Source organism: Mus musculus, chromosome 2 (genome assembly GCF_000001635.26).
Source record: "Mus musculus strain C57BL/6J chromosome 2, GRCm38.p6 C57BL/6J".
NCBI classification, from domain to species: Eukaryota; Metazoa; Chordata; class Mammalia; order Rodentia; family Muridae; genus Mus; species Mus musculus.
Genome location: NC_000068.7, coordinates 163,834,329 through 163,977,498, shown reverse-complemented (window position 1 = coordinate 163,977,498; position 143,170 = coordinate 163,834,329). Strand labels below are relative to the sequence as shown.

The window sequence follows — 143,170 nt, the reverse complement described above, 5'->3', positions numbered from 1 at the left end:
ATCCCTTGGCCAAAGCACATCCTATATCCATGCCTGCCTGCCTTGGGTGGGGTGGGGTGGGGTGTATATATAATCCTTCCTTGTGGAGAAGTGGAGGAAAGTTTCCCATAATTTTTGTGGAACACATGAAACTATGGAGACTGTACCACTCGTGTAATTTATTATGGCTCTGGTCTTTCTTCCTACAATAACATGTTTCAAGTCCATGTTACACAAGTGGATCCAGCCCCCCCTTTACATCAGCATGTCACATTCATATAGTATGCTGTATAGTTAACTCCATACATAAAATTTTGCTTAGCTGTTTTCTATTTGAAGGCATTTAAACAATTTCTATTTTTTGACTCTTGTAAACAAGGGTGTTACAAATGGCCTTTCACTTGCCCTTTGTGCAGATACCTGTTAGTGTGTGTGTCTGATGTGGGTAAGGGGATGTGGAATTGCTGATGGACAGGTACCCATTGGCTCTGGGCCCACCTAACTCCAAACCAAATGTAGTACTCTTGCTAGGAGAACGTTGAAGGTAGCATGAGAAGGGGCTGGTAAGAGTGGGCCCATTATTACACCTCCAAAGCTTGGAGGGTGAGGAGAGAGTGGAATCCAGTAGGAAAGAGAGAGAGGGATAGGGGGAGAGGAGGGGGAGGGCGAGGGGAGGGGGACGGGGAAAGGAGGGGGAGGGGGAGGGGGAGGGGAGGGGGAGGGAGAGGGAGAGGGAGAGGGAGAGGGAGAAAACCAGTCTAGTGTGGTCCCCCAGGGAAGGTGCTATGGGAATATATGTCTTGGGTCACTCTTGTCCCTCTGTCTCGACCTACTTGGCTGACCTCAGCCAGATGGCAGCGGAATGTGTTGATGTAGTCCATGCAAGCCAGTCTCATGGGACACAGAGGAACATGAGGCAGACAAAGAGTGAGTGCAGAGAGGCAGCTGCAGGTCTGCACCCCACGCCCTCACCCACCCTCGGAGGAAGGGTTCAATCATTTGACAATATCATAGGTGAAAAATGGAGGCTCGATGAGAATCCAGTTTGTGTTGTTCTGTCCATCGTCATGTTGCATTTTCTTGTTATTATGCAACTATTGCCCTCTCACATTTATTAGCAACTTTCTATTTTATTGGCAGTCTGCACTTGTTCTGATTTTTGGGCGTACACTTTGTTTTCTGATGATGAGATGGATGGAGATCATTTACAGAGCTGACGTCTAACAGCATCTTGCAGGATATATTTTACTTTTGCTTTGGCATAGAAACACTTAAAAACATTTAAATAGAAATCTATTTATTTAAATTTAAAGTATATTTGGATGTGCTGCTTGGGAATTTCATGCACGTATCCGACATATTTTGACCTTACCCACCCTCGACTCTTCACTTCTATTTCTTCCAGGATCTCCTTCCCAGCTCTGTGTTTTTAAATTTATTCATTTTAATGTGTATGAGCGCTCTATCTGCATGTACACCTGCATACCAGAAGAGGGCATCAGATCCCATGGCAGATGGTTGTGAGCCACCATGTGGTTGTGGGGAATTGAACTCAGGGCCTCTGGAAGAGCAGTCCGTGTTCTTACTCCTCAGCCATCTCTGTGCCCTGTTTTGTTTTGTTTTGTTTTTAATTTTTAAAAGTAATCCACTGAGTCCCATCAGTGTCACCCACTGGCACTCAGGTACAGGCCCACCTTTGAGGTATGGTCAACCTACCAGATGCCATGCCCTGGAGAAAACTGGCTCTCCTTCCTCCATCTGACATCAGTGCTAGGAGTGGCTCCCCCACGCATGAGGACCGTTGACCGGCTTCTTCTTGTACAGATCTCATACGGGCAGCCACAGCTCCTATGAAATGATTTAATCAATACTCTCCTGTATAGTTGTTGTTTTGCAATGTGTCCTTTCTGTTCACAAAGGATCAATACCCTTATTTCTTCTAACAAGGTAGGGCTTTGATCAAATATTTTGGATTTATATTTGGAAATGGTATGGGATACAACCACACTAATTTCCTTCCTCCAAATAGCTGTCTGTTTGTCACCGCAACATTGATTCAACAGTCCTTTGTTTCCTCGACAGAATTGACAGGTAGCATAAACTAAAACCCACGTGTGCATTCTGGGTTCTGGTTTCATGGAAGCATTTGTAAATTTGTAAACTGGTTTAATTCCTGAAACAATTGTGTGAGCAAAGTCTCACTGCTATTTTTCTATTTTTTTTTCAAAGTTGCTTTTGCTCAGTGCAAACATTTATCATTTCACAGGTTTTGAGTCAGATTTCCAGGTAGTCTACAAGAGATGAGAGGATTTTCTTGGCATTGCTTGGTATGTCTAGGTTCATTTTGAGGGAGTCAACGGCCCTTTGGTACTATGTCTTTGGCACCCAGAAAGGCAATAATGCATACAGACCATCTGGTGAGGTCTCACAGGAAAGACTTGTGTTTGTTTTTAAAGACCTGGCACAGTTTAAAGTCCCTAGGCATTTCACCATTTTGTGGATACTTAAAACGGTACATTTGGTTCCATGATTTAAAAATGCTTATTGGTTTGTCTTGAGATGGTCTTGCTGTGTATCCCTGGCTGCACTGGCATTAGTTATATAGCCCGGGCTGGCTTCAAACTTGTGACAACCCTCCTGCTTAGCCTCTGGTGATACGGTTGTGGGTGTATACCACACACTCAACCTAAATGAGTTGTTGTGTAAGAGATGGTTCCTATTGATTGTTAGCAGCATCCAGAGTCATCTTAGACACAAATCTCTGGACATGCCTGTGAGGATTCTCTTGAGCAGGTTCCTTGAGGCAGGAAGATTAACCCTAAATGTGGGTGGCATCGTTCCCTGAGGAGGGGGAGGGGGAGGGGGAGGAGGAGAGGGGGTTCTGGACTGCATGGAAGAGAGAAAGCCAACTGAGCACCAGCATTTGTTGCCTTCTGCTCCCTGATTGGATGCAGGATGCGTGCCATCAGCTGCCCCAAGACTTCGAAGCTAGAACTTCCCTGCCGCAATGACTCTACCCGGAGACTTGCGCCCAGGTAAACTTGTCCTTTCCTAAGTAGTTTCTGTCAGCCATTTTGCCCCAGCAATGTATAAGGTAACTCATACTGTGTGTTTGTTCAAACTGCCGAAATCTCTCAGTTCACAGTGATTAGTTGACTGGTGTGGGTTTCAGTGTTTTTCTTGCATGCCCACTTGCCTCACTCTCTCTCTCTCTTCCTGTTATGTGAGGAATGCAGTAGGAATGTGGCTGTCTGGAAGTGAGGAAGAGAGCCCTCACTAGAACCAGGCCATAACAGCACTCTGACCTTTGACCTCTGACAGCCAGCTTCCAGAACTGAAGAAATAAAGTTCTCATGTTTTAGCCTTCAAATAGTTTAAATCTTTTCGTGATACTTTAACTTTTACTCTTTATATTTTGCTTTTGTTAAAATGTAAAAAATTGATTTCTCCTGACTCCCTTGCAGCTAAGGTATGTGATTTGCTACTCGTCTGTTTTTTTTTTCCCACTCAGAACATAGCTAGAGAAGTGAGCGATGTCAAGAAGCACCAATTTGTGGAGAGTTGGATTTTTCTGGCACTTGTGGTGGATGGAGAGTATTGGTTTGGGCAGAAATTCCACCACTCACTCCTAACACCATCTCATCCAGGAGTAGATGGTCAAAGTGATATTTCCCTGAGGACCGTGTTTTGGACCTTGTGCTGGTCAGTGTGTGCTCTTTCTACTAATAGCAATAGCAGCAGAGTTGTGGATTTGGCCTAAAGCTTGCATTTATGCTATTTGGGTTCCCTAAATAGCATGAGTCTCCTGCATGTAAGATGCTGAGGGTCCTTTGTGGAGAGCCGGTATGTGCTGCGAGCAATCGCGTGCGTGCCGTCAGTAATCTCTGAGGAGAGCCGTGTGTGCCGCGAGCAATCGCCATTATAAGATGGCGCGGGCCTCCGCTGTGCCTAACTAGTAAACAAGCCTTGTACGCAGGTGCGAGAGTGAATTCACTCCTAGTCACTCCCATTCTCGGGGTGTAATAGTGGGGTGATGGGCAAGCAACGAACCAGGAGCTGTCACGCCATATCAGGTGCTGAAACGTCACGCTGCGGGTTATAAAAGCAGCGCCATTTTCCCGGTTCGGGATCTTCCTGAGAAGCAAGCAATAAAGCTTTTGCCACGGAAGATTCTGGTTTGTTGCGTCTTTCTTGCCAGTTGAGTGGGACGCAATAGTCCTTGCCCCTACTTGGCTTCAATTGGTAAAATTGCCAGTGGCCAATGATTGGGCAAGGAGACAGAGGCAGGACTTTAGGTTTTGCAGGCGAGGGGACCAAAGGAGGAAAAAGGACAGAACTGCCATGCTGAGGGAAGTGCAGGATAGAGAGACAGCCAGTATGTAAGAGCCAGGGAAGAACAGTTCCAGTTCCCTCCCCTCCCTCCCCTCCCCTCCCCTCCCCCACAAATTGTGTCTAGGGCAACAAAGATGAATATAGATGTTAGTAAGTAACTCAGGAGTATCGGAGGGGAGGTGTTAGCCATGTGGAAGTTAAGGCGTGGCCCAGTCATTGAGCTGATTAAGACATGTTAAATATAAAGCTCTGTGTGTGTGTTTCATTCAAGATTCCAGAACATTGGGGCTGGTAGTGAGGAACTCATGCTGCCACCATGGGGCCAATCTTGAGTACCATTAATTGCCTACAGGAATACAGCAGAAAAGAGCCCTCTTCCCTTCTACATAACATGAAGACTGTGACTTGTCACCACTTGGGCACCGTGTTAGAGTTAGGTTGTCTGAGTAAGGGATCGTACTCAGTAATGTTCACAAGTTTGAAGTTGGAGGCAGGGAGCTCGGAGCTGATTTGATGGCTTCTTTCGTGAAACCGCCCTTAATCCAGCTGCTTCATTCTGTATAAACTGCCCTTTCTTGGCTCAGCCCACAGTTGAGATGGCTCCTTCGGCTTCTGCCATTGTCTCTGTACCAAAGACGTCGAGAAGGACGAGAGGTGGAAGCACTGCGTGGTGTCCTGATGTTTCTTTAGGAAGGTTCTAGAACTTGCCCTGGGATTATTTGGTTTACACCCTGTTGGACAAGACTCAGTGTCACACCTCATGTGGCCTATAAAGGATTTTGGAGATCTACCACGGATTCTTAGGGGTTAACCACGTTCCTAGATACAAGCGGAGACGACTTATCAATAGTTGTCAAAGCTCGGGATTGTGCGGACATACTTCTCTGGCAGTTTGTCTGGCTTTCCAGGCTATCTAGGAGGGAAATCCTTGCCCTCTGCTCCCCATGACACTGCCTCTACCCACTGGGAGGCTCTTCTTAATCCAGCATCCTCAGGGCCATGCGTAATAAAGTTCCACAGGTTCTATAGCCTCCATTCTTTTTCTCTTCTTTCATGTTCTGTCCTTTCCTTTCCTTTCCTTTCCTTTCCTTTCCTTTCCTCTCTTTCTCTCTCTCTTTCATTCTTTCTACATTTTAAACTTTTTTTTATCCATATGAATGTTTTGCCTGCATGTATATATGCCCACAGAGGAAAGATACCCTGGAACTAGAGTTATGGTTGGTGTGAGCCATTGTGTAGGTGCTGGGAATCAAACCCGGGTCCTCTGGGACAGCAACAAGTACTCTAAATGACTGAGTCAACTCTCCAGCCCCCTAGCCCCATTGTTTGATGATTTGGGGAGTCTGGATTTCTCATGACTTTGTAAAGGAGGAAGGGAGAACTTTCTTAGGGGACACCGTGGTACCTGCCACAGATGTCAGAAAAGTGCCCATCTCAGCCTTAAAAGCTTTAAAGGGACATCGGTGTCCCAAGGCTCAAGTGACGTGGTGTCAGAGGGGATCACTAGAGGGTGAGAGTGGGAGGGCCATGCCAGTGCTGTGAGATGTCACCTTCTGGACATGACAGGGTCTGTGCATCCATGTACCTGTGGTTACCTGCACAAGACCTGCAGAAAGAAGATGGGGGTCAGTCAATATGGTGGCAGGAGTGGGGGAAGGGCAAAAGGCCCCATTCACAGCAGAGGAGGTTAGAGGAACGGATGTGAGGAGGCATTTTTATTTAGGAGAGTGACTGCTGGTAGGCTTCCATGTACAACATATACGCACATTTGGGCAGCACTAGACTCAATAGATTATTACAGAGATTGTGAAGTTTGGGGAGGAGGAGGTGAGGGGTCTGGGGGGAGTGGGAGAGGAGAGTTGGAGGTGACTATGATTAAGATAGATTGTATACATGCATGAGATAATCAAAGAACAAATAAAAAAATACTTAATTTTAAGAAAGGAAAGGAAAGTGCCTGGCTTACCTTTTTGCTACACAAGAGCATAGGAGTTACATATAGTAGCTCTTTAAAAATTGTTTTACATACATATGTATATGTATATATGCATATGTATGTATGTATGTATGTATATATGTATATATGTATGTATGTATGGGTGCTCTGTCTGCATGTACACCTGCATGCCAGAAGAAGGCTCTTTATAGATGATCGTGAGCCACCACTTGGTTGCTGGGAATTGAACTCAGAACCTCTGGAAGACCAGCCAGTGTTTTTAACTACTGAGCCATCTCTCCAGCCCAGAAGAAGTTTTTATCTATCTATCTATCTATCTATCTATCTATCTATCTATCTATCTATCTATCTATCTAGTTGGAGTCAAGGTTTCTCTGTGTAGTGGTGGCTGTCCTGGAACTCGCACGGTAGACCAGGCTGGCCTTGAACTCAGAGAGATCTGCCCAATTCTGCCTCCTAAGTGCTGGGAGTCAAGTTGTGTGCCACCGCTGCCCAGCGGAAGATGAAATTCTAAAGCTAACATTTACAAACAACCAATCAAACGCAGTTATCCTTTGATGCAGCCTTATAGTTGTCCTCTAAAATCTTATAAATCTGTACCTGTCAGCTACTGATGTATATATACAGCAGGTCACTTCCACATCAAGTGGTCATACATTAACAACCATGGATTCTCGCCAGCTGACTGATCCTCCCTGGCTCAGCAGGCTTGGCAGGGCTTGGCCCTAAGCTGATGATGGCTGGCAAGGAGAAGACAGGGTGGAGTGAAACGTTTTCAAACAGTTTAGCAGTGACACATGCCTGTAATCCCAGCAGTTGGCAGGTGTATCTGGGAGGACTAGGAGTCCAAGGGCATTCTGGGTTACATGACACCCTGTCTCAAGAAAAGAAAAGAAAAAAAACTACCACAACATGGTTGTTTTTACAAGTTACTCTGTTGTATTAATTTATTTATGGGCTTCAAATTTTCCTTTTTGAATTTGAAAATGTTGAACAACTCACCAGTCACGTGCACGGCCACGCCCCTTCCCCCTTCTCTAGTCATAGATTACTTCGCTACAAATTGGCCTCAATTCACTAACTGGGTCTGGGTCACGAGTTCATTGGGTGGATATGGGCAGACCATTATCATTATTTTTTAAAAATTATTTTATTGGTGGTGTGAGCATGTGCGCATCATACTTATGTGGTGGTCAGAGAACAATTCGCAGGAGTTGGTTCTCTTCCTCTACAGTGGGCTTCCGGGATCGAACTCAGATCCTCACACTTGCCTGGCAAGTGCCTGCATCCACTGAGCCACCTTATTAGCTCCATTTTCATTCTTTAAAACCACAACCCATAGCTACCTCTGTCGTCTTGACTGGTACCCTCAGGCCACCCGAGTCACACTGGGCCATGCAATATCGTAGGTAGGATGGGTGTATGGGCACTCTGTGCCACACTGACTCAGTCTCCCAGAACTTGGGCTTTGACTGATGGTAGCTCCTAGCTGAGTCTGTCTGTGGAACTGTCTCGGACGAGGAGAGCAACCTGGTCCAAATTCACACCCCTTTCCTGAGGCAGTTAATATTGTATGGGTCAAAATCCTCCCTCCTTGCCATCCCAGTTTGGCCTACACCTGGTGTGATGGTTTATATATGCTTGGCCCAGACAGCGGCACTATTAGGAGATGTGGTCTTGTTGGAGGGGTGTGTCACTGTGGGCATGAGCTTTAAGACTCATCTAGCTGTCCAGAAGCAGTCTTCTCCTAGCAGCCTTTAGATGAAAATGTAGAACTCTCGGCTCCTCCTGCACCATGCCTGCCTGGATGCAGCCATGTTCCTGCCTTGATGATAGTGGACTGAACCTCTGAACCTGTAAGCCAGCCCCAATTAAATGTTGTCCTTAGAAGACTTGCCTTGGCCATGGTGTCTGTTCACAGCGGCAAAACCCTAACTGTGACACCTGTATCACCTGGCACCTGCTGGACCTGTAGGCTTCCTGCTTGGAGAAGCCCATCTTGGAGCCTGACTTCTTGGAATCCTGTCGACATCCTCCTCTGAAGTGAGTGGAGTTGGCTTTCATTCCTTTCCCAAATAGACCGTCTACGTGACCCTCAGGATTATAAGGCACCTCAGGCCTCTGTGAACCTCCAGACTTTCATCTAAAGCTGCACTAATTATAGTATCTGCCTTTTGCAGTTACTCTGAGGGTGAACAATGCCCCATGTGTTTAACTCAGTATCTTGAGTGTGTCAGATGCTATGAATGAGCAATAACGTGCCTATTTTTATTAAAAAAACCGACACACTTGAAATAACTAATAAAATTGGCAGTATAATTAAGAGGTCTAGAGCAAGGGAGATGGGGCGATTTTGTTGAATTTTTGTTCTTTCTCTTTTTACTCATTGGCCAGCCTGGATCTACCCCAGAAATGGACCTGTTATACTAACTTCTGTCCAGCAGGTGGCGCCTGCACATTAGGCCACAGTCATGGCGTGCATTATCTCATTCCACTCTCCTCCTGCATCCATCCAGCAAATGCAAATTATCCCATCATTCATTCTTCCATCTTTTCCCTCAACAAATGCTTACTTAGTATTGACTGCAGCCAAAAAGCAGCTTTAAATCCCATCTAAAGTATCATGGTGACTAGAAAACAAAAGGGAAAACATAAATTAAAAAACCCCTGACAGCCAGTTGGGCTGCTGAAACTGAGTCAGAGAGCAAGCGATTCCTTTGAAGGAATCATTGAGGGACATTCAAATGACTATCTTCAGCTTCTTCTAAGGGCTATTGATCTGAGACTTATTAAAATTGCCAACCAGGAGAAAGAAGAAGAAAATCTATAAAGGGAAGGAGAGGAGGGCTAAAGGGCTAAGTGGGAGGAGGGGTGAGGGGACCTGAGTTCTGGAGCTCCAGTAAGAAGTGACTTTGTAGGTCCTTGATTTATGCAGACAGGCCAGCATGCCCACCTGAGTGCCAGGAGGGCCTGGATGGGGACAAAAAGTACCTTACCCTCACCTGACCCCAAACCCTGTGGGATGACCTTGTCTGAAGGCCACCTAAGCAGAACAGCTTGGGACTGTCATGGAGGGCACAGGGATAGGGTTGTAGCTGGTTTGATGGAGTTCTTGTTTAGCATGTGTGGGGGCCAGGTTGAATCCCCAGCTTCATATAAACCAGGTGTGGTATTGCATGCTTGCAGCCCCCAGCACTGAGGAGGAGGAGGTAGAGGCAGGAGGATTAGAAATCTAAGGATTTGCTTTCTACACAGTGAATTAGAAGGTATCCTGGACCACATGAAATCTTACTGGGAAAAAAAAATATATATGTGTGTGTGTGTGTGTGTGTGTGTGTATAAGCTATATATATATATATATAGAGAGAGAGAGAGAGAGAGAGAGAGAGAGACTGTGCGACAGTCCATTTTTAGAAACACTGACTCCCACTGTTAATGTCCTTTAAAGTGAATACTACAGAAAGCTGGGTATGGTTGGGTTGCACACATCCCTGATCTCAGCACTGGGGAAGTTGAACTAGAAAGATCATTAGTTCACACGTCAAGTCTGGGTTACATAGCAAGACCCTGCCTCAAAAAAAAAAAAAAACAATTAAATAAATATGAATTGGTGAGGTGGCTCAGTGGGTAATGACACTTGCTACTAAGCCTGATAACCTGAGTTCTATCCCCAAACCTTATGTGGTGGAAGGAGAGAACCAATTCCTGAAGGTTGGCCTCTGATTTTCATAAGCATGCTATGGCACATGTGTGTACACACACATGCATGTGCACAGGGCCACAGGCATGCTCACACAGAAATTAAAATAAATAAATGTGAAAAAATAAGATAAATATTGAAGGAATTAAGAGAAGAATTTATATATAGATGCCTATGTGTGGGGGGGGTGGAGACAAACCTTCACGTAGACACATCACTTGTCAACATTGGGTCATCTCGAGCTACAAGATGTGGAGTAAGTTTGAGAGATGAGGCTGCAAGGATGGCTTAGCAGTTAAGAGCACTTGCTGCTCTTCCAGAGGACCTAGATTCAACTCTCAGCCACCACACGATGGCTCACAACCACTGGTGACTCCAGGTCCAGAGGATCCAGTGCCCTTTTCTGGCCTCCATGGGGACCAGGCATGCGCAGATATGTGCAGTGCACAGGTGTATGTACAGACAAACAGCTATACAAATATTTTAGGTCGAGCATCCAGGAATGGCACCCATATTTACACCGGCCCTGGCATACGGGTGTCCCTCGGCTGCAGATATCACCTTACCCCAAACCTCACTGCCATTAAGTCACAAGGCCTCACTGCCTCCACCAAAACTGCCAGATAACATCTTCCTCTACAGTTTTCAAATCCGAGTCTGCAGTCGATGCAGCAGGTTGGCAGAGCCTGTCGCCTGTGCATATTCTGGCAGCCAGGGATGCTGGTCATGGTTGGTGGTAACGGGACTCTGGGCCCTGAGGAATCTAGTGAAGTTGATCGTTCTCTTCGGTACAGCAAGGGGGTGGAGGTGCGAGGGAGTGAAGAGCATCAATTTAGAGGGACCCTCTTGGTAACATTGTTGCAATCCCAGCACTCAAGTTTTCCCTTCTGCAAAATGGAACTTGCATTGCTTGCTCTCTGAAAGCCCAGCCTGGAAGACTGAGGAAAAGAACACCCGCACAGCTTAAGGGTTGTGTTGGCCCCTGGAGCTTTTAGTTACATAAGCTCATACCCTTCAGTCATTGGGAGGCCCCTGTTATCCTGTTGGTTTTCCTACTTGGCACTGACAGCCATGACCATAGCCAGGATTGGTGGTGCCTCATAACTGGGAAATGAGATGTAGCGATCCATGAGACCCCAGTTCCCAGGAACCACCTGTTGCTGGTGTTAACACCACCAGTGATTCGTCAATGATTCTTTCCATGCTCTGTGACAGAACTGCTAAAAGGTAGGTTTGTAAGAAGTGCCTGGAATGGCTTCTAGGGATAGGGTTCCATTATTTGGGGGCCATCAGAGGATCTGGGATACCAAAGATATCAGAGCACCCTGGGTTGGAAGTGGGTCCACAGTCCAGAGACTCTTCCCCCACTCCCTTCAGTTTAGGGATGGAACCCAGAGCCTCAGCAAGCTAGGTAGGCTCTTTACCACGGAGATACTGCACAGTCTTGCAAATATCTGTTGAGGGACTAAGTATGTTGAAGCCCCGGGGAGGGGAGAATCCAGAAAGAGCTCATGGGACAGTGGCAAGTTGCCTTCATCCTTCCTGCCACCACTGCAAGCTGTTGAAACTCCAGATTCGAATAAAGTCCAAACTCTGTCTTCCAGGACAGGGCGTGGGGGCGGGGCCCAGGCAGCAGAATTCAGTCTAATTCAGTCTAAGTGAGAGAGAAAAATGGGGTAAAGGGACCAGTGTAAGAGAAACTATGAAATGTGGATGTGGTGACACACAGCCTTTGACACGAGGCTCTCTTGCCAGGGAGACAGTAGGGTGTGGTGGGGTCTGTGAACAAGTGGAAAAGGCACAGGTCTTTTCAAAGGGGACACCGACTGCTCTGAGGGCAGAGAAAAGAACTTGTGTTTCTTGGTTTTTCAATTTGTCCAGGAAAACCAGAAATTTGGGTTTTTATGCAAAAGTTCCTGTTCTTACTTTTGGGCAGTGAATATAAGACACTAAAAAAATCACATAGGCAAATTAAAAAAACAAAACAAAACAAAACAAAACATACATTTTAATGAATTCGTGACCTGAGCAGAAGCCAGGATATGACCTGCAGTCTTACTGGGATCAACAGATGGCTCTAAAGAGCAATCCTGACACAGTTCATTAAATGCAATTCAGGAAGACATGAAATGATGTGCCAGGGAACAAGAGGCATCCGAGGGGAGGCCACAAAGCTAGTTGCAGAGAGGCCAGCCAGTGGGATCAGCGCAAGGGCGGGGGCTGACAAAGCTCAGATGAGGAAGGAGGAGGAGGAGGAGGAGGAGGAGGAGGAGGAGGAGGGAGGGAGGGAGGGAGGGAGGGCTGCAGGGGCCAGGACCTTCAGAGCATGGCCTTGAGTTCCTGGAACGCCCGCTCAACCAACCATCTCTCAATCTTCCTGATTATAACTTCTGCTGGTTTTGATAGAAAGACAGAGGCTGTATTTATGCCCTCCGCAAAAGACCGTTTCCTGTAATCAGAAGGCCTTTCAGCTACGGAGCTTGGCAACACTCCCTGTCTTTCTCCTCCCCAGTCCTTACTCCTTCAGCCCATCCTGTATTTCTCCCATTTCATTCCCAGAAATACTAAAGAAAACATATTCTTGACCTTTACCTAGCACACCTCGTACTTACCAGCATGATGCGAAGCAATTTGTGCAGGAGGGAATCTGCCCCGCCCCCAACTGTTTTCCCCACCTAGCTCAGCCACACGGGATGACTCAGAGATGGCGGGAGCAGCCAGCAGGGCCTGGGTTAGAAGTCAGGAGTCCAGTCCAAGCCTAGCCCAGGAGTCTGAGCCCTCCTGTAGCCAGGCGTAAGCTCAGGCCGGTAGGCTCAGCTGTCACATAGGCAGAAGGTCGGATGTGCTCCAAGAACCTAAGGTTACTGCTGTGACTCCGGCTGTTCCCGCCAACACTTGCTGGTGGGCCAGTCATGGTGTCAGTATTGGTATTGGTTCTCTCTCTCTCTCTCTCTCTCTCTCTCTCTCTCTCTCTCTCTCTGTGTGTGTGTGTGTGTGTGTGTGTGTGTGTGTGTGTGTTTTTTTCCAGACAGGGTTTCTCTGTATAGCTCTGGCTGTCCTGGAACTCACTTTGTAGATAGACCAGGCTGGCCTCGAACTCAGAAATCCGCCTGCCTCTGCCTCCTGAGTGCTGGGATTAAAGGCCTGCGCCACCACGGCTTGGCAGAAACCGCCTATGGAAGGACCAGCGTATTTTGTCTCATGGTTTAAGGTACAGTCCGTCAGTCATGATGGGGGAGGAGTAGAGAGCCAGTCTCATTAAATCCAATGCCTGGCTTCTACTCACTTCCTCACTTCTAGTCAGTCAGGACTCCAGCACATGGGACATTACTATTCCCCCATGTGAATAGTAATGTCATTCCTATTCCCGTCTGTTCATTCCCTCCCCCTCACTGTCCTAGCTCCCCAGCCACAATCATCTCATGTCTGTCAAGCTTATCAATACCCCCACAGCTAAGCTGGGAAGTTTGTCTCCTAAGTGATTTAAATTCCATCAAATCAACAATCAACATTAAACATCATAATTCACCCCTTTGTTGATTTGAGGAATAAACATATCACTCAATTCAAACTGGGCTCTACAATTCCCTGTTCATCTCAGGATGCGAAACGCATTTAAGACATCTCTAAAAGTGTCCACAACCTTAAGCCACCCCAATACTGTTCAGATGTCCAACCTCTCTCCTGGGACTGAAGGCAATCTGTGATAACAAGTAAGCTGTAGGCTTCCAACATAACTGGTGCAGAGTAAACATTCCAATTCTAAGAGAAGAAGCAGGAAGCCAGCAAGGAGAATCTGAGGACTCAAGACTGAAACACAGCAGAGCCAGCATGAACTCTCAGCTCTTGAGGGCTCTTGGTGGCATCTTTTGGGCTCTAGTGGACTTGGTCAGCATGATGGTTTGAATGAGAACTGGATAGTACTGTGGTTTGAAGGCTTGGCCCCCCAGTTGGTAGAACTATTGAGGAAGGATTAGGAGGTGTGGCCTTGTTGGAGGAGGTGTGTCACTGATGTCCATACCATTCTCATGAACTCTTCCTGCCTTATGGTTGTATCTCAAGATGTGAGCTCTCAGCTAATGCTCTAGCATCATGCCTGCCTGCTGCCATTCTCCCTGACATGACAGTCATGGTGTCTTATCACAGCAATAGAGAAGTAACTAAGACAGACAGCTCCACCCCTTAGTTCCACTGCCTGTAGATATATAACCTCTCTCTTGGGTTGGCTCCTCTCTGTGCCTACAGCTCACCTCATGGCAATCTTATGGTTCATTCAGCTACATCATCCTGGAAACCCCATAGCCTCTTAACCTTCACCTTCACCTTTGGTTCCCTCCTGCCACACATAGCGGGCACTGCACTGGCTGAACCTGGGAAAATACTTGTTTTCAAGTGGGGAGTCCCTTCTAAGGTGCTCTGAATCCAGGCTCTCTCCTCACTAATGAATTTGCATTTTTTACGTGTTGGAAACTTTGGTGGGGTAGAGCCTTTGATGGGTGGAGCCTTGCCTTCAGGACATTTTCCTGTTGTCTTAGTACAGAGCTCAAGATTTCTCTTTAATGATGTGAACGAACCTCTTTAACAATCATACCTGATTTCTGCATGCCTACCTTGTCAACAACTTGAAATTTGCTTATGTTTCTCTCTTGGCCAAATTACACATTTTTAAATATTTCCACTCTCACTGTATGTTATTAGACGCGTTCTCACGACCGGCCAGGAAAGATGCAACAGACCAGAATCTTCTGCGGCAAAGCTTTATTGCTTACATCTTCAGGAGCCAGAGTGCAAGAAGCAAGAGAGAGAGAAAACGAAACCCCGTCCCTTTTTTAGGAGAGTTATATTTCGCCTAGGACGTGTCACTCCCTGATTGGCTGCAGCCCATCGGCCGAGTTGACGTCACGGGGAAGGCAGAGCACATGGAGTGGAGAACCACCCTCGGCACATGCGCAGATTATTTGTTTACCACTTAGAACACAGCTGTCAGCGCCATCTTGTAACGGCGAATGTGGGCGCGGCTCCCAACATCTCCCCCTTTCCTTTTAATAAGAGCAAATAGGCCACCCATATTAATGAGAGTGGAGATAGAGGTCAAATCCCCAGTGTGTAGGTAAAGGAGCCATGTACAGGATTAGCTCTTAGGCTCACAGGCTTTTACCCAGAGCAACCCTGACCTGCTCCCGTGTCGTTTTGCCTGGAGAGAAGGACACTTGGACACTCAACCTTCTTGAAAGATGACATGTCTCCCTAGAATAGGCTCATATATGCCGCAGAGCCTTTCCATTGCAGTGCTTAGCCGTGCAACTCTCTCGGGCTGCTGAAGCACACTCACTCTATCCCGTGCAATGAGTCTAGCCTCGTGAGATGTAAGAGCTGAGTGGCCAGCGACCTATTGCCTAAGCATAGATAACCATATATCAGGGGGAGCTCCATGTTCTAGTCCTGCAAGCGCCTGGGCAATAACCACCTTGTCTCTCCTAGTTTGGGCCTTAAGCTTACAGACCAATCAAAGAAGCAACACTAATCCACAGCAAAGTGTATCTCCAAATAATATTAATCCCACCCAATTTTTTAAAGAAGGAAAATGCTGAGGAGATCCAATTGGGTAATCCTTTGGTCAGCGACAGGTCCAAGCGCGTGGAGTTGACCTGAAGTCTCAATTCCCGAAGGATCTGTTCAAATTCAGCCATCCAATTCTGTAACATATACTGAAAAAGACTTTTTGACAATTTAGCTGCCCTAGTAAATTTAACATACTGAATGGAAATAACACACAATCCCGGAAACTTTTGTTCACAACCCTGCTGAGTTATTTGTCATAATACATCTAGTTGTTTCTGGACAAGATCTATGCGTTGATTAACCAGCATGAGACCTCTCTGTATTGGGCCAAATAAGTTCATTTGCTCATTAATGGCTCTGAGGTCATGGAGCAGTCTCCACTTTCCTGACTTTTTCTTAATTACAAAAATTGGAGTATTCCAAGGTGAGGTAGAGGGTTCAATATGGCCTAGTTTTAATTGTTCCTCTACCAGTTGAATCACAGCTTCTAGTTTTTCAGAGGATAGGTGCCATTGAGGAACCCACACTGGGTCCCCTGTTTTCCATGGTATGGGTCGTGCTGCCCCAATGGCCGCTAAGGAAAACCCAGACCCTGTCTGTCTTGGTTTCCATTAGGTGAGATGGGCTCTATCCTTCCCTGTTCTTGATGTCCTAACCCTTTTCCTTCTTTATAACCCATCTTTGCCATGATATTTTTTGCTTTAGCTGAATACCCTCCCGATGGGGCGTTTTCATTGGACAAAATAAGGCCCAAATGCTGCATAATATCCCTTCCCCAGAGATTAACCGGGAGTGGGAGCACATAAGGTATGAATTTCCCTTGCTGCCCTTCAGAGGATTCCCACGTCAAGGCAATGGAGCTTATAGTGGGACATGATTGATATCCTAGGCCCTGTAATGAATGAGATGACTCTGTGGTGGGCCATGCTTTGGGCCACCAATGTGTAGAGATTATACTTTTATCTGCTCCGGTATCAAGGATGCCTTCAAACTCTTTTCCATTAATCTTAAGGCGGAGCTTAGGTCTATCATTTAAAGATACAACCAAATAGGCAGAATCATTTCCTGAGGAGCCCATTTTCTTTATCTCAGGTCCTGCAGATTTTTCCCTGGTATTATCAGGGAGGAGCAGCAGCTGAGCTATCCTATCTCCTTTACTAATAGAAAAAACGCCCTTAGGGCTTGAGCACAGGACCTGTATTTCAGGGGAATGTTGACAATCCATAACTCCAGGGTGGACTACTAAGCCCTGCAAGGTGAGTGAACCCCGGCCGAGAATAAGGCCCATGGTTCCCGGGGGCAAGGATGGTATAGGCTCCACTGGCACCGGCTGAATACTCATTTGAGGCATTAATAGGAAGTCGGAGGCGGCACGCAGGTCCACCCTTGTGGGTCTTCCTGGGTCGCCTCTCTGACTGCTTCCTGGGTCCTGACAAACCGGTTCCCATATCTTTGAGGGCCCTGGGACCGAGGGCCCGATGACCCGTTTTTTGGCACATCAGTTGATTGACTATCAGGTGGGGGAAGAATTCTGCCCTTTATATCCCTCACAGAGCGACACTGGTCAGCTCTATGATAACCCTTGCCACACTTAGAGCAAAGAGTGAGAGTCCCTCCCTGTTTATCTGGAGCTCTGCAATCTTTCTTAAAATGCCCAGGCTTTCCGCAGTTAAAACATGTCCTCTGATTATTTCTGCTCATGGAGCGGTTCTGAGATTGGAGGATGGCGGCCGCTAAGCCTGCATTGGTGAGAGGTCCCCCAAGCTCTCGACAGACCCTGAGCCAGTCTTGTAAGCCTTTGTTCTTTCTTGGGGCTATGGCCGCTCGGCACTCCTTTGTGGCTTGCTCATAGATTAGCTGTTCTACCAGAGGCGCGGCTTGCTCTGAATCTCCAAAAATACGCTCTGCTGCCTCTGTCATTCTGGCCACAAAATCTGAGAAGGATTCCTGAGGTCCCTGGACAACTTTTGTTAATTGACCAGTGGTTTCACCTGCTCGGGAGAGCGCCTTCCAGGCCCTAATAGCCGTGGAGGAAACTTGGGCATAAGCTCCCCAATGGTAGTTTGTTTGATCAGCAGAATAAGCTCCCTGACCCGTTAACAAGTCAAAAGTCCAATCTCTCTGCTCTGGAGTCAAAGCAGCTGCGTTTGCTCGGGCCTGCGCTTGTGCAGTTTCATGCCAAAGAGCTCTCCATTCCATATATTTGCCCATACTAGGGAGAGCGGCTTTTACAACCGTTTGCCAGTCAGCAGGAGTTAGTGCCATGCCGGCAAGCCTGTCTAACTGCACCAAGGTAAAATTAGCATTGGTTCCATATTTACGGACCGACTCGGCGAGTTCTTTAATTTTTAAGTATTCTACCGGAGCGTGGACACGCCCACCCTCGGCTCCTTCAAAGACTGGAAATGCCTGTTGTATTTTCCTTTGTTCCTCTCTGGGAATGAATGAGTCTGCGCACTGCCTCTCTGCGCATTGCCTCTCTGCGCACTGCCTCTCTGCGCATCTCTCTGCGCATTGCCTCTCTGCGCATTGCTGACGCACTACGCAGGGCGGGGGCTCCGCATAGGGCGGACCTTGAAGCCGACTGCCCTGAGGCCAATCAGCAAACTGGCCTTCGCCAGCCGCTTTTGGCTTCCTTAACTGATTAGCTAGCACTTTACCTGGCTGGTACCCTTTTTTCTCATAATGAGCTGCTTCTTCCTCCCAGTCTGTTTCTTCAGAGGAGAATTCATCATCTGATTCAGAGCTACCAAGAGCTGGCTCCCCGAGCCCATCCAGCGATGAGCACAGGCTCCTTTTCCTAGAGACCTCCGCTAATTGATCTTTCTTCTTTTCCCTTTTTCCTCTTTTTCTTCTAATCTCTCTCCAGGTATTCCTACCTAACCTTAACTTTTCCTCGGGTTCAAGACCCGTGGAAAGGCCTGTATACTTATTTTGTGTACCATATTTCCTCTTTGTTCCTACTCTCTCTCCCCACTTTACTTCTGATAGCTTGTCCTGAATTTCCTCTAGAATTTTCCCTGCCTTAACCACTTGATAACATGTGAAAAGGAACAAAAGGGCTTCTAACACTAGAAAAAATTCAAGGCCAAACATACCTTATAAAGCTATTTTCCACTTTACTTCTGATAGACTGTCTTGAATTTCCTTAGAAAGTTCAAGGCCAGGCGTACCTCGTAAAGCTATACTTACGGGTTACCGCCGTTCCCCAGCTGAAAAGTTCTGAATTCATGCAGTTGAATCCTTCTTAACAGTCTGCTTTACGGGAACCTTTATTACCGCGACCCGCAGTTCTGGTTCTGGAATGAGGGATCTTCCTTGCGCCGGTGAAGCTCCCGTCCCGAGTTTCCTCCCGGGTTTTTTCTTCCCGGATTTTTTCTCGTCCCGGAATTTCTCGTCCCGGGTTTCGGCACCAATTGTTATTAGACGCGTTCTCACGACCGGCCAGGAAAGATGCAACAGACCAGAATCTTCTGCGGCAAAGCTTTATTGCTTACATCTTCAGGAGCCAGAGTGCAAGAAGCAAGAGAGAGAGAAAACGAAACCCCGTCCCTTTTTTAGGAGAGTTATATTTCGCCTAGGACGTGTCACTCCCTGATTGGCTGCAGCCCATCGGCCGAGTTGACGTCACGGGGAAGGCAGAGCACATGGAGTGGAGAACCACCCTCGGCACATGCGCAGATTATTTGTTTACCACTTAGAACACAGCTGTCAGCGCCATCTTGTAACGGCGAATGTGGGCGCGGCTCCCAACAACTGTAGGTCTAACTAAGAGCAATAAGCAATAATCATTCCACAGACTGGGTGTTACTCTCTCCTGGAATTTCCTCTGCCAGAAAAATTTGTAAATTACTTTTAAATCTAATTTTTCTCATATTTTCAGGACAGAGGCACAATGCAGTCAAGTTCTTTGCCAGAAAATAACAGGAATGGCCTCTAGTTCGGTTTTGAGTAAAGTTCTTGTCCATCTCTGAAATCTCATGAGTAGGGCCTCAGTGGTCCACATCTCTCTCAGCATTCTGATCTCCTAAAATCCCATCAGGATGATATCTTAAGCTCTGCTTAGGGCATTCAAGTGTTTCCCTAGCTTGCAGGTTCAAATTCATGCATTCCTCCCACAAACTAGTTCCAAATGCCTACAAGCCTGACCACCTTTATCAGCAACAACCCCACTCCTGGTATCAGTGTTCTGTATTAGCGTCTTTTCTTATTGACGTGATGACTACCTGAAAACTCAGTGCAGGCGGTGTTTGTTTGTCTGTTTCTCAAAGCTTGAACTCTCTGCCAGTTATGTCAGGAAAGGTGGGACACTGAGAGTGTGAGGTGCCTGGAAGCAGAGAGAAAGATGCTGAAGCTCCCCTGCGTCTTCCTATGTACTTAGCTGAAATTCAAAGCCTGTAGAATGGTGCTGTGTCCATGCTGGCATACCCAGAGGATTGTCTCCTAAGTGATTCTAAATATTGTTGAGGCAGCCATCCAGGTTAACCATGTATCTATGAGGCAAGGAAGGTGAAGCCTCTACAGGGAAGTAAAGTAGTGACACTTGCCTTCTACGGTATTATTCGAAACAAATGGATACAAATATCATCAGAAGATGCGCCTGCAGTCCCAGTCATTGGGGAGGCTGAGACAAAGAACTCAGAGTTGAAGGCCAGTTGAACAACTTAATAAAAACCTGTCTCAAGATTAAAAAAAAAAAAAAAAGTAAAATTGTAGGCAGAGGATGCCGTACAGTAGAAGAGACGTGCTTGTCATTCACAAGGCTCCCATTCATTCCTGGCCCCAAAGCATTCACGGTAACACAATAAATACACAGGAGAGTTTCAAGTGCAAGGCACTTGGCAGTTTTCCAGCTCCAGCCCCACCCATCAGGGACACCTTGGCAATCATTTTGATTTTCTCCTCCTCTACAAACCACAGTGTTGTGGTCTGAGTCTTGGGGACCCTGCCTGATCCCCAATTTCTCTGTTGAAATCCTAGGGCCAAATCATAGTATTAGGGGTGGAGAGCTTTGGGAGATGATGAGGTCCCGAAGGAGGGGACCTTTTAAATGGAACTGGTCTCTTGTGGAAGATGGCTTAGTGGCTAAGAGCACTGACTGCTCTTCCAGAAGTCCTGAGTTCAATTCCTAGCAGCCACATGGTGACTCACATCCATCTGTAATGGGATCTGATGCCCTATTCTGGTGTGTCTGAGGACAGCGACAGTGTACCCACATACATGAAATAAATCTTTAAAAAAAAAAGAGGCTGGTCCTCTTTAAGAAAGAAAGAAAGAAAGAAAGAAAGAAAGAAAGAAAGAGAGAGAGAGAGAGAGAGAGAGGGAGGGAGGGAGGGAGGGAGGAAGGAAGAGAGGAAGGGAGGGGATTATTGTTCTACCATGTGGCATCGTGTACCCCTAAGGTGAGCCACGGACACTAGATCTTCTGCTTGATTTTGAATTTCCTGGTCTATAGTTCTATGAAAATAAAAGCCTGTTATTCATAAGCCATGCAGCTTATGATAGTTTATTACAGCAGCCTGAAGGAACCAAGATAAACTGCTGGGCAATATGTCTGACTATACCCTAAACTCTACTTACCCTCTCAGCTTCTCACCCCTGATCATTTGATGCTCATGTACTTACTTGTGGCTCTGTTTCTTTTCAGAAATTCAGTGAATGCAAGCCATGGTTTTCTTGTTTTTCTTTTGTCTTTTTTTCTGGTGGATACTTGGGTGGTTTTCTATGCCTGGTCACTGTGTGCAATGCTGCTAGGACATGGAGGTAAAACAACCTTTCTTCAAAACCTCTGATTTTTGTTTCTTTTTGTAGTTATATTTCATTGCTAGGGACCAAACACCAGGGAAGTGCTCGCTCTAATACTGAGCTAATTCCCCAACCACTGAGCTCAGTTCTGTCAATTTCAGAATTAGAATTGATAAATTATATGGTACTTCTACCTTTAATCTCTCTCTCTCTCTCTCTCTCTCTCTCTCTCTCTCTCTCTCTGAGTGTGTGTGTGTGACCTGTGAAGCTACAGTTATAGGCAATTGTGAGCCACCCTATGTAGGTGGGAACTGAATTTGGGTTCTCTGTAAGAGTGGCGAGGGCTCTTAACTGCTGAGACATCTCTCCTGTTTCTTCTATTTTTATCTTTTTTGGGGGTAATTACCTCTCTCTCTCTCTCTCTCTCTCAAAGAATTATTTATTTATTTTATGTATATAACTATACCGTACTTGTCTTTAGATATACCAGAAGAGGTTGTACCAGATCCCATTAAGATGGTTGTGAGCCATCATGTGGTTGCTAAGAATTGAACTCAAGAACCCTGGAAGAGCAGCAGTCAGTGCTCTTAACTGCTGAGCCATCTCTCCAGCCCTCACCAATCTCTTTTCTTTAACAGCTGTTTTCATTTGCAACACCAGCGCAAATGCTCATGACATTCCCTAATATTTTTATTATTTTGCTTTATTTTTTGGTGTGTGTTGTAAGCATTATGTGCTTGTGTGTGTTAATGTGACTATGTGGTGTGTAAGTGTATGTTTGTGTGTGTGTGTTGTATGTGGTAGTGCATGTGCACATATGTGCAAATGTGTGTGCATGGGTGTAGAGGGCCAAGGTTGACATTGGGTGTCTTCCTTGATCGCTCTCCAGCTTAGTTTTTGAGTCCAGCTTCCTCACTGAGCCTGGAGCTCACCGACTCAGCTCGATTATCTGGCTGGAAAGCTTGAGGGGTTACCTCTCTCTGTCCCCTGCCAGAGCTGGGGTTACACGTATGCTGTCATGCCAGGATTTTATGTGGGAGCTGGGAGTCTGAACTCAGGTCATCATGCTTTCCCAGCAAGCCCTTCGCCAGCTGGCGGTCTCCTCACCCACTTTTTATCCTTCCAAGGTGATGACGTCTCACTGTGGTTTTGATTTCATTCACATAATGTTCAGTTTTGTTTCTTAAACTTAAGAAATAGCTCATATACAGGACAGTGCCGTATCTTACAAGGACAGATGAAACACTATGTAAGCATTTGTGTGTGAAACCACTAACAGATGAAGATCCGGAACATTCCAGTACACGAGAGATCTCTCATGCCCCCTCCTAGTCTGTAGCCCTCACAGGTATGCTTTTCATAGGCATGTGTATTTTTAATATAATTTGTGGCTTTTACCCCATTCAACTAGTTTGCAACCTAGTACAGTGATCTCTTAGAGTTGCAGAAATGGTTACATGTTCTGTAGCCTTCTCATCTCTAGCTTGGAGAGGGTGAAATTTCATCGTTGAAAATCTCCATGTATTGACATTCTTCAGGTCGCTTCCTGTCTCTTTTACGAGTCTCCTTATCAAATCTCCTTGCAGCTTACACTTTTGTGACCAGCCTGCTGCACAGCAGGACAGCTGCTGTCGTCTCTCAGAGGCGAAAATACATAAGCTGAGCTCCTGGGACGCTGGTGAAAAATTGGAATGTCAATGTGTTTGTTGATAACAAGAAATAAAATTGTTGCGCAGACAGGAATCGCCTCCTCAGCTTGAAGGCAGAACCAAGGAAAAAGCCAAATGATACTCGGGAGGTAGCTGGTGCGCGTGCGTCTGTTCCACAGGCTCAGCCGAGAGCTGTCAGATACCAAACATCGTTCTGAACACAGGGAGAAGAATTCATAAGAAGGACTGGTCCTCATCCACAGATCCTGAAGTGCAGAGGAAGGCAGGCCATGAATAGATGATCAGACTTCTGGGCTCAGAGAGAAAGGCCTTGAATATGTTAGCTTTAACTTTTTCTCTGAACTCACTAAAATAACAGGCCGTAGATCTTGTAAACTGCAATTCACTAAGACAGGGGCCAACATATGGTGACCTGTGGCTTAAATCTACTTGCTGCTAATTCATCTGTGGTCCATAGGGCGAGGATGGTTTTACGTTCCCAGATGACTGTAGAAAAGCAATCAAAGGGGTAGTAACATTTTACGATATGTGAACATGATGCAAAGTTTGGACTCAGGGCTCCTAAATTAGGTCTTTTTGGATCACAGCCACGTGCCCTAGCAGGTGGGCCATGCATTGTTTATGGCTGCTCTTGTGTCACAGTGACAGAGACAAACTCAAGCAGCAGAGACCTCATGGTGGGCAGAGTTTGCCAACCCCTGCTGGAGAGCATCCCCGTGCCAGAGACCTTTATGCCACCTGCGTTATCCACTGCCCTGTAGAGCAGTTGGCTGAGGCTACATGTGGCCATCAGACACTTTGAAGGATGGCTAGTACAGATGTGAGGTGAACTTTTAAGTCTAAACATCTGCATGTGGCTTGTGGGTACCATATTGCATACCACAGCTGTGGTGAGCAAGAAGGCCATGTTGCCATACACCAAGCATAGGGGAAGACAGTGAAGACCTTCTTTCTTCACATCGCAAGAAGGTACTTAGTGGAAGTTCCCCAGACAGGCCTGGAACTCACTCTGTAGATCAGGTTGGCCTTAAACTCAGAGATCTGTCTACCTCTACCTCTACCTCCACCCCCCAAGTGCTGGGATAAGGTTTGTATCACCACCAGCCAGCAATAATGTATTTTTTAAAGGGTCAAAAATCATCCTTGGTAACATTCTCTTTAGAGCTACCCACGGATGGGGAGCACAAAGGATGCTCAACACACACACACACACACACACACACACCCACACCCCATGGCAGATTCTTAATTCCAAGATATAGCTACTATTATTTTAAAGGCCTTCATTAAAACTTTGAAATGCTTTTCTTGGTTTCCATAGGATCTTTGGAGGAAGGAAAGGAGAGCAGACATACTCAATAAGCCCCTTGGTGCCCACACTCAGCTTTCTTTCACCAAATACGTATGTGCACAACACATAGGCATCATGGACCAGTTAGAGAAATGCAAAGGGGGCAGCAGTCACCCACGATCTCATTGCTAATGTGGTGAGCTTCATTACAGAAAGCACCCCGCACTTAAATAAATAAATAAACACACACACACACACACACACACACACACACACACACAGGCCTTTCCATAGATAATTATATGGATAAGGATATGTGTATACACAGCTTTAAATAGATGGGGTCAGACTGCGCATGTATTTCTTTTTGATTGTGTGTGTGTGTGTGTATGTTGTAGTTATAAGTGGTGAAGGTATGTATGCGCCTATGCACACACATATATAGGCCAGAGGAAGACATCAGGTGTCCTTGTCTGTCACCCCCTGTATTATTCTCTGGAGACAGAGTCTCTCCTTAGGTGTGCAGCTAGGCTGGGAGTCAGCAAGCTCCCAGCAGTCCTCTGGTCTTCGCCCAACTCCACCTCAGCCTGCGTTCCACCAGAGCATGAGGGCGGCAGGTATGTGTGAGCATGCTGAGCTTGTAACCTGGGTGCCGGGGTGAATACTCAGGCTCTCATGCTTGCTCAACAAACATCCTTAGCTACTGAGTCATCCTCTCAGCTCCCGGACTATACATTTGTTGTAATTGTTTATTTAGATGGTAGAGTGCTTTATTGAACTGAGTTGTGATTGTTTTTTTTTTTAATTTTGAATTAATCAATATATCGTGTTGACCTTTCAAATGAATACTAGGAATTCAAGCAAGATTATGATGATGATGATGACGACGATGACGATGACGATGATGGTGGTGATTGTTATTCTCAATGCACAGGAAAGCGAGCTGAGAGACAGACAACCCAAGCCTATCTGAGACCGCACATGGTAAGAGAAGGAGAAATCTCCCAGAAGAACTTCATCTTTAAGGATGTCATCTCTGGGAGTGGCAAACCCTGCCACGCAGCCAGGAGGAGCAGTCTTCTCGTCTTCATTGTATTTACTTGCAAACCAGCAGTAACTCCATAGAGAATTTACATCAGAGGCGCATCCAACCCATGCACTAAGGTGCAGCTTCAACTGAACTGTCCCTGTCAGAGGCAGCAATTCAGTGCCTTCTGGATTCTTGCCTGTTTTGTGTTTTATGGGAGCCATTGACCAATCTTTTCACTAAGCCCACAGACAGCAACTCGCCACTAGGTGTCTCCATGGTGCCCACATGTACAGCCGTCAAGAGGAAGGAGAGCTATTCACACACTAAGGGTGACCAATCACCCTGCCCATCTTACACAACTGGAGGAAAGTGAGAAGATTGTAATGGAAGGCCAAAAAAGGACTCCATGGGGTCAGATCCAGGACTTAACTCATCTCCAGGCCCCGAGAGTCCTACTCACCATCATAGAATTATGTTCCCACAGCAGTGCTACCCATGACAGGGTCAAGGACGCCTCACACAGGCAGGCCCATGTCTGTAGGAGCAAGTGGCTCTCACACTCCCACACAGAAACATCAACACCAGCTTTGTCAGACCTGGAGAAAACTGTTAAAGGTTCACACAGTCATGGTACCCAAGTAGATGATGAATCAAGAAAACACAACTTAAATGCAGCCCTTACCCGCATGGAACCTAAGACGGAGACAGAGTCTGAATAGCCCAGTTTAGCATCACAGACCTGTCTGCGAAGACCAAGGGAGGAGTGTTTTGTCATCCTGGATTTCTTGTTTGACTCTCTAAAAACTCTGGTTGAACAAAAGCTAAAGGGAACTGACTGATACAGTTCTCTGTTTCTCCATCTCCGTCTCTGTCTCCATCTCCGTCTCCGTCTCTGTCTCTGTATCTCTCTGACTCTGTATCTCTCTCTGAAACTAACTCCCTGGAACTCACTGCCAGGCTTCCAATGGCCTCTAACTCCAGATCCTCTTGCCCCAACCTCCCTAGGACTGGGATTACCGGCATGCACCGGCATGCCTGGCCCTAGGAATATAGTCCCTTTTAAATTTTTTTCTAAAATAGTTACAAGAATCACTAAACAAATATGATTACAACTTCCATAATCAAACAACAAACTGACGACAGAACAGGACCTGACTTCCTGAGTCACCACATTGTAACAGTCAAATGTCCAGTTTCATTTTTTAAAAATTTTTTTAGTTAGTAACTCATTTTGTGTGTGCTTGTTTGTAGGGCAATGCATGTGGACACACCACAGCACATGTGTGGAAGTCAGAGGGCAGCTTGCAGGTTCAGATACTCTCCTTCCACTATGCGGGTCCTGGGATCCAAATCAGGTCACCAAGGCCTTTAACCACTGAGCCATCTTACCAGCCCCAGTTGTCCAGTTTTTAACAAAAGGACATGTGTGCACATACACATACATCTTTAAGATCACCAGGCATACAAGGAAACTGACCAAGAACCCCCAGAGAACTAAATAAAGTGACAGAAGCTAGTCACCAAAGCCAGCTGTAAGCCAGGCAGTGGTGGCACCTGGGAGGCAGAGGTAGGAAGATTTCTGAGTTTGAGGCCAGCCTGGTCTATAGAGAGTATTATAGATCATCCAAGGCGACACAGAGAAACCCTGCCTTGAAAAACCAAGAGGAAAAAAGGTGACCTATCTTAAATGTCCTCAAAGGGACAAAGGAAACAAAACAGAATTTAGAATTACACAGAAAGCCTGGAGCTGAGGGGCCAGCCAGGGCTTAGTAGGTAAGGGTGCTTGCTATCAAGAATGACAACCTGAATTTGGCGATTAGGAGCCTACATAGTGGAAGGAGGGAACTAACCCATCAATGTTGTCCTCTGACTCCACATGTATGGCATGACACACATACACATGCATCCATAGGTGGGAGGCATGGAAGTTCTTGTGCTAACATATGAGCACAAGAGGAACCAGGAATGTTAAATATACAGGGTTGTCTCCTTTAAAGGGAGAGATGCTTAGCTTGTTTTCCACCCAGATGTCTGGGAGTGGACGTGGCTAATAGCCTGGTGAATCGGGTGCTATCTGTGTAGCAGAGACCACACCACATCCTTCCCAGACCCTTACCATGAGCTGGTCTTTCTTTCTCAGCTAATGTATGGAATCTATCTATATAAAAGATGTCACATGAACTTTGAAAGGACGCTTTAATGCAGTCATGTCTTAAGCTTTGTTGTGCACATGGGATTGAGTTAATTATCACCAGGAAAAATTCTCGACAAATTGTGCTGTGCTTACATATGCCTAAAATAAACTACTTGGGGTCAGACGTTTGAAGTTTGAACCAACAGCAGCTACTGAGTCAGTCTGAACCGAAATACTTCCTTGCCTCCCATGGATCATTGCTCTGCTGGCTGTCATGGTCACAGACGCACATACATGCACACACATACATACACACACACACATGTAAAGCTTGTCACTCTTTGCTTTAAAACTTGGAATTGAAAAGTATAATAAAAATTAAAAATGTCTAAGCCCTGATTTTATCAAAATCTCTGGTGAACAAATTCCATCACTGGCCTTCCTTCTCCTCTTCCTCCTCTTCTTCTTCCTCCTCTTCCTCCTTTTCCTTCTCCTCCTCTTCCTCTTCCTCCTTTTCCTTCTCCTCCTCTTCCTCTTCTTCCTCTTCCTTCTCTTCCTCCTCTTCCTCCTCCTCTTCTTTCTTTTAGACAAAATCTCACTGTCTAGCTCTAGCTGGACTGGAACTCACTATGTAGACTAGGCTGGCCTTTAATTCACAGAGATCTGTTTGCCTTCGCCTCCTAAGTGCTGGGATTAAAGTTGTGTTCCACCGTTCCTGTCCCTCAACATTGGCCTTCAAATTTCTGTCGGCATTGGGAGCCCATGTCTCAGCTCTGGCTTAGGAGACAGGGAGCTGTGGGTCTGATGCACAGGTACACTGAAAATTTGGGAAGCGTTAAGATCTGTTCCCCAGGCCACAAGAACCAGAACGTTCAAGGATAGGTCCTGGGTGTGGGTAGCAGCATTTTGAGCAAACTTCCTTTTTAGTTCTGATGACCAGACAAATCTAGACACCATGGACAGTCCCATGCTGTTCAAACATCATGATAGCCTTTTTTTTTTTTTTAACAGAAATATGGAGGCTCCAGACCCACAGTGTAGGTTAATAAAACTTGTCTGTTGTTCATCCGTGAGGCTATTGATCCTGAGTTACTGCACCATGAGTTGGGACAGCAAAATGTTTGCTTTGTCCTGTAAGCCTACCATCCACCTCATAAATATATATTCATAGATGACTTCCTTATAATGCACAGTGCAGAACCCCCAGGGGGCTACTCACTACCTGAGGCAGCCCACTCCAGTCTCTCTTGGGATGTTTAGTTTGCTAAACTGCTGGTCAAACTACCTGTCTTGACTGAATTCTTTCCTTCAAGGAGGCAAGAGCTGAGAGACCTTCATAGCATATCAAGATATAGGTGGGACAGTGATAGAGCTCTCTGGGACTCTCCAGTCTTCCTCACACAGATGGACACGTGCGCGCACATACACACACACACACACACACACACACACACACACACACACACACACACACACACACACCACACCACACTCAGCCAGCACAGGCCATTTCCCTTCCCCTTTTGCTTTCTGCCTGGAGTGTAGGTGAGATTTCTGGAAGCTGGGCAGCCATCTTGTGACTGTGAGGATGAGAGCCCGGCTCCTGAAGACTGAGGAGAGCAGAGCAGGGAGGACCTTTTGTCCCACGGGATTGTTTTTTGAGCCCTTGTGCCAGTCCAGACTATGTCACGTAAGAAAAGGAAAATTCCTTGGTTGGATTTCTGTTCCATGTCCCTCACTGCAATCTAGATACATTATCCAAGAAATGTCTCTTTTCTGACCTATAGTCCTGGCATGTGGTATTAATAAGTACCTGTGGTGACCCAAAAATAGACATGAGGGAGGAGGGGTTGGCTGATCCCGAATTTGCTGAGCTATCACCTGTCCTGGCTGGCTTCGTGCAAGAGTGCGGTAATTAGCATCCTCCCCGCCCAGCAGGGCCCAGGAGGCTGCGCATGCGTATTTGTAGGGAAGCTCAACTACAGGGCAGACTCTGTACCCCTTCTGCTTAGTAGGCAGCACTGGGTGTCTGAGATCCTTGTGGAGAGCCGAGAAGCATTCCATGGAAGGTCCTAGTCTGAAGAGGGGACTAGAGAGCAGCAGTGTTGGCAAAGCCTGGCTCAGTAAGATAAATGGCCGTCACCTTCCTCTGTCTTTCCAAAAAGCGGGTGCTAGGAGTGAGGAGGTGAGAAGCCCCGTGGGTCCTCACTGAAGCTTAGATGGTGTATGACTCCCGACAGCCCAGATACTGGGTTATGCGCAACGGAATTGGCGTCTGCAAAACTGAAGGGAAATACCGCCTTATGGAAGAGTCATAGGAAGAGTACAGAACCATAAACAAAGCTGGGGGACAGAGCTGGGCATACCAGGAGCCCCAGTTCCGAGAAAGCTAGGAAACGGGAAGAGTGTTAGACAGTGCAGGCTCAGTGAAGGAAGGCGGGATGCCCAGCTGGCATTTTCGAGATGGCGTTGTGGAGGGTAGTTTTCTTGAAAGCAGCTAATTATTCTAGTACCAGAAGAATGGAGGGAGGCGGTGGGGTGACAAAATAAGCAAACAGACAGATGGACCGGCAGGCAGGCAGACAGACAGACACGCCCAGTATGAAGCTGTTGTCACATGGGGCTTTTGGAGTGAGGCTGGCCCCAGTTACACTCTTAGCCCTGACCTTTGCTCTTGGTCTTTGATCAGGCTCATTAGGCCTCAGTTTCCCCGTCTATAATCAGAATGTGCCATACCTGAAGCCTACTAAATATGTGACTCTGCAGGAGTTTTGTGTAGCTCCCCCACTTGTAGTGTCCAGCTGCCCGCTGATCCATAGAAGCTCAATGAACAAATGAACTTTACAAGGGCCTCAGGATGGCTCCTGGGGTGGAGAGCTGTTTTATCACATCTGTGAGTGACAGGTTCTTGCAGCAGTGAGCATATGATCCCTGCTTTGCTGCCTCACATTGCAAAGGAGAAGGGAAGGGAGCAGAGACCCTGTCACACACCAAGAGAGACACAGCAGCCCACACTGTAAACACAGCCTGCCAGCTGACCTGCTGACCCACAGGAACAGAACACAACTCTCGTAGTCCCAAGCTAGACCCATAGTTTGGTGTCCTGAGTATGTGCGCGCGTGTGCGTGTGCGTGTGTATGTGTGTGTGTTGGGGGCAGGAGGATGCACACCAGCAACTACAGGGCTTCCTGTTTAATGTTGGCATGTTAAACTTCACTCCTAAGTTTGACATGTCAAGGAGCCACGCCCCTGTAGCTCACAGTAAACAATGACACTCAGTAGCAAACAGAATAAATGACAGCCCCAGGAACGTGTGCGTTTTTTTGTTTTTTGTTTTTGTTTTTGTTTTGTTTTAAATATCCACAGCATGTCTGTACAGGCAGAATGACTGTGTTTCCAGTCTTTCCATCCTGTTTTTTTTGTCTGCGTGGCTTGACAAGACGAAATGTTGTCATTCTGATTCCCAGGGCCTCCGAAGAAACACAGAGCACGAGAGAAAGAGAGAAACCTTGAAGAAGCAGGGGCGTGGGCCCTTGTGATCTTTACTCCCACCAGTAAGCAGCACGCGGCCGCAGTCGTCACCGCCATCAGCACCACCCCCACGGTGCCACACACTCCCTTCACCATGGCAGCACCAACAGCGGCACATCTCTGTCTCATCACTTTTTCCATGAAAACGATCGTCAGAGTGGTGGCCAACAGAGGATGATTCACGCCAAGGCCTTGGCCATACGGCCTTCCCCACACAGGCTGCCCAGCCCCCAGCTTCTGCTACACTCGGAAACTCAGAGGTTCCAGCTGTCTCCGTCTCAGGATTTCCTTCAGCCAATGGAACTTTCTGGTAACTCTGTAATGACTGTTCCTGGCTGTTAACTTGACTCTATCTGGAATGAACTACAATCCAGATTTGGAGGGCTCACCTGTGATCCAGATCTTGAGGCTGGAAGAAATAAAAGTTTCTGACCTGGATCTTGGCATGGAGAGCTTGAGGCATAGTGGCCATGAAAAGCTTAGGCCCAGGTAAGGTAGTACACACCTTTAATCCCAGGAGACTGAGTCAGGGAGATCTCTGAGTTCAAGGTCATCTGGGACAAAGCAAATCCCAGATCCAGGTTTGGTGGTACACACCTTTAATCTGGGCCACACCTTCTGCTAGAGACCTACATAAGGACATTGGAAGAAGGAAGATTCTCTCTTCTTTGCCTGCTTGCATTTACTTCCCAGCACATCTGTTGGAACCTACTTCTACAGAAGGCCAGCTGAAACAACTCACCTCGTGGGACTGAGCAACTGCTAGGTTCTTGGACTTCCCATCCATAGCTGCCTATTGTTGGGTTAGTTGGACTACAGACTCTAAGTCATCACAACAAATTCCCTCCGTATAGAGAGACATTCCATAAGTTCTGTGACTCTAGAGAGCCCTGACTAATACAGACTCCCATCCCCAAAGGCCTCCAGTGCCCTGACTGAGTAGGACTGAGAGGTCCCTCCGCTAACACTAATCCCCACCCCCACCCTCACCTCTCCCTTGTGTCGTGCCTGCACACCCATGAAGATTAGTGGCCATGCAGTCGTACCCTAGTGGCCATGCAGTTGTACCCTAGTGGCTGTACCTTAGTGGCCATGCAGTCGTACCCTCTGTGGGACTGCTACTCAGCTGGACCAGTATTCCTTTTTTTAATCCTGTTTTCTCTTTTGTTGTTGGCTGCTTTTCTCCTCCCTGGTGCTGGTTAATATATCTGTCACCAACTCGACAGGCCCTACATTCATCCAGGAGACAAACCTTGCCACATGTCTTCGAGGGAATTTCTAGATTAAGTTAGCTGAGGTGGGAAGACACCTATCCTATATGTGGGTGACATCATCCTTTGGGCTGAGGACCTGGACTGAATAAAAAAGAAGAAAGTGAGCTGAGAACCAGCGTGGTCTCTGCTGATAGGACCAGCATGACCAGCTACGGCTTCAGGCTTCATGTTCCTGCTGTCATGTCTTCTCTGCCATGATGGGCTGAACCCTCAGGCTCCAAGTAAAACAAACCCTTCCTCCCTCAAGTTGCTTCTGTGTATTCTGTCACATCAGTGAGCAAAGGAGTACTCTATCATGTTTATTGAGAAACATTGCTCAAGAAATCGTTGTACAAGAATGCCAACTCTGATGAATAGTTACCAGCATACAGCTGGGCACGGACTACACAATTCTAGTCCTTGACGACACGTAAGAGGCTGGGATGGAGCCTAGTGTTATGGGGATAATGTGGGGGGGGAAATGGCCTCAGCCACCAGAGGGCTCATGGAGTTGAGAAACAAATAAATTGCAGGCACTTGGCAAAGAAAGTTGAACGTTAGCCATGACCACCATACAGCGAATGCTGGGCTGATTTTGACCTACAAGGTCACACTTATCTTTCCTGCAGTATTCATATCGTCCTCATCAGATAGAGCTGAAGTCTTTATCCAAAGCCAACTAGCTGGACTGGGCTCCAGTCCCCGGAATTGTTTTTACTCCGGAGGCTGTGTTCATGAGACGGATCTGGAGGCCCAGACAGGAGAAGACCACAGGAATGGTGACAATCTGGGAGGGGAGAAACTGGAGTGGGCAGAAAGTGTCCACCAGGATATGTTGGCCTCTTCATAGACACGTCGCCTGTTACAAATCTCTGGGTTAGAAACCAAATTTGAAGTAGCTTCAACAAGTAAGGCTGTTTCTTTAGCTAAGATCCATCCCTAGAGAGGCAAATTGTGATCAGGATTTTGAGCTAAAGGGAAGGAGAAATCTGTAAGCCAAGTGTTATCTATCTCTGTGTCTTTCTCTCCACCCATCTAGTTTTTCTTGGTTTTACTTATTATTATTGATGTCTGTGTAGGACATGTGTGGGAGTGCAGGTACCCACAGAGATCAGAGGACTGTTTAAAAAGATGCACTTATTTATTTTATGTATATGAGTGCTCTGTCTTCATGCACACCAGATCCCCTTACAGATGGTTGTGAGCCACCATGTGGTGGCTGGGAATTGAACTCACAACCTCTGGAAGAGCAGTCAGTGCTCTTCATCACTGAGCCATCTCTGCAGTCCCAGAGGGTAACTTTTACAAGTCACTTCCCTCCTTCCACAGTGAGTTCAGGGATTGGGTCATCAGGCTTGCATAGCAAGTACTTTGACATACTGAGCCGTCTCACTGGCCCATCCCTATTTCCTTGGTTTCTCCCTGCATAGTGGTGTCCTGCCACGCAGAGCCAGGGGAAGCTGCTCTAGCTTCTTGGGGCTCTTGGTCTCAGAAGGTTGTAGCTTCTAAGATTTTTCAGTGGGAGGGTCATGCTAGAGCAGGGATTCCTAACAGGTGATGGATCTATGAAGAAGCCAAGAGTATAAAGAACCCAAAGACTCTTCGAGCTGGAGAATGGTTGAGAGCAAGCTCATGGCTGGATTCCCGCACCCCTCATGGCCTTCCATAGTCATCTGAATCCAAACTGACCTTGCTGCACCTCTCAGCTCATGGCCTGACCTAATGGATCTCCAATTGCTAAAATAAATCTGGTTTGGGACAAATCGTTGACTTTTCTGAGTCTGTTTCCCTATGAAAAAGCAAGGGTCGACATAATTATCTAGCAGAACGGTGTAGACACAGCAAATAAGGAGAGGCACCTCCAACAGAGACTGCGCTTTTCCTTCTCTGACCCACCTGATTCATCCTCGCAGTGGAATCAGCTATAGGCTCCAAAGCAGCAGGCAGCCCCCCCGCCACCCAGAGAGATAAGCTAAGAAAATAACGTGGTGTTAAAAACATCTCCAGAAGGCCCTAAGTCTCCATTCTGCCAGCTGCCACATAGTTCTCAGAGCCCTTGCCCCCTCAGGCTGGCCAGTCTCCAGACCGATTAAACACTGATGTCATCACAGCTATACTTATCCCCCCCCCTCCCCCTCCCCCTCCTCCAGGCAAACCTGAGCATCAGTTCCCTCTCTCAAATAAAAAACTGAACCTCCACCTTGGTGGAATTCTCCAGACTCACTCTTTTCGCAGATTCCTGGTAAGCAATATGGAAAAGCAGAAAAGTTAGAGAACAAATATGTGGCCAGCAAAGAGCTCAGTTGGCACGGCTCATTGTCTTGTGTCAGGCGATGAGGGCATCCCGTGGCTCCTGTGTAGACTCAGTCCAAACGTCTGACACGCCAAACTTAGAGACGCTCTAGAAAAGATCTGACCGCTACTCTTCAAAAGTGTCAAGGCCCGGAAGCCAAGAAAACTGAGACGGCTCATAGGTCAGAGGAGACCAAGGAGATGGGACATCTTCACATAGGGCAATGTTCTAATTAAGGAACTAGAAGAGAAAAATACATCAGGGGGAAAAATTAGAAAATCTGAATTAAATATGTAGAACGGTTAATAATAGACTGCAGTCACCAAGTCCATATTTTAAGTTTTACAAATGTACCATGCTTATGTAAGAGAGAGTCAGAATAAAGGGCCAGTGGGAACTTTGGGCCCCCGTTTCTGTAACTTTTCTGTAAATCCACATTTGCTGAAAATTTTAGTGTTTAGAAGCAAAACCAAAGAGGCCGACCCTGGGGAGATGGCTCAGTCACTAAAGGGCTTAGCACTCAAGTGCGAGACCCTGAGTTTGGATCCCCAGCACCTAGGTCAAGAAGCCTGATGTCTGGCTGGAGAGATGGCTCGGCAGTTAAGAGCACAGGCTGCTCTTCCAGAGGACCTGGGCTTGATTCCCAGCAACCACACAGCAGATCCCAACCACCTCTATCTCTCTTTCCAGGGCATTTTCTGGCTTCCATGGGTATCATGCAATATAAAATTCTGTAAGCAAAATTCCCATACACCTCAAAAGATAGATAGATAGATAGATAGATAGATAGATAGATAGATAGATAGATAGATAGATAGATAAAAACAAAGACACCAGGCATTGTTTTTTGCATCTATAACCCTAGCTTGAAGGGTTGGGGTGGGGACATGGTCTGAGGGTGTGTGAGGGTATGGGTGGGTGGAGACAGGAAGATCTTAGGAATGCATTAATCAATCAGCTCTGGGTTCAGTGAGAGTTTGTGCCTCTGAATGATCATGGAAAGAGATACCCAAACCTGGCCTCCACAAGCACGAAGCTCCCAGCTCTTTAAACAGTCTTTTAGAATATGTTAACAGGTTGCAACTGACACTGCTTTAACCACAGATCTTCCCTCCTCTCCTCTCAGTTGAGGTTCCCTTCCTTTCAGATGACTTTAGCTCATGTCAAGTTGGCATAAAACTATGCAGCACACTCACCACTGTCTCCGCCCTCGAGGATATCAGCTTGGGTGCCTTGCTGCTCTCCTGTGGTCTCCTCATGATTGCAGAACCAACACCTGACTCCGACCACCGCCGTGCTCTTGCTCTTCTAAGGAAGAATGAGAAAATGACTGTATCAGAAAAGGGAAGCTTCCCACAAATTCCTAGTCTGGATCTCATTGACCATGACTGCTGGTGTGTGTGCGTGTTCGTGTGCGTGTGTGTGTATGTGTAAGATTTATTTATTTTATGTGTGTGAGTATGTCAAAAGAGGGCATAGGATCCCATTCCAGATGGTTGTGAGCCACCATGTGGTTGCTGGGAATCGAACTCAGAACCTCTGTAAGGGCAGTCAGTGCTCTTAATCACGGGGCCATCTCCCCAGCCCTGATTGGTGTGTGTGTGTGTGTGTGTGTGTGTGTGTGTGTGTGTGTGTTTTAAAGACCAGGATATGTTTTGTATGTTTTGTAGAGCCAGGTATGGTGAGGTGGGAGGGGAGCCTTGGCCAGTCCACGATGAGGCATCCCTTCCCCGTGAGGTACCAGCCAGCCATACAACGGGTATAGTATAGAATAGAGTTTAGAGAATGGGAGGAGTTGAGAAGAGAGGAGAGAGAGAGAGAGAGAGAGAGAGAGAGAGAGAGAGAGAGAGAGAGAGAGAGAGAGAGAGAGAGAAGAGGCTGGCCAGGAGCAGAGAGAGTAGATAGAAGGAGGAGGGGGAAGGGGAGAAAGGGAGGAGGGGTCAGGGAGAGAAGAGAGTTGGAGAGACAAGGGACAGAGAGAGAGGACTAGCCAAACAGCCCCCTTTATAGCAAGCCAGATAACTGTTGGGCAGAGTCTAGAAGGAATACTAACAATGGCTATCATAAGCTACCTCTAGCTGCAGCAGAAGCTAGGGAATGCATTTCTCTAAATTCCACACACTTGATGATTCTAAGATTGGCGTTGCTTAAGAACGTGTACAAGGGCTGGAGATGTGGCTCAGTGGACCCAGATTTGGTTCCCAGCACCCACATAGTGGCTCACAATCACCCATAGCTTCAGTTCCAGGGGACCTGATAGCCTGACCTCTGTGGGCACTGCATGCTCATGGTGCACAGACACTCATTCAGGAACACTCAGATGCACATAAATTAAAAAAAAATCTGTGAAAAGGATGTAAAGAAACTGTTCATCCTCACAGTTGTGATTTCTCATTTTATATTTAATCATATTTAATATTTAATCTGAGCTACAAAAGCTTTGTGTGAGTGCGTGTGTGTGTGTGTGTGCGTGTGTGTGCGTGTGTGTAAGAAACAGAAAGAATGATGTGTTTATGCTCTCATGTTTGCATGTGTGTCACACTTCGTTTATGTGGAATCCAGACTGTGTGTGACACTGGGTGTCTTCTGTGACTGTGTCCCACCTTGCTTTACTGGGGCAGGATTTCTCTCCCACTGACCCTGGAACTTACCGGTTTGGTGAGTCTAGCTAGCTTGCCAGCTATGCCTAGTCCCTACCTGGGATTTCGGGGACGCTCACTGTTCCACCTACCCAGCTTTCCATGGATCCTAGGGATCTGAGTTGTAGTCTTTGCGCCTGTGCAGCCGGTACTTTCTCCACCAAGATATTTCTCAGCCCTACCAAAGCTATCAACACGCTTCCTATTTCTGTTTTGAGGTATGGTCTTCCTATGTGTCTCAGGGCCTCAAGCTCACAATTCTGCCTCGGCGTCTTGAGTGCTGGGATTACAGACGTGTCACTCATGACACCTGGCGGTTCCTAAATACTTTATTTTTATCTCCTTCTCCATTGTCAGCATTTCAGGATCGTGGTTAAATGCCAGGGTCGAGGGATTTTACTCACAATAACTTCCCTCATCTCTCTCTGGTTTCTCCACTGCCCTGGAATCAGACTCTTAAGAGAGAGGAAACATCACAGTAACCAAACCCGCTTCCCTCATCCAGGCTGAAGCTGTCCCTTTAAAAGAGAGAGAGAAGCAGAGATGGCTCACCGCCTCAAAAAAGCCCTCTGACTGACAGCCAAGGGCTCCCGGGAGGCCTGATGTCACCATGAGTGAACACCAAGCCATCCAACCAGCAGCTGAACAGTGACTCGGCTCCTTGGCCAGGGTGGCTCCACCCAGCACCTGCACAGCGGGACTTACTTAAATGTCGGAAGGATCTATGTTTAGGGTGCTGCCTTCTGTCCATCCCAGGATCCCCAGGGCCTCGCCTGCAGCCTTCCCTACCAAGCCAGCCAGAGCTGGACTTCTCGACTTTTTTTCTCCTCTAGGCTTTGACCCTGGCATTTAGTCCACACAGCGCTGAAGACCTTGGACAGACCTAGGCACTTCCAGGGTTCCGATATTAACCGGCTCTCATGTGCAAACCTCCCCACCCCCACCTCAGTTCTCCCGAACCAAACACTATCCTTCCAGAATTTTAAGAACAGTGCAGCCCACTGTAAAGCGAAAAGGAAGTATGAACTGGTATGTATGTGGAAGGCAATGTAATTTATAGTGGGCTTAGGAATCATCATGGCTGACATCCTTCTGTACTCTGCTCCCAGGATATCTCTATACATCTGTGCACTTCTTGTAGGGAGATATTAATTATGTAAACCTACATGAAAGCACACATAATCATACAGCTGGGTTAATTCGTTCTGTGTAGACACCCATGTGACAGCAGCTTCGTTGGAGACTGATTATGTTCAAGCATATTGGTCCACATCCTGCCTCCTCTGACCTTGACACCAATGCATGGGTAAGACATTGATAAAAATGAGAAGGGAGAGGCTGAGAGATGGCTCAATGGTTAAGATCACTGACTGCGCTTGCAAAGGTCCTGAGTTCAATTCCCAACAACGACATGGTGGCTCACAACCATCTGCAATGGAATCTGATGTCCTCTTCTGGTGTGTCTGAAGAGAGTGACAGCCTACTCATATACATTAAAAAAAATGAGAATGGGAGCTGGAGAGATGGCTCAGCAGTTAGGTACACTTGAGTTCTTCTGGGAGACCTTAATTCAGGTCCTAGAAAGCCGTACCAGGGAGCCCACGACTGTCTACAAGTTCAGCTGAAGGGAATCCATCGGCATCCACACTCGTGTGCACACATCTATATGCAGAGACATGCACCTACACATAATCAAAAGTGGGTCTGGAAATGGGGAGATGGTTCAGTTGGTAAACTATTTGCCTTGCAAGCATGAGGATACCAGAACCCTCTCTGCTGCAACCCCTACCCTCCGCCCCAAACAAGCAGAAATAGGTGGATCCCTGGGACTTGCTGCCCAGCCAGCAAACCTAACCTAACTGGTGAGTCCCAGGCCAAAGAGAGACCCTGTCTCCAAATAAGGAGGGTGGTGCTCCTGAGCAGCTACACTCAAGGCTGCCTTCTGACATCCATGGACATTGGTACTCACATGTGCAACACACACACACACACACACACACACACACACACACACACACAGGGATGCACACAAAAATAAAAATAGGATGCAGGTGGTTTACATAATTTTTTACTTAATAATTCAAGGTTATTTCTTCATGTCATTTATTCCTTAGAGATATCTTATTTCGAAATGGTGAGAATTGAACCCAGGGTCTCAGGCACTTCAGGCAAGCACCCTACCACGGAGTTACATTCGTAGCCTCAAATATTATTTTTCTAACTACCCTTGGTTCTTGTTCATCATACTTATTTCTGATTGGTTGCTATTTTATTTTATTTTATTTTTATGTATGTGAGTACACTGTAGCTGTTTTCAGACACACCAGAAGAGGGCATCAGATCTCATTACAGATGGTTGTGAGCCACCATGTGGTTGCTGGGAATTAAACTCAGGGCCTTTGGAGGAGCAGTTAGTGCTCTTAATCGCTGAGCCACCTCTCCAGCCCTTGGCTGCTATTTTAAACAAGACTGTGTGCAGCATCTTTTTAGTTCAGTGTTCCCAAAAACAGGACAAGAAACTGATCTAGAGCACGGGGTTTCCAGTTCGGGGATTAAAGAGACCAGGGTTCAAGTTCCAGCCTGTTACTGGCCAGCTAGCTGGACTTAGCAGTGTACACCATTGCGGCCGCAGTTTCCCATTTATTTCATCTCCGTCTCCGTTTCCATGCACAGATGCAGACCCAACGGTCCTTGTCACACCATTTGTTGCTCCAAGGGCAGAAGGAGTTAAGAGCAACTTAATGTGACGTGTTGCCCAGTAGGGAGCGAGCACGCTGTAAATGTTAAGCCGCTATCATTCATCTTTGTACTCGCGTCTAATTATTTCCTTAGGAAAAGTTCCTAGAAGTAGGATTGCTGGATCAAACAGAGCGCTTGTCTTCAGCGTGATTTTTTTTTTAATAGTCTGCCAAATTGCCCTCCAGAAAAGCCGTGCCAATTCATAGAACTACCAGCTGCGCTTGGAAGTGCCCTTTACCACTTTCTCAACAGTGAATATCTAGGAAGAGAGAAATGAGGGAGGGAAGGAGAAAGGAGGGGAGTGGAGGGGGGAAAATCTAACCTTTGCTAATCACATTGAAGACATTCCCTTAGTGTTATTTTGCTTTCTGGTGCAGCGACATGCTTTCCTTTTTCACACTGGCCATTTGTTTCTCTTCCCGTGGATGCCCCCCCAAATTAGGTCTCCTCCCACCCCCTCACCCCCATTTTGGGATGTGGGCAAATGCTTTACCAACTGGACCACTACCCAATTAGAGCAGTCTGCGGTTGACTTTGGTCAAGTGTCTACTGTGGTGCTCTAATGGTTTACTGGGACCTCTAGCTTTGGACTTTCTTACCAGTGTCATCTGATCACCCCACCCCCGCCCCAGCTCTTGCTAGCCTAGGCCAGTGCCCAGAGAAACTGATAAGCCAGTGACTCATTTTGATCTAATGCTTGTTCTGTTGTGTTTAGAAGACAATCTGGGTGGCGCACGAGAAACAACCCAGATGGAAGAAGTCTTGGGGAGACACTTAGCATCCTTTATTACAAGCCACTCAGCTCTGGCTCCACGCTCGCATAACTGGCGAATCGGAGCCAGTCCCGGGGCTCTGCATGCCTGCCGTCTTTAGGTTGCAGTTCGGTATCATCTTCCCCTACAGCGTTTAAAAGTTTTATCTTCTAATGTGTGCAGTGATAACCTCGGGAAGCGTTCAGCTCAATATGATCTGCTAGATCTCATTTTATTTCTCAAGTTATTTTCCGGTTCCAGAAACACTTGGCACCTGCCTTAGTTTAGTATTCTTGGCGATTGCTCCCCTGACTAGTGCTTGCCGGGTCCTTCTTGACTGTGTCAAGTCCACATTTCTGAGATATTTAGAATCATCACTAGACAAAGAGAAGATTAGAATGTAAGTGTCTTGAAAACTTAGCACCTTTACAAGAAGATGCAACCACTTATTTATTTGGAAAAAATTCATTTAAAAAAAGATTTATTTATTTATTATTTATATGTAAGTACACTGTAGCTGTCTTCAGACACACCAGAAGTGGATGTCAGATCTCATTACAGATGGCTGTGAGCCACCATGTGGTTGCTGGGATTTGAACTCAGGACCTTTGGAAGAGCAGTCAGTGATCTTAACTGCTGAACCATCTCAACGGGGGTGGGGGGAAGTATTCTGAGAAGAAAAGAGTAGACATCTGGGTATTGGTGGCATCAGTGCATGTCTTTAATCCCAGCACTTGGGAGGCAGAGGCAGGTAGAACTTTGAGTCTGAGGTCAGCCTGGTCTACAGAGTCAGTTCCAGGACAGCCAGAGATACACAGAGAAACCCTGTTTGAAAAAAATAAAGCACAAAAGATGCAGAGGAGGAGGAAGAGGAAGAGGAAGAAGAAAAGGAACCATTTAGGAAGTTATTAGGCACCAGAGGAAACATTAAATGAGATAGAACTGAGCAGATGAACAACTCTCATGCCTGTAGCTGTGAGAATCAGTTGGGCTTGGTGGTGTATGCTTACAATCCATATAGAGAGGGAGAGGCAGGAGAACCTCAAGTTTGATGTTAGTTTGGACTATAAAGGGAGGCCCTAGGTTTAACTCTCAGTGCTGAAGCAGGGTGTTGGATGATCGGTAGCTAAAAGTTGCTCTAAAACAATATATGAGCAAAGGTAAAAACTCTCACTCTGCCGGATATTAAGGAACACTACAATGTTGTTAAATGTCCTTGGAGCATCTGACATATAAAGTCATATCAATGGGGCAGAAAGACTGCATCCAGCAACAGACCTAGGTGTTTGAGTGTCTGGTCTGTAAAGAGGCAGCAACAGAAATCAGTAGGGGTGATGGTTTGCTCTGGCTGGCTTTGTGTGTCAACTTGACACAAGCTAGAACAGCAGGGAGGAAGGAGCCTCAGTGGAGGAAATGGCTTCATAAGATCCAGCAGTAAGCCACTTTTCTCCATGATCAATGAGGGAGGGCCCAGCCCACAGTGGGTGGTGCCATCCCTGGGCTGAGGGTCCTGGGTTCTATAAGAAGTCAGGCTGAGCGAGTTATGTAAAGCAAGCCAGTAAGCAGCACTTCTCCATGGCCTCTGCATCAGCTCCTGCCTCCAGGTTCCTGCCCTGTTTGAGTCCCTGTCCTGACTTCCTTTGATGATGAACAGCAATATGGAAGTATAAGCCAAAGAAATCCTTTCCTCTCCAACTTGGTTTTTAGTTATGTTTTCATTGCAACAATGGAAACCCTGACTCTGACTTGGATAATCTTAATGGCGTCGGGGAAAGTGGTTCTGAATGGGAACAAATACAGTGATTTATCAAACAGTTAAAATTTAAAGGGAAAGATTTATGGTACTGGTTAGCAAGATATCTCTTAAGTAAGATATAAAAACTTCAACCAAATAGGATAGGGTGGTACCTGGTCTGGAGGCAGGAAGAGCTGGGAGTTCTTGAGCAACATACCAAGATGCTATCTCACAAAACCAGAAAAAAAACCAAAAAGTTCAATTCATTAAGAAAATAATTGTTTTCTGCACAATCACAAAGTGAACCAGTGGGGTTGACAGACTGAGGACATTGAAAATCTTTTATTATATATTTATTTTGTGTGTGCTCATGTGTGTGTCTGTGTGTGAGAGTGCACTGTGTGTCTATGTGTGCATATATGTGCATGTGTGTGTGTGTGTGTGTGTGTGTGTGTGTGTGTATCATGGCATGGGTGTGGAGTTCAGAGTAGGACTTCAGGATTTGGTTCTTTCCTTTTCCCACGTGCTCCTGGGGGACCAAATGAAGGTCACTGGACTTGGTGGTAAGCTCTGTTACCCACGGAGCCATCTTACCAGCCTGGGAAAGTTTTTTTGCAACATATTTTTTCAACAATAGTTCAAGGATTAAAATCCATAGGATGTAAGAAACTCAGCCATAAAGCACCAAGAAGGAAATCTGACAAAACCTAGTTTATAAAAACAGGAAACGTATTCCCTGGAAACTCAGAAGATGGATCCCTATACACAGAGAAGTTTAACTTGGTAATCAGAGAAAGAAAAATAAAAACGGGCTGGCAAGATGGCTCAGCAGGTAAGAACACTGACTTCTCTTCCACAGGTCCTGAGTTAAAATCCCAGCAACCACATGATGGCTACAACCACCTGTAATGAGATCTGACGCCCTCTTCTGGAATGTCTGAAGACAGCTACAGTGTACTTACATAGAATAAATAAATAAATCTTAAAAAAAAAGAAAAAAGAAAAACAGGAATGACTTGTTAGCTAATACGTATCAGATGGAAGAAAAAGAAAAAAACAAAACAAGACCCAGATGTCACAGGGGTGCCTGAGTTGCAGAGACATGAGAATCTAACATCTTAGAGATTAGAGTATCTGATGAATTACCTTAAAAGCATTCAGTAAAACCCAATTAATTTTCACCCATTCCTTCTTACATGGTTGACATAACCTATTACTAGGTTGCAAAGTAAGTACTATTTCACAATTAGTGTGAAGTTAAACTAAACAACAAGAGACACATTGCCAGGTTCTTCTTGCACCAATGTTATAAGGTTGCTTATCTCAGGAAAAGTTTACCTGTGTGTGTGCAGAGAGCCTTATCAGATGATCATGTAAATATATTTCTTATCGAAGGTCACGATGCAAACTTTAATAAAATACTTTGAAAATGACTGCTATACTTACCCCTCAACAATTCTATTTCTGTATAGAAACTCTAGCAAAGTTAAAGATACATAGTTCCAGGACTGCCAGGGTTGTATAGAAAGACACTGTCTTAAACAAACTAACAAGGATACAGGAATGAAGATGTTCAAAATAGTATTGTTTGTGACTGCAAAGTGCTGACAACATATTATACCAGTCTGAAAATAACTTTCTGCAATGAAGAAAAGGCTAAATAGCAGTTAAAACTAATACATTAGAATTATGTAAATTAGTATAGATCTCAAAATGGTATTGATTGAACAAAAGACAGCAGAATATGGTGCAATAGCCTATGTGGCGTTTGAAAACTGCCCTTTTCAGTGCCTGCAAGATGGGTTAGCAACTGGTAAGGCTGCTCTGCAAGTGTGAGGACCTGAGTTCCATTCCTGTGCCTTCATGAAAACAGCATCGTGTGACAGTGTGTGCCTGTGATCCTGACACTGGGGTGGCAGAGACAGGACGATCCTGGGGTTCACTTGCCATCTCTAGTTGAAACAGCTAGCCCCTAGTGCTGTGGAGACTGTTTCAAATGTAAGGTGGAGAGCTGGCAAGACGGCTCAATGGGTAAGGGCACTTGTAGCCCAAGCCTGGTGATCCAAGTTTGATTCCTGGGAATCTGCATAGTAGAAGGAGAGAACTGATTCCCACAACTTGTCCTCTGGTCCCCACGTGTGCTGTGGCACACACACACCTGCACCCACAGAAACAATTCATATGCGAGAGATAAACAAATGTAAATTTTTCAAAAACTAAAAAGTAAGCAATTGAAGAAGCCACTCAGCCAGGACCTCTGGCCTCCACACGCACACAACACATGTACACACATACTCACACACGCACACACACACACACCACACACACATACACACATATGCACACACACACACACACACCACACACACACGCACACACACACACACACACCACACCACACCACACCACACACACTCACACATGCACACACCACACACCACACACCACACACACACACCACATACCACACACACCACACACACACACACCACACACACACACACACACACACACACACACACACACACGCACGCACATGTCGTTTGCAGATACACCTATGCAAATGTTTTAGATCGGATTATCTAAGTCAGTGCATTTAATAGACCAAGAACGTGTGGGTGTCTCTTAGTGGTGGGGAATGAGCAGTAGCAAATCATGGGGGTTACTGATGATAGACAAGAAAATAAATCACAAAGAAAACTGCTGGCTTCTGAGAGTGAGTGTGAGGAATAAGTCATCTGCTCCTGGGGAGAGGGAAGGTCGCTTCACACTCACAGGGGAAATGCGTCATTACTTATGAAAAGCCTTCAGTTCACGCATCCTGTTGACCCCGCGGCTGCTCTGATAGTGTGTGCAGCACCTTTGTAGTAAGAGAGTTTAAAAAACGTTCTCAGGAGAGCAAGAGACTGGAAATAACTTAAGTATCCAACAGTAACTGGTTAGCCAAGTAACATGAAATTATTCTGTAATTTAAAACAGTGGCAGGGAGGTGTATTTGCTGTGGGGAAGGTGGGTGGTGAAAAAAAGACAAAATGTGGTCACGAGACCCCAGGAGGATGCTGCTATTCCGTGTGTCCTTGGGTGATGGATGGACAAAAGGGAAGGAAAGGGTGGGTAAAGACAGCGGAGAAATGGGACACTTCCCGCAGTGTTCTCTGGGTAACATGATGAAAACAACTTTCTTTCTTTCTTTCTCTCTTTCTTTTTCTCTTTCTTTCTTTCTTTCTTTCTTTCTTCCTTCCTTCCTTCCTTCCTTCCTTTGATGAAACAACTTTCTTTCTTTCTCTCTTTCTTTTTCTCTTTCTTTCTTTCTTTCTTTCTTTCTTTCTTTCTTTCTCTCTTTCTCTCTCTTTCTTTCTTTGAATTTTCAGTTTTTATTTATTTTTAAAACATTTTATTGGTTATTTTGTTTATTTACATTTCCAAAGTTATCCCCCTTTCCCAGTTTCCTCTCCAAGAACCTCCCCATTCCAACTCCCCCCTCCCCCTACCTTCACAAGGGTGCTCCCCCACCCACACACCCACTCCCACCCCCCACCCAAGCATTCCCTTACACTGGGGAATTGAGCCTCCCAGGACCAAGGACCTCCCTCCCATTGATGCCTGATAAGGCCATCTTCTGCTACATAGGCAGCTGGAGCCATAGGTCCTTCCATGTGTATTCTTTGGTTGGTGGTTTAGTCCCTGGGAGCTCTGGGGGGATGAGTATGGTTGGTTGATATTGTTTTTCCTATGGGGTTGCAAACTCCTTCAGCTCCTTCAGTCCTTCCCCTAACTCCACCATTGGGGTCTCCCTGCTCAGTCCAATGGTTGACTGCAAGCGTCCGCATCAGTATCTCAGTATCAGTAAGGTTCTGGTTGAGCCTCTCAGAAGATATCCATACCAGGCTTCTGTCAGCAAGCACTTCTTAACATCAGCAACAGTGTCTGGGTTTGGTGGCTGCATATGGGGCAGTCTCTGGATGGCCTTTCCTTCAGTCTCTGCTTCACTCTTTGTCCCCAAATTTCCTTTAGACAGGAGCAATTCTGGGTTAAAAATTTGAGAAGGGTGAGTGGCCTCATCCCTTAACCAGGGGCTGTGCATAATCTCTGGATATGGCCTCTACAGGTTCTTCCTTCCGTTTGTTGGGTATTTCAGCTAGTCATCTCTGTTGGGTCCTGGGAGCCTCTTGCTTTCCTGGTGTCTGGAACTTTCTGTTGCTATCCCCAGTTCCCCATCCCCCATTGCTACACGCCTCTGTTTAATTTCCTGGCCCTCTGTACATCTCCCCTGTCTCCTTCCACACCTGATCCTGTCCCGCTTTTTTCCTCTTCCCCTCCTTTCTTCCTCCCAAGTCCCACACACCCTCTACTTCCATGATTACTTTATTCCCCCTTCTGAGAAGGACTGAGGCATCCACACTTTGGTCTTCCTTCTTCTTGAGCATCGTATGGTCTGTGAGGTGTATTGTGAGCACTCCATGCATTTTTCCTAATATCCACTTATCAGTGAGTACACACCATGTGCGTTCTTTTGTGGCTGGGTTACTGTACTCAGGATGATATTTTCTAGTTCCATCCACTTGCTTGCAAATTTCATGAAGTCATTATTTTTAGTGGCTGAGTAATACTCCATTGTGTAAATGTACCACATTTTCTGTATCCATTCCTCTGTTGAGGGACATCTGGGTTGTTTCCAGTTTCTGGCTATTATAAATAAGGCTGCTATGCACATAGTGGAGCATGTGTCTTTGTTATATGTTAGAGCATCTTTGGGGTATATGTCCAGGAGTGATATAACTGGGTTCTCAGGTATTATGTCCAATTTTCTCAGGAACCACCAGACTGATTTCCAGAGTGGTTTAGCTTTTAATTCCACCATCAATGGAGGAGTGTTCCTCTTTCTCCACATCCTCGCCAGTATCTGCTGTCACCTGGGCTTTTTATCTTAGCCATTCTGACTGGTGAGAAGTGGAATCTCAGGGTTGTTTTGATTTGCATTTCCCTGATGACTAGGGATGTTGAACAATTCTCTAAGTGCTTCTCAGTGAGTCAAGATTTCTCAGTTGAGAATTCTCTGTTTAGCTCTGTACCCCATTTTTGATAGGATTATTTGGTTCTCTGGAGTCTAACTTCTTGAGTTCTTTGTATATATTGGATATTAGCCCTCTATCAGATGTAGAGTTGGTAAAGATCTTTTCCCAATCTGTTGGTGGCCGTTTTGTCCTATTGGCACTGTCTTTTGCCTTACAGAAGCTTTGCAATCTTATGAAGTCCCATTTGTCGATTGTTGATCTTAGGGTATAAGCCATTGGTGTTCTGTTCAGGAAAATTTCCTCTGTGCTCATGTGTGGGGACTCTTCCCCACTTCCTCTTCTATTAGATTTGAAAGTAACTTTCTATTTCTCCAACTCAGCCAACATCTTCATCAAGTCACAGGGCTGAGAGGCAGCAGAGAGGGCACCAGCAGCAGTGTTCAGGTCACTGTCCTACACTGTTCATGCTCCTTCCTGCTTCTCTGGGTCATTGCCTCCTTCCCTCTGTGTGTCCCAGATGAGGCTCCTTCAGTCTCAGTGAAATTTCTCTTCAGTACTCAGTAGTGAATGTGTTAGCCAGAGCAGGTGCTGGGAAGGGGGGTAATGGGAATAATGGGGTTGGGATTGACTGGGATGGGGAGAAAGGGTTGCACAGAAGGAGAGGAGTGGAGAAGAGATAAAGAATGCTAAGAATGTTTGAAAAGCCACAGGGAAACATTATTCTATAAACTTGCCTCAAGAGAATATAATACATATATATATGTGGGTGTTTATATGTACACACACACAATGGGTTTATGTCACATGGTATGATGGTGCTTCTCCCAACAGTCACTCACAATCAAACAAAACCCCGGTGTCAAGGAATATGGCACCTTTCCTTGAGTTGTTAGTTAAAGGAGCATAAGAGTCTCCCAAAGCAGTATGGCTGTTTGCACTGCTCTTGGTTGCTTTCTAGAACTTGAGGTGAGTTCTGGTGGATTGCTGAAGACACCACACACATGGGAACCATAACTGCAGGGATCAAGCTGGGACTGGCCTGGAAACCTCTTCCCTGAGGAGTTCCCCTGATTTAGAAGGTGCTTTGCAAGCTGCCAAGGAAGGGGGGCAGCCGCAGTCCTCCCCAGCCCTCCCCGTGCTACTGTGTAACTTGGGGAAGCAATCACAGTCTTGGAAGGGGACCAAAAAAGACTTAATGATCTGTCAGAGTAGGGGGTGGGGGTTGGGGCTCCAGCAACCATCTTACTGCCTTCTTACACATAGTGAGGTTAAGGCTCAGAGAGAATGGTTTCTTCAGGGTCAGTCAGTCTCAACAGGTATCTTTCTTTTGGTTCTGGGGAGTCCTTAAAGGGTGGGTACAGAAAGTTGGTTTATGGAGGAAGGGGTGTGATAATTTCCGGACCCCGGCAAGAAGGGCTGACTTCCTCCACCGAGCTGGGGCCTCTCCTGACTTAGCCTCTGCTGACTCAGCAGCTGAGTTATGGCTTGGGAAATAATGAATGGAAGGTCTAGGCAGCCCCTTCTTCTTTCTCACCCCGAGAAGGGAAGTGAAATGTGTTTCCATCGGTAGCACAACTCTGAGGTATCTGCTCTGCATGTGTTCTCCCAGAGGAGGAGCAGAGGTCTCCCCCCAGCACCTATGCTGGACAGCTCACAACCACACATGCAAACACACAGCACGATGCCAGTGTCAGAGGTGACTGGAAAACTAAGGTACAAGTACCAAGGGACACAATAGGTTCTCCACATCTGCGACTTCAGTGACATAAAGTGCAATGTCATTAGGAGTTGGTGGCAATGGGAGCTCATTGGGAAGAAGAGTAGGTCAGTAGCAGTGGGGGAGAGATGACAGAGGCCAAAGCGGGTGAAATGACCATGATACATGCCATGCATGTATGACATTGTCAAAAAAAATGTTCTTTAAAGCAACAACTCACCTTTTCTTTTAAATGAGCACAGACATGTCGTCAACTGTAATGATAACTTTCTGCTAAGACCTTTCTTCAGTTCCCAGAGAAGCAAGAACATTGGATTTTTTTTCTTCATGCCTAAGAATTTCATGCATCTATTCAACAAAATATGATCCCCTACCTCAGGAACTCACAGTAGTGAGGGTTATCTTCCCAAGTCCTGTACAAAGTCAAGGCAGCCAAAATTCTGTACAGATAAAGTGGATGATTTCCAGGGTCCACTCCTTACTAAAGAGGAATTAGGGGGGGTATTATACCTGATGCACATGCATACACACACACACACACGTTTATCCTCAGGATATCAATGTGAACCTCAGGCTGGTTTCACACTTTTACTGCCTCTGCCTCTTGAGTACCAGGCTAACAGATCTGCATCACCACACCTGGATGCAAAGGCCTTTTAATATTGTTTTGTAAGAGCCGTTTCTATATTAAGAGAATTCATCTTTTTAAACCACCTCATTTGGTGATTGCCTCATTACTCTTCCATATTTTCCCCTACCCCACATTTTCCTGTTTCCTTTTGACGTTGCCTAGCTTGCAAAGTTTCTTTTCCAATTTTTTTCCCATTATTTCCAAAACATTTCTATTTATGACCCCAGTTAGTTTTGCCAGCACAGGATAAGGTCTATGGGTATACTGTCCATATGAGGAAGCTAAGATCCCAATGGGATGTGGTTTATCATGGGCTGAAGTCCCATGGGAGCATACCAAGGGACAGAATTCACCCCTCTGTGTGCCTAGGCCTGTTGCATGTAGCTTTGCAACCCTGCTCCAGGAACACGCTGTACTACCAGCCCCAACCCAGCTTCCCTTGACTCCATGGATAAAACACACACACACACACACACACACACACACACACACACACACACTCATTCATTTTCAACTTGCATTTGGACACAATTGCTGGGCGGTACTATCTCCTGCCTGGAAAGGCACACCCTTATCAATATTCTTATCTCTGTACCTCCCATCTGCTCTAAACTTAGTTGCTAGGTTACATCCCGACCACCAGCCTGTAGGAGCAGCCTGTGTGGCCTCTCTGTTTTGAGATCTCCCGTGACTGGTCAACTTTTCTCCATCAGGAGCATGGCAAAACTCTCCTCTCTTCCCTTGTGGCTTACTCTCTTCCTACAGGGACCTGGAAGTCCTGCCTATTCCTTCCATCCGGCATTTGGCCCATGGCTTCTTTACTGATAGATCAAGAACCAACTGGGGAACAGGACAGCATCAAAACCACCTCTACATAGGTCTTTTCCTCTACTTTGTGAGTCTGTGTGGTATACATTTAAGGATATTAGCATGCATGTGAGTGCATGCTTGTGCTTGTGCATGCATGTGCATCAGTGTGTGTTGGTTGAAGATAGCCCGGGCATAGTGACCCTCGTTTTGGGGATGGCTGTCCCAAGTGAGTTTTGCTTTGTTCAGTAGAACCATCAAGTCTGCAACGAAGCCTGACTCCATTCCCTTTATCAAATAGCGAGTGATGAATCCAGCGTTGGAGACCAGGAGAATCTGTGTCCTGGCCTGTGACTTCTCATGGATACTTCTTCAGAGGAGTACAGAGATCAGAAAGTTTAGGAAGGAAGCAGCCAGAGGCAGAAGCAGACTGAGTCCTCAGTAGAGTGAGTCTGGTTTTGTTACTGTTTTGCTTGACCCTCCAAATGACCCTAAATGGTCCTTGCCAGTTTGAGGCTTTGGAGCATCCTCTGGTCTGCTGTGTGGTTGCCCAGCTCTCCGTGTGTTTGAAAGGGCAGGTTACGCCTGGAGTCTCCACAAGGAGATAGCCATCCAAGGTCACACAGAGGGCAGTGGCCTAACCACCTTCTAGCTCAGAGGTGGCATTTAGTGAATTGCTGAGGATTTGTGGGAACGTCATAGCAACAGCATAAAAATGGTAGAATGATAAATACAGGGCTGGGGAGATGGTGTAGTTGGAAATCATGGAGATCTGAGTTGTGATCCCCAGCACCCATGTGAAAAGATGGGTCCTGCAGTGTGGCTGTAATCTCAGTACCAGGGTGGTGTGGGGCGGAGACAGACAGATTTTTGAAGCCCATTTGTCAGCCATCCTAGTCAAATAGATGAGGTTCAAGTTCAGGGAGGGAGCTTGTCTCAAACAATAAAGTGGAGAGCGATCCAAGAAGATGCTTGACGGCAACCTCTGGCCTCCACTTGTGCACACACCCACAGGAACATATACAAACACCACGTCCTCCAAAACCATAAATACAGTGAGCATTTACAGGGAGCACACAGTACAACTGAATGTTTCATGTGTATTGTCACCTACCCCAGCCCTACCAAGTGGCCTTTATCACTCTTGTGTTATTTTATTTTAGATGCTTGACTGTTTTGCTTGCATATAGATCTATATACTACACATGCGCATGGTGCCCTAAAAGGTCAGATACTCCTTAGGACTGGAGTTAAAGATGATTTACACTATGTGGGTGTTGGAAACTGAAGTCCTCTGGAAGAACTGCCAGTGCTCTTAACTGCTGAGCCATCCCCTCCAGCCCCATCAGCCCCATTTTGTTGATAAGAAAATGTAGGCACTGAGTTTAGTAATTTGCCTGGGAGATAACTACAAAGTAACTAGCCACCAGTGTAGTTGGTTGGATGAAAGAATCAATTAACAGATAGGTAGTTAAAATCTGAGCTTATAAAAGTCCTTAATTTTCACATTCTAAACATCTTTGTCTTATATTTTAGACACGTTGAAGGCAGATATTTACCCAAGAAAATACGAGTGTTTCCTTTCCAGGCACCATGGTCAAGGTCATGTACCACAGCATTCACACATAGCCTGGGATAAACTTACATCAGCCAGGATGCAAAGAGAGACAAGAACAGAAATCTTACACTGTACATAAATATAGCCAACCCAGCCCAGTTACACCCACACAGACACTGATACACTTAGAGACAGGCAGACATTGAAAAGGACACGCCGTCAGTAGGAGACACTCAAGGAGACAGAGCCACACAAGGACCAGGATGCATGGAATCTGTGGCCTCAAATCCTCTGCCTCTCTCTCTCCCCTACACACAACATAATACACACACGCACGCACGCACGCACGCACGCACGCACACACACACACAAACACATACATACACACACACACACACACTACATACAAATGCCAGGGTGTACACTGCATTTAAAACTCTACTGGATACACTTAGCACAAGGGTATATACCTTGCAAGGACATACTCAGAGACAAGGTCATTGCTGCACAGATGAGGACATAGGTTTGCACACATAAGCAGAGATCACACACACACACACACACATACACACACACACACACACACACACACACACACACACACACACACACCCCTACCCAAGCAGGCAGAACACAAACACAGCCAAACCCCATTTTCTTCTTGCTGACCTAGCCTCACACAGACCCACTTAGATCTTGGCTGCATTCCAGCCCCTGTTTGTTTTCTTTAGGCCCAAACCATGGTTTTGTGAATCATGTAGAACTTAAGGGCTTCTTCCCTCAGCTTAGGGCAGAGGGGCAAGAAGAGTAGGGGCTCCGCCCACCCGTCCTTTCCATCTCTAGACGTTCACAAAATCAGCCTTATCTTTGTCCCTCACCTAATTTAAAACACCACCTGTTCCCATTTATACAACCTCTTGGCCTTGGACTTCGGTGCCTCCAATACAAGTCGTGACCACATCCTTCCATGTGGCCTCAAATCCACATTTCCCTGCTCCCCTCCATGTCACCCGTCAGAGGAACATTCTCTCTCAGCTGCCTGCAACAAATGGCATTCTGGTTCAAACCCAGACTCAACAGCTAAGAAGAGGGAAGGCACCCCCATTCCAGGCACCCTCAGAGCAGCCCTGGGGTTATTTTAAAATGGGGGAGGGCTGAAGAGATGGCTCAGTGGTTAAGAGCACTGGCTGCTCTACCAGAGGACCTGGGTTCAGTTCCCAGGACCCACGTGGCAGATCACAACCACCTAGAACTCCAGTTGCAGAGTACTAAATGCCTCTTCTAACCTCCGTGGGCACCGGGCATGCAGGCGATGCATAGACATACACGCGCAAGCAAGACACCTGTGCACATAAAAAACCGTACGTGTGAAGCCACTGGCTGTGTTTTATTTATTGCTACAACATCAGGGACCCTAGTAGATAGCATCCCCAGCATGAATATCACTTCCCCCGGGGCAGACGGCCTTCAATCCTTGGCAGAGTTATGGTCTGCCCACTCAACCCCCATAATACTATAAAATAGAGATATGCATTACCATAAAATAGAGATATAGTACATGCCTTCCATCACAGTTGTAATTAAACTTGACAAAATCGAACTATTGCACAATGTCAGGAATCATTGGCGTCTTATAAATCCCATAAGGCAGAGGCCAGGCGTGTTTTATTTGCCCCTGTATCCTGAGCTCTTGATGCGGACCCATGCAGTTCTCTCTCTCTTTCTCTCTCTCTCTCGTGAGTGTGTGTGTGTGTGTGTGTGCGCGCGCGCGCATGTGCTTATGCATGGGAAGGCTCCTGCATTTGTGTGTTAGTGCGTGCAGTTTTGCTAGCCTAGTTGGCCCTCGAGCCCCCGGGCTTCTCCAGTCCTCAGCTCTGCAGCCCTCAGATTACAGACACATGTCTGGGCTCTGAACCCAGCTCCCCATGCTTGTACCATAAGCACTTTACCAACTGACGTGCCTCCCAGACTCCTTGTCTTTGTTTCTCAGTGGAGAATCCCGAAAAGGACATTTCCCAGACCTCACGTCCAAAATAAGGAGGGGCTTTGAAGCTGCGCAGGCAGTGCCCCATCTCACCAGCGGGTAGCGCTCTCCATCTCTGTGGTCCTAAACTGGAAGCTCTGGTTTCCCATATAGCCTTTCCCTCAGATCAAGCCTCACAAGTCTCCATCCACAAGCCCAAGCCTCTTCTCACTCTCCAATTTGTTCTTCAAACCTTTCTCATCCTCAGACTCAAGTGGCCGGCCATGACATTTCCAATGACGAAACTACATATTTATAAGGGATCAAACACTCGGGTTTATAAGCCAAACCCTATTCTTGGAATATTAGCCGCATGCTAACCTGAAAGGAGAAATCACACCGAAGGCTGACTAGGCGTGTTTTTCTTAAAAAGTGGCACAGGACTTTAACCTCGGCACCAGAGAGGCAGAGCTCATGTGTTCAAGGCCAGCCTGGTCTACAGAGTAAGTCCCCGGATAGCCAGAGCTACATAGTGAGACCCTGTCTCAAAAATTCAAAACAACAGCAGCAGCAGCAACAACAACAACAACAACAGAATTGGTTTGTGCTCATGGGGAAGGGAAGTGTGACCCTTGAACTTGTTCTCAGAGAACAAGAAGGGTTTTTTTTCTTTCTATCGCATGGGTCTCAGGGATCAAACTCAGATTGTCAGGTTTGGTGAGACTTGCTTTTACACTCTGAGCCATTTCACTGTCTCCCCCCCCCCCCCCCACACCCCAGACTGTCTTTCTTCCTCGAGAGTCAGCTTCATGGGTGTTTCCCACCAGGAGCCCCACCCCCACTCCCCGAGTCTCTTATCAATTGTACAGGTGACCTGGTTCCTGACGGAACCAGCAAGAGGTTTCTGTCTTTCAATAGCTCTGCCCACATGTGCCATATGGTGCTCTCTGAGACCCAGTTTCCCTCTCCCCAAGATGAGACAGTCAATGGTATTTCGGGTTCCTTTCGCTGTGTATGTTAGGCTCTGACAGGCGGGGAAGCTGTGTGGACTTTAGAGTGTAAACTCACACTTGTACAGCATCAGGTTGAAGGACTCACTTGATAGGGAGAGCCACATTGTGGGTCTCTGTTTTACACTTGGTGAAACTGAGGCCCAGAGAGGTTAATTTACTTGCTCAAAGTTGCTGTTCCATTGTGGTATAAAATATGATCTCTAGGCAGACATATGTTCAGGAAGGGCTCAGTGGAGCAGCAAATACTTAGTGTCTCTCACTTGGTTGCCAGCAGGTGTCAGCTGTGACTGTATCAAGGTTCATCCACAATGGGTCCCAGGTTGGCGCTCTCAAAAGGCCAGGCAAGGCTGGCAGATGAGTTTCTTATGGCATCTCTAGCATGGAGTCTTCATGGAGATTAATTTTATTTATTTATTTTGCAGTGAGTATGTGAGTACACTGTAGCGGTCCTCAGATACACCAGTAGAGGGTGTCGGATCCTGTTACAGATGGTTGTGAGCCACCATGTGGCTGCTGGGAATTGAACTCAGGACCTCTGGAAGACCTCTGGAAGTGCTATTCACTGCTGAACCATCCTTCCAGCCCTTGTTTGCACAGTTTTAAGAGCGGCCTAGCGGTCCTACTGATCCTTGGTGAGGTAGCATTTGACTGTCCAAAGGTCAGCTCAGGGTTTGCATGCTCCTGTGCAGGCCGCTTGCAATATTCAGTTTGGACCTTCCTCTTGGGTCTCTGAGATGTCTTCCCTAGTTCCAGGCCAAGTTCAGTGACCCTCGCAGCCCCATCACATATGCGTCCCTGAATGAATTTGCCTTGGTGTTAGGAGTAGTGGAAGAGACACAAATTTTGGAATTGGGCTGCTACAAGCTTCAGTCTCATCCCTTTCCTGTGATCTTTGAGATATGCAAGCCTCAGCTCTCAGTTCTTCCTAAAATGGGGGAGAGAGGTGCTCAGGATACCTCCCTCATAAGCTGGTGTGAAGGGCTCCTTCATCCAACCTACATAAGTTAGTTAAATTAGTACCACTTTTTACCTAGTACCCTACTAGGCCCTGGGGCAGAGAGAGAGAGAGAGAGAGAGAGAGAGAGAGAGAGAGAGAGAGAGAGAGAGAGAGAGAGAGAGATCCACCTTCTGCACACATGGGATGGCTCAGACAGTGACTAGAGCGACACAGAAAATAAAGCTCAGGAGATTTTGCCATCTCGGGGAGGTGCCTGAAGGAGGCCTTTACTGCAGAGGTGCTATCTGCGTGAATGTCCGTGAGAGCAAGCCCTGTGGCTTTCTGGAGAGTATTTCTGGCAGAGGGAAGAGAAATTCCTTTGGGTCTGAAGCCAAGTGAGCCACAGGGATATGAGGGAGATGAGGACAAGAGGTGGCCGAGCACACAGTTGGGACCTTGTGGCATCTGGACTCTGACCCTGAATGAAATGAGAGCTGTGATGAATTGGGACAGAGAAGTGGTCAGCTTCTGAGTATATGTTGGGCATAGAGGAGTCACTGATGGACACACATACACCACACACATACACATACACACACACACACAAACAGAGAAAGAGAGAGAGAGAGGAGAGAGAGAGAGAAGAGAACGCGCTCGGAGATGTATGGTGTCTGAATGACTAGAAGGAGTGAGGTTCTGGGGTGTCTACGAGCAGAACATTCTCATACTTCTATTGCTCTCAAGGTCAGAGTTGGCTTCCTGGAAAGGGGAAGAGGCTCGAGTAGCACCCCCTTTGTGTCAGGTACTCAGCGAGGGGACAGAATTGGTCCAAGGACCTAGTCTACCCTTACATAATTCCCTTTGACTGTGTGGAACTAGGGAAAGACATCACCGCCGTGATCAAGTTACAAGACGACATAAAGGATAAAGGAGGGGGTACCCTTTGGGGGACAACCCAGCAGGGAGTTAGAGAGAGGGGAGGATGAGAAAGGCCTGTCAGTCCTGTGGTAGCGTTGAAGATGGAGAGCCCATGTGTACGGGCCCAGGACCATTTGCAGATGTTGAGATGCCAGCACACACGGACTTCAGTCCTACATTTGCAAGGAACTGAATCTTGCTGGCACCTGAATCATCATGGAATCCGACTCTTCTCCAAAGCCGGCAGTGACAAGCCACCCCTCGCTAATACTTTGTAACATTCTAAGCAGAGAACCCAGCTCAGCTGCACAGACTTACAATCTAGACAGATTGCACACTAATAAAGGTCTGTTGCTTTTAAGCCTCTTGGTTGGCTATGAATGAACAGAAAATAAATACTCACAACCATCCAAAACAGAGGGTTCCTGCTGTCATCGCTCCGATGAAGAAGTAGGTTAGTGAGATGGAGGGGCTCCCTCTAGGTCCCTCGGAAAGGAGGGACTGAGCAGTCCTTTCCTGAGGCCATTTCAGAGGGCTGCTTCACGGGAGGGGGAGAGCAATTAGAAAGGATTGCTGCTTCTGCTGGTAGAGTGGACCTCTGGTCATTCAGGTTTGGAGGGCAGAGGAGGTTTGCAATTGAGTGTATCTCTTTATACCCAGGCTCTGATAATCTGTCCCTATGGGTGTGAATCGGGGGACCATGGGCATCAGGATGTGTCTGAGAGTGTGTGCCAGTGTAAGCCTGCAGCAATGTCTCAGGATCTTGAGTCTGAGGGTGTCTGTGCACCAGAATGAATCCATCCCTGTGAGTGACTCAGTCTGTACGGCTGTGTCTATAGGTATGAGTGTTCTGAGGGTGACTGTCCCAGTTTTGGGGACAGATCACTACAGGAGGAGGGGTGCTAATGTTCCCTCTCTGTGAGAGACTCCCAGGATATGTCTGCAAGCAAGTGTGGGTGCACGAAAAGGTGTGTGTCTGTCCAAACTTCTGTGGGGTTTGTGGGGTCTGAGGGTCTCCAATATGTGGGAGGACATGTCCTGCCCGCCTGTTGCTCCCTGTGACTCTGCAGGTCTCTGTGTACCCTCTGAAGTTGCCAGTGGGTATATCTGCTCCTATGTCAGAAAGAGTCACTGTGTGTCTATAGAGTGTCTGTCTGTTCAGGTATCCGTGAAGGTGTTTGTCCAGGTGTCCCTCTGTCCCCGAGTGTGAGGGAGTCCGAGATCTCTCTTGCCGAGCGAATACATCCTTGTGGGTGCTTGTGGGTGAATGCAGGTTTCTTGGATTTCTTGGACTGTGTCCCTCTGGGAGCCTCAGGGTATCTGGGTGAGGCCTGCATGAATCGGGGTTACTGGACACCTGCCTCTGGAGTGAGTCTGAGGACTCACAGTCACGGGTCAGAGCGGGCACCGGAGGTTCAGCCGCAGCAGCCGGGCGCAGACAGCCTTGCGGCGGGCTCGTGCACCTGCCCGGTTGGCAGCGGCGGCAGCGGTGGCGGCGCAGCCCGCACCCTCGCGGCTCCCAAGCCCCGCCCGCGGCGCCCCCTCCCCCGGGCCTCGGCGATTGGCTGCGGAGCTCGGCTGCGGCCCGCCCCGCGCGGCAAGCAGGCTGGGGACGCCGCGGGCCAGAGCGCGCTGCGCCGCCGCCGCCACCACCACCACCACCGCCACCACCGCCGCCACCGCCACTGCCTCCGCCACCGCCGCCGCCACCGCCGCGAGCACCTCGCGTCTCGGGCTCCACGCGCCGCCAGTGTCCGGCCCTCTGCGCCCGGCCACCAGCCCCGCCGCCTGCCCGCGGAGCCCCGGGCCGCCGCCACCACGCCGCGCGCCGTACTCCGCGTCAAGAATGGGGCGGCCAAGCTGCCCAAGCCGCCCGCCGCCGCCGCGGCCGAGGCTCCTGGCGCGGGCGCGGGCATGGAGCGCTCGCAGAGCCGCCTCAGCCTGTCCGCCTCCTTCGAGGCGCTCGCCATCTACTTCCCGTGCATGAACTCCTTCGATGATGAGGACGCAGGTGAGCGCGCTGCGGTCCACCCACCCCGGGGGGTTGTCTCCCGGTCCAGAAGCCAGGGACCCTCGGGGACCCGGAGCGCCCGAGAGAGGCGGCCACTGTCTCCGCTGCACTCTCGGTCCCACTCGGATAGATACCCAGGGGCCCCTCCCACTCCCTCAAGACCCCAGGAGTCTAGGAGGAGCTCTGGTCCTGTCCCCCCTCCTGCGCCCCAGGGACCCCTTGAGCATCTGCACTCGTCCTTCTTGCGCAAGTGGGCCCTTGGGTCGCCTGGACCCAAGTCTCCCTATTTATATGCACCTGCAGGATTCCCCCGCGACCCCCTCCCTGACTTGTTTCTCAACAGGATTTGCCACTACCCAAGTCTGGTATATGCCCCCTAGTCAGATTTCGGGTTTTAGGCCGCTTCACCCCTGGTCTTCCGACGTACCCCTGGTCGTTGGAAGCGGCGCATAGACCTGACCTCTCCGAGGTCTTTGTCTTAGCTGCATCCAGAGGCTCCCTGCCCAAGACCCCCTTGTTCAAAGGCCAAAGCCTTGAGTGTCCCGATTTGTTTCTCCATTCCCTTCCCCCACAGGCTGGGGCTCCAGACTCTTGTCAGATTCTGGGGAGCCGCACATAACTGGTCCGGGGTCTGCTGGTCTTTCCTCCCCAAGGAGGTGCAAGGCAGTGTAAGTGCTAACTACAGCAGTGCTACCCTTCAGTGTGTGCCCCTGACTTCAGGTGTTCTTGTCCCTGGAGTGGCCTTTCTGGGTGGGCTGAACCCAGCTGTGGACCTGCAACTCGAACCTGCTTCTAGGCCTGGACACACACACACACACACACACACACACACCACAAAAAAACTGGTAGCCACAGTCCAGGGGTAGAGAGGAAACCAGCTCGTGGATACTGGGACCAGGCAGAGGGTACAGAGAGCAGTGAGTTTGGTTTGGGGTAAAGAAGAAAATCCAACAACAGGTGGGGGTACCTAGAAGGTTTGGGTGAGAGTTCCCCCAAAGAGTGCCAAGATTGGGAGTTAGAGTCCGATTCCAGTCTTTATTCCCTCCGAATAAGCTGTGACCTTGGGCAAATCATGCCAACCTGAGCCTCAGTTTCTTCATCAGGAAGTGCAGATAACACTGCCTCTGATGCTGTGTGGTGGGAGGGTGGAATGAAATGGTTTTTGAACTGATAATTTGGGAATATTTGAAGTCAATGAAGAAGTGGCGGGCGGGAAAGAGGAGTGTGTGTGTGTGTGTGTGTGTGTGTGTGTGTGTTGTGTGTGTGTAGGAACAAGTGGGTTCAATACTGATTAAAATACAGATTAACTCTTAAGAGGAAAAAAAATCATGTATGCACTACCCCAAAATGTTACAGTTTAGGGAATTCAAGAGTTCAGGTTTCTACTCCCTGCCTGCTGGCATTTTCTGTCTTGGTTCTGTTATGGGATGGAGTGGTGGGTGATGGGCTGTCACTTACAGGAAGACAGATAGGAAGAAGAAAGTCCCCCAGAGCCAGGCGGTGAGGGAATGGTAACAGTCAGGGCCAGCACCTGACGGAATTTTTCTCCTGACCTGGAGGTAGGAGTTGGGAGTTAAGATGGTTGTTACCCATGCAGCCTATGGTTTCACCATCTCACAGACCAAATACCTGAGGCTCGGGAGCTCAGCTTCCCAGTCATAGAGCTGAGGAGTTATCCATATTCTAAGCAAGACCAGGTGAGGTGGAATCGGGGCGGGGTCCCTGATGCAGTGGCCTCTACTGCAGCCAACTCAGAGAGAGGAGATCAGGCTGGCTGTAGGGATGGGAGCTAGGGTAGGGGGAGTCTTGGAGCATCTGTGAAGATAGAGCCGGCAGGGCCCTCTCCCAAAGTTCCTCCGGCCACTTACTTGTGTCTCAAGAGACCAGCTGGGTGGGAGGGCAAGGAACACAGGTGTGTAGGAGCAACTGAGACAGGCTTTTTCTCCGAAGTCATGCTGCGCTCATTGTGGGCCGGACACCTTGGCTCTTATTGCCGGACCTGCTTTAGGTTTCAGTTGAGTCAAAGACAACTTCATTGATGCTATTAACAGAATTTCTAACCCTCAGTCTAATTCCCCCTTCTAAGCAAGCTTTTTCCAGTTCTTAGGTTTCACTTGTAAGAGACCTAGAGATCACCTTCTTCAGCCCTCCTGGGCCCCAAACCTGTCGGGGTGGGGGTTGTGTATATGAGGCTAGGTGTATAGATGACCGAGGCCCTGGTGGGAGGTATGTATTTGTCTATGTGCATGCATGTGTAAGCCAAGGTCATCTGGTGTCTCCTGCACAACGCTGAGAGCAGAACTAGGATCTTGGCTCTCTTCAGAACACCAGTGGCTTCTCTTGCTGGAGGAGGATTTAAAAAAAAAAAAAAAAAGCCAGATCTCACTGTGCAGAAAATGGTTCCCAGGTGAGGAGGCCTTGGGGAGCAGTTGGCAGCTCAGGGCTCTGTTTGGACATCTCAGGCTCCCTCTCTGCCCATCCCTGTGACTCCCTGGAGCTTGGGAGGTACAGGGAGAAAGTCTGCTTCCATCTCCAGAAGAATAATCAGGAGCGTTGGTGGAAGTTGGAAGTAAGGACCATTGTCTGGGTGTTTAATTTCTCTTGATCGTCTCATTCATTTTCTCCTAAAAGAAACCTTTTGGGTTTATTTTCTTTAAAACAGCACTGAGCTGAAGTAATTTCTAAAGACTGTAGACTAGGGCCCGGGGTCCTGCACAGGGGTTGGCCTAACCAGAGGCGATCCGCGCAGACTTGGCTCTTCTGGCTTCCTCCTCTCTCCTGCTGGCCCCTTTTTTACTGTCTGTCCTTGGCGGCTCCATTTCTGAAGTGTGTCCCTGACAGGCTTCAGGCTCACACGAGAGCCTCCCCTTTAGTTACTGCTTCCAACTCATGTCGACACAATCTTTCCCCCATCCATTGGATGAGGCCAGAGCCATCTTCAAGGTTCTCGTGCTGTCTCCAGCTAGCTTCCTGAGTCATAGGCTGAGGAGGAGACTTCTTGTTAGCTTTAAACGGGGCAGAGCAGATCTCTGCTTTGGACTTAGGAGTGTCGGGCGGTGGGGTAGGAAGAAGAGGCTGGCTTCTCTTCCTCTGGCTCCCAGGGAAAGGATCACCACAGGCCACCACAGTGCCCGTCAGGAGGAATCTTGCCTCTGATATTCTGGATCCCTCTCAGATGTTGCTAGTGCTTTGCCTTGTTCCCAAGGACGCTGGGGCTTTAGAGAGGCAGGCACTCAGGGACACTTGGGATATTTGTGGCCATGTCTTTTGTTGCTCAGCCTCACTGACCATGGGTTTACAGCTAGAGTGGGGAGGAGCTAGACATGTGACCCTGTTTTCCTCACCTATATGAGGAGGAAAAACAACAGTGCTCCCAGTAGACTCCAATGGGTCAATGCTTTAAAAATTACCTTGCACTGCATGTCTTTCTAGGTATTTAAAAATGCATTATTTTAATCTTCCCTCATAACATTCGCCATAAAATTAATACCCTGTATAACATTCTCATTTTCAGATTAAAAAAAAAAAAAAACAAAACCTGAGGTCTAGGCAGAGCAAGTCCTTCAAGGTTGCTTTGCCAGGAAGTGAGGGAGTTAGGGTTTAAATCTGGACAAATTGATTCAAGCACACTTGCCTTTAATTATGCTGCTTGCTATGCAAAGTCTTAGCACGGTACCTGGATAGGTAGGTACCTGGTAGGTCTCAATACGTGCTAGTTCCAGTCTGTCTTGTTAACAAGTGAGAGTTGTCTCTGAGCATGGCCATAAAGAAGGCTCCTGTGCATCTGGGAAAAGAAAATCCTGTTTCTTAAAATGTTAACTGTCATTATTTTAATCGGCTAATTTTATAGCGTGGTAGTTTATAGAGGTAGAGCTGGGCCCTCCTTTGAAGTGTTTAAAAGGTGGGTCTTTCAGGGGCTCGGGAGCAAGATGAAGGTGGGGAGCATTCTGGCTTATCGTTTTTCCTCTTCTTTCTAATTGGTTTATTTGTAGTACATCCACAGACCAGTCACTTGGGGTGTACATGGAGAGCAGGGGCGTATCCCCTTTCTAATGGATACCAAAAGCAGTTGTTACATCAGGGTCTGGACCTTAGGCTTAGTGTTCCTGAGCCCGACCAAGTGATTTGGCGGCTAGTTCTACCCCTCCCGCCCAGGAGTAGGGCGGAGAAGCTGGAGCAACCGGCTCTGATTTGCCCATAGGATGGATGCTTCGATCCAGCTCAGGGAGGAAGTTACCATGGCAACACCAGCCGGCTACCAGTCCCTTTCCTAGCAGTTTAGGCCACATCTCTGGGCTGGAAAGCCCTTCATGGCACCTCCCTCTTCCGCTCAGACCAAATCTTCTTGAGGGGAGTGTGGTGGGTGGGATCCACAACTGGTACCACAGCCCTCATCCCACCCCCGGTTTTGAACGGAGGGGAAATGGAGGTGGTTGTTTGAGCTACTTTAAGGATGTAAAGCTACCCATTTCCTGCCAGACAGATCTTCTTGGCAGGGGGAATCAGGGTTTCAGTTCCTGCCCGCACCCCCCAGGCACCTGGAAGGACCACATTGAGATCTCTCCCTCCCTCCTAAATTTGCAGGGTTTGGCGGAGTTTTCTTTCCCAGGCCGACTGCTAACTTTTGTCCTTGAAATTTGACCTGAGCTTCATCTGGGAAACAGAATGTCCTGCTGCCCCACCCCTTCCCCCAGAAATGGTGGGAACAGAGTGAGTCCTTCAGAGCCAGAAGGGGGGCTGGGCTGCGTGCACGATGCAGGGAGGCTGTAGTATATCATATCTTCATTTTGCGGCCACCTTAAAGCAGGAGTCTAGGCTCTAGAGCCTCCCCCCCCCCTTTGGAGGCCGCTTCCTGTGCCCTTTTCTTCTCTGCCATCTATGACCCACACCCCCAGTTTACCACCTAGAACTGTAATCTCTCCCCTGCTTTTGAGAAAGGGTCTCACAAAGAAGCCATAGCTGGCCAGACATTCACTGTGTAGCCCAGGCTTTCCTCAAACACGTGGTCCTCCTGCCTCAGCTTCCTGAGCTTGGATTACAGGTCTGCATCACCACACCCAGCTTCATGACCTCCTGTACATTTGAGACGGGGAAGAGTTCTAGATTTGGGAAACTGAAGCCTGGTAGTGCCTCAAGCCAAGTGCCTCTCTAGTTCAGGTTGAGCCGCCAGGTGAACTTGTAGATCAAGGCACTTGCATCTGATCATCCTAAAGGGAGCAGCTCAGGAGAGCCAGGTGCGGGAACACACACACACACACACACACACACACATGTGCAAGTCTCAGGCTGCTGCCAGGGTCTTCTCTGACCCCCCCCCCAGAGCTCTTTCCTTTAGTACCCTCCTTGGGGACTTTGCCTTCCCCTCCTCTAGCTCCAACTTCCTTGGTTTGCACCAAGCTTCCCCTGACTCTGCTGGGTGGGGAGAGAGAAGAAAGCTCCATCTACCTTGGTTCCTTTTGGGGAATAATGAGCCCTTCTCTCTTTGCCACTCTCCAGCACCCCAGCAGGAGGCTGAGTTGGGGGCAGTTGGACTGTGGGGGAGAGTGGAACAGGAAGGCAGCCTCCCTCCGGCCACCCCCACCCCCACCCCCACTCCTCCCAACCCCACCCCCAGCTGCTCTTCTCTGTCTCTAGCCTTCTACTCAACATCCATCATCTCATATCTTAAAAAAAAAAAAACTCCTGGAAAAGAGCCCCGCCCCCACCGGTTCCCAGGGGCTGTACCATTTGCGGTCCTTTTGTGTAAAGCTTGAATTTGATTTCAGGTCCTGCGGCCTTAAGCCAATCCCTTCACCTTCCTGGGCTGGGGGAAGGAGAATGATCTTGGTCCGAGCATCTCTCAGGGAGATAACAAAATGAAATGACTGAAGGGCTTCTTCAGAGTTGTGGAGCAACAGAGGTGTTGACTGCTGCCGCACATGTGCCCATTTTACAGATGTTGAATCCTACTCAGCGAGAGCCATTTGTGGGTGGTGGTGATCCTAGCCCGACCATACTTCCCTGGAGGCTACCTTCTAGTGCTGGAGATGAGTTCCTTCTATGTAGGAAGGGGCTGTCACAATTGCAAATGACAAAGGCCAGGGTACAAGGGTCTGTTTGGCTTCTATAAACACCCCGGGGACTGACTGGTAGCCTGCTCCAGGCCACCATTCCTGGATGGTCCCCATCAGTTGGCCAGCAGCATCTGTGGCTGTGCTGACCTCCTTGAAGGATCCAGTTGTCTGCCCTGGCCCTGAGGGCCCAGCCGTCACCTGCCTCTGCGGAATGATGTAGGCCAGGACTGGATTATATTTAACGCTGTGCTATTTCTACTTGACAGCTCTGGAGCACCACTCCCCTCCTCCTTCCTCCCCCCTCCCCTTCTGATTCACTTGGAAACTGACGAGGCTGATGTCAGCGCCTTATTCTTAGCCCCCGTAATTGTAGCCGCATCGCATCGAGCAGTGCGCACTTCATTAACAGTTTCTGTGGTGGGGGAGTGAGAGGGCTGTGTGGCTAGGCAGGGACACAGGTGGAGGTGGGGACAGGGTAGCCACTACCCGGACCCTGGCTAGCTGCCTGCTTTGGATGACCAAACTGGGTGGGTTCCAGATCTGGCTTTCTAAGACAAGCTGTCCTAGAAGGGCTATTGGAATGTAGTGTATGGTCCATTCTCCTCATGAGGCAAAGAGGGAAACTGAGGCTCAGAGGTGCTGGATGGCTTGCCAAGGTCGCACGGTCCAGAGTTTTGACTGTTGAGTCTAGGCGCTGGAGATTAACTGGGGAGCAAGTCAGACATGGCTTCTGCTCTCATGGCTCTGTGTCCTGGTCTGAGGCAGAGACAATAACTATGTAATCAATTAAAAATACATACTTTCAGATCGTATCAAGTGACGAGAGAAGAGATGACATCAAGTAGTCCGGGAAAGCCGAGGCAGCAACAGTTAAGGAGAGTTGAAGCTGAAATGACAAAGAGCCCAGCCACGGGGAGGCAGGAGGCTCTTACACATGTTCCAGGGTAAAGGGCCTGAGGTCAGTGTGACTTGGGGCTTTGGGGAACAGAAGTAGGTTGGTTCAGGTGAGGAGTCAGGTCATGTCATCACAGCCTGGTTGGGAGTGACTGGAGCATCTGTTGGGGAACTGGGGTCCAGAGTGGGGAAGGAAAGCCCTCCCGCCCCTATGTAAGAGGCACGGTGAAGGCTAAGAGCCCCTCCTCAGCCCCATCTTTGGAAACGAGTGGCTGTGGCTGAGTACACGGCATAACAGTGTTGATGCTGATGCTGGAAGATACTGTGGGACTGGGCCAGGCGTTTTGCTGCTCCCCGGCTTGCTCTCTTTCCATGTTGTGTTGTGCTCTGCCTTCCCCGTGACGTCAACTCGGCCGATGGGCTGCAGCCAATCAGGGAGTGACACGTCCTAGGCGAAGGAGAATTCTCTTTAATAGGGACGGGGTTTCGTTTTCTCTCTCTCTTGCTTCTTGCTCTCTCTTGCCTCTCGCTCTCTCTTGCTTCTTGCTCTCTTGCTTCTCGCTCGCTCTTGCTTCTTGCACTCTGGCTCCTGAAAATGTAAGCAATAAAGCTTTGCCGCAGAAGATTCTGGTCTGTGGTGTTCTTCCTGGCCGGTCGTGAGAACGCGTCTAATAACAATGTTGGGGGGGGGTCTGCGGATGCTTGCTTTTGCCCTACTTCTTCTAACTCGCACTGACCTTGGGGGACTCTGGGGCAAGCCACTTTGCCTTTCTGCACTTAATTTCCTCCTCTGTAAAATGGGCCATGACCATAGACCACATCTCAAAGATTGTTTTGAGGGACGGATTATGTAATGTCCGTTGTCTCCAGAGCTGGGTGTGCAGGGTTGTGGCCTCAGTGGCTGGGATCAAAGAAACTGTGTGTCTAATACGCAGTTCACAGTAGGTTGTAGCCAGTGGTGGCTACTATGGCTGTCCCATCTATTTGAGCAGTGAGTCCCAGCATTACCTAGGTCTGTTCACAGGTGAACTGTATACACACACCCCGATTCTGGGACACACCAGCTCTCTCCCTACTCCCTCCCTCCCCATCTTCCTCTCCCTTGCTATCTGTCTCTCTGTCTCTGCGCCTCCTCCTCCTCCTCCGTGTGTGTATCTTTGGGAAGTTTCATGCGTGTGTGTACATGAGTGTGTAGAGGGCAGGGGTCAACCTCAGGTGTCATTCCTCAGGCTCTGTCAACCTTATTTTTTGAGACAGGGTCTCTCATTGGCTTGGAACTCACCAAGCGTGCTAGGTTAGCCCGTCGCTGAACTGCCTGTCCCCACTTTCCCAGCACTGAGGTTGTAAGCATGCCTACATATGTGGCTTTTTAATGTAGGTTTGGGGATCCAACTCAGGCTCTCATGCTCTTGTGGCAAGGACTTTAGCAACTGGGCCATGTCCTCGGCTCAAATGGAAGTCCTGTAAATGCGTCTCCTCTGTCTCAGGCTTCAGTGCTGGCTATTGTTGGTAGGCCCTCCTGTTTCTTCATGGTCTCCGATCCAGAAGAAGCTCAGCTGTGTGAGACTTACAGTGATCTCCCGGCATCCCCGGAGAAGCCATGTGAACGAGTAATGGATAGGCCAATATGTCCTAGAAGACGCAGCAAGCTGAGGGCTGGACACAGGCAGCTCTGGGATCTCAGAGGGGCCAGGACGAGCACCTTTTACTGGATGGGACAGGGCACTGTCCTCTCCTGCATTGATGTAAAGAAGGCAGGGCCATGTGTGCAAGCACACGGTTCATTTGAGGACAGCCTCGACTGGGAAGAAGTAAGTCAGAGGGATCATGGATGCAGCAGGCACACTGCTGGGAAGAGCTGCCAACGGGCCGGCTGAGTCAGTTTATTGAGATGCTTCTGAGACAGGCTGGCCCGTTTCTAGGGAAGGTTTAGCAGGAGGTGTACCTTGTGGAGTAATACAATACATTTCTTATCTGGCCCAAAGAAAACTCAAAACAAGAAGACAAGACAAGGCTCCTAGGACCTGTTTGCTTGTGGGGTGTGTCCGAAGCGGATGAGAGTGCACTCTTGGAGGGCTAGCTTGGGCTAGCAGTGACCTGAGTGTACATCGCTGCTGTGAGTCCATTGTAGAGAACTGGTCTGGTTACAAGAATGCTGCATAAAATAGAATCCTGTGAGGATGGAGGCTGTCTGTGCCTCTTGTGGAGAAGCAGAAGCTGCTGCCTTTCCTGTCATTGTAGACGTCCTGGAATGAGGTGACAGGCTTGCATGGCCACAGAGAGAGAGAGAGAGAAAGAAAGAGAGAGAGAAAGATAGATGGATGGATGGTTCCTAAAGAAGAACACATGAGGTTGTCCTCTGGCTTCCAGAGCACATGTGCTTACATGTGCACATACACATGAACCCACATGAACACATGCATGCATGCATGCACAGCCAAGACCAGAGGAGACACAGAGGTTCTTGTTCACTGCTGTGCAGACTTCTCCTCTCCGACCCATAAGGCAGCCTCTAGAGCTAAATGGGCAGACAGAGCCACCAGCCATCATCTAGCCAGGCCCAGGTACCCACCCCCCCAGCCTTTCTCTCTCTCTCTCTCTCTCTCTCTCTCTCTCTCTTTCTTTCTTTCTTTCTTTCTCTCTCTCTTTTCTCTCTTTCTCTCTTTCTCTTTCTTTCTTTCTCTCTCTCTTTTCTCTCTTTCTCTTTCTTTCTTTCTTTCTTTCTTTCTTTCTCTTTCTTTCTCTCTCTCTCTTTCTTTCTTTCTTTCTTTCTTTCTTTCTTTCTTTCTTTCTTTCTTTCTTTCTTTCTTTCTTTCTTTCTTTCTTTCTTTCTTTCGCCAGAGCCTCTCCATAGCCTGGAGCTTACAGTTAGGCTGTCGGACAGTGAGCCTCAGGGACCCACCTGTCTCTACCTCCAGGTATTGGGAAGATTCAAGGGATTCCAAGGGTGTACCATCACACTCACCATTTTATGTGTGTTTTGGGAGCTAGACTCAGGTCTTTATACATAGTTGGTTTACTGAGCCATCTCCCGAGGTACTCCCAAGACTCAGTGTCCCTGTCTTCCAGACAAGAGTCTGTTGGGCTGTTGGGTGTGGTTCAGATGCAGGTAGAGCCTTCTAGAGAGAAAAGACCTCACTTCCCACTTAATGCCCAGGTCCCTTCATTCAGAGGTCCTCTTTAGCTGATCTTTAGTGGGTGGGTCATTGAATAATTTTAAAAATAAGCACACAGAAGGCAGAGGCGGGTGGGGAGGAATCTCAGAGTTCAAGGCCAGCTTGATCTATAGACAAATTTTAGGATAGCCAGAGCTACACAGTACGACCTTGTTTCCAAAAAAAAAAATTTTTTTTTGAAAAAGGAGTTTGGGCATTAGCGTATGCATATGCAGAGTCTAGAATTTATTGTATAAAGATCCCCCGAGAGTTTCCTGGACGCCCCATCATAGAATCTTCCTGCTCACTTCCGGATACGAGCACTGGTACCAGCCTTCACAACTAGGTCTGTTACTGTTGTAATGACAACATCTGTGCTGGAAAGAGCGGAATAGCCCCACGGGACATCAGAGAAACTGTCCACGCACCTCCTGCAGCCGCCGCTGCATGGGCCCATTCCCACGGCCACCATGACATCTTGGTTTGTTTTCCCTCTGAGGCAGGATTTCTCAGTGTAGCTTTGGTTGCCCTGGAGCTAGCTATGTAGATCAGGCTGGCCTTGAACTCAGAGCTACACCTGCCTCTGCCTACCAAGTGCTGGGATTAAAGGCGTGTGCCATCACCACCTAGGTCACCAGGGTAGTCTTTAAGGTTACCAGTGTTCCCTTACTCTCTTGTTATCAAAGGGAACTAAGTGTCTAAGGTACTGTCTGTTTCTGAGCCTTCTGTGAGGGCTGCACAGGCACCAGATGAATGACATAGATAAGAGTCAGACTTCACAATCATAAGGTGTGAGTTTGAATCCTGCCTCTGCTATGCATTGATTGAGTGACCATGGGCAAGCTCCACAACCACTCTGAGCCATCTGTAAAGTGGGTTTATCAGAGTCCCTTCCCACCCCAAAGGTGTCATGAGGATGAAATGAATCAGGATTTGTCAAGTGCTTTATAGAGAGCCTGGTGCACACTCTCTGTTGTAGCGTTTTTAAGCCCTTAATTGATGGGCTGTCCTGGATGAAAACCAGAGAGGCACCTTCATTTGTCCAAAGCCTCACAGCAGGCAGCCAAGAAAGCCAGAACCAGCACCAGTGTTCCCACACTCGTGACTCAGAGCCTTCTCTGACCCCAGATGTGCCATGTGCTATGATGGATGGATCCTGCTGGCCCCTGAGGCTTCATGTCTGAACCATACATCTCCAGCACTCAGTGTCCCTGGAAAATGCCACTTGCAGTCACCCTGGGCCCGGGTGGGAGGATGTGTCACTAATTGGGACCTGCCATGAAAATTAATTAGTTCCTCGGCACACGTCTTGAGAAACATCTTTCATGTGACTGGGCCCAAGACCATGCTGGACCAGGAGTCTCTGGGGGCCCATCCAGCCCAGGCTAGACCACCCTCAAGCCCCCTGACCCCAGGAAGCTGTACATCGGTGTTGGAAAGGTGGGACCTTCAAACTGGGCAGTGAACCGGGAGTTTCTTGCAAGGAAAGGTTTAGCACGTAGATGATACTTCAGGGTCCTGGAGGTTGTTTGAGGTAGGAGGCAATGTGGAGGTCACTCGAACTCAGTATGGAGCTGCACAAACTCTGTCTTCTACTTCATGACTTAGCCTGAGCTTTAGGTTTGTCCGATGATAGGTAGTAGAAGCAACAGTGAGGAATATGGGTGGTCAAGGGACACAGGAGCCGCCATGGGTATTCAGCAGCTTGTGCTGAGAGCAGTACCATCATGAACCAGCCTTCTGATCATCCATGTCAGTAGTCACATAGCTGGGGAGACGGCCAGGGCCTTCCATGGCCAGGCAGCTCCTACCAGGCAAAGGTGTGACTTCATAGAACAGCCACTTAGTGGGGTGAGGGTCCTGCTTGGTAAAAGGGTCTGTCCAGGGTACTGACATCTGCTGTCAGGGAACTGACATCTCTGACTAGGGTAGGGAGACCAGGTGAGCCCAGCTCTGTCCTGTGTCATACCTTGGCAATGGCAGTATGTCCCCTGTCTGTAGTTCCGTGAGGTGGGCCTGGTTATTTCAAGAGGCCTATCTATGAGATGCATCTCTGGCTTAACCCCTGTCTTGACCAGGGTCACTTGCTTCATGAAAACCGGGGCAAGACTTACTGTTTCAGCCTGAACCCAGCTCCGTGGACACTCCTGCATTCGGCACAGCATTTCTAATTGTTCTGGAACACATGGGTGTACCTGAGACTTCTCGGGGCTTCTTTCCCAGTGCCACCTTGATTACCTAAGTGCATCTGCCTTGATTACCACTTTGCATCTTCTAGACAGAGTCCTCCATGCTGAAAGGGATTTCAGTCCACTCCATCTCCCAGAACCCCATGGAACCTCTCCCAAGTTGGAGAGGTGGGAAGGAGCTGGTTTGTCATAGGGTGATCTGATTTGAGATCTCATTTCTGCCAGCTTGCTGGCTACATGACCCTGGGGCATTCCATTCTCCTCTTGAACCTTGGTTTCCATGTTGGCTGAATGAGTATGTGGCTGTCAAGCAGCAGGGACCCCCGAGAGAGTTCAAGATGCCCCAAGAACCCAGAGCTTGGCTCTAGTTGGCTGATGGTGGAGTAGCCGAGAGAAACCAATGGCCCCCAGGCTTGTGGAAGAAGCGATGTATGCATAAGGATACGTGGTCTTGGTTTAGGGGTCCTCTGCAAAAGGGGGACGACAGCATTACCCTGCTGTCTACGTTTGGGTTTCTTCAGGTATAAACTCTGAGATCAGGATTAAAGTCAAATAGCAATTGTGGCTTGTGCATGCAGTTTACGAAAGTGGCCGGATACTCAGGAGGGAGGCAAGGAAGGGAGGCAGGGAGGTATCCAGGACACCACACATCTTTAGACTGGTGACCTGAGTGAGGAAGACTGGAGGTGAGCCTTCCTGGAGACTCTGGGGACACTGGCTCATGCACAACTGTAATGAGAGAGGCCAGACAGCAGATATTTTGGTTTTTGCAGGTCCAGGATCTCTGTCCCAACATTTCAGCCACACAGACTATATGTAAATGAGCTGAGACTGGATCCTAATAAAACTTTATTGACAAGTGAACTTAGACTAATGGCTATAGCTTGAGAACCCGTAAGATTGTAAACACACTTGAATTTCTAGGGTAGAAAACACACTTGAATTATTTACCCAGAACAAAGGAGGTGGACTGTTTATGCGTCGGCTTCCTTAGTAGTGGCAGAGAGCTGGGGTGGGCACCCAGAGTGGGCATAGCCGCCATTTCTAGAAGAATGGGGTTGTAGGGGTGGGGGTAGCCCAGAGGCAAAGAAATGCAGGTGCTGGTAAGAGAGGTCTCGTCAGGATAGGGGTGTGAATTGGGGGATTGGCAAGAGCTCACTGTGGCTAGGGGTGTGGCTTGCTTGACCACTAGAAGAGAAACCCCCTGGAGAGAAGGCTGAAGGATGGACAGGCCAGGGCCGGATTACTTGGCTGCACATTTCTGCCTATAGCAAGCATCTGATAGCTCCTGGCTCAACATGGCTTCTCTATACCTGATCCCGTTCTGTTGTTTGCCACACTCTGGATGGACATGCTAAGTTAGTGCCCTGCCAGTGAGCTCTAGCCCCAGCCCCAGCTGATGGTCTCTGCTTCTGCGCCCCTGCTGGGCTGGCCTCCTCTGGAGTGCCCCTCCCTCCTCTGGGAAGCACAGCTGGAATCCTCCACTTGCCCTGTGAGTTCCCATAGTCCTTTGCTTCTCACTTTCTCCAGGGACTAGGGTGAACCTGTGTCCCACCCGGGGGCACTTGTTTAGGACAGGCAGTTCCTAGCCTCTCCCTCCCTCCCCAGCGCCTCATTCCTCGCTTTCTCCCTTGGTTGCTGTTGCCTGGCCCTATTCTAGGGACCCAAGACCAGCTCCCTCTCTCTGTCTTCATGGAGTTCTGAGTCTGAGGGAGGGGGTATTGGACAACCCTAAGAAACAACAGATGGTTCCGTCACCCCTGTGGTAAGCACCGTATGAGGCAGCATGCCAGGACAGGCCATGGCAAGGGAGCTGGGCCTGGGAAGGACAGAGGGGACAGCTTAGCTGACAGGAGGGATGAGTACACACACACACACACACACACACACACACACACACACACACACACAGAGAGAGAGAAATAATTAGCTTAAGGACTGTCCATGATAGAATCATGGATAGATTTTGCTCATCAATTGGTGTCTTTCAAACATTTTTTTAATACATGGGGCATGGTGAAACCGAGGGCTTCATAGTCAGGAGTCAAGAGCCAGGCTCCAGGCTTCCACTGGCAACCGACAACATTAACCATCTGCAAAAGGGCCATTCAGGATCACACAGTAGGGCGCAGAGGCAGAATCCTTGTTCATTGCCTGTCTCTGGAGTCCCAGCTTAGCTTCTTGGCTTTGCTGCCATTAAGTTAGCCATTAGGAGAGAGGGGCCCTCACCCAGTGCCTAAGGCATGATGCTCAAGAGATATTAGTTCTTGCCACTGTCAGCAGCTGTCAAGGGTTCTAAGGTAAGAAAGGACTTGGCCTTTTGAAAGCCCAAAGAAAGGACCGTGTGGTTGATGGGGTGATGGGGTAGCCTTGGGCCGTACTTCACAGTTAAATCTTGCACCTGAACTGATGGGCAGTTGGAGCCCCTGTTGTTGACTTTAGCAGGTATGGGATCTGACACTCAGACTTGGGGTTTGCAAATCTTCAAAAGACCTCTTTGGCTTCACGGGGAGGAATGGAGGCAGAGGTCAGGGCTGGCCTCCTTTGCACACGGTGGTTCCTCTCACATATACTTCTCCATCCCAGCATGGGCCCTGCGCCAGGTCTGTGATGGGCCAATGTCCAGGCTGCTGCGTGGGCCAGAGCGCCAGAGAAAAGTCAGGAGTGTGTCACCAGGCTGATCTGGTGATACTAGGAGGCAGGGAAGTGCCCGCTGGAAGGCAGAAACAAATTACTCTCGCAGAGCCGAGGCCGGGCCAGTTCCTGCCGTGTTACATTATTAAATTTGTAATCTTCGTTCTAATGCTTTCCAGCAGTGAATAAGAACCAGATTTAAAATGCCGGCTTTACATTTCTGGAACGGGGTTCCTTGTCAAGAGCTCTTGAAACCCATAATTTCTCTCCAGAGGTGACTGTCTAAGTCTTTTTTAAAAAATTAAAATAATAAATAAAAAAAAAAGAAAGAAAACTTTTCTTTAGTTAAAGGTTGAGGCTGGTGGGGTTGGCCCCAGTGGTATGTCTCCAGCCCCCCTGAGAGGGCTCAAAATCAGGCCAGACTTGCAGACCCTTGGGTCTGTCTTTAAATTTGAACCCCCAAATCTGGGCCTTCTGGGGGGGAAGCGAATAGGCGAACCCCCTCAGGCCCACCACCTTCCCCCCAGGAGTTGTCAAATCTCTGGATTTGTAAAAGAGTTTGGTAAAAATTGAGCCACAGTGTCAAAGGGATCAGGCACTGTCCCAGTGACCTGCAGGTGGCTGCTGGCTTTGTCGTTGGTCCCCGTTTTCGCCTGATATGAGGTTGCCAGGTTGCTCCTGTCTGCTCCTCCAACCAAGCCTGACGTCACACCTAGGTATGAGGAACCTGGAAGGCACATGCCATTTGTCCTTCTTATGCTGGGTCAAGTCTCAGGTCTGGGGACCCCAGAGTTCCCTACTTGAATAGCCAGGAGCCAGTGGATATATCCTGAGCCCTTCCCTGTGGTTATCTAACTGAGGGGCTTGAACGAGTTAGCCAGGTAACAGGCACTATGTGAGTAGGGTTAATTATCACCACCTCCCTTCTATAGCAAACATGGGCTTTTCCTGAGTTACAACATTGTTAAACTTGTCAGTTGCAGGTGGCCTTGAACCTTTGTGCAGGTGAGGTAGGTGCAGGTGGCCTCGAACTTTTGTGCAGGTGCAGACAGGTGTGCAGTGGGGGCTGGGCGTGGAGACCAGGGGTAGAGCTATGGCTGACATCCTCTACCCTCCTCGCTTGGTGATCAGGCCCAGGACTCTGGGGATTCTAAATTTGAACCTGCCCTGGACTTCAAGGTCATTATGTCATTATGAAGACATATTTCTCAGAATAGAAGGAACGAACATATTTTATTTAATAGCCCTGATTTATAACTTTTAAATATTTAGAATAAGTAGGAGAGCCTCATTTGTATTCCTGCCAGAGCGCTACATATTGGGGCCTTTACATCATCTTTTGAACTAAGAGTGAGATAGTGTGGCTTGGCCCCTTCCAACTTCATGGGCCACACCTCGGGCCCTGGTGCAGGAACCTGGCTTAGATAAGAAAAAATATGTCTTCCCACACCCCAAGACTCCTTCTCCAGGAGGGTGAGTGGAGAAAGACCCTGCCTCCAGGGTCCAGTATCAGCAGGATTCCTTCCGTGGGCATCAGCTGCTCCTCTGCCATCGCTACCCTCACCTGGACACCTTTGTTCAGGGCGCAGCTGGCCAGAGTTTCCAGCACCCCTCAGACCAGAGCCAGGGAAGAGTCACAATCAAGACTCAAAGGGAAAGTGCTGATATTCTGGGATTCTGAACTGTTCCCACTGTTGAATTCTTCCTTCTCCAAACAGGAGGTGTGTGCCCCAGTCTGCCAGGCACGCCAAGCACGTCACCAGAGTGTCAGATGGGGAGGGGAATACAGTGTCACAGCCATTGCTCAGATGGAGAAACTGAGGCACAGAAAGAACAGATTTGAATTTGGCCCAAGATCGTTCAGCGGTAATTTCAAATCCAGATCTACCTGGGCCTTGAGTCTGTCAGTCTAACCACTGTCCCATACTACCCTTCATCATTTAAAAAAAAAAGCCTTTGTTTTTTACATTTATTAGTTGATTTTGTGTGTAGGAGCAGGGCATGGCGCTGCACACATGGAAGTCAAGGCAGCTTACAGGAGTTGGTTCTCTCTTCCTATCACATGGGACCCATGGATCCCTCCCACCCAGGTTGTCACGACAGGATGGGTTGAATCTTGGCTCTGAGCACCCTGGGCTGTGATCTTGTCCTAGCATAGGGCATCTTCCAGGGAAAGCAGAGTGGCCATTTATCATTTTAACTGCGTGTGTGTGTGTGTGTGTGTGTGTGTGTGTGTGTAAGTGCATGCCTATGTGATTGCACGGTGCATGTATGTGTACGTACATATCCTCAAGAGTGAGTGTGCACCACCACATCTGGCTTTACTTGGTGTTGGGGATCCAAACACTGAGCCACATGCTTGCCGGGTAAGCACTGTCCTGGCGATCTCCCGGCTCCACATTTTAACCTTGACACTAGTTACCAACACATGGACTATTTCCAGTACACACACTGCAGTGTGCCAGATTCTGTGCTTAGGTTTCTTGTGTGGTCCCAGGAAAGACTTCCGAAGGTCCTGTTGTTCTCAGAGTTCTGAGCTGCACACCCAGCAGATAAACAGCTGCGCTGGCTTCCCAGGGGCTCACATGCTCAGGTGACAGGGTGTAGCCATAGTGGAAACTTAAGGGAAACACAGAAAAAAATAAAAATAAAAATAAAATCAATTTCAGGGCTGGGTTTAAGGCCCAGAAAACATACTTTGGGTGTTTTTCTTTTTCTTTTTTTTTCTTTCTTTTTTTTTTTTTTAAAGCCAGGTGTGGTGTCCCATGGGTGTTTTCCTAGTCCTGTGTAAGCAGAGACATGCAGATTCTCAGGGCTCCGTGACCAGCCAGCCCAGCCTGCTAGGTGAGTTTCAGGCTACTGAGAGACCCTGTAACAAAACACAAGATGGACAACTGAGGAATGACACCAGAGATGGACCTCAGGCCTCCTGATGTACAAATTCACCTTCATGTCCTTGCAAGTGTGCGAGGACACACACACACACACCACGCTTCAACATGGGTACACAGCACACAATACAAAGTGAGGGAAATCCTATTCTTTGCTCTAAGAGTAGAAAAATGTAGAATACCCTGGGGCTGTTTTCAGAAGAGGAGGACAGAGACAGAGACAGAGAGAGACAAAGAGAGACAGAGACAGAGATCACACGCACGTGTGCAGGGAGACTTGTTTAAACTAAAGCAGGCTTGTGCTGTGGCACTGTTTTGTGAGCCGAAGTCGCCATCATTCGAAAGGACCTCCACCAGCTGGCCTCGCTCGGATTTCTAGGGTCAGGTCTAGAACTAAGTGCCCTTCTGCTTTTGGCCGCGGGTTTGGCCAGGCTGCACAGGGACAGCACAGTGCCTGCTGCTCAGCTAGAAGGGCCAGGGTGCGTCTCTCTCTCTCTCTTTGGCTTTCCAGTCTTCTTGTAAAAATCAATCAGTAAATAGAATTTAAAACTGACAGGCCTCCCCGGGATTTTGTTCCATGCCCGGCCCTGCATTTCAATGCAAGAAGCAGAAGGCTCGTGAGCTATAAATAGCCCCAGCCTCTACTTCATAGCGGCAGGAAGCATTTGTAGGTTGCCTTCCTCCCAACCTGGTGACCTGGATTACTTCCTCCCCGTGGTGGCTGCGTTCCTTGCCATCCCCCCCCCCTCAACTCCCCCACCTACGGTCTGTCCTGCATAGAGCAGAGCAGGCCCTGTCTGTGAGCAGTCGCTGAGCACCTACCCACACAGGACCACACCCTCTGGGCTGGGTGCTCGAACTTGCAAAGGTAGCCCCGTCCCAGCGTTCCAGGGACAGGGACAGGTAGGTGCAGACACAGTGGTCTGCAGGTAAGACTTTTCCGGAGTCAAAGCTCGGCGAGAGGCTCTTTGGCTTTGGGAAGTAAAGGAGGCTTCCTGGAGGAGCCCAGGGAGGAAGCCGACTGGGATGACCTGCCGGACACAGTCCTGCACACACCCAGCCTTCCCTGTTGCGCAGCAAAGTACACAGAGTAAAAGTGGACCCTGTGTTCTGTTTGCCGAAGAGGCTCCTAAGGCTCCCGCCATCTTAGGTGAGGGGGATGCTTCCCTTTTCAGATGGTCCTTCAGCCCTTGCTTCTCTGGACTCCCAGTTCAGCCTAGACACTCAATCAAATATCTTCCTGAAGCCTGCTAAGTCGCTGCCTCATGGGCTCCCCTGGTGAGGTATGTATGCAGCCACTGGGGATTCAGTATGCTGTCCAGTCTCCATCTGGCACCCGCAGTTCAGTCCCCGATTTCCCTGAGGAATGGGGGCATAGTCTCTCTTCGGTGCCTCCAGTGATAAGGACAGAGTTTATAGCCTCTTTGGGCTCCTCCTGCTCGATCAACAGGCAGCCTCCTCTTGCTTGTATCCAAAGTCACCTTCACCATCAGCCCTGACACACTGATGGCATGGATAATCCAGAAACTATAGTGTTTTTGTTAGCTACAAAATAACAATTTGGAGAAGAAAAAAAAAAGATTTCAAATGCAGTCAGACCTGAGTTCAAACATCTCCCTTCTTTATTATTATTATTATTGTTGTTATTGTCCCAACCTGTAGGCTGTGTCTTTACCTCTTTGTGTCTCAGTTTCTACGTGAGTAAGCTGGGCACATATTGGTCCTTACGGTTGGGCCCCTGGGAGGATGGCTGATCGTGTGTGAGCAAGGCCCCGTTCTATCATTAATATTATGGAGAACTTTCGAGTGGTGAAATCAACACCCAGAAAGTTTCACCAAGTGCCAAGTGTGTAAATAGCCCTGCCCTGGGCGATGGGCACATTGAGAGGAAGCTCTCCCCAGATGGCTGTTATCGGTAGCAGCTTTGTTAACTCTGCATTGTGGTCGCCATCGCTGTCAGGGTGGGTGGTACAGTGAGAAGACACAGGTCAGGTAGAAGTGCACTTGGGAGATGGAGGCAGGAGGACCAAGAGTTCAAGGCCAACCTGGGATACATGAGACCCTGTGTTGTAAAACAAAATAAACAAATAAGGTAGGGGGAAATGAAGGTCAGAAAAGTTGGGGTAAGGGGTGGGTTATAAAGTCCACTCAGGAAGCCCTTGGTCTTCCTCATCTTTCTCTCTTTTTCTTTACCTTTATCAGATTCTCCCAACAGCCCCTATGGAAAGGGAGGCTGGCAGGTCATTTTGCACTGGGTACAAGGACCTCTTCAGCCTTAGCCCTGCATGGTTTCCTCTGTGCTGGGCAGTTTAGGAACAGCTGTAGGAACCTTCTTCTCTCTATGCACAGTACCCCTGGAGTCCTAATTATGATGCCTTTGAGCATCTTGCAGGCAAAAAGGGTCCCTCGGGAGCACATATATCTGGTTACTCAGTCGGCTTGGGCTCAGATCTGCTGTGTCAGCTGCAGGCGCAGCCAAGACCTCGTTCCCTGTCCAGAGCCCCGTCTCCACTCTTAGCCACTACCAAAGCCAAAGCCTAGTGTTCTCTCAGATTTCCGAGGCTCAAGACTGGTGCTGGCTGGCTGTGAAATGCCCCCCATTGTCAGTGTCCTCCTTATCCAAGAGAGTGAGAAGTCTGCTACTGTGGTTCCTCTTGTAGGGAAACTGGGCTTTGGGCCTGCTTTGTCTCCACTGGACAGAAGGTCCTCACCCTGGCCAAGAAACCTCGGACAATACCAAGGAAACTAGAAGGTGTTGTAGCCTAAATTATACCTATGGCCACACTGTATCCATGTTCACTGCTGGCAATGCTTCCCTCCCTCATAGCTCTTTATCCTCCTCTGCCATGGTCCCAGCTTCCCGACTCCTGGCACAGTTCACTTGCCAATCTAATTCCTATAAGTCCTGACACCTGGAAGCCCCCGTGTTTATAGAATGCTTACTTTCAGTTCCTAACTTTGAACCTCATGGAATTTCACGGAAGTGGTATCATCATGAGCCGTGTTTTTCCCCTTGTGGGGAATCAGGATTCTCCTCGGGAGGAAGACAACCCTCAGTAGATTTTCAAAGCAGTCCACAAGGATCGGGAACTCTGAAACCTGTGCTTTTGGTTTATATGGAATGGGACTGGCGTGTTAGAAGAAGAAGCCTGGCTTGTGTCCAGGCTGCTGGTAAAGCTACCAGCAACTCTGCTGAGAGCAGGCAGGGCAAACCTGTTGAATCTCAGCCTCCAATCTTGAAGGGCATAAGACCCAGAGAATGCAGGGCTGCTTCCGTCATCTACGCATTGTCACTGTCACTGTCAGCGTCGTCCTCTCGGTATGTCAGGGCTCCAGACGAAAGGGCCTGTCTTCCAAACTGTCCCTTCTCTAACCTTTCCTGCATCTTTAACATTTCCTTTTATTTTTACTTACATGTGTCTGTGTGGGGTGTGTGCACATGTGTGTAGGTGCCTGCAAAGGCCAGATGAGGGTGTCAGATCCCCTGGAGTTCCAGGCAGCTGTGAGCTGCCTCATGTGGGTGCTGGGAACCAAGCCAAGGTCTTCTGCGAGAACAGGAAGTGCTCCCTATCCTGCGTCTCAGACTCATCTTTCCCCCTTGATCAGTGCATCCTAGCCATGTATGCCAGTGTGTGTGTGTGCGCGCGCACTCGAGTACATACAGAGGTCAGAAGACAACCATTAGCTGTCATTCCTCAGAGGTCATCCACCGGTTTTATTTTTCTTGTAAAACAGGGTCTCTCTTTGACCTGGAGCTGACCCCAGGCGTCACCCCTCACCCTAGTTGGGGTTACAAGTATAAGCCACCACACTTGGCTTTTTGGGTGGGTGTCGGGGATTGAACCCTGGTCCTTGTGCTTGCCAGGCAAGCACTTTACCGAATGAGCCATCTCCCCCTTCCAACTTGTTCTTTGCTCAAACCACGCATTAAGTCGCTGTGGGTTTTATGTTCTTCTCCCTGGAGAGAGATTCACACGTTTATTCCCTTACTCCCTTTATGTATCTTCAGTTTTCATTTTTTGTTTTTGATTTTTGGAGACAGGATTTTGCTATGTAGCTCAGGCTACCCTTGAACTCACTGAGTGGTCCAGTCTGGCCTTGAACATGTGACAATCCTCCTGCCTCAGCCTCTCCAGTGCTGGGATTTCAAATGTGTGATGCCACACCCTGCTTCTGTCTTCAGTTCGTTACCAGCTTATCATGCTGAGCTCGCCAGACCCTCTATGAGAGAATCCCCCATCTTCACCCCCTGCATATGTGTTCTCTGTCTGATACTTACCATGTCTGATGTTTGCTGACTTATGGTGCCCATGTGAGTCCCAGTGCAACAAAATAGTACTGACCATATAAAGTGTGTTTAGAAAAATACCTCATAGCCTGGCAGTGGTGGTGCACACCCTCAACCCCAGCATGTGGGTAGCAGAGGTGGGTGGATTTCTGTGAGTTCAAGGCCAGCCAGGGCTACATGGAGAAACCTTGTCTTGAACACTTCACTCCCAATAAAAACAAACGAACAAACAAACAAACAAAAAACCAAACTACTAACAACAACCAAAACCCTGGAGTGGATGAACAAGTGAATAGCTCTTCTCTGGTTCGAGGTAGGATCCTTTGGTCTCCTGCACTCCATAGACATCTGTAATATAATATTTCAACAAACTGCTATTTCCCCAGAGGCTCTCAGTGCAACAGTGAGTCCCTAGATCCCGGGATAGAATGTGAGCGGGCACACCTGTACTATTTAGGCGCTTGGCAGACAGATGCTGAGGCAAGGCTCTGCTGGAGTGCTTTCCGCACTTGTTAGCTGTCTCTTCTACCCAGACTGGAAGGGCCCAGGGACAAGGAAGTTAGGTGCCATGCTCAGTGCTCTCCCCACACCCAACTCACCTGCCACAGCACATATGTGTACATCTAGTGTCTGAAGAAGTAAGGTGAAGCTGGGACCAGCTGGCAGAACTTAGAAATACCCGGGACGGGTGACTGGCCCTACCTGGGGAAGCATGGGATAGAGCCATTGGGAAGTCTCATGGGAGGTGAGACCTTCCTGTCCCTTGGCAGATTGTCTGCTGCCTCACTTGGCTGCCCATGCAGCAACTTGGGAACTGTAGGAGGATGGTGGCACCTCTTCCCTTGGGAACTGGGTGGCCCTTCTGTATTTCAGCTTCTACCTGAACCTGTGTCCCTGCAGTTAAAAATAGCCAGGGACAGGAGGAGCACAAGGACACCCGGTCCTTTGCCACCAACAGGGACTCTGCTCCCTCTTCTCAAAGAGAGACTGTGTGACTGCAGATCTGAGAAGGCAACACCTTGAAAAATCATCCCGATGCCTGTTACCTTTGAAGGCAAGCCCAAGCCTCTCCCTCTCCAGTCTAGTGTGACTCAAATGAGCTATGGGTGTCACCACTGGAAGGCTCTCTGGGGGAGGCAGACATCTGGCAGGAAGTCCCAGAGGCCCTCTAGGCTTAGGACCTTGGCAGACATCACCAGTTAATCAAGCCCCTCTTTCCCAGGACCATGGCAGGCATCACCAATCAACCATGGCACTTTTTTTTTCTAAATCCAGACACAGTATAAGAATTCTTAGCATGGGGGTATTTTAGGCAACAGCAACCAGAGAGACACAGAGAGAGACAGACAGAGACAGACAGACAGACAGATGGAGAGAGACAGACAGATACACACACACACACACACACACACAGAGACTATGAATATGTTGATCATCACCAATCTGCCAGAGGGGTCACAAATTTATCTGATGTCATGTGGAAAGTCCACAGCTGGGACCAGACCCACTATGCCCAGGTCCCCACTAGGGCTTGCCCCTCTCTGCCCCTATTGCTTCCTTTTTCCCCTTCAGAATCAAGGTTTCTAGGTGCTGAGGAACAGCTTTTAACCTGAGACTTAGAAGCCCTAAAGATCCCTGCAGTGCATTGTCTGTCTGGCAGGTTCTTTTCTAAGGGAAGAGTGAATTGCACCCATCAGCTCTCAAGAGGCTCCTTCAAGACCAAGAAAAGTGATGACATCAGAAAAGAGAGGAGTCTTGCTACTCAGTATGTGGGCCACAAATCAACAGCTCTGGCAGGCATCACCTCGGATTTGTCAGAACAGCAGACTTTCAGGTCCCACCACCCCAAAACTGCAAAGTCAGAATCTGCATTTAACAAGACCCCCCACCCCCCCACCCCCACCCCCCACCCCCTAGGACCATTTGCACATTAATGCTGAGATTCACTGAGCAGAGCCTCTGTGTCAAGCACCCGCTGACTGCCAGGCACCTGTACAGCTAGCAGGCGTGGTCCCTGTCCTCATTTCAGAGAGTGAAAAGAACCAGGTGCCACAGCCAAGCAGGCCTAGCAGCTTTTTCAAGCCCATTCAAGAGCCATCTTTGTTTAAACTGAGGAGGAGGAGGAGGAAAGGCCCCAGCCTGCATGAAGCTGCAAGTTTCTTGTTGGGAGGAGTTAGCTGACACACGGAGGTGACTGTCCTGCAGAGCTGGACAGGAGGGACTGGTCCTGGGATCTAAGGGATTGAGCAGCATCAGCAGCAAATATGTGGCTCAAGGCTGCCATTTCTCATAGCTCCCAGTGCTGAAGGCAGCTTGCCAGAGCGGAATTGCTTTCAAAGGTGCTGCTGCTTGGTGCTTCCAGCTGGTTCCAACTGGTCAGCTCTAAGGAAGGTGGCCGTTTGTCAGATAAGAAGGGTGGAGATGGTGAGCCTGATGCACAGAAGACAAGCAGCTTGCCTTGGTGGGGTTGGGGGGAAGGGATTCCACCATCCCAATCCTACCCTCTACCCACATCCATGTTCCCCGTTGTTGAGGACTAGGCTGTTCTGGGACTCTCCACGAGGCCCTGATGTATGGAGAAAGAACTTAGTTTCCTAAGAAACCTGATTCCTAAAATCAGGTACCTGCTTGGCAGGGCCAGTAATGGCTTGGGGCCAGGGCCTTGGGGAAGCTGTGGCTTTGAATCCTGAGAACCTAGCTCTTCCTCCCAAGGGATGATGCTTATCAGTCCCAAAGGCCACCATGTGCTCAGCCTGTGGAGCGCTTGACATAATCCTGTGTCCCCTTGTATGACATTGCTTGATCAGCTTCCTGCTGACTTGGTTCAATTGTGATAGTTTTTGCTGACACTTGCATTTTTTCCTTTCAGGAAAACTGTATATAAGATACTGTCGTCTTCTTCTTCTTCTTCTTCTTCTTCTTCTTCTTCTTCTTCTTCTTCTTCTTCTTCTTCTTCTTCTTCTTCTTCTTCTTCTTCTTTTGGTTTTTCAAGACAGAGTTTCTCTGTATAGTCCTGGTTGTCCTGGAACTCACTTTATAGACCAGGCTGGCCTCGAACTCAAAAATCCGCCTGCCTCTGCCTCACGAGTGCTAGGATTAAAGGCGTGCGCCACCACGGCCGGCTTGCACTTCTTAATAAACTTGCTCGGCCTAAGACAGCTTGTTCAGAAACCTCCTGATCCCAGAGTTTCCTATCTTCTTTATCTTCTGATCCCCTGGTCCTTCCTTTCAGGGATGTGCCACTGAAGATTCAACCTGCTGGTCCAGGCCACCCCGTCATGGTATTTTCCTTCCCAGGTCCCTGTTGGTGTTCAAGTGCATTCTGAGATGAAGTCTTGCCTGGCCTTCAGCAAGGGTCACAAGCTAGCTCCTTGTTCAGTAGAGTGTTTCCTGTCCCTGGCAGAGGCCTTCTCCACCCATACACTACCATCTCCTTGACTTTGTGGGTTCTGTGTAGAATGGGGTTAAAGTCGGGCCTGGGATATGAGATGGTATGGATGGAGAGAGATATGTTACACACACACACACACACACACACACACACACACACACACACACACACGAGAGAGAGAGAGAGAGAGAGAGAGAGAGAGAGGCACACCCCATACCCGCACAGCAAGAACAAGTCTTTAATGCAAGACCTTCAGGAGGGCAATCCACGAATGCCTCTTGAAGCTGATTCGTTTTAGCATCTTGTGTAAATCAAGTCACTGAGTGTGTGTGTGTCTTTCATTTAGCATAATGTATTCAAGGTTCATCTATGTCATAACACATAAACCTCTTTATTCCTTTTTTATTGTGGAGTAATCATCGAACTGTTTATGTGTCATGGCTTGCTTGTCTCTTCATGCCTTTTTTTTTTTTAAGATTTATTTATTGGTTATATGTAAGTACACTGTAGCTGTCTTCAGACACTCCAGAAGAGGGAGTCAGATCTCGTTACGGATGGTTGTGAGCCACCGTGTGGTTGCTGGGATTTGAACTCTGGACCTTTGGAAGAGCAGTCGGGTGCTCTTATCCACTGAGCCATCTCACCAGCCCGTCTCTTCATGCCTTTATGGGCTTTTGGACTTTGTGGATCTAGTGACAGATGCTGCTTGCGTTCCACACAGATCGATTTTGCCTCTTGCCTCTTGCCACTCTCTTGGTGAGGAACCTTTGGTAAATTGCTCCAGTTCTCAGAGCTTGGAGTTTCTGGGAACTGGGAAGACTGTGTCGACCTCGGTCATTGGTAATCGTGGCTGTAATCTACTCTATACCTTTCCCTTACTATGACAGGAGAGGTGCGTATTTTATGCCAGGAATCCGGTCCCACAAGGGATGGGAGGGAATCTAGTTCGCAGCCAGTATGGCTCTCTGCTGTGAAGGGGTCTCTGCTGCCTTGTCATGATGAATCATTTAGTGACTAAATGAGTTCTCTCTCCAGTGCGCATGTCCAGGCTTCCCACCCTCTGGTCCCTTGGCCTTTTCACATTGTTGGGGCCATCCCATTTCCTTCTTCTTTTCTCTTACACTTTTTCTTTTTAACCTTTGACATATACAAAAAGAAAAGCTGTCTCTCCTACGCCCTGAAGCCACTAGAGCCACCAGAGCGTCACTTCTCCCACAGGGCTTGCTCCTCCATCTCCTCAGGCCCAGAGTTACTCCCGAGACAGGACTCCCAGTGACTCATGAGTAATGTTGACTATGAACAGGAACTAAACCTCTGTTGTATAAGTCAATGAAATTTGGAGCCCTTTGTTACTGCAGCATTGCCTAGTGAGAGCTGACTAATACACTGACTCCTTACAGAGCTGACTGATAGATACATTGACTTCTTACAAAGGTATGCAGGGGACTTTATCATTATGTCTAACCTGCCAGGAAATCAAGGCTTATATAACTTCAGAGCACTTGCCTAGCATGGACAAAGCCCTGGATTCAGACCCCAGTACTACAGAAGGGTGCTGGGGAAGAGGGCTGCTCCAATCCTCAGCCCAGTTACGCAGCTGCAGAGCCGGTGCCGCTGAGACGGAAGTGAGTGGGTTGCTCCATGAAGGATGAGTAACTGCGGTAGATCGAGCACCTGCAAAGTGCAAGACGTCAAGCTCTGTAGTACAGGTTTGGGGCAAGTTCTGGAAGCCTTGGATGCTGCGTGTACCGTGCATACAGCTTCCCAGTGCCCGACGTGGACACAGGCTGGACCTTTGCCCACAGCCCAGTGCTTTCAGTGTGGCGTGTTCAGTATATCTTGAGGGCTGTGGAAATGGCTTCCCAAGAAGAGGTTGGCGGGATGTAGGCCGTCTCTCGGTGACTGGTTTGAGGCTCCTTCGCTGTAAGGTCATTTCGTGTTGGCTAGAACAGAGAGAAGAGCCCCATCACTTCCTCTGCTGAGTGCAGGACCCCTCCCCCACTGCATTTACTCTGCATCCGGAGCGTTCGAGCCACCATTGACCTTTTGAGTGCACATTTTCCCCCCACCTTCTGCCCACATGCTTGCCACTTGTCAACATAACCTTCAGCTGTACCGGAGCGCAGCACTTGCATGGTCAATGAAATACTATTTTATTTGCAATTAAATATAATTCAGCGTTGAAACAGTTCTGCTTTCAAGCCAGACCCCGCCTCTGCCTCTGGGGTAAGATTAATTATCTCTCTCCCTGGGTCTTATAATGCACTGCACACGTCTCTGCCCTTGTTCTATGCTACATTGTAATTATGGCACCTTGCGTTATAATTGCCCCTTCACTCGTCTGCCTCTTCAGGTAGACAGAGCTGCAGCAAAGTCTGGGTTTCATTCATCCGTGTTGTGAGTCTCCGGCATGGCCCGTGGCACTGAATAGGTAATTAGTGAAGACATTGGTGAATGAAAATTACCTGCTTCGTCTCCCCTCCCCCTCCCCCCACCTGATAACCCCTTAAGGGTTCTTCAGACACCTCCACCCCCACACTGAGAAAAAAACATGGTGTAAGAAATAAGCCCACTAGGTGCAGATAGAATTTCTTTATGGGACAGAAGGGTTACAAAGCCCTGTGTATGTGTTACAAACAGTAGCCCGGAGAGCCCCTCACGCTCTCCCTTCTCTCTCCAGTGCACCCACATCCTCACCACCCACTTGGCCTCCTTTCTTCCTTGACTCCCTTCTCTGTGTCAATGCGGTCTTTCCTTCAGACCCTCTGTAGTGGGCCTCTGAGAAGACCAGAGGCGTTCTCCTCTCCTCACGCCCAAAGGCAAAAAGGATAGTGTCTGTGGAGAACCAAGATCCTGTTTCTGCTTCAGCTTCCTGCCCACCTTGGTCCATTAGCCCCAGAGCTCCACCTGTCCTTGTGAAAGTGGTCCAGACTCAGCATCAGTGGGAACACGTGGGGGAGGGGAAATCAAGAGCATTGTCTCATGGTTGACTTGGTGATGGCATCTCCTGTGAAAGCATATGTTGTTTTTTTTTTAATATTTTTACTGTTAATGATTGTGTGTGTGTGTGTACAGGTGTTCATGCCAGTGTCTTATGGACGGTCAAGGAGGATGTCAGGTGTCCGGCTCTCTGACACTCAGTTGAGCCAGGGACTAGGCTGGTGGCCAGCAAGCCACAGTGACCTTCCTGGTTTTGCATTCTACAGTCCTGTGGTTACAGATGCTTGCGACCATAACCATTATTTTTTTTCATGAATGCTTGGAATTCAAACTCAGGTCTGCCTGTAGCTCCTCTCCACTGAGCCATTTCTCCAGCCCCTGAAATATGGAAGTGTCATTTTAAAATACACTAGATGAGGTGGGTATGTCTCCTAGTGTTGAAATTGTCCCTCCTGTGAGCCCCCCATCCCACACCCAGACAGGCCCAGGCCTTTGTGCCCGGCCAGCACCTTGACCTCTGTGCTTGGCTAGCACCATGGACAGTTCCCACGGCGGCTCAGAGGTGAGGAAGGCTGCTGCTGCTGCTTGGTTTCTACACACAACAGTGTCTGGGGCCTTTAAAAGCCACCCAGGCTTTAAGCCTGGTAGAATTTAGCTTCTGCCCGTGCTGGTTATCCAGCACCATAATCCTGGAGACGCTGAAATGCATGTTGCAGTATCGATGAGATGACCACTGTTAGGCCTGGTATTGGAGAACAGATGACACTAAATGGGGTCAATGATAATATGCAGACTTTACTTAATGTCAGGATGGTCCCAGACTAGATCCTACTCCTTTTTCTCCCATCCCGAGTGTTGTCTGCTCGCTGTAAATTTAACAGCTCTTCCTTTTGGAGGCTGCAGGTGTGAGCCAAGTCGACATTCATCAGCAGTCTTTCCTCCATCATTCCCCAGCAAACATTCCCTACTCCGAATGCCATGTCTTCAGAAATGGCTTCCTGCTGAAGGGTAACCTGTGTGGGTCACCTACCCAGCCCAGAGGGTGTTGTAGTGGGGGGAGGGTGCTCCTAAATCTGCATCCCGTGGCCTAGCGTTTCCGAGCCTTAGGTTTGTGCCTTGCAGAACTGTGTACAAACGGTCACCAAAAGACACGTACAAGAATAGTCTTGGCAGAGCCATTTGTAATATCTCCATATGGAGATCACCCAAGTGCTCACCAATAATAGAATGCATGGGAATTATTTTGATACATTCACACATTGTACTACAATCAAGAGAGTGAATGAAAACCATTAGAACAGCAAACCTCACAAACATAATTTTGAGTGAAAGAAGCCAGACAATCAAGAAAATATATTTAGGTGGTTCTAGGTATTAAAGTTATAAGACAGGCTGGGGAGATGGTACAGCCAAAACGGTGCATACCGTACCAGTACCAGTGTGAGCATCGGAGGCCGATCCCAGCAGGCCTGTAAGAAGCAGCAGCAGTGCACCCTGGTGATGGCAGCACTGGGTAGGCAGAGACATGCAGGCTTCGGAGCTCGCTGGCCAGTCACTCTAGCCTATCGGTGAGCGCTAGGCTCAGGGAACAATGTCTCAGGAGGTAAGGGGGAGAGTATTTGAGGAAGACACACAGGTCTCTATACATACACACACACACACACACACACACACACACACACACACACTCACTCACTCACATACACACAGAGGAGGGGAGAATATAATGTATAACACAGTCTTCCTCTTAGGAGTCTAAGCAGTTATACTCTTCTTGTGGTGGGGAGCTGGGGGTGGGCTGGGGAGTCTCTAGGCATCAGGAGAGTTCTGTTTCCACATCTGGAAACTGGCACTTGTACAATATTCATTAATCTCTGAGTACCCCAAACCATATACTCTATAATTGTATACTTGTCTTTGTGTGTATTATAATCCAACAAACAGTTGCTTTAAAAACATCTCCCTCCTAGGCTGGGTGTGGTTAGACACGTCCGTAATCCCAGCAATGGGGAAGCTGAGGCAGGCTGATCTCTGTGAGTTCAGGGGTAACCTGGCCTCTGCTTCAAGTATCACGCTAGCCAAAGCTACATAGTGAGACCTTGTCCCCAAAACAAAACTCTGTACGGAGCAGAAGAGAGGCTCTAAGGCTTTCTGGGCATGGTGATATAAGAAGTCGGGGGTGTGGTGTGCTGGCCACATTTGGAAGTATTCTACCTAAGAGAATGCCAAGCTCACTGGGGGAAAGGGAAATGGATCAGCAGCATGAGGCTGGGGTTGTAAATTAGGACCAGGTCAGAAAAGCAGTGTGTTAGAGCCTTTGATGTATTCTGTAAGCTGCGGGGTGTCTCAAAAGTTTCTAATCAAAGAGATGGTGTGTTCTATAGAAAGCTCATACAGGCCAAAGGGGAAGCTGGTGGGAAAGGACAGTTTTGTAGTGGACACAACATTTGTCATAAAAGAGAAAAATAGTCAGTGAGATATTTTTAAGTTCTGTGTATGTATGTGTGAGCTCGTGTGTGTATGTGTATATATGTGTATGTATATGTGTGTGAGGATATGTGTGTGTATATGTGTGTATGCATATGTGTGTGAGTGTGTGTATGTGTGTGTATGCATATGTGTGTGAGTGTGTGTATGTGTGTGTATGCATGTGTGAGTGTAGGTGTATGTATGCATGCATATGTGTGTATGTATGTGTGAGTGTATGTGTATGTATGTGTGCATATGCGTGTCTATGTGTATGTGTGCATATGTGTGTCTATGTGTATGTGTGTATATGTATGTTTATGTGTATGTATGCATATGTGTGTCTATGTGTATGTGTATAAGAGTGTGTGTGTGTTTTAGTGATGGGTCAAGCTCAGAACTTCATATGTATCTTTAAAATGCTCTACCGCTGGACCACACTTCCAGTTCCCGCTCCCCTTTGCTGTAGAATCTCACTTTATTACTCAGGTTGGCCTTGAACTCTCATTTTCCTACTTCAACCCCCAGAGTGCTGGGATTACAGATGTAATCAGCCATGCACGGCTGCGGGGGCAACAGGGACAAACGAATGGGGCAACTTACTCAAAATCACACGGCCAGTGGTATGAGTGGAACCAGGGTAAAGGACTCAGGCAACCAGGCTGTCAATGCAGACACTACGTGTCCTGAAGACGCTGTAGATATCTCAGTGAGCATCTGTGAACCACAGAACAGGGAGCTTGACTGCCAGGCATCACAGACATGGCCACTGATACATGCCCCTCCTGGAGCCCTAGTTGTCCTCTGAACTGAGAAGGTCTGGAAAGTCGTTATGTTCGCTTCAGATGGAATCTAACTTGGCTTCAAGGGAAGGCAGCTTCTGATAGCTCTAGGTTGAAGAAGGGGTGATAAGGATCTTCATGGAAGTTTTGTGATTGCTTGGCCTGTCCTTGGAGACACAGCCAGAGGTACTGTTAGTTCTCGGGACCCCACGGAAGGTTTCAGCCCTCAATTTTCAGGTGGATTTGAAAGCTCAGCCAAGTAAGGCGAGGAGCTAAAGCCGCTGGGGATAACAAGGCAGGGGTAAGTCAGGCACAGAGGAAGTATTGCCACCAGGAAAGGCAGCAATGTGCTAGGGCTTGCTGTCTCTCTCATCCTGGCTTTAATTACCTGAGCCACCCAGAGCTCTTTTGTACCTTGGGATTCATAGGCTGCTATGTGGGCCTACAGTGGACCCTTACAGAGATGGGATTAGACACTCATTGTGGGATGAGTGGTGGTTAGGGACGGAGGAGCTGGGGACTTGAGACAAGTCATGTAATAACCTCTCTGTGTCAGGCTCTCTGTAGAAAACAAAGATGGCCACATTTGCCTGCAGTGAAATGCCCAGGTGAGGAGGAGCTTGCCACCCCCCAACCCCCACCTCTGTCCTCCTCCTGAGGCCTCCAGTGGCTGAGGATGCAGGGTCTGTTCCAACTCTGATCCTGGTTTCACGCTCGATCTAGCTTGTCTGATATATGTCTGGATACATTACCGAACGACTCTAAGCCTGCTTCTTTGTTGTAAAATTAGGCTATAACGCTTGCCTCTCAGAGGCATTGTGGATTGAATTACGTGTCTAATAGTGCACAGAACAGGGTAACAGCTAAAAATAATTGTGTCTGCTCTCATAATTTGTCATTATTATTTTCCTGCTCTTTGGAAATGCTCTTAGAAAATGATGCTTTAGGCCGTTCCTGTTTGGGTATGAGCAACTTGAGTAATATTCCCTTGCTATCTTTGCTGGAGACATGTAGTTTTCTTGGGGACATGTCTCTACCCCAATCTAGTGAAACGCAAGTTTAGTGTTGTGGGCAGCTGGGTGGTGTCCTCAGTGCTAAGTGGAAGCAAATGAGGACTGGTCTCACACTGTCTACACAGGGCTGGCATGCCCCTGCTCCAATGTGCACAGAACCTATGCTCCAGTGGAGGTGGAGACCAGAGGTCATCTCAAGAGCTGGTTAGGAAAAGTCTCCTTGGAAGAGATGGCTTTGACCTCTGTGGTAGAGATCAGTGAATCTATTTTAGTGGTTCATTTAACAATCTACCTTAGGGGCTGGAGAGATGGATGGCACTGGCTGCTCCTCCAGGGGACCAGGCTTTGGTTTCCAGCACCTGATAACTCCAGCTCTAGGGGAGTCTGATGCCTCTGGCCTCTGCTGGCACTGGCATTCATGTGCATATACCCACACGCACAGGCACATACCTACATATCATTAAAAATAACAAAAACTACATCCTAACTAGGAGGGTGCTGGCAGGGTGGTTCAGCCAGGAGAGGTGCTTGCTGACAAGACCCACACCCCACATGGTGGAAGTAGAGAACTGACTCCTCTGATTTCCATGTGTACCATACACATACACACATACACACAGAGGTGGAGGGAGGGAGGGAGAGATAGGGAGAGACAGAGAGACAGAGAGACAGAGACACCTGGCTTGGGAATCAGAAAGACCTGCACTTGGCATTAGCTCTGCCCTGAGCATCTGTGGATATCTGTGTGTCCTTCGGAATGTCACTTTTGGGTACAAGGACTTGCCCTGTAGCTCAGGCCAACCACAAATTTGCATTTCTCCTGCCTGCACATCCCAAGTCCTGGCACTACCACTGTGCACTGCCACACCCAATGGAAGTGACTTTTCTGTCCCCACTCTTTTCCTGGGTAAAGTGGAGTGGTGACTCTGTCAAGGTCATTGTGAGAATTAAGTGGGTCGATGGCACTGACATGGTGATAATAATACACTGGTGACAGCCACCTTTGCTGTGTTCTGGCTTGCGTCACTAGAAGGTCCAGAGAATGAAATCCTATTACATTATTGCATAACCTATTATGTTTATTTTAATCTTTTATTGGATTTGTTCTTTGACAGTTTCTCTCTCTCTCTCTCTCTCTCTCTCTCTCTCTCTCTCTCTCTCTCTCTCACATACACACACACACACACACACACACACACACAGAGTACATTTCTGGTTGCTGCTATTTCCCTCTCCATACCTGTTACCCCCACTCCTCTCCATCAGACCATTTTTATACCCACATCTTACCCGTGTACATGTTTGTGTAGCCTACTGAGTTTAACCTGAGCAATCTGTGTGACCATGAGTGTAGACCTGTCCATTGGAGCATGGCGGGCTCATCCCTGGGTACACAACTGGAAAAAAAATGTGTGTTCCCCTCTCAGAGCCCATCAGTAGCCAATAGTTCTATGGGGAGGATCAGAGCGCCGTTGGGCCCTTCCCAGTCTACTATTGGCTGTCATCAATGCCAGTCTTGTTGCAGGGGGCCCTGCTGCTGTGAGGTCCTGGATGGTACTGGCCGTGCCACACTGTAACCTGTGACATGGAATGCTCACAGTACTTCTAAGAATTGTGTGCTGTTACTCCCAGTCTGTGACAGTCTGGGTTACAGAGTGCCTAGTATAGGTGTCATTTAAGGATAAACCCTAGAGGATGTTTAGAAGGTTGGTGGATGTGAGGGAGGGGGGAAAAGCAAGGAGAAGGAACGAAGATGGGAGAGTTCTGAGGATGGACAAACAGTGTGAGCTGCCCAGTCAGGCTAGGAGGAGAGGGGAGGCTGTGTGGGGACTGATCTGGACAGAACCAGTGCCATCTCTGACACAGTGATTACCTTTAATTTGTCAGGACAGGAAGAGCCATTCTAAGGCTTGAAGTAAGGTCATGGTGTGGTTAGAGCTGTGATCTATTTGCAAATTTATTTGTATTGTAGTTCCATTTATATTGTGGACTTAATGCATTTAACTATTTTTTAAAAAAAAAATCCAAATGACAAATAAGCACCCAAGAAAGAAATAAAATCTCCTCCCCAGTGTGCTAGATAGAGTCTAAATCGGTGACGCTATTTGGCAGAGTCAGCGAAAGCAGAACAGACATCTACCCTGTGACCCAGCTGCTCCACTCTCAGGTACAGTTCCAGAAGACACAGGTGCAGACTCCCCCAAGAGCCTTCCGCTAAACCAGCCACAGCCACACCATCCCTTCATAGCTTCAAACGTGAAAAAAAGCCAGCAAAAGCCCACCACCACCCAGACGGTGCATAAACAAACTGTGTGGAGGGACCACCCAGACAGTGCGTAAAGGAGTAGGATGGAGAGACGCACATGGATCTCAAAGGTGCAAACAAGCAGCTTCTTCTCACCAGAGAGGACTCACGCTTTACATAACAGTGAGAGCCAGGCAAGACTAACTGCTTCCATCAGAGACTGCTGTGGTGGCTGCCCCTGCAAACGACAGGTGATGGGGGCAGCTGGGCCCCTCAGGGTCCTAGTGGCACTTACTGCTTGTTTGCTTGTTTGTTTGTTTGTTTGTTTAAATCTATGCTGATTATACAATCTTCCCTGGTTTGTAAAACGTCACCAGGCTCCACACTTACAGTCTGTGCACTTATTCTTAGATTAAAAAGTTATAAAAAATGGCCTTGGCCACACTCCTTCTAACAACCCCACCCCACAGTTACTCACCATTGGCTTTTTAGTTAGTATCTTTCTAGATTTTTCTGTTCATATGAATAAGAATAGAGATGAACTGTTCTCTCTTCTCCCCCCAACCCCCACGGGCACACAGACATGCACGCGAAGCGAATGTACGCACACATACATACACACTCGTGCACGCGCATACACACAGCTATCTATAGCTTTACAGAAATGGCACCGTGTTTTGCATATTGCCTGCAACCTGCTTTTTTAACTTGCCAGTGTGCTGAGGGAGCCAGTTTGTGTCACTGCAGACTCGGACTGAGTCTTTTCAGCAGTTGCATGGTCTTTTATTGTGGTGATGTGTTATTTAATTAACTGGTCCTTCATCGAAGGGCAGTTAACTCCAGCATCTCATTGATGTGAACAGTACAGTGGGGAGCCCCTCGGTGCATCGCTCTGTGTTCTTCTGCGATGGGTAGGACGAATGGCTAAGAGTGGAATGCTTCAGTCTGAAGTCTTAGTTCGCTCTGTTAATGGCTTGCGGGTGGTGGGGTGGAAGTGGCTCAGAAGCCATTTAGAGTTCAAGCTTGAGGTAGCCAGGGTGCTTGGCTGTGAAGATGGACAAGAAGGGAGATGTGTGAACCAAGGGAACAAAGACTTTGCAAGACCTGGGATACAGTAAAGGAGAGAAAAAGCTCCGTGCTCCTGGGAGGCTATGAGTCTGGGTGGGACATGGATTGAAGGCTTATTGGGAGAAGAAAGCCAATAGTATTTGGTGTGGTAAGTCCAAGGAGCCTGCTTCTCTTCCAGGTGGTGATTGGTGAAGTAGCAATAAATATAGGCCTAGAGGCTATGACTGCAGTGTAGGGCTCATTTGTGTGTAGGGTGGCTCTGACGTTGGGGGTGAGTGATGACCCACCAGTAGGAGGGAGAGAGAGAGCACAAGAGTGAAACAGAGACACAGAGAAAGAGAGAGACAAAGACAGAGAGGGAGAGAGAGAGACCAACAGACAGACAGACAGACAGACAGACACACACACACAGAGAGAGAGAGAGAGAGAGAGAGAGAGAGGAGATTTTCTCCCAAGGATGGATGGTAAGGGCCTAATGCGTGTAAAAGCCAGTAGGGCTGTGAACAGCAAAGGCTATGACCAGATCCAGTAGAACTCACTGTCAAAGATGTGAAAGAAAGAGGGAGTGGGTAATTCTGCCTCAAAGGGTAAAGGAATCGTTGTCCTAAGCTAGTCCCTATCTCTGTTGACCACCATGGCTGTGGTCACTACATCTTGCACCTGCAAGGACTGTTGCCTAGTGAACAATGCAGCATAGTGAAGAAATGGGACATTCACATTCAGTTTATTATACATTAGGTGGCCAGCCTTGAGGGTAGTCAGTTTCACTTTGGATACCCAGAGATTACAGAACACGAGCTCTGAGCCCCACAATGGAAATTGTGCCTGATGGTGACAGTCCTTTGCCCAGTGTCTACCACCTCTGGAAAGCCTCCTCCATGATTAGTCTGTCACTTAGTGACACTTTTGTCCTCATTATCTATGGAGGGGATGCATCTCTGACCCTATAGTGACCATATCCATGCTCCCCCAACTCTCTGGCTGTATAGCTCACCTGTACTGATGCGATCTTTCTTGGGATTAGACTGGAAGATGTTTCTTCTGCATGTTGATCTTCCTCCTAGAAGAGGAGGAACGTTTCCTCCCAGAGAGTAAGAGCCCGAGACAGCGTCGGCAAGAGGTGACTGAAGAGGGCTGGTAGCTGAGGTTAGATAGTGAGTGTTCCTGGTGTGCTCAGATACACAGAGAGTCTTCAGGTGGGAGAATGCAGCGTGGTCGTGCAAACATCAACCAGACAGCTAGAGAGGCTAAACGGGGAGGTGTCATCCTCTCTCTGCAGTGGCTGTAGCCACTTCTGAGTAGCACCTACTGTGTGCCAGACCTGGTGGCATTAAGCCTTCACATCTCCACAAGCGAGCAGTCTGGTCTTCGAGGCCATCGCCTGGGCCATCCTAAAGAGCCAGGCTCCCTGTGTGCTAAGTCCAGCTGGCACGAGGCCCAGGAGCCTGAGTGTGAGGTTCCTTGAAGGCTACGGGCTGTCACCAACATGAGATACACATTGGCCTCCTCAGCCCTGGAGACTGAGCTGTTTGCCATGCCAGACTCTGTGTCAGTCTGTGACAGTGACATGGAGACAGTGCACAGTGTTCAGGGATGGGAGGTCAGGTGCCTGGGAAGGTGTCTGAAGCATGTCTGCAGTCCTGGGTCTGCAGCCTCAGGGAAGGATTGCTTGTTCCTGTGCACGACTGCACACGTCTACATGGATGTGTTTCTGAATGTACGTCTGAGCCTGTCCCTATCTCTGTACCTAACATGAATGGGGGAACACAGAAGTGGGAATGTGTGTGCTGGTTAGGAAAAAAAAATGAATGCAGACAGACAGGAACACACTTCCGTTGCATGTCCATAGACACCACGTGACATGCAGAGAAATGCATCTTGCTGGCTCCCCTCAGTGTGCTTTCCTCTGTGAGTGGTACATGGCTGCACATCTGGTGTACCCAATTACTCTCCGACACACATCAAACACACAGAGACACTCAGATGACAGACACGCACTGCCTAGTTGCTCTCAGACCCACAGATGGTAGCTAGCCACAGGTGGAAACACAGTCATAGATATTTAGATTCCTTGGTTCATGTGTGTATATTCACGTGTGTCTCCTAGGAGACAGGGACATGTGAGCACACGCTTTGGCAAACATACACAACTCTGATAGCTCACCACATGTGTATGTGAGACTCCCAGGGTTCAGAGACCATGCTGCCATCATAGTACTGGGAAGCCGCCAGCAGAGGAGGCTGGAGGTGGAGTGGTCCACCTGTCGTATTCCAGCTTCTCCTCACTGGCGCTGTGAGCCAGTCCCTGCCTTGTGTACCGTTGTTGTCTTCCACATCAAGGAGGGGTACTGATAGGAACCTCAGCTTCAAGGGGTACTTGGGACACTGGTTTATCCAGCAGTCATCAGTTGAAGAGCCCCCAGTGAACTCACCACAATTCCTGGCTCAGAGGCTCCCATTGGTGAACACGCCTTTGTGGAAGCCGGCCCATAGAAAGCCAACACCCGTACCACATTGCGTGGTCAGCACCAGGAAGAAATAGAGAACAGGCTGGCTGTGGAGGGGCTGATGGGAATTCACAGGGGGCCTTCTGTGAGAGAGTGTTGTATCACAAGATGGAGGCAAAGGAGTGAGTGGTTGGACAGGAAAGGCATGATGGGAAGGAATGCCAAGCTCAAAGGCCATTTTGTCTGATAACAACCCTGCAGTGCTCCCATTTTACAGATAAATAAACAGAGCCCCGGGGATACTGAGCAATTCCTGTGCTTTTTAGCTAATGGGAGATGCATTCAGGATTTGAGTCAGCCATGTGCCTTTAAAACCAGTGATCTTAGTGGTTACCAGTGAGGGTGAATCTGTTCTCTAGGGGGTGGTTGGCAGTGTCTGCAGACATTTTGGTTGGCACAGGGTTGCTACTAGGCATCTAGTGGAGACATGGCAGGATGCCACCCACAGTCACCCTGGCATGGAGAAGCCCTGGCCTGAACCCTGCAGAGCAACTGAAAGAGTATGGCCCATAGTAGGTGCTTAAGATGCTATCAGTAGAGAGCAAGGGGTATTCGGAGAAAACTGCAGGGGAGAAAATGTGTAAAGAAGCAGAGCAGTTAACAAAGCTGGAGACAATGCTATGTGCTGGCTGGGTGGCTGTGAAGAGCGCCTTGTTCCCCAGGGAGAGTGGGCACAGGTGAGCCAGAGGGATCAAGGACATTGGTGGGCCCGACTAGGGCTGATGTGTCACTGCCCACAGCTGCTGAAGCACTAACCAGACAACTTCGTTCTCTGTCCCTTCCCCCCAACCCCCACTGCATGTCTCTCCCTACCTCTCTTGGCCCCCATGCTCAACAGCAGACAGCCGGAGGCTGAAGGGTGCCATCCAGAGAAGCACAGAGACGGGACTGGCCGTGGAGATGCCCAGCCGGACGCTCCGCCAAGCCAGCCATGAGTCCATCGAGGACAGCATGAACAGCTATGGCTCAGAGGGCAAGTAAGTATGGCTCCTGCACCTCCCTGAAGCCTTCCTGTCCCCAATCAGTGGGGGAAAGAGGGTTGAGCAGCACCCCCTCCCTGCAAGTACCCTGGTTCCTTGGTCTGGGTTCTTTGGGCTGGTGGGTTTTTGCCTAAGCCTCCAGGGCCTTCAGAAGAAACCAGTGAGCCTAGGTTTTATGCTTCATAATCCCTACTATTTTAGAGCTGTGTGACCGTGAACAGGGGACATCCTTGAATTTATTTCCCCATCTGCAAAAGGAAGGGATTACATCAACTACCTTGGGCTTGTGACGGTTCATGTTAGCTGTCAATTTAACAGGATATAGGATCACCTAGGAGACAGACCTCCAGGCACATCTATAAGGAGTCATTTAGTCTCTAGGCTGCCTGTCAGGGTCAGGGTCATATCAGTTGGGTTCATTGAATTGGGAAGACCCACACTCAAAGTGGGCAGTGCCCTTCCTTGGGTGTAGGTCATGTACTCCATTAAAAAGGAGACAGCTGAGGCTGGGCATGCTAGCACACACCTTTAGTCACAGCACTTGGGAGGCAGAGGCAGGAAGATTTCTATGAGTTCGAGGCCAGCCTGGTCTGCAGAGTTCCAGGACGGCCAAGGCTATATAGTAAGACCCTTACTGAAAGGAGAGAGAGAGAGAGAGAGAGAGAGAGAGAGAGAGAGAGAGAGAGAGCACTAGCTGATCATTGGCAGCCATGGCCCTGTGCTTCCTGACTGTGGACACCACGTGACTTCCTGCTGTGGTGGTCTGTACCCTTGAACCGTGAGCTGAAGTCGACTCTTCTCCCTTAAGTTGCTTGTGACACAGGAACACGAGGAAAACCAACCTAAGACACAGACATTATGAGGATAAAGTATTTTCAATCTGTATAATCCTGAGTTAATATGTAGAAAGAACAGAGGACAGTGCTTGGCACCTGCTGTATACCAGTGCTGGTAGATTACCCAGGGAAAGGAGTCACTGTGGTTCGGCAGGACGTCCTCATTATTTCCTTTTCTTTAGTTCCTTAAGTCCCAGTTGGGTTTTAAAAGTACGAACCAGGGCTTGATAAAGGCTCACGTGTGTCAAGTCTTGAGACCCTCTCCAGGGTTTGCCTTCAGGACTGCACACCAGGATCTGGGGATGTGTTACAGAATGCAGGTGGCAGAGTTCTTTGTCCCAGCCACCCAGTCAGTGTGTCTGGGAGGAAGTCAGCTTTCCAGCCTTCTGGAGGAACCCAGCTAAGCTAGGGGCCTTTCACACACATGGGAGCCTTAGGAAGTCTGGGGTGTTTGCCTCCTCTGATGGACACACACACACACACACACACAGAGTCTCACAGTCACACAAACCTACTCTTCTCAGATTCCCCTCATACCCATCCTTAGCCGATCCTGACTAGATTCAAAATAACTCCATACTGAGAACGCAGGTACCCAGGGTTTCCGGAGCTTGCCTTGGCCACAGAGCCACTCCTATCTGGAACTCAGGAGTTCTGACTCCCAGTTGGAATTCACTCTATACTACCACATTGCTTTACCTTTCCAACTGTCCTGAGGCTGTGAAGGGCCCTGGTGTGTCACATTCCCTGTCCTTACACATGAGGAATCTGAGGCTTGGGAAAGTTCAGGTCTGTGCTGTCTGTCGTCTGTCTGTCTGTCCGTCTGTCCGTCTGTCTGTCTGTCTGTATAGGCGTCTGCTGCACATGGCTATGCAGATGTAAAGGAGCTGAAATTTTAAAATAAACCATCCTGCTCCCGTGATGCGAAGTGTATTCAAGTGCTGGTGGCAGCACGTGGTTCGTGGCAGCTGTGTTGAGTAAGGCAGGAAACAACAGCATTTCGTCTTCACAGAGGGCTCTGCAGGATTGCACTGGCTCAGTGGCTTACCCCTCTCCGCTGTGGACTCGGTGCAGACTCCAGCCAACGTGGAGCTCAGCCTCTGCCCTTCATCTATGCCCTGCCTCTCAGCTGGGCTCCTGCTGGCTAAAAGCCTTGTCCCCTCACCCCACCCTCACCCCTCCCATACCGGGCAGCTCAGCCCTTATGAATGGGCCTGGAGTTGGCAGAGCTTCTATTCCGCCCACCTCCAGGGACACTTTCCTGTGGGAGGGAAGAGGGGTGGACAGCAGAAGAGAGAGAAGGAGAAACTGGAGGGGGAAGAGGAGGGGAAATGGCCTGCATTTTTATAACCACATGGCTGGGCTTGGAGGAAGAGATCTGGGCACCTGGGAGCAATGCCCTTCCTTCTCTCAGGTGCCAGTCCCACCCAGGAGGCCTGAGGCCCAGTCTTGTACTTCCATGTTGGGTGTCTGTCCTTGGATGAATGTGACCTCTAGCTCAGAAGACATTATGTAGGGCTCTGGAGATTAAACGAGCCAGGTCCGTGGGAAGCAGTGTGGTGCTGTAGATGGTAGCAGGCACATCGAAGCTGTGGTCCTACATCACAGAAGAGAAAAGGAGAGCTCAGCCCATCACAGGACTCCCACAGGGGAAGCATAGTAAGAGGATGTTAGGATGAAGGAAAGAGGCTCTGCCTGCTCGTGGGTTTGGAGCTCGGGGCTTGTTTGCTTGAATATGCTTCCAGGGACCAGAGAGTCCAACTGTCAGGGTCAAACAGACTCAGCAGTTAGGCAGCCCTGGGCTCTGGGTGATGCTTCTCAGCGGCCATGCAGCTTTGGCAGAGTTACCTCCTCTCTGAGCCCAGTTTCTCCATTGTAGAAAGGGGGTAGGTAATGGGGGCAGTGCAGAGAGCAGTAGTGAGGGTGAGTAATGTATGAGAAGCACCTAGAGCGGTGGCCAGCACATGGCTAGCACGGATGGTGTTCACTGTCAGTGCTGTTCATTGTTAACCCAGCCACCGTGAGCTGTGGGATTTGCTGTTTCAGGTCAATTGCCTCCTAGCAGATAAGGTGAGCCATCCCAGATACAAACCAGTCTCCAGAGCACAAGTGAGGGCCCAGCAGGCAGTGGCTCTTAGTGGCCACTAAAAGTTTGGGGAGGCTGAGCCAATCTGAAGAAGGATCAAAGGTCTGGAAGATACTGGTTCCAGCAGGGGGGCCAGAAAATAAGCAGTACATGGCTACTCTAATATGCTGTCTGCTGAGTCTGAAAGGAGAGAGGTGGAGGGGCTTTGTGTTTTTGTTGGCATCAGCAGCCTACTTGGCCACCCCAGAATGAACACCCTCTAGAGACCTAGAAGGGATTCGATCTCGTCAGAGGCCAGGTGCTGCCAGCTCACCCCGCCCCTGGATGAAGAGGGGACAGGGGACGATTCAGCCATGGCCATCTTCTTCTGGTCCTTAGGTATTCAGAGAGCTGGTTGGACCCAGCTGCCAGGCTCTGAAACAGGAAGGGGTGTGAGTGCCCTCCCCTCCTCCCACCCCTTGGTCTCATGCCAGCCTCCCAGATGCTCACAGGGAGACAGCCTCACTTGAGAAGCTGCTGGTCCTGGCACTGCTGGGGTGGGCCACTGAGCACAGGCATCTACAGGCAAAGGGCCCGCCCGTGTGGGGTTCCGTGTGAACATGTGTGATTAGGCATCTGTAGTATGCCAGACAGCTGGGCTGGCCACCGTAGAAATTGTGTGTCCTGACACCACAGGGCACTGGCCAGTCAACCAGAAACAGATACAAAAGGCAGGTGTGAAGATAGTGGCCAAGCTGTGATCCCAGCCGGTCTCAAGATACAGAAATACTAAGAGCTTAGACTTCGGTCAGTGAGTATGCTGTGGGCTGCAGGTGACAAAATCCCAGTGGACAGTGGCTTCATCCCTTGCTATTTAAAGTATGAACTGCAGGCCAACATTATCAGCAGCAGCAGCAGCAGCAGCAGCAGCAGCAGTCTCTGGATGCCTGTTAGAAATACATAACTTCTGACCCTGTCCACAACTATAGTCAGAATCCATGACACCAAGATCCCCAGCTGGTCTGTGTGCACACTGTCAGGACGCCCTGGCTTAATGGCCGTAGCAGCCATGTGAATGCTGTCGAGAGCTTTGTGCAGACACTGTGCCAAGGGCTTTGACCTGTGTTGACTCATTTAATCCCCCACAACAGCGGGATGGTGGGATGAATGCTAATAGCCCCTCTTACAGATGAGAAAATGCCAGGGGGTAGTTTGCCCAAGGTCACAGGGCCAGGCAGCAGCCAAGCTGAGATTCACATGCAGGCATCTGCCCAATTACACTCACCCCCTTCTCTCGTTACATTGTTGCATGCATGAATATTTCTAGAGGCAGATGATGCTGGTGGATTGGGAAGCCGGCAAGGCCACCATAGACGCAAAGTCCCTCCATCTTCCCCTTCTACATCCCATGTGTTTTCCTCTGGAGCTTGGAAAGAACTTCCTGTTACAAGTCCCCTTTCTGATGCATCCCAAATTGGAGATTTGCTTGTTAAGGATGGAGGGGCTAAAGGCAGAGCAAGGTCATCTCACTCAGACAAAGGGCACAGGCTAGAGGTCAAGGGCCCTGAGGATAGCACACACAGAGACACAGACACACAGACACACAGACACACCTATACCACATACACACATCTAAACATGCATACCTAGATGCATATATCTATAACACACACACACATACCAGCACCCACACCTGCACTTACATATTCACACATAGACACACACATATACACCTGTATCACATACACACATCTATACACACATACCTATAACACACGCGCACACACACACACACACACACACACACCACTCCTGCCTCCAGTCCTAAGCTGCTTCCTGCCTGCCTGTCTACCTCGCTTTGGGTTTTCTCAGAACCAATGGTCTCAGACCTCACCTGTGAATTCAGTTGGAAGGGGTTTACTTGAGACCTGATTCTGGAAAACAGTGTCAGAGACTGGACAAGAGGAGTTCAGTGTGTGTGCTGTGTGATGTTAACTTCCCCCATGGGCAGCTCAGTCCTGAAGGGCAGCCTGGTAGCCAGCATGGGGCAGCCTCCTGCCACCTCTCAGCAGGACTCCTCGCTGTGACTCACTGTGTGTGTGTGTGTGTGTATGTGTGTGTGTGTGTGTGTGTGTGTGTGTGTGTGTGAGGGCATGTTATAGGTATGTGTGTCTAGGTATGTGTGTATACATGTGTGTATGTGGTATAGGTGTATATGTGTGTGTATGTGTGAATATGTAAGTGTAGGTGCTAATATGTGTGTGGTTGAGGGGATAGGGAAATTCTTTAGGGTTCAGGAAACATGGGCAGAGGCACATAGGGGATCGCCTTAGGAATGGCAGATAGCTCAGCAGAGCTTACCCCACTTAGTGCACAGGACCCCGACCTTCCAGCTACCCCAGCAGAGACCCTCTCTTATATTCCTTCCCTAATCCACAGTGATGTGCCCATTTTGTCTCTTGAACCATCCATTTCTCCCATTCCCATCCACAGGGGGCCTGAGCTGAGGTGCCCATTGCTCTTGCCTGGACTCCTGCAAGTCTCACTTTTGGTCTAGACTCTATAGTCATCCTGCTGTTCTCTCCCAGCCTCTCTCAGCCCACCTCCCTGAGCCTTCCAGGCACTTGTCTCAGCATCCATGGCTCCCCTACTGCACACCTATCTGTGTTCCTCTGTACCCCCTGACTCACTCCCCCCCAGATCTCAGTGAATAATTAGCATGTTACTTCAGCTCATATGCCAATGCCAGTTAATTGGTAGCGACTCCCACGAGTGCTGTGTCAAGGAGGATTATGGAGCCAAATTCAGGCCCGGTCAGAGTGCTACGGTTGATTATTAATGTCTGCTCTGGGCATAGGCAGGAAAAGTGGAGTGGCTCACAAGTCTACCATTTCTCTGGCTAGATCGGCAGCTTGCACACCCCTGGCCTCTCCAGCCACAGCACTCTCTACTGCCTACTATAATTGTTGCCCATGTATCTGTCTGCCCCACTAAACAGAGTTCAGTGCCTAGCTGGTCCACAGTTGGTGTTCTCAGATTTTGATGACTAGGTATGTAGGACAGAAGCAGCTACACATTCCACTCCTTGCTGTCCTGCCTGTCTCTTTCATCTCATCAAAGCCAGGGATGCAGCGTCCTCTCAACCTAGTAACCCCCAGAGCTGCCTTCCAGCCCCAGCTGCTTCTCTCTGTCTGTTGTTGTCCTGAGGTGTCTGGGTCACTCTGCCCAGGCAAAGCAGCTTGTGAACTCACACAGGGTCATTGCAACCCAAGCTCAGGGTTGCCTGATCACAAAAGGCCCAGGAGATCAGCAGGGAGCAAGAATTCCCTCTCTGTCCTCCTACCTGTGCTGCTCGACAGAGTCGTTGTGACTAGTGGACAGTGTGACCGTGGGCTAAGAGGAAGGAGCTTGGTTTTCTGTTCTGTAAGCACCAGGCTTTGCGGAGCGTTTGGTTGTGGCAGGCTCTACCCTCACGTATTTACCTCATTTAATACTCAGAGTTATTTCTTCCTGTTTTGCTAGAAAGAAACTCAAGACCCAGAAAGATGAACCATGGATCTCTGTACCTAGTGAGCAGTGGAGACAGGGTGGGAACCCAGGCCTGCCTGACCCCAGAGTTCGAACTATAGATCCCCAGGCTCTGCTCCGGGGACCTGGGGACATCAGCCTTTCCTGCCTGAGGCCTCCACAGCCATGGGTACAGACAACCATGGAAAAATATTTAGATGAAAAGTGTCTGTGCTGAAGGTGTCCTACTTGCTTATGTGTCTTCTTGTCATTTCCTTCCAAACTGGATAGCAAGACTGGGCATTTGCATAGAATTTACATAGTGCTTTTCAGTATTAGCATTATCGATGTGATTTAAAGTCTACAGGAGAATGCGCTTAGCTTATATGCAAATACACCATTTTATTTAAGAGAGTTGAGCACACACACTCACACACACACACACACACACACACACACACACACACACACACACACTCGAGGTCTGATATCCAGGAGGAATCTGGGAATTAATACCCTGGACATGACGAGGGTCAGCTGTGTCTTCTAATGGTTAAGAAGTTGGACTGGGGCCAGACAGCTGGGGTTCAAGTCCAGATCAGCTACTTTGTAGCCACGTGGTCTTGGTTGGATTACTGTTACTCTGTGTCTTGCTTTCCCCTTCTTTAAAACAGACATTGACTACATTTTACAAAGGTGTTGGATTAAATGAGTTAACATTGGCTCAGGACAAGCTATTGATAAACAGCAGATCCTTGGCTCCATGTAGGAGCCCTAGTCTCAGGGAGAAGTCTTAACTAGAGAGTTGGCGTCTAGATCATGTGACAGAGCGTCTCCCAGCCCACGGTAAGTCCTGCTACTGTGCTGGTTTTGAAAAACTGGGATTTGTTCCAACACAATTGAAGTATTGGGGAACAATGTGAGCTTCAGGTGGATCCTGTATGTGCTTGGTCAGCTGGGGTTTTGTCCATGAGCAATGCAAGATGAATGCAGAAAGCGGTTTTCACCAAGGAATTTGCACATTCCCAATAACTGAGGCCGCCTCAGTTATCCAGGTGTTAGGTCAGCTCTGCTACTGTTTCTCCACCTGGTTTCAGCCCACTCTACTACCCAACAAACCACAGAAGGCGATCCTTTCCAGGTAGCCAGCCATCTTCAGCTCTGTCAAGGTGAAGTACCGTATTTACTGTAATACTTAAGCCCTTCTCCACCATTTAAAGTATATTAAACTGTATACCATATTTATTGGGTTCCTTCTCTCCCCACATACACCTTTCTATGTGCCCCTGCCCCATTTTCTTCATAACCTGTGATCCTTACTGCAGGATTTTTTTTTGCTCTTCAGTCATTTATAGGACTGCACATTTGCCTTATAGCAGAATTGCTGTGCTGTAGGTGAGGCGAGTCTGTGGGGAGGTGACTGGGTGGATGGCCACGCGTGGAGTCGGCAGGGGGCGGTGAGTGAATGAGCAGGAGAATGGACTCCCAGAACCCTTTAGAACCACAGCCTGTAATTGCCACAAGGCCGCACGGCCTTTTAATCTTTGATGCCATTAAGTCGGGTGATCCAACTGGAAAAGAGAACAGAGCCAAACCTGTAAATTACCCAATTACTTCTTTAACCACCAAGAACACAGGGTCCAGGCTGAGCCCGAAGGTTAATAATAAAAGACAAATGGAATGCCCTCCACAAACAAAACTAATAGAATTTGAGTTGCAGGAAATCTCATTTCACCATTAAAACAAAATAAAAGGCTAGCGGAACAATGGGTAAAAACCCTGTTTCGAGGCTCTGCCTCTGCCTGTGTGGCTCCTGCCCTGCCGCCTTCCCCCACCCCTATGGCCTGTGCTTGGACCCAGGCACCCAGATGCTGTTTTGCCGGAAGTGGAGGAAACTGTGCTGGGCTGGGCAGGAGGGGCTGGCAGCCATGGCGTCCTTGCTATGATGGGTTTAGGAGCATCTCTGTATAGACCTGTGCTATCCTAGCCACGGCTCCCCAGCAATTCAGCAAGACAGGCACTCTTCATTCTTACTTGATACGTGAGGAAATTGTAGCCCAGCGAGATGAAAAACCCCAGGGGCTGGAAAGACAGCTCAGTGCTTGAAGTCACTTGCAGCCAAGCCTGACAACCTGAGATCAGTTCCCGGGGCCTGTGCCACACATCTCCATGGCTGCCCTTTACCCCAGTGGCTTGGGAGTTTGGCAGGGAACATTTACTGAGCTCCTGTTGTATACAAGGACTATTCCGTGCAAATATGTGTGTAGCACCCTCCGGTCAGCAAGCTCTCCCACGACCCTTTGCTAACAGATCCTGTGCAGAGCCCAGAAACATTTGCAGCCGACGAGGCACAGGTACACTGTGCACAAGGCAGAGTTATCTCATTAAGATCACTAACGGAAGTGTAGAGGTTTGCTGGGAATCACACCACAAGCAGGTGGGCCGGTGACGCATACATCTGATTGATTAGTCGGCCTTTTCCCTGCCTTCACAGCTGATTGATTAGTTGGCCTTCTTCACACCTGCAGGGAAAATCCCAAGGTGGAGCCTGGCCTCTCGCAGAGTTGCCCCTCTAGCCAGCGGAGTTCCAGGCACACTGTGCCTCTTGCCCCATGGATGCTGTTTCTGCTAGCTCAGGGTGGCAGCTTGGTGCCTTGGCAGCCAGTGAGGCACCCTGGGATGGGAAATCAGGCAGCCGCCCAGATATTAGAAACAATTACCGCTAATTACCAGGCCTGCCAATTCCCCATTGTCTGCCTGCACTCCACCAGGAATCAAGGAGCAGGCGATGAGGATGTTAGAGGAAACTTTCAATTTTGGCTTGCAAAAGCCTGGTGCTTCTTGGGGGCTGGGCTCCTTCCATGCCTCTGAACCCACAAGGCCACACTACTTCTCTGTCTCTGTTTTAGAGCCCACATTCTTCTTTTAGAGTAGATCTTGGATCCATCAGAGTGCTGGGAAGGTAGGGTGGGGAGACCCAGGGTCACAGAGCAAAGCTCACATCTCAGCTGTGGCTCTAGTATCAGTCTCAGGGTGAGCAACTCAGGCACCGGTTTTGGAAGAAATGACAAAGACACACTTTAGTCTCCAGACATTTAAGTGTGTGTTTTGTTTTGTTTGTACTTTTTAAAAAAGATTTATTTATTTTATGTATATGAGTACACTGTAGCTGTACAGATGGTTGTGAGCCATCATGCGGTTACTGGGAATTGAATTTAGGACCTCTGTTCACTCCAGTCAACCCAGCTTACTCTGGCCCTGCTCAATCTGGCCTAAACATTTATTTATTATTATATGTAAGTACACTGTAGCTGTCTTCAGACACACCAGAAGAGGGTGTCAGATCTCATTACAGATGGTTGTGAGCCACCATGTGGTTGCTGGGATTTGAACTCAAGACCTTTGGAAGAGCAGTCAGTGCTCTTAACTGCTGAGCCATCTCTCCAGCCCTTGTTTGTATTTTCTTTATACATACATACATATATATATATATTTATATAATATATTTTACATATGTATACTTTATACATATATATATATTCTTTATGGGTATATATATATATTCTTTATGGGTATATATATATTCTTTATGGGTATATGTATATGTATATGTATATATATATATGTGTGTGTGTGTGTGTGTGTGTGTATGTATTTCTGATGCATGACTATAATAGCTCCAGGAATTTACCTGCCTGGCTCCAGTGCCAGGCTGCCTCTCTTTCTGAAGCTGACCCAAAGACTCAGCTGGAATAGGAGGCCACCCCAGAACTCAACACTGGGAGCAAGAAGAAATCTGATAGGAAGGGGGTGCTAATACAGGGCAGGGCTCATGCCTGTGGCCCTTCTCCCCACAGGCAGCCAACGCCTGAGGATGCTGTGGGAGATCAAGACACCCCAGCTGCAAGCCACTCCCAGTTGTCATCAGTTGGATGTTGTCTTTGGGGGGAGATGGAAGGGGTTATCCCTTAGCTCCTTCCCTCCTGCCCTGCACATAAGCATAAAGCGTTGCCATAGCCACAAGAGATACCCTCAGACTGGCTTATGTGAGAGAGGGCAGCTGAGAGTGCAGAGGTGCATGCTGGGTGGACAGAGTTAGCCAGACTCTGCCTGCATGGTTTGAGTAGTTACTGCTCTCTCCAGCTCATCGATCAGATGGGCCCGTGAGTAATCTGGACCAAGGACTTCAAGGCTCAAATGAATTTATACACGTACCTCTTAGACCTTTGGTGGCCTGTAGTAAGGGTTGTTCATTTGCTCTGAGTCTGACCCCCGTTTTCGGGTGTGTTTAGGGTTAGTCTCGTGTGGTTCAAGGATTTCCAGAAGGTTCTATCTATGTCCTAGACACAGAGAGAGAACATGTAGAGAGAATTCGTGTAAATGTCTAAAACAGCCGAACTACATCTGCCCTTGATATCCGTGAGTTGCATCTGTGGACTGAACCAGCTTTGACTGAAAATGCTTTGAAAAAGCATTACAGAAAGTTTCAAAAACTAAAACCTGAACTTGCCACATGCCAATTGCTGTAATGATGTAATGTAAAGACACTCACGGCACAGTGCACAAATGTGCACCTGCCTTTTCTTGGGGCCCTCATCTCCGTGTTCCCAGTGTGTGAGCATCGTTTGGCTTGTTCATGTTTTCTCTGCAGCTATCATATCTGTACCGCACGTGTACGAAGTTTCTCTGTCATTATTCGTAAACAACAGAGTGTGACAACTATTATCATGTGCATGTGTCTTATGCAATCTATCCATGATTTAAAGTACATGAGGGGCCATGCATAGGTCTATGCAGACACTATCAGTCCATCCATCTTATCAAAAGGACTTGAGCATCTGTGCATTGTGTTATCTCTGGGGCTTCTGGAGCTGGAATAAATCCATCATGGGTACCAAAGGACAACTGGCTTAATAAGGGTGAGAAAGCACAGACACGGAACCCACTGTTTAGTTTACAGCATCTCACACCTTCCACTGTTCTCTTTCCATAGCATTTGCCACCTTCTTTCATGGTTTATAATTGGTATTATTTTTAGATATGGTTGTTTTTTTTTTAACTTATGTGTATTCATGTTTTGTCTAGACAAAGGTATGTGCACTGTGTGTGTGTGTGTGTGTGTGTGTGTGTGCGTGCCTGGTGCCCACAGAGGTCAGAAGAGGACATCAGAGCCTCAGAAACTGGAGTTACAGACAGTTGGGAGCCACCACATGGTGCTAGGAATCAAACCTGGATCCTTGTGTGAACAGCTGGTACTCTTAACCACTGAGCTATCGCTCCAGCTCACTGGTACTATTTCTTGTTATGTCTCTATGAGGGCAAAAATCATTGCCTTGTTCCCTGATGTGGTCTGTGTTCAGGACAGTGCCAGGGATGTGCTACAAGCCATTTGGTGACTGGCTGAATCGTGCCGGCTGGCTGAAATGCCTGTATCCTTGCAGGGTTAATGCGGTAGTACCATTCCTGCTGACTGTTAACACTGTGCTCCTGAGACCATCGGGGAGAGCCGTGTGGTCCATAGGCATCATCCATCATTCCAATGTCTTCCAACTTCTGACCATGGTTACCTGCTCCTTAGTCATCGTTTCTTTTTTACCAGACCATTACCTCCATGGGTCTTTCTCTCAAATGTACATGCAACTTTAGTATCTGGGGGTGTGAAGGGACATTCGGGGCCTTGGAGACTGTCCCAGGATTACTTGAGAAGACATCCAGGCAGCTTCAAGGCATCCGGCCCTTTCCTTGGCTCCACCTACTAAGGAGGGTGGTGCACGCCCTGCTATTTTCAGATGCCCCGAGCCTATCTGGGGCTTTCCGTGGTCCTTGAACATCCCAGCTCACGAGGGAACCCTAGATCTCAGCTCACTCAGTCCTTACCAGGCTCTCTCTGCTCTGCTCTCCAGGCCCGGGCTTTGTATGGTTTCTTGTTTGTTTTCTGGTCAGGACTAGCCTGGTTTTTGTTACTATCTTTCTAAGTCTGCTTCTTAGAGTTGCAACTTAAAAGCTGAGTCTCAGTCTGTGCATCCTATGAGGCCACCCCTCTTCTAAAGCGACCCTGCTATTGGGGGTTGGAGGACCTAGGAGGCAGTAGAAGCCTGTGGTAATGGACGAGGTGGGCTGTGCCTGCTGTGGCCCTGCCCATTGCTTACATAGGAAGGGAAGCTGTTGTCTGAGCTTCTTGCCTCTCAAGGTGGAGGGAAGCCCTGAGTAGCCCTGACCCAGGAGGCAGGAGAATCTGCAGGCTCTTTGTGAGGGCACCCACCACCAGTCAGGAAGCCAGATAGCCGCAGCACCAGTTGGCATCCGAAGCTGCCGTGCAGGGCATCGGTTGTGTCGGCCTTGTCTGGAGTGGGTCTCACATTAAATTGCTGATTCTGGTTCAGCAGCTGGGCGGAGGTGTCAGGTGAGATGTGATTCTAACCAGCTCCAGATGTGTCTGATGCTGCCGATCCCTGGACCACACTTGGAGTCTCAAGGCACTAAGCCATTTGCATCAGCGCCTGCCAAAACCATCTGCCATGTTCCTCCAGCCACCCTGCCTGGTTAAGGCAGCATGTGTGGTATATAGGCATGAAGACCACCATAGAGGCTGGGCACGGTGGTGCACACTTTTAATCCAGTGCCTGGGAGACAGAGGCAGGTAGATCTCTGAGTTCGAGGCCAGCCTGGTCCACAGAGTGAGTTCCAGGTCATCTAGGGCTACACAGAGAAACCCTGTCTTGAAAAGCCAAACCAACCAAACAAACAAAAACATCATCATATCCTTTTCTTCTTGCAGCCTTAACTATGGAGGAGTTTGTCTAGCTTCAGATGCCCAGTTCAGTGACTTCCTGGGGAGTATGGGACCAGCACAGTTTGTGGGCCGCCAGACCCTGGCTACCACACCCATGGGTAAGTATTTGAAGCCCTGTGCCCTCCTTCCTTACCCTTGCCCGTTGACGCCATGCTCTAAGCACCTGGCTTGGAGCCTGAGTCCCATGGTCCAGCCCTCCATGGTGCCTGCCCCTCAGGAGTCCAAGCTGCAGTTACAGGACATGATGTGCTCTTGTTTGGGCTGAGAGTGGTTGCCCAGAGACAGCAAGGCCCTGCTGGAGCATCGGAGCCACTTGCTAGCCTTCTCTCTTGCAGGGGATGTGGAGATTGGCTTGCAGGAGCGGAATGGTCAGCTGGAGGTGGACATCATCCAGGCCCGGGGACTGACTGCCAAGCCAGGCTCGAAGACACTGCCAGGTGTGGGGATGTCTGAGAGAGAAATCTGGTGTGGCCCGGTGGACTGAAATACTTAGAGGGAGAGAGAGACATCTTTCTTGTTTTTCATTAGACCCTGTTACCTAGTAGAGAACTTGGCACACAGTGGGGCCCAGAGAGTGTTTGTGGGGAGGTTAGCAAATGAATATGTCGGGTAGTATGGTGGACTGAGGGAAGAAACAGTGAGCTAAGGAAAGGGAAGGCAGTAAAGACTAAAAGAGGCTCACCCAGCTGAGACCTCACGTGGTACCTACCCAGACATGGTTACGTATGCTGGCCACCCTATACCCATTTGCCCCGTGGCCCCTCCCCATACTCCTGGGGGTTCTCTGGTCCCCAGAAGTCGGTGATTGGCCTTTCTCTGTTACACCTCATACCCACAATTTGAAGGAGCAGCCTAGAACCCTGCCTTCTGCCCTCTGTTCCTAGCTGCCTATATCAAGGCCTATCTGCTGGAGAATGGTGTCTGCATTGCCAAGAAGAAAACCAAAGTGGCCCGCAAGTCACTGGACCCGTTGTACAACCAGGTGCTTCTGTTTCCTGAGAGTCCCCAGGGCAAAGTCCTGCAGGTAAGGGGTTCCTCTCTCTCTCTCTCTCTCTCTCTCTCTCTCTCTCTCTCTCTCTCTCTGTGTGTGTGTGTGTGTGTGTGTGTGTGTGTGTGTGTGTGTGCGCAGAGGGGTGTTCCTTGGGGGCAGGGACTCTCGAGGGCCTTACCCAGGGGATTTGAAGCACTGGAGCTAACTCCCGCCTGCAACTTCTTGTGTCGCCATGGGTTTGGTCCCTCTTGAGTCTTGGCTGTTTCATCCCTGGAACACATGGGAGAAAGGATAAACTAACTCCCCAAATTTGTTCCCTGACCCACCCCACCTCCCTTTCAGATGCCATCTCATGCACACTCCATGCATGCATGCACACACACATATGCACACATGCACACACACAAACTCACTCACTCCAGCCTAAGGAGGCTGGAGAGATGTCTCAGCCCACTGTCATAGAGCAGGACAGAATTAAGAGATGAGATACAGGACAGCCAATGAGGAGCCTGCAGCCCCAGATTCACGGGCCAGCTCCGAGAGGATGCTGACCAGGAGATGGGAAAGGGCTACAGAGAAAGATTGGTCGGAACAAGAATAGCAGCTAACAGTGTGCTGTTATCTCTACTTTATAAAAATGTTTCATGTGGGGTTCCAAGGTCCCCTGCGGGGGTAGCAGGGAAAGGGGTCATGTGGCAGATGTGGGGACATCACCAGCCGAGCAGCCCTGCCCAGCTCAGTTGCAAGACGTAACCAGCCGTGGTTTTCGTCCTGCAGGTAATCGTGTGGGGAAACTACGGGCGGATGGAGCGGAAGCAGTTCATGGGCGTGGCTCGAGTCCTGCTGGAGGAACTGGACTTGACCACCCTGGCCGTGGGCTGGTACAAGCTCTTCCCCACCTCCTCCATGGTGGACCCAGCCACAGGTCCGCTGCTTCGGCAGGCATCCCAGCTGTCCCTCGAGAGCACCGTGGGGCCCTGTGGCGAGCGATCTTAATGCCGGGGAGGGGGAGGGGCTCCGCGAGATGGCCTGGAGACCACCCAGCCCTGACCTGGGACCCCAGGCCCAGGGGCACATTGGACATTGGAGGATGGGGTTCTTCCCCCACAGTGGGGAAGCAGAATGGGGAGACCTGCCCCCCTTGGGCCCCTCCTCACTCCTTCACCTCCTACCCCTGAGACCTTCCCTTTCCCAGTGGGTTGGCTACACTTTTGACTTGGCCGGTTTTGACCTGGTGGATGCGGCTACAATCAGAGAAGGACTGAGGTGGCAGAGCAAACCACTCTTCTGCCCTACCCCACCCCACCCCACCTGTCCCTCTTTTGCCTCCTTGGAAGCTCGCTGCCCAGAGCCAAGTCCAGAACCAAGCCGGCCATCTCCATGGTGCCAATTACCAGCAAGTGTCTTTCCTGCGGCACTGGGTTCCGGCAGCTACTCCAGCCCCAGAGCTGATGGGGCAGTTTGCAAGGATCCGGAGCCAGCTCCTGAGGGGGGCGCCCAGAGCTCCCCACTTGGAGGGGAGTATGGGTCTCCTTCTGCCTGCCCGTGGAAGGAGCTTTGCCGCAGCCTGTCTGAGTCCATCCATCCATCCCCTCCTACCTGTCCCTCTGCTGGAAGCTCTAGGAATTGGGAGCCAGCAGAGACCAAAGGGAAGGAGGAGGTACCTGAGGCTTGGCAGGATCCCCAGGGGTCCTTGCCCCATGGGATTGCAACAAGCTGGTCTGGAGCTCTTGGTGGACTGGAAAGGACATTGTCATCTGTGATATGGTGGAGGACTGTGGGGACCTGAGTTTCCAGAACCTTGCACATAGGGAACGACTCTCCAGTGTCGGGGGTAGTAGGAGCGGAGCATTGAAGAAAGCTGGAATTAGGTCTAAGTGACACCAAGGTCAGGGGTTTCTAAACAGGAGACCCCTCCTTGTTGGATGGGATCAAAGGTAATCTTGTTATCCTCTGCCTCTGGGCCAGGGTCTTGGAGAGGCATTAGAGCCGCACACATTTTAGTCTTTAAATAAACCATCCTGTACCAAGGGCAGAAGCCACTGCCCAGCCTCATCACCTTGGCTCAAGGAGAGATGGCGTTCCAGGAGGAGGGATGCAGAGCTGTAAGTGTAAGAATTTAGAGGCTCCAATGAGACCTGGGCAGCTGCCTTCCTGTGGCCCTCCCTGGGGCCTGCGGGAGCCCTTTTGCATGCGAGGGAGGACACAGTCAGGCCCCTATAGAAGCACATTTCTATCACCCCTCCTGGGAGGCGCCCAGCAGCCCGCCAGTCCTCCTCACTAGTCCCTGCTGTGTAGGGTGTAGTCCAGGTTAGCTGGGTAGTTAGTGTTCACGCCTGAGGCCTGTTAGCTCAGATGTAGTCTTTTTTTTTTTTCTTCAAGCCCCGGGCTGTGAGGAGAGGGAGACCCCAGTACATTCCAGAAGATTACAGACTCTCTCTAGCCTGGGCTGGGCTGGGCTGGGCTGGGCTGCCTGGCTCCCTGGAGGCCAGCCCTTCCGCCTTCTCCCTGCCTTCCTCTCTCCTCCCTTCTAGGGTTGTAGCCCTAACTGTTCATCACACTCAGCACGCTGGTGTCACACCTTCAGCATTCCCGAGGGTTGTTGGGCCTTGCAGAGGGGCCTGGACTCCATTAGAGGGTGTCATTTTCCACCAAGGATGCCAGGACTCTATTGAGTCCCACCTGGTTCCTGGTTCATCTACCAAGAAATTCCTTCTACTTGGAAATTCTCCCATTCCCAGGCTGGCTAAGCCCGGAGTGCCCTTTAGGGTTCTGTCCAGTTCTGTCATCTCCACATGCAGCTGTTGACACTACACAGGGAAGGGGCTGTGGACAGGCCCCTCTTCTCCCATTGGTCTTCAGAGTGTCATTGGGACTGTGGATGGGCAGGCCTCCTGAACAAGGGAGCAGGGCTCTCGATGGGCTCCTTTTTGAGGCCCACAGTTAGCCATCACCCCATTTTTTCAACAGTGTGATATCCTCACTGTTAGGTTATTACTCGCTGTTTGGAATATTTTGAGCCAGGAGGGCACCTTCCCTCTCCAGCTGTCACTGCTGTGGTTGTTCAGGGTGGGACAGAGCCTGGCTGTCACGACCAGGGGGGAGAGACTCAGCTCTAATTTGAGAGAGAGAGAGAGAGAGAGAGAGAGAGAGAGAGAGAGAGAGAGAGAGAGCATGATAGCACCAAGGAGCACTGACTCCAAAGCAATAACACCCTGAGGTGGTCAGTGAGACCCCTCAGTGACTTTCTTGTTTGTTCTGTGAAATCTCGCTCACCTCCTGGAGGGGTAGAGTGAGGGGCTGGAGCCCCATTTCTTGTACCATTGTAAGCGTGTGCCCCACTTCCAAGGGGCTGTGACCACTGGGTGTGGGAGCCATTTCTGTCCTCACCAAAGGACTCGGGGCAGAGTGATTTTCATCCATAGCTTCGGGGACCAACAAGCCCAGCCTGTTCCCACTGCTGTCTGACCCTCTGTCAACTCAAACTCTGCCATCAGGAAAGGAGCAGAGGGGGTGGAGTTGGGGGCCCTTTCTGGTGCTGTGTCTCTAAGGGTGTTTCTTTTTTTTTCCCCTCTGGACAAAAGTCATGTATAGGACTGCCATGTAAAGGGGCCATCTCCATTTTCCTCACCCAGAATGCCTCTGCGTTCTGAAGGGAAGGGCCTGTAGATTTTTAGCCCATTTGCATTTTTAAAAAGAATACTAAGGCCCTGCGTGAGGAGAGCCAACGTGGGGTCCTTGGTATGTCCGGTGGCATTTCCGCCTAGGGGTCCCCTTCATGTCTCATGCTGAGCCAGAGTCAGGGAAGGATGAAGGGGACAGCCATTTCTCATCCTTTCTGCTGCTTTTCTTTGGAGCCTCCTGGTGGCTCCCAGTTATGTCAGGACAAAGCTGTAGCTCATCTGAGAGGTTAGGAAACTCGGGCCACAGCAGGCCTCTCAGCAACATGCACTGGGGGACAAAGCTGGGAGACCACTGCTCAAGGGCAGGTTGGCCACCATCATTATTTCCAGCCGTTAGGCACAGGTGGCCCTGCCCTGCTTGGCTCTCTTCTGGGAGAAGAGGGTGGTTACAGGGAGGGGTGCCAGGTTGTCTGGGGTCTCCTGGGCAATTTCTCCAGGGATCATGAGCGGAAGGGTTTTAGGCTGGGTTGTTACCTCTCCAGGTCCAGCTGGGAGTGGGTTGCCAACAAACAAGCTACTTCCTGGGTTTGTAGAGTAGGGGGGGGGCTCAGGGGAGTCCTCTCTAACCTTCAGAGGCGATAGCAACCCCTTCCCATAGCACCTCCCACAGCGTGTCCCCCGTGATTTTACTCTGACCCCCATAAGAACCCCAAATAGCAAGCAAAGGGATGCCTGTATTGACAGCCTTGTTTTCAGAAGGGAACGGAGGAGGTCCAATGAGAGAGGGGGGGGGAGAGAGAGAGAGAGGGAGAGAAAGAAAGAGAGAGAGAGAGAGAGAGAGAGAGGTGCTTGCTCAAGTTGTGACTTTGAAAGTGCCAGCTCGTTCTCCGGTGGTTCACAGCACAGGTGTGCAAGCACGTTAGCAGAGGCGGTTAAGTGGTTCACATGTGATTCACCACCGGGTTCCTTCTTGAGCACTTTGGGGTTCAGAAACAGCACAGGGGCTCCCACACTCTCCCAAGGCAGAGCTGTTGCACCAGGCAAGGTCACCTGCATTTATTTATTGAGCAACAGCGAGTGCTACACCAGGCCCAGAGCCTTAGACCCCTTTCCTGTCCCCTGCAATGGCTCTCTTGGCCCTCCAAGAGGGCCTGTGTCTGCAAAACAGGACCTTAGTGGACAGAGAGTTTCTATAGGCTTGCCTAGCAAGCCCAAGGGTTTTTTTCCTTTCAGCAAGAGAGCCTGTGTGGGCTGGGTGGGAGGCTAGAAGTAGACATAGGTGTTACCTCTGAGTCCTTTGTGCCATCCTGCAAGGTGACAGGAAGATGGGACCCCAGAGTCCTTGGGCTGGGAGCCTCCCTTCATCTACCCACCTTTCCCTGTGTCCTCTTGGGGAGCAGGAACGGCCTGGTCCTCCAGGGAGGGAGGGTTTGGGGTGCGTCTGAGTTGGAGTGGGTCACATGGCATTGTATTCATGACCACATAGCTCATGTTGGAAATTAAAGTTTTTGGCTTTTCTACCCTGGTTTTGCTCTTGCTTTACTCAGGGACAGTTCTACCTGAGAAGATAAAGGATACTGGTCTTTTAAGTGGTGAGCTCTCTAGGATGCTAAGATGCCTCCACCAGGCTCATGAACATCCTCTGTGCCTGCATCAGGAAGCTGTGCCACTGGTGCCCGTGTAAAGCAGGCTCTTCAGAAGCACCCTGTTCTACTGAAGGGGAAGCTAAGGCCCAGGAAAGGGATGAGAGTCCTAGTGATATATCACCAATGATAGGGTGGGGTCCAGTACGAAACTCATCCCACAGCACTGAGCTGCCTATAGGTAGTGATAGTGAGGAGGCCATCCCTTCACCCAAAAGGGGCTAGCCAGGGACACGGCATCTGTTTGACAGCGGGGACAACCGTTTATACATTTACACATTCCACATTTTCATGCAGAGCAAAGAAAATGCAGTCATCTATATAGTGCAAAATTTTCCATAAATTCCCTTCACCCTGTCCATCTCCGTGCTTCTAGCATGAACATCCAGACTTCCTGGTAGAATTCTGGTGTTTAAAGTCATACCTCTCCCCCTGCGGGATATCCTGTATCCTCTTCAGAGCAGAAACTAGCCTCTTGTTGCCTTGTGAAGGACCCCATAAGGATGCTTGACCTGGGTATCGCCCCTCCTAGGGGCTGATGGCCAGGTTTTCCTACAAGTTTAGACTAAACAGTTTACACCACCGGGTGGCTGTACAGTCGGCTTCTGCTGTTAGTGCAGCTTTCATATATATCTAGAAGGGATGGTACACAGATGGTGACAGGAGCCTCAACTCCCCTCCAAGCCCGAAAGAAGGGTGGGTTTGCTAACAGGAGGAGCTAGACATTGGCCAGGCCTAGCCAGGGTAGGGAAGGACTATCAGATGGACTTCCTCCGGGCTCGGGGTCTGTCTGGGCTGCTGTGGCAATGATGCGTGGCTTCTGGGCTCAAGGGGGGTGAGAAGGCCGGGTTGTCACGGGCCCAGGTCTCCAGCTGATGGAAGGGGTAGGGGATGCAGGTGGAGGCGCCGGCGCGGACGCGGCTCTCGGGCGCCCCCCTGCGGAACACGCTGACACGGCGGTGGACTGCGCGTTCCGGGGCGTCGGAGCTGGCGAGGAAGCGCAGGACCACCAGGTTGAGGAAGGCACCGATGACCGTGAGCCCGAGCAGGATGTAGAGGAAGCTGAAGGCCACGTAGGGCGGCTTCCTCTGCAGCGCCTCATCTCTCTGCAACGCCACGAAGTCGCCGAAGCCTATGGTGGTGAGAGTGATGAAGCAGTAGTAGTAGGCGTGGAAGAAGGTCCAGCCCTCGAAGTGCGCGAAGGCAATGGCACCTAGGGCCAGGGTGGCTGCGCAGAGCAGCAGCCCGGCCACCACCATGTTCTCAGCAGAGACGTGCGGCCGCCGCAGGCCCAGGCAGCGCTTGGCTGTCAGCAGCAGACACCGCACCAGTGTGTTTAGACGCTCGCCCAGGCTCTGGAAGGTGACCAGCGTCAGGGGTATGCCCAGGAGGGCATAGAACATGCAGAACACTTTGCCCGAGTCCGTGCCCGGCGCGGCATGACCATACCCTGTGTGGGAAGAGAGATAGTGTTCTGAGAGCCCACTCTAGCCCAACGCACTACCGACCCCGGGCCTACCTGTCCCCAGGAGCTCCAAGCCAAACCTATGCCATTCCTGCACTCTGAACTCCTGCGTGGCTACTCAGAACCCAGGTATCCCTCCCCCTAGGGGTGAATAATCCACACATGGTCATTCAGAACCTCAGAATTCAGTTGGGCCAACTTCTGTTCCCAGAGATAGCAAAGAATGGATTTTAACAGAATTTTGCCCAGTGGAGGAGGCCCAACCCCAAAGCATGGACCCAAAGACAGGATGCTCTGGCAGAATAGCTCTGTAGCTGCTTGCCCTAGCGGTTGAAGGGTGTGAAGAATTTGGGTGATACGGGAGGGGTCCTGTGGCTTGGTGTGCATGTATCTGTCAGGTGCTCTGACAACCTACAGAGTACAGAAAAACGTCGATCTTAGCAAGTTATGTGTTGGTAGGGGGGACAGGAGACACATCTTCAGTGGCTTCTTAGTACCCGAAGGGTAAGGACCCAGTTCTCACATGGAACCCCCAGCTCCTTCTCTCTCCCACTCTCCAGCCTCACCCCTCTCCCCACCTCCCCGCTCTCCAGACGTATGCTTCCTCTCTCTTCTATGCTTGCCAGTGTCACCCCTCCTTTTACTACCCCACTCCCCAGCCTCACCCCTCCTCTCTCCTCCCCACTCCTCAACCTCACCCGTCCTCTCTCCTCTCCACTCCCCAGCCTCACCCCTCCTCTCTCCTCTCCACTCCCCAGCCTCACCCCTCCTCTCTCCTCTCCACTCCCCAACCTCAGCCATCCTTCTAACCCCCAGTCTCCAGATTCACCCCTTTTATCGGATCTTCTTTAGGTACAGCCCGATGGGTCCCTACTAGAAAGCCACTTCTACACGTGCCTTCTTTCATGTTTTCCTCTTCCTTGGACTGGCTTCTCTCCCCCTTTCCAGGTCCATGCTCCCCTCAAATCCCTCCTTAACTTTTGCCACCCTGTCGGCCTTCAGGAAATACCCATCGGCTCTGGGTATCTCTGGTGCTAGCATTGCTCACTGATCCCCTCATGGATGCAGGCATGTGTGGGCTTCCCTGAGCCTTGTGTCACTGTGCCATTGAGGAAATGTGTGGGTGTGTCTCTTTCGGGAGAGAGCGACAATAGCTTACATGGGCCCATAACCAGGGAGAAGTAAGGGGGTCCATCACTCATAGAGAGCACCCCTCCTCCAGCAGACCTATCCTGTCTGCCCAAAGGTAAGACATACAGAGCCCTAGACCTCTGCAGCTTTACATTGTTAGCCCCCTGGTACATAGGGGCTGCCACCGCTGTCATGGCAAAAGTCATAAACAAGCCCCTGGCCATCAATAGAGGAAGCCTGGTTAGATTCATATCAGCACCATCCAGATGACAGAACACTACACTAGACCACAGTGGCCTTGTCACTATGGTCACATCTGACAATACCTAAGGAAGCTGTTAGTTTTCTCTACTAGGGGATGGGAATGGCTGTGTGTATACGTCATAATGTTGTACGTTGTTGACAGAGACAGAGGCTGGAGATGCTATCAACATCTTATAGGGCATAGGACAGGGAGCTGGTGAGATGGCTCAGCAGTTAAGAACACCGACTGTTCTTCCAAAGGTCCTGAGTTCAAATCCCAGCAACCACATGGTAGTGAGATCTGATGCCATCTTCTGGAGTGTCTGAAGACAGCTACAGTGTACTTACATATAATAAATAAATAAATAAATAAATAAGGCATAGGACAGGCCCTGTAACAGAATTAACTGGGTCAAGATGTCAGTACTTCTAAGGTTGAGAAGCCCTGATATTCAGCCTTTAAAAAAGGACATGGCTCTTTAGGGTTGAGATAGGAAAAGCACTAAGATATACTAAATCAGGGTCTGGGATACAGCTCAATTGAGAGCATCTGAATAGTGTGCCTGATGTCCCAGGTTCAATTTCCAGTGCCACATAAAAGACAAGCATGGTAGCACACACCTGTAAGTCCCCAGCACTTGGGAGACTGAGGCAGGAAGACCCTAAGTTCTCTGTTATTCTCAGCCACATAGTGATCACAAAGACAGTCTGGGCTACACGAGGTCCTGTCTCAAAAAACTACTAAATGCAAAGAGCAGAAATAGCTAGGATATAGATCTACTACCCATATGTCGTATGTGATGCCTGAAGGAACATGTACACAGAGCATGTAGCTGGAAGTGTGCCAGAGATAGGTAAGGTGTATGTGAGCCAGGGAGATGAAAGGGTGGGTCAAGAGACAGGATAGAGACTCGGAAAGACCAAGATGACATGTGGAGTCTAGAATTTTTTTTAAAGAGACAGGAAAGTAGAAGATGGAAAAAGAACTTGGGAATAGGAAGAGGTCTAGGGGAGGAAGACAGGAGAAGGAAGGTGGTGGGTGCTCATGGTCAGAGTGCCCAATGTGTGTGTAGCAAAATGCCTCAGTGAAACCCGTTGCTGTGTACAATAAATATACACTAGATCAAAAAACTTCCAGGAAAGGCGGGGATAGGAGCGAGTTTCCTGCTCATTCTGCACCCCTCTGTACCCTATGGAACATGCAACGTGAACGTATACATGTTTAAAGTCTCCACATAACATAAGCATTTAAAGTCTGCCTCCCTGTGGTACCATGGGAGGGATACACTCTGCCCATCCCTGATTTGAACTCCTTGAGGGCACGAGCCATGGTAGCCACTGCTGTACATCCTGAGTCACCCAAGTGGCCAGAAAAGCAAAACAATTCCAGTTTCTATTCAGTTATGATTTGGCTTTGGTTGGTTGGTTTTAGTTTTTTTTTTTGTTGTTGTTGTTGTTGTTTTTGTTTCTTTCTCTAGCTTGGGTTTCAGATCATCAAGGGAAGGAGCCAAACCTGGCTGGTAGGCTGTCCAAAAACACAGGAAAGGGCAGAGGCTTCAGACAAGGCACAATCTCTGCAGGCATGGCAAATAAGAGAGGTCTTGAGGTTGGAACTTGTAGACAAGAGAGGGCAGAAGTGTCGAACGGGAGCTGGCTCTAGACTTGGCAAGTAATAAATTATTACTAACAAACAATACCTGCATAGCCTCTGGCCCCATGCTGGGCCCTCATTCGCCCGGCAAGGCAGAACATTCACATTTTGCCTTTGACAAAAACGTGTGCCAAGAGGGCACAGCCACTTGCCTGAGAAGGCTGGTAGCAGGAGATACTCCGAACTCAGCGTTTGGGGTTGCATGGGTGCTTAAACCCACAGCTTTTGTGCAAGTGCACTCTCCAAGGTGTGGGCTGCTGGTTTGTTCCACTGAGGGAGACTGTAGGCACACCTAGCAACTACAGCTGGAGCCCAGCACCAAGGGGCTAGCTAACAGGTTTGAAGCCCTAGGGAGCCTGCTTCTGCAGGTTCCTCAGGCTTAGGACCTCGGGTCCTGGCCAGATGTGGTTATGGTAACAGCTAGAGTCCAAATGGTATACATAGGGGCTCCTCTGGCTGCCCCAACGTGAGATCAAAGCTTTGTAATTAGTCATTCCCTTAAAAAGTTATTGGACGCCTATTAGACTCTCTGACCACACAGCAGTCAAAAGACAAGGGAGAGTGCTGATATCACGGGGTTAACGGATAACTGTTATCTTATATACAAACAATCTTGTTTTCATAATGTTTTCTGTGGGTCAGGCCCTATGCTAAAACGATCTACACACATTATCTCCTTAATAATAATCTCTATCACAGCTCTGCATTCCTCCCTCCTCCTTGCAAGACATATTAGCAATCCTAGTTTTCAAAGAACACTCAGAGAAGGCTCAGAGAAGTCAAGAAACTTATCTAAGGTCACATAGCTGACACAATGGGACAAGAAAGCCTCACTTCTGTTCACCCCGAGAGCCCAGGGTTTCTAGTATCCACCCTTGTGTGGGTGCCTACAGCCTTGTGTCAGCTAACTGATTGCCCCCATTTTGCTCAGCGAGGCAAATGCGCCTCAGCGTGCTGGCAAGCCCTTTCCAAAGTCAAAGGGGCGGAGGTGGGATCGCACCGGAGGAGAGATCAGGACTGAGTGGGGCAGAGGGGAGGCTCCGGAGGGCTCACCGATGGTGGTGATGACCGTGATGGCGAAGTAGAAGGAGCCTGCGAAGCGCCACTGGCGGCCGGCGCGGTGCGGCTCGGCCTGCAGCGCCAGGCGCTCCAGCTCGCGGTAGTCGTCGGCGGAGAAGCGGTACTTTCTGCGGAACTCGCCCCGCTTCCGAGCCAGCAGCCGCTGCCGGCTGCGCTCCGCCTCGGATTCCAGCGCATCGAAAACAGCGGCACCCACCAGCAGGTAGGACAGGATGCACAGAATGAGCGCCGCCGTGCGCGCGCTCTGCTTCCTCATCGCGGCTCTCCCGCTCCGAGTGCCGGTTTCCGTGCGCCCCGACGGCTCCAGCTCCATCTCCGCCGCGCCCGGCTTACAGCAGGGGGCGGGCTCTGAGCTCTCCCGACGCTCCCCGCCCTAACCCACGCAGGGGCCCGCAGGGACATCTGGAGCAGAGGCCCGGTCCAGGTGTGCACAGCAGCAGCAGCCTCCATCCGTAACTCGCCCTAGCTCTTGGGGGCTCGGGACCCTTTCCTTTCTCCCGTCTATCATTTAGCAAATATTCACCAAGCGCCCTCTGGTGCCCACCCTTCTCCGTGGGAGTAGAACGGGTATGCCGGCAAGCAGGGATGGATGACAAATGGACAAAACGATGAAGTAAGACAGGTGTGATGAAGGAGGAAAACGCTTGGGGAGGTGCGTGCCAAGTCATCCAGGAGTGACCAGGGAGAGAAAATCCAGGCCACACACGTAGGTCCCTCGCTAGAGCAGAAGGGAGGTGACTTGGTGACAGGGAACAGCAAAGAAGCTGGTGTGACTGGAGCCAAGAGAATTAGGATGCAGGCTGGAGAGACAGACAGGAGGGCCAGAGAGAAGTGACTTCTACAAATTCATTTTTTGTTATTTAATTTTTATTTTATATTTGCCTGCATGTATGTCTGTGTACCACTTTTACAGTGCCCATGGAGGCCAGAAGAGGGTGTAGGATCTCCTGGAACTGGAGTTACAGCCGCTTATGAACCACCATGTGGGTGCTGGAAATCAAACCCCAGGTACTATGATCTTAACCACTGAGCCACCTTGCCAGATCCCAGGCTGGTTTTTCAGGACAGTCGAAACCTTTTTTTCTTTTCTTTTCTTTTCTTTTCTTTTCTTTTCTTTTCTTTTCTTTTCTTTTCTTTTCTTTTCTCTTCTCTTCTCTTCTCTTCTCTTCTCTTCTCTTCTCTTCTCTTCTCTTCTCTTCTTCCCTTCCCTTCCCTTCCCTTCCCTTCCCTTCCCTTCCCTTCCCTTCCCTTCTCTTCTCTTCTCTTCTCTTTTCATCTCTTCTCTTCTCTTCTCTTCTCTTCTCTTTTCTTTTCTTTTCTTTTCTTTTCTTTTCTTTTCTTTTCAAAGGCATCAGAGCCAGGCATGGCGGTCCACACTTATAATCTCAGTGCTTGGGAGGTGGAGGCAGGGAAGACTAGAAGTTCAAACCCAGACTAGGCTAAATGACATCATGTCTTACCACCACACCTTGGAAAAAAAAACAAGGGGCTGCCACATGGAAGAGAAAAGGTGGCTGAGTGGAGACCAGCCAGGGGAATGGTGTCAGTCAGGTATGGGCTCGGGGGGCTAGCCTTCAATAACAGATGAAGAGAAGCAGATGACTCTGGGATATGTTAGACAGCTGGGAATACAGCAAGCCTTGATGCTTAAGGTCCCTGGCATCAAGACACTTCACCAACCCAAGCTTCAGTCAGTGGATTCTTGCAGAACTGACACTCGAAACTCCCAGGCCTGATCTCTAAAGTCCCGCCCCCCCCATGCCACACCCTTTCCCTTGCCTGCAGACTGAACAGACGTAACACCACAAAAGAGCATAGCAAAGCTGTCTGCTATCAGGACCGCCTGTTCTGAACATCTGATCCATATGTCAGGATCTGAGACTCGGAGGCCAATCTGTCACCGAGGCTGATACACCCTGATTCGTGGGTCAGGAGTTACTGGTGGATTTGGGTATGGAGATACAGGGATGGACTCTGGATGAGCCCAGGGAATGACGGGAGCTGCGAGGTGTTTGGGAAGCCTTCCATTGACCCCACTTTTGAAGGAGCAAGTAACCCACTACTGTCTCCATTCTCCAAATGTAGGACTTTTTAAGAGTCCTACCTATGGTCCTGTAGAAAGACATCTGGCGCAGTGCCAGTTCCCCTGGCCTGAAGCTGTAGGCAACAGCTGACCTTCCCAGGTGTCTACTCCAGCGAGGCATGCATTTCTCTCATCCTGACTACTGAGGCCAATCCCCATAGCCGTTCACCCTTGCTTGCCCTGCCCACCCTCAACGTTCAGTTCCCGCTGTAAACTCTTGTGGGACTCATTACAGCCTTCTCCCCCTCCCATTCTGCCAACATCTGTTGCCTCTCTGCCAGGGGCCAGGTACCAGCAGAAGTGACATATTCTCCCAACTCAGCTGGCTCACACCCTGGCTACTCTGCCACTCCCAACACAGTTGGACCACCCTGGGTGTTCTCCTCTGAGCTCCTCCCTCAGGGCACCGGCCATCTTCTGTTCTTCCCACTACAGTGAAACCCTCCAGTTCCATATATGCCCCACCCCCAAAGATCATCCTTCCGTGTCTCGCACTCAGACCTGCGTGCACGAGGCTCACACCTAGCGGCAGTTTAAGGTCAAATGAGGACTTGCGTGTGCAAGTTAGGAGCAGCCACTTCCATTGCTTCTTGGGTGTGGATTGGTTCAATTTCACAGTCACCGGAACGTTGTTTGTTTCTTTGTTTGTTTGTTTTCCTTTCTGACTCTTAAGGAACTGCAGTAGCAGAGGAACGGCCCCTAGGGATGCCCATGCTGCATCCTTGGGATCTGTGAATGCATCTGGCTGCCAGACAAAGGGAAGCTGCGGAGGCTGAGCTTGCTCCAGCGTGGGAATGATCTCGAGTCTCCCGTGGGTCCAGCATCACCACGAGGGCTCCTATGCTTGGAAGATGAAGGCAGGAGAGAAATGCCCACAGATTGGCAGCATGAGCAAGTCACCCTGATCACGGGAGGAAGGACCAAGATGAGGCAAAGCAGGTGACATCCAAAAGCTTGAAGTAGGAAGAAGGCAGGTCCCTTACGTAGTCTCCACGAAGGAATGGGGACACACAGGCACCTTTATTCTAGCCCACGGTCAAGAGAACCAGAAAGTTTTTCTTTTGGAGGGGTGAGGTGGATGTGGATATGCAAGCGTACACATGGGGCACAGCCCACGTGTCAGCTTTGAATTAATTTTCAAGAATCATCTACCTTACTATTTTCTTGGAACAAGATCTCTTGTTAGGATTCAGGGCTCTCCAATTCAGGCAAATAGCTGGCTGGCCAGCCCCAGAGACCCTCCTGACCTCCTCAGCTGGCACTACAAGCCTGTGCCGCCATACCTGACTAAAAACTGCATACCAGGGATTAATCTTATCTTCTCCTGCTTGTGTAGCAAGCACTTTAGGGACTGAGCCCCAAAAGGTAATTTGGAGAGGAGTGGGAGATAGGGGTAAACCTCCATGTTTTTGATGATTGACAGCTGCCGTGGGTGAATGGAGAAGCCTGCTTGAGGATTTGCGTAGTAGCATTTAACCCCTGTTGGGATCACGGGGAGTGGCCTGTGGCCTGTGAGACCTCAATTCCGGGGCAGAATTGGGGCTCAGTGCCTATAGGGAAAGATTTGCCTTCACCCCCTGAGAGTCAGAATAGCAGCCAAGTGGCCCAGAAGCGGGGTGCTGACGCGAGAGAGCTAACACAGTTGCCACGGCTTTATTTTTAGTAAGGGCATCAGCAAGTTTGGTTTTTTTGTTTTTTTCTGATTCTTCTCTGCATTAGAGAGACAGAAACCTGGGCAGGAATCTAAGGGTGGGGGCAGGGCACCAGGCCCTTCCACCAATCAAGGGCTGGAGAAGAGCCTGTGGAGACAAGCAGGCTTGGGAAACAGCTTGGTCAAGGCAGGGGAGGGGACTGGGGGGCAGTTCATGTGGATGATCCTGAGCACAGCTGAGGTCCGCGAAGACCTGAGTTCGAATTCTTACCCCCTCATGTTCTACTCCGGTGTCCACGGATAGAACATTTTCACTTCTCCGTGCTTCAGTTTCCCCAAGTGAGACCCAAGACAGCCATGGTCCTCCCCACAGAGGATGCTAAAGAAGCGGTGGCATGCCTCTGAGCTGCTAGTCTTCTTTCCTCCCTTTTCAAAATTGTCTGCAGATGCCAGGAATTCTGTTTTCAGAAACAGAGGAGAGACCAGAGGCTCTGGAGCCCTGTGTGTGCTGGGCATTAGAATACTGTCACCTCTTCAGGCCGACAAAGAGAAGGTGTTGACCTGCCAAGTCCCTGTGGTCATGGCTGAGACAGGACTTGAACGTGGGGCTGCCTGAGTCCCATGCTTGTTAGGCAAGTCACCCTTGGCCATATCACCCTTCCATGGGCCCTGGGGTCATTGCTTTCTTTATCTGCAGGATGGCTGCAAGAGCCTTGGTAGATGGAGCTACCCCGCCGCTCACCGCTGTAAGGATCCTGAGACACAGAGTTGAGACGTGCCATCCACCAGAGTAGTATAAATGGGGCCATGGAGGCGCTGTCTGGCCCTGCCAGGCAGGTGACACTTCCCTGTGCTTGGCATTTTTGGTTCAGCAGTTCTATTTTAAGCAAGAGGAGGTTAGAGTTTGTATATGTGTGTTTCTCAGCTTGGAAAGTCATCTGCTGAGTAGACACCAAAAACAGAACTCCCTAAGGCATTCCCTTCAGCTCACCCCCTCTCCAACCCCTCCCATACTGTCTACCCTCACTCCCCCCACCTTGGGAACCTGAGGAGACCTTGTGATTTTCCTCTGTTCCCTGGTGCTTGCAAGGTACCTGTAGTGGCTATTCCTGGTTGTCAACTTGACAATATTTGGAATGAACTACAATCCGGAATTGGAAGGCTCACCAGTGACCCTTATCTGGAGGCTTGGAGATCCTTATCTGGATCTTGGTTTGAAGATCTTGAGCCATATTGGCTATGGATTCCAGAAGATTGAATCTCCGAGTTTAAGGAACACACCTTTAATCTGGGCTACGCCTTTCATCTGGGATTAAAGGTGTGGTGGAACACACCTTTAATCTGGGCTACACCTTCTGCTGGAGACAATATAAGGACATTGGAAGAAGGGAGTCTAGCTCTTGCTCCTGCTCCTTCGCCTGCTTGCTGCGTGAGACTGAGTAACTGCTAGATCCTTGGACTTCCATTCACAGCTGTGACTGAACGATTGTTGGGAATTGAGCTGCCGACTGTAAGTCATCAATAAATTCCTTTATTATCTAGAGACTATCCATAAGTTCTGTGACTCTAGAGAACCCTGACTAATACAGAAGTTGGTACCAGGAGTGGTTCTAGAGTAACAGAAGTACAAGGATGAATCTTTTAAAATTCTGGAATTGGCTTGTTGATCCACCAGCACTTTCAACTATTGAAACCTCTACAGATTCTCTCCCTCCTGGGAGCTCAGAGAATTTTGAAGACCCATGGTTGAAACTATATTCCGAACTTAAAGAAGCTAATGCCCTTGATTTTCTTAATGAATTAGGTGATTCAGTGCACAAAGCTTTCTACAAGATGGGGAAAAAATCGAAAAATGATTTTACTGGCTGGCTGCTCTTAGTATCTGTGGAAAAAATGATGAATGAAAGGAAGGAGTTGTGTGATAAAATCGAAAGGCTCCAGACACAAGTAAACAATCTAAAAGTTGCTAAGTGTGTCCTTGAGGAGAATCTTCTCTCTTGTAGCAATAGAGCTCAAGTTGCAGAAAATCAAACGGAAACTCTCATTGTAAGATTGGCTGAACTACAGCGAAAATTCAAGTCTCAGCCTCAGAGTGTGTCGACAGTTAAAGTAAGGGCTCTAATTGGCAAAGAATGGGATCCTACAACATGGGATGGGGATGTGTGGGAAGACCATGTTGAAGCTGAGAATTTTGAATCCTCAGATTCTCAAGGGTTTGCCCCACCTGAGGAAGTAGTACCCTCAGCCCCACCTCTTGAAATAATGCCTTCCCCACATGAGGAAATTAATTTTGCAGAGTCTGCTCACGGCCCACCAATAGTTTCTTCTAGACCTGTAACCAGACTCAAAGCAAAACAGGCTCCTAGAGGGGAGGTAGAAAGTGTAGTCCATGAGGAAATTCGCTACACTACTAAGGAGCTTAATGAGTTTGCTAATTCATTCAAGCAGAAACCTGGTGAATATGTGTGGGAATGGATTTTAAGGGTGTGGGATAAGGGTGGAAGGAACATAAAACTAGAGCAGGCTGAGTTTATTGACATGGGTCCTCTGAGTAGAGATTCTAGGTTTAATACGGAAGCTCGCATAGTTAAAAAAGGTGTCAAAAGTTTGTTTGAATGGTTGGCTGAGGTGTTTATCAAAAGATGGCCTACTGGAAATGACTTGGAGATGCCTGATATTCCATGGCTTAGTGTTGATGAAGGGATTTTAAGACTTAGGGAAATTGCAATGCTAGAGTGGATATATTGTGTAAAGCATAATTGTCCACAATGGGAAGGTCCAGAAGATATGCCTTTCACCAGCTCTATAAGACGCAAATTGGTGAGAGGGGCACCAGCACATTTGAAGGGTTTTGTTCTTTCCCTTTTCCTTGTGCCAGATCTTAGCATTGGAGATGCTTCTGCTCAATTAGATGAATTAAATTCACTGGGTTTAGTTGGATTCCGAGGTAACAAGGGCCAGGTGGCAGCATTGAATCGCCCGAGACAAGGTGATTCTAGTTATTATAATGGACAGCGTAGACAAAAGAATGTTTATAATAACATACCCAGTAATGGTCAGCACAGGAGAGGTGAAATTTATAATGGCATGACTCGGTTGGACCTTTGGTACTGGCTAACCAATCATGGTGTTTCCAGGAATGAAATACATAGGAAGCCTACTGCATATTTGTTTGATCTGTATAAGCAGAAAAATTCTCAAACAAATGAAAGAAAGGCTACATTAGATCGTGGTAAACAGCCAAATGAAAGAAAGGCTACATTAGATCGTGGTAAACAGCAATCTCGGCCAGTGAATCAATTTCCAGACTTGAGACAGTTTGCAGATCCGGAACCCCTTGAATGAAGGGGTGGCCAGGTTCCTCTGAGGAAGGATCTTGATAAGACACTCAAAGGTTTTGCTGTTACCCTTTCTCCAGTTCTTCCCCAGAGGGACCTACGGCCTTTTACAAGGGTAACTGTACACTGGGGAAAAGGAAATAATCAGACTTTTCGGGGTCTGCTGGATACTGGTTCTGAGTTGACACTGATCCCAGGGGATCCCAAGAAACATTGTGGCCCTCCAGTTAAAGTAGGGGCTTATGGAGGGCAGGTGATTAATGGAGTTTTGACTGATGTCCGACTCACAGTAGGTCCAGTAGGTCCCCGGACACATCCTGTGGTGATTTCCCCAGTTCCAGAATGTATAATTGGGATAGATATACTCAGAAATTGGCAGAATTCTCATATTGGTTCCCTGAACTGTAGAGTGAGGGCTATTATGGTTGGAAAGGCCAAATGGAAGCCTTTAGAGTTGCCTTTGCCAAAGAAAATAGTGAATCAAAAACAGTATCGTATTCCTGGAGGCATTGCAGAAATTACTGCCACTATCAAGGACTTGAAAGACGCAGGGGTGGTGGTTCCCACCACATCTCCGTTTAACTCTCCTATCTGGCCAGTGCAGAAAACAGATGGATCATGGAGAATGACAGTTGATTATCGAAAACTAAATCAGGTAGTAACTCCAATTGCAGCTGCTGTACCAGATGTAGTTTCGTTACTTGAGCAAATTAACACATCTCCTGGCACCTGGTATGCGGCTATTGATCTGGCAAATGCCTTCTTCTCAGTACCTGTCCATAAGGACCACCAGAAGCAATTTGCTTTCAGTTGGCAAGGCCAACAGTATACCTTCACAGTTTTGCCTCAAGGATATATTAACTCTCCTGCCCTGTGTCATAATTTAGTTAGAAGGGATCTTGATCGTTTGGATCTTCCACAAAATATCACATTGGTGCACTATATTGATGACATTATGCTGATTGGAACAAGTGAGCAGGAAGTAGCAACCACTTTGGACTCATTGGTAACACATATGCGTATCAGAGGATGGGAAATAAATCCAACCAAAATTCAAGGACCATCTACCTCAGTGAAATTCTTAGGAGTCCAGTGGTGTGGGGCATGCAGAGATATTCCTTCTAAGGTGAAAGATAAATTATTGCACCTGGCCCCTCCTACAACCAAGAAAGAAGCACAACGTTTAGTGGGTCTATTTGGATTCTGGAGACAACACATCCCTCACTTGGGTGTGTTACTTAGGCCTATTTACCAAGTGACTCGGAAAGCTGCTAGCTTTGTGTGGGGCCTGGAACAGGAGAAGGCCCTTCAACAGGTCCAGGCTGCTGTGCAGGCTGCTCTACCACTTGGACCATATGACCCAGCAGACCCGATGGTACTTGAGGTGTCTGTGGCTGATAGAGATGCTGTTTGGAGCCTCTGGCAGGCCCCTGTAGGTGAATCACAGAAAAGACCTTTGGGATTTTGGAGCAAAGCTCTGCCATCATCTGCAGACAACTATTCTCCCTTTGAAAAACAGCTCTTGGCCTGCTATTGGGCCTTAGTGGAAACTGAACGTTTGACAATAGGACACCAAGTTACTATGCGACCTGAACTACCCATCATGAGCTGGGTACTATCAGACCCTGCAAGTCATAAAGTGGGACGCGCACAGCAGCAGTCTATTATCAAATGGAAGTGGTATATACGTGATCGGGCCAGAGCAGGTCCTGAAGGCACAAGCAAGTTACATGAAGAAGTTGCTCAAATGCCTATGGTTTCTACTCCTGTTACAATGCCAACTGCTGCCAAGCATGCACCTATAGCCTCATGGGGTGTTCCCTATGATCAACTGACCGAAGAGGAGAAGACTAGAGCCTGGTTTACTGATGGCTCTGCACGTTATGCAGGCACCACCCAGAAGTGGACAGCTGCAGCATTACAACCCCTTTCTGGGACAACCTTGAAAGACACAGGTGAAGGGAAATCTTCACAGTGGGCAGAACTTCGGGCAGTACACATGGTATTACAGTTTGTTTGTAAGAAGAAGTGGCCAGATGTACGATTATTCACTGACTCATGGGCTGTAGCCAATGGATTGGCTGGATGGTCAGGGACTTGGAAAGATCACAATTGGAAAATTGGTGAGAAAGACATCTGGGGAAGAAGTATGTGGATAGATCTCTCAAAATGGGCAAAGGATGTGAAGATATTTGTGTCCCATGTAAATGCTCACCAAAAGGTGACTTCAGCCGAGGAGGAGTTCAATAATCAAGTAGATAAGATGACCCGTTCTGTGGACAGTCAGCCTCTCTCCCCAGCCATCCCTGTCATTGCTCAATGGGCACATGAACAAAGTGGCCATGGTGGTCGAGATGGAGGTTATGCTTGGGCTCAGCAACATGGGCTTCCACTCACCAAAGCTGACCTGGCTACTGCTGCTGCTGATTGCCAGATCTGCCAACAGCAGAAACCAACACTGAGCCCCAGATATGGCACCATTCCTCGAGGTGACCAGCCAGCAACCTGGTGGCAGGTTGACTACATTGGACCACTTCCTTCATGGAAAGGACAGCGTTTTGTTCTTACTGGAGTAGATACTTATTCTGGTTATGGATTTGCCTTTCCTGCACGTAAAGCCTCTGCTAAAACCACCATTCAGGGACTGACAGAATGCCTCATCTATCGTCATGGTATTCCACACAGTATTGCTTCTGACCAAGGAACTCATTTCACAGCCAGAGAAGTACGACAGTGGGCCCACGATCATGGAATACACTGGTCTTACCACATTCCCCATCATCCTGAAGCAGCTGGTCTGATAGAAAGATGGAATGGCCTTTTGAAGACGCAGTTACAGCGCCAATTAGGTGGTAACAGCTTGGAAGGCTGGGGTAGAGTTCTTCAGAAGGCAGTATATGCTTTGAATCAGCGCTCGATATATGGTACAGTTTCACCCATAGCCAGGATTCATGGGTCCAGGAATCAAGGGGTGGAAAAAGGAATAGTTCCACTTACTATCACTCCTAGTGACCCTCTAGGAAAATTTTTGCTTCCTGTCCCCATATCTCTAGGTTCTGCTGGCTTAGAAGTTTTGGCTCCAGAGAGGGGAGTGCTCCTACCAGGAGCTACAACAAACATTTCATTGAACTGGAAGCTCAGACTTCCCCCTGGTCATTTTGGGCTTCTAATGCCCTTAAACCAACAGGCTAAAAAAGGAATAACAGTGTTAGGAGGGGTGATAGATCCAGATTACCATGGGGAAATTGGATTACCTCTTCACAATGGTGGTAAGCAAGATTATGTCTGGAGTGCAGGAGATCCCTTAGGGCGTCTCTTAGTACTACCATGTCCTGTGATTAAAGTCAATGGGAAACTACAACAGCCTAATCCAAGCAGGATGACAAAGGACGCAGACCCATCAGGAATGAAGGTATGGGTCAATTCTCCAGGAAAAGAGCCAAGACCTGCTGAGGTGCTGGCTGAAGGTGAAGGAAATACAGAATGGGTAGTAGAGGAAGGTAGTTATAAATACCAATTAAGGCCACGTAACCAGTTGCAGAAACGAGGATTATAAAGTAATATGAATGCCCATTGTAAATTTACTAATGCGTTTGCGATTGTACGAGGGATAGTTATATCATGTTAGGCGTATTTACAACCTTGTTATTGTTTCATGTGAACATGAGATATTATTTGTGTCAAGTTGACAAGGGGTGGATTGTAGTGGCTATTCCTGGTTGTCAACTTGACAATATTTGGAATGAACTACAATCCGGAATTGGAAGGCTCACCAGTGACCCTTATCTGGAGGCTTGGAGATCCTTATCTGGATCTTGGTTTGAAGATCTTGAGCCATATTGGCTATGGATTCCAGAAGATTGAATCTCCGAGTTTAAGGAACACACCTTTAATCTGGGCTACGCCTTTCATCTGGGATTAAAGGTGTGGTGGAACACACCTTTAATCTGGGCTACACCTTCTGCTGGAGACAATATAAGGACATTGGAAGAAGGGAGTCTAGCTCTTGCTCCTGCTCCTTCGCCTGCTTGCTGCGTGAGACTGAGTAACTGCTAGATCCTTGGACTTCCATTCACAGCTGTGACTGAACGATTGTTGGGAATTGAGCTGCCGACTGTAAGTCATCAATAAATTCCTTTATTATCTAGAGACTATCCATAAGTTCTGTGACTCTAGAGAACCCTGACTAATACAGTACCCATAGCCCTTCAGTGAAGCCTGGGTGCGCCTTAAAAGCTTGAAGCCTTCGCCACTCCCACGTTGGGGAGAGGAAGCCTGGGCCCTGAAAAAGAGGAGAAGCATCTAAGGTCACACAAGAACAGGTGGTGAGCAAGGGCCCAGGATGGAGTGAGCAGGGGCTCGGTTCCATCTTAGACGCGTGTCTACACCTCTCTGAGCCTCAGTTTGCCCATCTCTGCCTCAGCAGGTGGGTAGGAATATCGGCTTGACAGGATTCCTATACGGATCAAATAAATGTGCCCAGAGCCTCGCCAGCAAATCTCAGCACTCCCCCCCCAAACCGGTGTCTCCCCTGTGCCCTCTGTATTGCTCGTTCCGAAAGGCTTTGGTATCATAAGCAATTGATTTTTACAGTTAAGATGCACTTCAGTGACTTTCCAGAAGGCCAGCAGGCTCAGGCATTTCCCTTGATGAGATCCCTCTGTGTTCCTTTTAACAGAATTGACTGTTTTCACCCCTGGGACATCATCGGAAGCTCCCTAGAGAGCAGCTGTGGCTTGTCTGCAGCCTGACTGTCACTCCGGGATCTGGGCTGCAGGACATGATTGCTAACCAAAGAATGATGATGACAGGATTTGGTAGGGGATGTTCCAAATGTTCTAATCCTGGAGAATCAGAGAGAGAGAGGGAGAGAGAGAGAGAGAGAGAGAGAGAGAGAGAGAGAGAGAGAGAGAGAGAGAATCATAGTCACCTCCACACTAGTGGGTACCACTGTCCCAGGAGGTTTATCTTGAAAGAGTAACACGTAATATAATTTGAAATAAAGGTATAGTAACTTTAAGAGCATTATAGCGAAAACATTGGTGGGTGGGGTGAAGTTGTGAAATGAATGATCTTGATAAAGTTTTATGCACAGGCAAATGTATTCATTAGTGTAGTGATCTGCCTCCCCTTTGTAATTTGTAGTCCTAAAAAGACTTTTTTAATCACTAAAAGATTTTTTAAATCAATCAATCAATCAATCAATCAATCAATAAAGTCCATCCTTACATTAAAAAAAAAAAAGTTGCATAGCATGTAGCAGATCCGCTGTGCTTTAGCCCCCGGTCATATGAGGCCACTTATATTCAAATGTGTTATAATTAAGCTATGCTTAGAAATTCAGATCTAAATTCTGGAGCTAGAGAGTTGGCCCCACAGTTACAAGTGTTCCCTGTTCCCTGATCCTGCAGAAGGCCCGTTTCAGTTCTCAGTACCCCCAAGGCAGTTCACAACCATAACTCCAGGTTCAGGGGACCTGAGGCCCTCTTCTGACACCGTCCTTGGGCACTAGGCACACACATACACACATGCAGGGAAAATATCCATACACAGAATAAAAATAAATCTTTAAAACTTTGTTTAAAATTTTATCTTTAAAAAAAATTCAGGTCAGACTGGTGGTACATGCCTTTAATTCCAGCCCTTGGGAGGCAGAGGCAGGGGCATCTGGTGTATAAAGAGAGCTCCAGACCAGGTGGGGGTATACAGTGTAACCCTGTGTCAAAAGAAAAAGTAATAAGAACTTATTTTGTAATGGGAAAGGAGAGAGTAGAGACTGGGTTAACGAAACTAAAGACTTATGAAAAACCAACATGGAAATCTGCTTCTTACAAATTGGATTTGAATGCTGGTTTTAACCTTCAGTTATCCCGGGCCTCAGTTTACTCACCTGTGAAATGGGGATAATGATCCTGTAAAAGCCCACATATTCACCAGAGCTGGAACTAGAGGCAAATCAGTTACTCATGCAGTGGGACTGTTTCTTTTTTCTGATATGCTGGAGACTGAATCTCACTCTCACATTACACAAGCCCTCTACCAGTGAGTCTTATTTCCAGCCCTCTGTTTTGTTTTGAGTCAGGATCTTGCTAAGTTGCTAAGGCTGGCCTTTGAATTCACTGTGCAACACCAGCTGTGTTGCTGCCTTCCCAGGTAGCCAGGACGACAGGTACAAAACACCATGCCTGGCTCATGAGAGTTTTAAAAATGACATGGTAAGAACAGAACCCTGGACCCAGAGCACATCAGAGAAGCGAGAGCTAACACAGAGATAGACACCCCAACTCCAGGGAGTTCTTTAAAATGGAATGCACCTGGATGACTTTATTCTGTTAAAAACAAACCCTTGTTTTCCAATCTATTCCTTGAGTTTAGTCCTGTTCATGAGCCTCACACATTGCTCCTGCCTGATAAGTGAAGGACACCCAGGGACTGGCAGGCCCCTAGTGGAAGAGCAGGAGTGCAGACTCTCTCTACGTTCTTGTTTTTTCTTTTCCTTTTTAACATTATTTTTATTATTTTAATTGTGTACATGTGTGTACATGTGTGCATGTGTGTACATGTGTGTGCATGTGTATGCATATGTGTGCATGTGTATGTGCAGATGTGCATGCATGTGTGCGTACATGTGTGTGCACATGTGCATGTGTGTGCATGTGTGTGCATGTGTACATGTGTATGCATGTGTACATGTGTGTGTATTATATGCATGTATATGTATGTGCACAAGTGTCTACATGTGTATGTGTATACATGTGTATGTGCACATGTGTGTACATGTGTGTATGTGCTCATATACATGTGTGTGTGTGCATGCACACATGTGTGCACATGAGAGCAGGCACCTGCAGAGACATCGGACCCCTGGAGCTGGAGTTACAGGCAGTTGTGAGCCACTTGATGTGACACTGGGAATCAAACCTAGGACATCTGTAAGAGTGGCACAGGCTCTTAACCGCTGAGCTGTCACTCTAGCTGCCTCCTGGATAGTTCTTTCCAGAACTTTCAGAGTTGTGTCCTCCATGTCCAATTTAAAGTAGTTTTTAAACCACAAGTCTTTATTGGGTTTTCATTAGAAAACAAATCTGTTCCTTTTGTGCTCATATTTCAGTAGCTTATGGGATCGCTAATCCAATTGCCTCTTCACAAAGGCCAGTGTGGCTGGCGCAGGCCAGTTTGGAAACAAACCCAATAGACTCTTGGCAAGCATGCAATCTGATGGCAGAGAGCCAGAGGGGACAAGGGTGCCAGAGAGTGGCCCGTGGCGGGAGTGTCCCACACAAACAGCCTGCAGAGTCCTGATTAGCGAGTAAGCTGCTTAAACAGATTGCTAACAAGAGTCTTGTTGTCACCCTAATTCTAGCAAGGACTCCACAGTGTAGTGTTGACTCGGAGACACCTGCCCAGCAAGACAGTACATTTGCCAGCCTCTCTTACAGCTACAAGTGCTTGTGTGATGAGTGTCACCACCTGGGTGCAAGTTAGAGTGTGGGTTCCAGGCATAGCCTTTAGGGAGTAGGGGGACTTCTCCATCTCTGTCTGGAATGTAGGCGCAGAGGACTCTGTGCCCTGGGGAATGGTGGGTCTCCATATAAGCAGCCAGGAGCATCATGTGGAGGGAAGCCACAATCCTGACAGAATGCTTGCCTGGTTTAGTAAGGCAGCTAGCATTACCCTGACACAATTATTACCTAAGTCCTTATGACAATCAAATCAGACAACAGCCCCCTAAGTAGGACTTTCTACTGTTTCAGAGTTTCAGATAAAGTCTAACTTATAGCTAAGGTCAAACAGCAGGTACTAAGAACCCCAATATTTCAGAAAGCTCCAAGACTCTCCAGCAGCCCTTATTAGAAACATTCTACTGGCTTCCCCCTCCTATTCCAGCCCCCTCAGCCTGCATAGTGAGGTCAAGGGCAAGTTTCTAGAGCCAGAAAAAGATCCTAGGCCTACAACACACTAACTAACTATAAGACCCTGGTAAAATTGTGTCAGCTCCCTGGATGACATTATATGATAATATCTGTCACCTCATCCCCCAGAGACTAGACTGTAGGCTAACCTGAGTCATGGCTGCACACTCTATCCCTTCCTCCCTCTGATCCCTGCATCCTTTCTCTCCTTGACTTTTGAACCCTGCCAAACACTATCCACATAGGTTGGTTCTTTATCTAGTTGGAAGCCAGAGGAGTTTAGCCTCACAGAAAAATGAGACTGAGAGTCAAAAGGAATAGCAAGAGCTATCCAGGTCAGAGCAGGCAACCTGGAGAATGGTCTAGGTGGAGAATCTGGCCAAGAGGAGACTCCCCAGCCAACCGTGGTGTCTCCGCACAGATGATCTGGAAGACACAGCAGGCCTGGGAGTCGCGGGGATCTGGTCCAGTGGGGTGAAGGGTTATCTCAGGATCTCTGAGGAGTTTAAGCAGAGTGACTTAGCCATGGTTGTGCTTGACAAAGGTCTTCCTGGCTATGCAGTGTGGCCAATAGGAGAAGGCTCTCACGATTCAGTCATCCAGGGGACAGACAAGGCAACATAGCTCAGGGACTAATGATTAAATAATACACTCAGCACATTTAGTAAAACAATAACCACAAACAAACAAACAAACAAACAAAAACTGGCTATCTCTATCTCCACCTCACGCTGAAGCAGCCGCTCCCGCTGGTCTACAAACAAGCTGCACTTTTACATCTGGGCAGCAGGGGGCAGCAGTGACCTCTGGTCTCAGCCGCTCCACTGTTCATGCTTACAAATATCACTAGGGGGCAGCACCGTGTTACAGGTTTCTCTACCGGAGCCCTTTTGAAATCACAGCTTTCAGTGAAGTGGTGACTCAGGGTGGGCTGGGGGCCGCCGACTCAGGAAAGCAATCCAGATACTGGTGGAGGCGCAGGCTGCTCTTGAAAAGTAGACAAATGGGGAAGATAAAACAAAGGAGGAGAGAAAAGACAGGAAAGGATATGGAGATGAGAGAGACTGGGGGGGGGGGGGAGCGGTGGAGAGGAGCGTACAGCCCCTGGGTTCCGCTGGTTCTGTGCATCACAGCCTTGATAGTATCCATAATTTTACTTCTCTGCCCTCAGTTTCCCCTGTAGAGCAGAAATTCCTTCAAGCACCTCACATTTTGTAAGGTCATGGACAGATGCACCAGGACACAGTAAATGCTCACTAGACAATGGTGTTGTCAGCTGCTTGGTACCATCCTGGTGCCCACTTCTGGGGAAGGTCTAGAGGGTCAGATTCTCTAGAGTTGTTGCCAGTTAAGACATGAACCGTGCTGAGCATCAAGGCGGGGATAGAATCTCAATCTCTCTCTCTCTCTCTCTCTCTCTCTCTCACTCACCTAAGGAGTCTTCATTAGCCCTTCGCCATGCATGAAGATGGGGTCCCGTCCCCCACCCCACCCTGTCCACAGAGACCGACTCAGTGCTAGGGCTGATAGAGGCCATCTCCAGAGAGCACTGAGTCTATGACAGGGAGCTCCCCTGCAGCTCCAACCCAGCGCTAAGGAACTGAGTGCAGACACTTCCAGGCAGACAGCTCAAATCTGAAAACCCGAGGGAGGGAGCCCAACACCATCTCTTCACACAGGGAGGGCTCTTGTCTCTGCTCATCCTGACTACAGAATCACGGAGGCTGCCCGTCCTCCCTGACTGGTGACTCTGGGAGAGTGGCAACCTTGCATCCCAAGGTTCCTTCTGCCTTCAGGGACAGCTTTGGATCTGTCAACCTTGTGCCTGTCATCAGGAGGTGGCTCTCACTTCCAGGTTTGCTGCTGATCTTGGTTCTCTAGCTGGTCTCTCAGATGGACTCAGAACCTACACTAAATGGTTCTTTTAGAATGTGAGGCTTTAAGTGTGCAAAGCTTATGAAGAGACAAAACCCACGCCTGTGGAGATGGAAATCAGGTAGGACAAGGGTCACCTGATCAAGAGAATCCGGCTTCGGGAAGCACAGAACTGTTCTGAGATAACGGGAACATAATATCCTTGGATGGAGGTGTTGGTCACATGGGTGCACAGTTGTAAAGACTCAAGTCAGTTTGTACCTTGCATGCCTGTGTCAGCTACATACATCTTAAAGTTTCATAGGGAAAAATCATTGTTTAAACAGAGACTATTGTTGTTTGTTAAGATTTTGATGGGGGGGGGCTGGCAACATGGCTCAGCGGGTAAGAACACTGACTGCTCTTCCAAAGGTCCTGAGTTCAAATCCCAGCAACCACATGGTGGCTCACAACTACCCAAAATGAGATCTGATGCCCTCTTCTGGCACATCTGAAGACAGCTACAGTGTACTTATGTATAACTCTAAATAAATCTTTGGGCCAGAGCAAGCAGGGTCTGAGCAAGTGGGGCTGACCAGAGTGAGTGGGGTTGACCAGAACAAGTGGAGGTCCTAAAATTCAATTCCCAATAACCACATGAAGGCTCACAACTGTGGGGAGCGGGTGTGGCGGCAGTCCCAAAGGTGCCAGGGACTGCAGCTAAGTCATATGACTTGCACCTGACTTCCTCATATAAGACACAAACATCTTGAGTGCTGCGCAGGTGTACCAGGATACAGGTGAATCCAATTTGATGGAGATATGCCCCTGCTGCCCTGATTAGCTGAAGCTGCATGCCTGGTGAGGTGGCGTGGCCTGCTGTGCGTGGATGGGAACTGAGAGTATAAAAGAGTGAGAGGCCCAGGGTTCGGGGGAGATATAAAAACAAGGGAGATATAAACAAGGGAGATATATGGAGAAAGAAGAAACAGGACTGAATAAATGTGTGCAGAAGGATCCTGTAGCAGCGTCGTTCTTCCTGGCCAGTTGAGCACGCGCAACAGTTGGTGCCGAAACCCGGGAAAAGAAACATCTTCAGGCACAAGCGAAGACCCCCTGCTACAGGAAGGATTCAGAACTGCATCACTGGGAAGGAGCGGTTAATAAAGTGTTCCCGTAAAACAGACTGTTGAGAAGGATCCGGCGTGGATTCAGAACTCTTCAGCTGGGGAACGGTACTGATGAAGAGAAAGAAGAAAGATGAAGACTGAATAAACTGCTGTTAGAAGGACTGGTGGTCACGTCGTTCTTGCTGGTCGAGAGCGGACGCGACAATTGGTGGCCTGTACGGGGAACCGACTCCCCCACCGAGTTCAGAACTTTCAGCAGTCAGTGGTTGCCGGCAGGGTAAGTTCACAGTGAGTGAAACTTGCGACCCCAGGAGTTTGGGAAGGACCTCGGATAAAATAGAGGCAAGTATAAAGTTGCCAGGAAGCAGGCACAAAGTAAAGATAAGGTTCACGGCTTTGGGACAAGTTAAGGTTCCTGGTTTGGGGACAAGTTAAGGAACTATGATAACCTCAGTGTAGTGATCAATAGATCCTCGCTGTGTAGTTATGCTTTTTTCTCCCATTGACCCTTTGTGGGTAGGTCTGATAGTTTTGGTCTTGTTTGTTCTGATATATGGACTCTGTTACTGTTTGAATCAAGAGGCAGTCAAGACAGGTCAGAAAATCCTTATAGAGCAACAAGAAAGTATGTCGGAAAAGGAGAAGGGCTTAAAAAGAAAAAGGAAAAAGAAGACACAGTAAAATCAGGTGGACAGAAAGGACAAAATAAAAGAGCCGAGGTGGAGGAGGAAGGCGAATTAGCTTCTGTGCCTCCTCCCTATGCCTCCTCAGCAGCCACCTATAGGTGGACCTTCTGTCCAGAGATTTGGCGTATTGACTCCCCAGATGGACACAAGGTGATTGAGGTTATGGTCTCATCACCACGAGGTATTGTGTCCATCTCCCCTGGGGATCGAGTAGATCAGGTGTTGACGTGGGCGAGAGGGTCTGTTTGTGTGTTTCCACAGGACCAGACAGAACCTCTTTGGGTGCTGGAGAGATTGGTGAGACGCTACAAGAATGAGGCTCCTGATCCAGTTGCCCCTGTGGATGTGGTGGATGATCCCACAAGCACAAAGGATGGAGCCGAGATGGGAGATCCTTTCGGTGTTCCAGAAGCCGATACCAGCTCGACATGACGTTCAAATTTTTCCATGCCTTTTTGATCCCTGAATTTCCCTTAAAGAGATAGCCCCGCTGGCCATCTATCCCTTGCTTCAGGGAAGATGAGTAGGGATGAGAGCCCTGGGATGTATGCTTGTTATAGTGTGTGTGTTTTGTGTTTGGCACATGTGTTAGGTGCAGAGTGTGCGGCCCGCACTTTCGCCATGGTAGCGTAGGCTTTTGCTGCAGTGGAGGCGGGACAATCTCCTCAGATTCGGTTTGCCGCTCTAAAAGAAATTATGCTGCGTTATGCCATGGGTTGCGAGGCTAAGCACTGCACAGAGGATAGCTTGCTGTTGGCATCCTGTGGAAGGCATGTCTGATTGCATGAAGGTTCAGTGTCCTAGTTCCCTTCCCCCAGGAAAAATGACACGGGAGCTGGCCAAGACCTCTCTGGGTGATGAGCCTAAGGGATGGTTTTGTGTAGGGCTCCTATGCTTGCACACTGGGGATCAGTCCTCTACCTTCACCCATGAGGCTTGCTTGTAGCAATTAAGATCTGGCTGTAGATTAATCAACATCCTGGCCTTTGATGCACCTGCCGCAAGCAAAACACAATCTCCCCAGGTGTGGCTTGGCATAATAGAGAGGTAGTCAGTGATAAGACTCCCTGGGCATGTCA

The 143,170-nt window shown here is 48.8% G+C and overlaps 2 protein-coding genes and 1 long non-coding RNA gene across 5 annotated transcripts; 1 reads left to right on the top strand and 2 right to left on the bottom strand.

Annotated features, from left to right (window-relative positions):
• Positions 1-34,428: 34,428 nt before the first annotated feature.
• Positions 34,429-58,432, bottom strand: Gm35886. Of its 2 annotated transcripts, none has more exons than XR_375201.3 (3): positions 57,305-58,432; positions 35,674-35,785; positions 34,429-34,717 (listed from the first exon to the last, which is right to left on the bottom strand). It is a non-coding gene; the product is annotated as a predicted gene, 35886 (long non-coding RNA). The 2 variants fall into 2 exon arrangements; XR_866929.1 differs by lacking the exon at positions 57,305-58,432 and adding an exon at positions 37,209-37,544.
• Positions 58,433-58,525: 93 nt separating this feature from the next.
• On the top strand, positions 58,526-117,743 carry Rims4 (regulating synaptic membrane exocytosis 4). Of its 2 annotated transcripts, none has more exons than NM_001376942.1 (6): positions 58,526-58,912; positions 98,270-98,405; positions 111,595-111,707; positions 111,945-112,046; positions 112,494-112,633; positions 113,378-117,743. In NM_001376942.1, exons 1-6 carry the CDS (start codon positions 58,816-58,818, stop codon positions 113,594-113,596), a joined length of 807 nt encoding a protein of 268 aa, NP_001363871.1. In that variant the 5' UTR covers positions 58,526-58,815; the 3' UTR covers positions 113,597-117,743. The 2 variants fall into 2 exon arrangements, with proteins under 2 accessions (NP_001363871.1, NP_898844.1); NM_183023.2 differs by having other exon boundaries at positions 98,267-98,405.
• Positions 117,744-118,624: 881 nt separating this feature from the next.
• On the bottom strand, positions 118,625-123,749 carry Kcnk15 (potassium channel, subfamily K, member 15). The gene is made up of 2 exons (NM_001030292.1): positions 123,410-123,749; positions 118,625-119,316 (listed from the first exon to the last, which is right to left on the bottom strand). The coding sequence occupies exons 1-2, from the start codon at positions 123,747-123,749 to the stop codon at positions 118,625-118,627; spliced, it is 1,032 nt and encodes a 343-aa protein (NP_001025463.1).
• Positions 123,750-143,170: the final 19,421 nt, after the last annotated feature.

Coding starts and splice junctions, on each gene's coding strand:
- Rims4 (NM_183023.2), top strand. CDS start 58,816: ATGGAGCGCTCGCAGAGCCGCCTCAGCCTGTCCGCCTCCTTCGAGGCG. Junction 111,708..111,944: donor CCTGGCTACCACACCCATGG/GTAAGTATTTGA, acceptor TCTCTCTTGCAG/GGGATGTGGAGATTGGCTTG. Junction 112,634..113,377: donor CCCAGGGCAAAGTCCTGCAG/GTAAGGGGTTCC, acceptor TTCGTCCTGCAG/GTAATCGTGTGGGGAAACTA.
- Kcnk15 (NM_001030292.1), bottom strand. CDS start 123,749: ATGGAGCTGGAGCCGTCGGGGCGCACGGAAACCGGCACTCGGAGCGGG. Junction 119,317..123,409: donor CACGGTCATCACCACCATCG/GTGAGCCCTCCG, acceptor CTTCCCACACAG/GGTATGGTCATGCCGCGCCG.